The following is a 144,179-nucleotide window of genomic DNA, read 5'->3' as shown; positions in this document are numbered from 1 at the left end:
CCCTGGGCTGCAGCTCCAAACACACATTGCAGGGGGAGCCGAACAGCACATATAAATATAAACGTGAGGCATACTTACCTACCTTTGAGTTCTCCCTTCCTGTAGAAGCCCAGGGAGGCGACCTGCAGGGATCTTTGGGGGGTGGACCTCTGACATAATCAAGCCCCGCCCCCACATCGTCAAATGCAGTTATTCACATTTAAAATGCTACTCTAAAAGGAGCTTACCATGGCATTGGGCCAATCATAGCAGCTGCTGTGTTATGTATATGTGAAGTCAGCAGTGGCAGCTGTAGGAACAGGTTGAATCAGCTGAGGGAAGAAAGACAATAACAGAGGACAGTGCAGGGAATAAGCAGGGGGCAGAAATAAAGTGTGATTGTGTGATAATGGTCGATTTTTAGTCATAAAAATGTGCAATTTTTAGTCATGAAAATGTGCGAATTTGTATTTTAAAAAAAAAACGGAGTGAGGTTCCCTTGAGCATAACCAGCCCTGGGCTCATTGAGCCAAACCTGGTTCCAAAAATATGGGGAACAAAAAGCGTAGGGGTCCCCCGTATTTCTGAAACCAGCCCTGGACTCTTGGACAGGTGCCGGTTTCAAAATACAGGGGACCCCCAGGTTTTTTTGTCCCCTGTATTTTTGGAACCAGGACCGGTCCAAGGGTCCGGGGCTGGTTATGCTCAGGAGGGGGGACCCTGCGCCATTTAAAAAAAATTAAAAAACTTTTACACATTTTTTAAGACAGGACCATGCACAGATCTCAATGATCTGTGCAGGGTTCTGCCAATTCGCCTGTCAGAACCTGGTCTGCATGCGTGGCGATTTTTAGACACATTTTCCCGAATTCGCATCTCATACTGGGCCAGATTCTCTAAGATTCAAAAGTGATAAAATGGAGAGTGATAAACAGCCAGCCAATCAGCTCCTACCTGCCATGTCACAGACTGTGTTTGAAAAATGTCAGGCAGGACCTGATTGGCTGGCTGTTTATCACTCTCAATTTTATCACGTTTGAAGCTTAGAGAATCTGGCCCTAAATATGTGATTTGTATACTTTTCAATGGGAAAACATCTAGATGCAAGTTCCGGCGTTACTAAAAATCGCACCTTCAGAATGTGCGATTTTGCGGCAAAAACTGTGGTTTTGCCATTTTTCGCATCTCATTAAATATGTGAATTCGGGAAAAAGTGCGATATCTGAAGTTTTTTGCCTAAAAATCACACAAATCACATTTTTGCATCTCATTAAATGTCACCCACTATCTTATACATTAAGCAGGGTTGCCTAACCTCCCAGAATGGCGGGGAGGCTCCCGAAAATATGGTCCCCCCAGAAAGGTGGGCAGCCCTCCCGCATACTGCCTGCCGAATCAACCTGCGTTAAATTAAATCGGCTCTTCAGTGGGAGGTAGCGGCGTTAATGATGCAAATTGAACCATTTAGCCCCGTCCCCTCCTCAAAGACTTATTTTCCTTTCTGTAAAGTGTTGCTGTACTTTGCTGCTGAATACATGTAGTCGCCATGCTTTGCACACTACAGCGCTACTCGCTGGTCACAGGGAACATCTACATTATGTTGCTGTGGTCACAATTAGCAGAGAACCTTACACAACATAACCCACAAAGATGTTTGCAATGTGTCAGTAGACAGCTGGCATACAGGCCTCTATAATATCCCTTTCATATCGAAAATTCTGGGTCGCACCTGGGCTTTGGACACGGGTCTGTCCAAGTAGCAATCCGGCATTTGCAAGGTGAAGCTCTCTAAGTCAGGTCACTGATGTCATCGGGAAGGTGGGGCGCGCGTCACTTGGGAGTTGGGGGCAGCACTTGGAGCTGCCGCTGCCTCCTCCCTATAGTGTGAACAGGACTCGGGTCACTCAACCCGGGTTATCCTTTCACATTGACCAACAACCCAGGTCCGACCCGGTTAAACCCCGTCTTTTAACCTGAGTGGGATTGCTGGGTTGCTGGACCCTGGATTTTTCAAGAGGCCCTTTTACGCCGCACAGTGACCCGGGTCTGACCCAGGTTATTTATGCGGTGTGAAAGGGATATTAATAAATAAATTATTAATTGCACTCGGCAACTAGGTCTATATATAAAATATAAAGGGGTATTGTGATAACATTGGGAGAGACAAAGTTCCAGCCAATCAGCTAACTGCCATGTTACAGATTTTGTTGACAAGAGCTGGTTGGTCGTACTTTATTTCCTTCCACATATGCCCAAAAATCTAGTAGCACAGTGATAAAAGAGCCTACATTGTACAGAGCAAGACTTTGGCCAGTATCCATTTACCAGTGTACACTGATTGTGGGTAATTGGCTCACTGGGAACTAACCAATTAGTCCCAATAAGCCAGTGCATGCAGCCTTTTTTTTAGGGATATTGGTTTGCCTGCATCAGACAAGTGAAGCCAAATCCCTGAAAGCAGACCCGTTTTCCAAGCAGAATTGGGGCTGCAACTGCCGTAAACACACACAGGTTTCATTCGGTGTTTGCAGGGGCAGATCTAGACTTTTCTTCTGGGGGGGGTTACTGTGTAATCTTGACTCCTCCCCTTGGCAGTCCTGTCTCCTCCCCTTCCCAGTTCTGATTCTTCTATCACATAAACAAATATATGATTCTGGGCGAGATGTACTAAACTTCAAAAGTTATAAAATGGAGAGTGATAAACAGCCAGACAATCAGCTCCTTCCTGTCATTATTCAAACACAGCCTGTGACATATCAGGCAGGAGCTGATTGGCTGGCTATTTATCACTCTCCCTTTTATCACTTTTCAAGCTTAGTACATCTTGCCCTTAGTATGTCATTATACAATATTTTTGGTGGCGTAGAGGTGTGTTACTGCTCTCCCTGTGCTGCTGTCAAGGACACTTAACTACTGATCTACAAGCCCATATGGACAAACTCTGCAACACTACAGTGCAGCCCGTCCCAGTTACACCCGGGAGCCACGTACCACAAAATGTCGCTCTCCCCACGCTGATTGTGCCGGGCAAGGCGCATCAGAGCAGCAGCTGCAGGCAGGGCCTTCCCCGGGCTCAGAGTCAGAGGAAGGGTGCGGTGCGGTGCCGGTGGCCGTGCCTATGGAACAGACACCTGTGCGCAGGAAGGGTAATGGGAGCGATGGCTACCGGCCAGAAGCAGATCTAGGGGGGGGTTACCACCCCTTCACCCCCCCCCCCTCCCCCTCCCCTGTATCCGTCCCTGGGTGTTTGTGTAGGAGAAAATTTGTTTTAATTAGGGGATTTGATTGCATACTTCGCAACTGTCCCAATCTTCGTGGGACAGTCCCATTTTTATGGGACTGTCCCACATCCCACCCATCAGCAGTGTCCTGTGGTGGTGGGGGGGGGGGGCAGCTGGAAGTCCCCCCTGCCTGAAGGCAGACACATACCCTCCAACATTTGAACAGTACAACTTCAGAAAGGAGGCATGGCCAGAGGTAAAACAGGCGTGGCCATGCACCATTTCCTATACCTACAATGGGCAGTTGGTGACTCAAAAAAAGGTGCAGACCAATAAAAACTGTGCTGTTCCTGCCAAAAAGGTACAGTTGGAGGGTATGCAGACAATGTGCGCATGCCCACAGCATCTACTTAGTGAGGCACCTCACAGAGCTCTGACCATGCCCCACAATGGCGAAAACGGGATGTGGCCTCGCAGAAGTGCACAGGTCATAGGTCACGCCCCCTGTCTGTGAGTCCACGCCCACACATTTCAGACATGCTGCACACAAATGTCCATCTTTCCTATTTTGATATTTGGATAGCCCAAAAAAAAACATTGACTAAACATTGGGAAATATAGCTATGTGCACACTGGCATTTGCAGTTCATTTTTGTATTGTATGTTCAGTATGTCCCAGGAATTAAAGCTCTGGTTCCTGCTGTATACTTTGTAGGTGTAACACCCCACTTCAACCAGAGGTGCTGCTGTATACTGGTTTCAGAAAGGATCTTAGCATCTAACAATTTCACCTACAGTAGAAAGAAAGTGTTGTAGTACACATGATCGCGCATTCTGGGGCAGCTGTATGTATAAAGAAAATACAGATATACACAACAAATAGTATTTACGTGTGTAAAGTTCACAGTTGGTTCTACTGGAGTCAGACTCTTTATCACGAAAGTAGATTCTTCACCAATAAAACACTCGATAGTGAATTATATAATAGGAAGGGCATACCCAACTTACACCTTTGCTGGCCGTCAAACTCCTATAGCGGTTTCTTTGTGGGTATTCAAAGACTCTGTTGTCTTAATCATACCTCCCAACAGTCCCGAAAACCACGGGAATGTCCCGGTTTTCGGGGACATTCCCACGTCCCTCCCGCAGCCGGCAGTGTCCCGCGGCGAGGGGGGGGCTGTTGGGAGTCCCCCTGTCAGCTGCTGAGTAGCGGGGTATAAATGCTGTGCGCATGCGCACAGTGTCTATTCCCGCAGCCAGGGGGCTGGGGGCATGGCTAGAGGCTCGCAGAGCCTCTGGGTCATGCCCCCATGGAGTCAAAACGGGGCGTGGCCTCGCGGTGGAGCCACAAGTATAGGCCACGCCCCAAAATTAGGCCACACCCCTCAACATTTTTGACGCGCCTCACTCTGTCCCTCCTCCGTCTCCCTTAAAGTTGGGAGGTATGTACTTAATTATTCCCAGAAGGACATATAATGCATCTGAGCCTGTATGCAGCCTCACCTGTTGCTGGGCTTTTAAAACTGTGGCTCTCTTCAAATTCATGGCTAGATCCTTGTGGAGTATATACTGTCACACAGGCTCAGATTGGCCCACTGGGAAAACCGCCTTGGAGGTGCCCAAGTCCTCCCCCCATGTTCTGATAAACAAAAGTACTAAGGTTATCTGCGATGCTGCCTCTGTATTTGAGCCTTGATTTAGAGCTGGCACTTCAAAAGAGATGCTGGGTCTCTCTCATCATTATTTTCTCTCAATCCACCAGGGATAGACTGATAAGTGGGCACAGCAGGGTACCCAGGACACACCAGCAGAAGCTCCCACACTGTGGGGTAAATTTACTAGAGCTTGAAAATGAAAAGAGGTGATGTTGCCCATAGTAACACATCAGATCCTGCACATAATTTTTTCTATTGCATCCTAGAAAATGATAGACATATTCTGATTGGATGCATCAGGGTTTGTCCTTACTTGGGGTGTATGGATGTACAAAAGGAGCTTAAAAGGGGTTGACCCCTAATAGACGACAGTGATTAAGTCGACATCTAAGAATGGTTGACACACACTAGGTCCATGCCATCAAAAGGTTGACGTGACCATGAAAAGGTCGACACAAGTGTCATGATTTTTGTTGCCTATGTCCACATATATATCGACATGGACATGTATAAGTGTACAGTGTCCCCTTGTATGGCTTGGTGCGCTCACCATGTTTCGGGCACAGTGCCCTGCTACGCTTGGCACATGATTATATTCTCTCACTGTGTCCACTGGGATGGAAAAGTATTAAGAAGTCCATGTAAAAAATAAATCATGAAATCAAGACCTTTTCTTGTGTTGACCATGTGTCGACCCTTTGATTGTCGACCTGTCAATGTCAGCCTAGAGTATGTCGACCATTCTTAGGTGTCAACCTAATCACTGTTGACCATTAGTGGTCAACCTAGTGACTACTGAACTAGACATTGCTGACCTGTTGACTGGATACCCTTAAAAGGATTGCCCAATTGCAGCAAGTAATGTTTGGTTTATGCTGGGATTTGTGGTGCGCTATGTGTATGCAAACTCACTAGTACTTGCGGTGGAATACTTATTACAATGCTGCAGAGATGATATACTGTTTATAGGGTCTCTACGGTTGGCTGTAGGGATAGGGATGAGCAGGCCAGCGAGTAGCACCAGCCATAGTGAAAAGACAAAATAAATATAAGAATTTCAGCAAGTACAAAAGAAAAGGATAGAAAGTATAGGTAAGAATAAAGGAGGAAGTGGATCTGAGCTACATATAATATTATTATTATCATTATTATTATTATTATTAATATTATTATCATTTATTAATATGGTGCAACAAGGGATCACCAGAACCCAGAGTACATAAATAAGCAAAACAAGAAAACAGTGACTTACAATTCAAGACAGTATAGGACAAATACCTGGTATATAAACATATTATTATTGTTTATTTATATGGCGCCACATGGGTTTTGCAGCGCCTAACAATACATAAATGAGCAAAAAAAACTAAACAAATTTTAGTACCAGACAATTTAGGACATGGTAAGTAAAGAGAGCTTATTCAGGGGACAGGACACTAATGCAATATTTTGGGTGACAGAGATATATATATATAAATATTCTAAGAAAAGCACATGAGGAGAGAGGGGGCGCAGACCCAAGCTGCGCCCCCGATCGCGGCATTTAAATGCCAGAAACCGCGGGTCTCAGAGGAGGGGGTGGAGCTAAAATGGCAAAATCGCGTCATTTTAGCCCCGCCGCCTCCACATCGGTCCGCAAATTAACCTGTTTAACATCATGGGGCGGGGCTTGGTGACATCACGCTCAAGCCCCCCCCCCCGAGCAGCTGCTGAAACTCTCCTCTCCGGGCTTCTCCCGGAGAGGAAAATATTAAAGTCGGCAACCCTGTAATAGATAATGAAATAGTGGGAGGTGAGGTAATGCGGGAAGGTGGGAAGATGATCAGCTCAGTCCTAGAAATAAATGTAAGAACGTGCTAGGAAATCCAGGGAGAAATAGCAGAGATTAATTTGTGGTATGAGAGAGAAGAGGCAGAGAGGATGGTGGAGGAAAGGTAGAATTGGGTGTCATCAGCACAGAGGTGATATTGCAGGACAAATAGGTAATAACCTCACCTAGAGAGCTTGTATAGAGGGAGAACAGTGCCTTGGGGGAAGTAGTTGGTGGGGAGTAGAGTCATGAGAGGAGACAGAGAAAGAGCAATTAGAGGGGTAGCTGGACAAACAGGAGAAGGCAATATCCCACATGCTGATGGAGTGAAGGCAGTGTCAGAAAACATAATTTCACTGAGAGAGTTTAAAGTAATGGCGGAGAGCATGTGGTAATAAAGGTGTGATCTGAGAGAGGGAAAGGGGATTTAGTGTAGTGATTCAGAAACCTAGTACAGTTTGGTGAATACAAGCAGGGGTACCAACAATTTTGGCAGTCCCTGGTAAAAGGAAGGTGGGCATGGCCAATGGGAGGGGGCATGGCCACACCCTTGTAAAAACAGGGTAAGGGTGGGATCGGACACCTGCTAGAGGACAGGCTGCTGCAGCTGCCTCTCTCCCCAGCTCAGCATACAGCACAGAGTAGCATCAGGTGGCTTCAGTGCAAAACCACCACTGCCCCTGTCAAGATGAGCCAGTTCTACTTTGCCTATGCCTAGGGCTGGCTCTGAGGGCAACAGACTGGTGGGGTGGGTGTGTTAGGGGGTAAAGTCTGGCTTGCTGGTGTGGGTGTGTTCAGGCTGGCAATATGGGCATTTAAGGGAGCCACTTTTTTGTACAATTTTTCATGGCCACTTTAAATTGCCAATCTGCCCATGACTGCGGGCTGGTTTTTCATCCCAATCCAACCCAGTTTCGGACTATTAATGGCGATATTGAAATCACCCATAATGATGATGGAGATATCAGAGGATAAGAAGTGAGGGAACCAGGCAGAAAAATCTTCCAGAAATTGTATAGGTTTCCCTGAGGGACGATAGATAACTGCAACATGCAACAAGATAGAATGTACATCCTGATAGCATGCACTTCAAATGCTGTGAATGTGAGTGATGGAACCTGTGGTAGAACTGTGTATGTAAAGGATTGGATAGTGATATTCCAACCCCACCTCCTTTACTGTTACCAGGCCTGGAGGTGTGTGTAGTGTAGACCACCATGTGACAGCGCTGCAGGGGAGGCTGTGTCTGATCGATTACAATTGTAAAGCGCAATAGAATCTGCTGCGCTATATAAGAAACTGTAAATAAATAATAATTGTGTGAGCCATGTTTCTGTTATAGCCAGCAGGTTGAAGTTGTTAGAGATGAAGACATCATGGCTGGATGTTAATTTGTTAACAGCGTGTGTATTCCATATGGCATATTTTAATGATTTGAAAGGAGATGGGAGATGGATGTATAGGAGGTTACCTGGATTTATATATTGCTGCTAATTACATGAGTTGGTACTTGTGTATTTTGGCGGCGCCCCCGATGTCCGTCGTACGACGAGCAGATCGCATCGCATGCCATGCACCCGATGGCATACGATGCGTTGCGACGCGATTTTGACCCCCTATACGACCAAAAATCGTATAAGCACCCTAAAGGGTGCTTTTGAGCACGCAAATGGGTGCTTACAATGTTAAATGCACCCCCACGCCACCCCCCCCCCACTATAAACGTGAACCCGAAGCGTGGCGAGCGCAGCGAGCCCGCGAGGGGCGGCGGTACGCGTCCTACGACCTTTTCATACCCCCACTATCCACGTCGGCGTGGAGTTGAGAATATAATAGTGTGGCGAGCGCAGCGAGCCACCGAGCCCGAAGCGTGGCAAGCGCAGCGAGCCCCGCGAGGGGACGCGGATACCTTCACAGGTAAACGCGTCCCTTCGCGGGCTTTACAGGTATCCGCGTCCCCTCGCGGGGCTCGCTGCGCTCGCCACGCTTCGGGCACGGTGGCTCGCTGCACTCGCCACACTATTCTATTCTCAACTCCACGCCGACGTGGATAGTGGGGGTATGAAAAGGTCGTAGGACGCGTACCGCCGCCCCTCGCGGGCTCGCTGCGCTCGCCACGCTTCGGGTTCACGTTTATAGTGGGGGGGTGGCGTGGGGGTGCATTTAACATTGTAAGCACCCAATTGGGTGCTTAACATTGTATAAGCACCCATTAGGGTGCTTATACAATGTTTAATCGCATCGCATAGTATGGCATTGTATGCCATGTACAATGGCATACAATTTAAAAATTGTATGCCATCGTGCACTATCGTACGATATCGCGTCGCATCGCATACCATCGTATACGTTATGGTATGCGATGCGATGGGCGCCGCCAAAATACACAAGTACCCATGAGTTTGAGTGTGGCAAGTGGATGAGGAACTTAGTGAAATGTCACCAGCTAATAGAAACAAGAGAGATAAATATACTTGTCTGTGAATATTTTTTTCTATACTAATAAAAATGATAAATAATCTACTTCCACTACTAATAGGAAGATATACAACAAATCTTAATAATGCAAAGGAAAACTATTCTCCATTCTGTTCTGGAGAAATGTTTAATTTATTTGTATGGCTTTATCAGATTTCACTGTGTAACAGATTACATTTCCTTTGCCAGCATTCCACTCTCTAGACCAGGCATGTCCAACGTTGGCCCTCCAGATGTTTTGAAACTACACATCCCAGCATGCTTTGCAATAGTTTTAGCATTCTCTAATAGCAAAACTGTGGCAAAGCATGCTGGGATGTGTAGTTTCACAACATCGGGAGGGCCAGCGTTGGACATGCCTGCTCTAGACTGTAAGCTCCTTGGAGCAGGGCCCTCTTCCCTCCTGTTCTCACAGCCCCTTCTCTCACACTTCCATTACAGCTCTCCTACTCGGCTATTCATCTCCATTCTCTTTTCTTGTCTCAGTTGTGCATATGTTGGGCCTGGTGTTTGTAATGTACTGTATCAAATGTGTAAATGTTTCAGCTGCTGCCCAGATCTGTATCTGTTAGCTATAAACTGTGCATCATTTTATGAGTTAAGAGTGGACATCTTTATTGTAAATGTTATCTCCTGTGCTGTATAGAACAAATTGATATTGTTACACGAGTAGTTATTGATTTTAATAAACTTATAGAGCCTACACACAGGGCGATCTCAGGCAATTTTTATCGCTAAGAAAATGACCCTACATTGCTTCGTGTGTATGGGGCATAGTGAGGCACAGTGCTATCAGGGCAGTAGGGATGGTGTAATGGTTAGCATTACTGCCTCACAGCACTGAGGTCATGGGTTCAATACCTGCCATGGCCCTAACTGTGTGGAGTTTGTATAGTCTCCCCGTACTTGTGTGGGTTTACTCCGGTTACTCCAGTTTCCTACCACAATCCAAAAATATACTGGTAGGTTATTTGGCTCCTGACAAAAATGAACCCTAGAATATCTGTATGTGTGTGTGTATACTTGTGGTATACAAACACACACATAGATTGTAAGCTCATCTGGGGCAGGGACTGATGTGAATGTTCAAATATTCTCTGTACAGTGCTGCGTAATATGTATGCGCTATATAAGAAACTGTTAATAAAGAAAGAAATGAGGGTTGGGCGATTCGCACTAGTGGGGATTTTTTTGACCTTGACAAACCAATCAATTTCCCAATCTGTTAAAAGAGAGCCACGTACAATAGAGTGGGCATAAGAAACAGATATTCTTCAGCAACCTACACCTTAGAATTGCCTAAGATTCTCTGTCCCTCAAAGGCGGAGTCTTCACGGATGCACCAGGACCACCCACCCTGCAATGCTGTGGTAACAGGTGGGTGCCATGGTTTCCCGCCACCTTCTTTATCTTCTTTCTAGGACAGTATATAGCCGCGGGACTCTCTCACTCCTCGTCCTATACGATACAGCAAGACGAGTGAGCAGCAGAAGCCCTGAGTACCATAAAAATCCTAACTGCAGAAATCTAACTTTTTTGCTATCCCTAACAGAGAACACACCATTGTCCTATCAAAGGAGGGTCCAGACGGGCATTCGAGGACCACCAACCTTGCAATGCCAGATGGTAACAAGGGGGTGCCCCGGTTGTCCGCCTAATAGGATCACCTTTCTGTACTATCCCTCAGGGATCATATATGGGCACGGGACTCTCTCACTCCTTGTCCGATACTGTATAGCAAGACAAGTGAGCAGCAGAAGTCTGGTACCATAGAAATCCCCACTGTGTATAAAGAGATATTACATTTTACCTTATATGACCGATGATTAAATCCTTGATACCACCTGATGTGTGAATAGCAGGAGTACCGATGGTTGGTTGGATACAAGGAGATATGATGGTTATTTTTCCTGATATTGGTACGATATTATTTTTGATATCTCTGTAGTTGCAGAAATAGCGTTATCTACAACTTGACCGACTGGAAACAAATATTCGCAAACTAAAGGCATACAGATGTGAAACATAACAGTTTCTTTCGGAAAAAAAAAATTGTTGTGTGGGAATACACATATATAATTAATTCAATAAAATGTTTTAAACTGCAATAAGCCACATTAGTTCAAGGGGTCTAGCGTTCACCCAACCAAGTTTTTTTTTTCTTTTTTTTTTTTTGTGTGAAATAAATAAATAATATCACCAAGCGATTAAGATTCTGCATGCTGGATAAATCTAGTCAGATTGCCAGTCAGGGCCAGTGTTCTTCGGTGAGAACACTGGCCCTGACAGATCGCTCAGCACACAGCACTGTGCAGTGATGTGTGCTGAGTGATCTAGCATCTTTAAAATGTCATTTTGGAATCTGTATTGTCTTTTTTTGGTACTTGTTTCCTAGCACGGCGCCACCGATTTTAATTGTATGAAATCGGGTCGCAAAAATCAGGTCGATCGCATCGCATGCAACCAAATCGCATGCGATGCGATCGACCCGACCGACCTGATTTTTACATTGGAACCAATGTTAAATGGTCCCTGAGACCCGATTTTACATTGGCCCCAATGTTAAATGCCCCCCAGACCCCATTTTTCATTGTGTGCCCCCCCCATTGTTAACGCCACGCCACGATCAACGTCAACCCGAAGCGTGGCGAGCGCAGCGAGCCCGCGAGGGGCGGCAGTATGCGTCCTCCAACCTTTTGATACCCCCACTATCCATGTCGGTGTGGAGTTGATTTTATATAGTGTGGCGAGCGCAGCGAGCCACCGAGTCCGAAGCGTGGCGAGCGGCCGCGCATTACTTCAGACGTATTACGCTCGGTGGCTCGCTGCGCTCGCCACACTATATGAAATCAACTCCACGCGGACGTGGATAGTGGGGGTATGAAAAGGTCAGAGGACGCGTACCACCGCCCCTTGCGCGCTCGCTGCGCTCGCCACGCTTCGGGTTGACGTTGATTGTGGCGTTGCGTTAACAATGGGGGGCATTTCACATAATTAACCATCAGGGTGGGTTTACAATTAAAAATCAGGTCTGGGGGGCATTTAACATTGGGTCCAATGTAAAATCGGGTCTCAGGGACCTTTTTTACATTGGGTCCAATGTAAAAATCGGGTCGGTCGCGTCGGTCGCATCGCATGCCATTATAACCAATTGAGTTGAGGTATGTGATGGGACCCGACGTGCTAGGAAACAAGTACCCTTTTTTCTTTCCTTCAGCAGTCCAGTACTAATAACTACCCACCCCCACATAATTAAACCTACTTAGTATATATTTTTGACAGACTTACTTTAATAAACACTTCAAACACTTAATTTCTCTCAAACAAGAACATGATTTATATATGTGTCAATAGATAGAGCTTTTATCAGTATACATTGTGCAGATCCTCTGTTAAATCTTGCTGAATCCTGCCAGATCTGGTTCTCTATCCTAGGGACACTATTTTTTCTAAGGCCATGATATATTTACACCAGGCTCTGTCAGTGGGGAGTGCTTGACTTTTGGACTCTGGTGTAGACAAAATGACTTTAGGGTTCTTAGGATCCCTGTGTTTCCCAGAGCAGCCTGCAGCTCAGTATTACAGCAAATTCTCACTTTGGACACAGGAACTTTCTCAAGTTTCAGAAAGTAAACTAATATTCCAGGAAATATATATGTACAGGGGCGGGCTGGGCCGGGGGGCAGAGTGCCATATGCCCCCCGGGCCGCTTACCCACCCACTGGCTGCGGGCCGTGCTGCGGCTGGATCAGCTTCTCCAGCCCTCCTGCACTGGCCGCGGCTTACAGAACACGGCCGCGGCTACAGGAAAATGGCCGCCGGCCCCCTGCACTGAGGACATGTTCTCAGTGCAGGAGGCCGGCGGCCATTTTCCTGTAGCCGCGGCCGTGTTCTGGAAGCCGCGGCCAGCGCAGGAGGGCTGGAGAACCTGATCCAGCCGCAGCACGGCCCGCAGCTAGCGAGTGGGTAAGCGCTCTCCCCCCCCCTCCCTCACCCCAGCATATGTGTTTCTGTCACTGTGGGGGCATATCTGGCACTGTGTGGGGGCATATCTGGCACTGTGTGGGGGCATATCTGGCACTGTGTGGGGGCATATCTGGCACTGTGGGGGGGCATATCTGGCACTGTGTGGGGGCATATGTGTATCTGGCACTGTGGGGGGCATATCTGGCACTGTGGGGGCATATATGTATTTGGCACTGTGGGGGCATATGTGTATCTGGCACTGTGGGGCATATGTGTATTTGGCACTGTGGGGGCATATGTGTATCTGGCACTGTGGGGGCATATGTGTATTTGGCACTGTGGGGGCATATGTGTATCTGGCACTGTGGGGCATATGTGTATTTGGCACTGTGGGGGCATATCTGGCACTGTGGGGGCATATGTGTATCTGGCACTGTGGGGGCATATGTGTATCTGGCACTGTGGGGACATATGTGTATCTGGCACTGTGGGGGCATATGTGTCTCTGGCACTGTGGGGGCATATGTGTCTGGCACTGTGGGGGCATATGTGTATTTGGCACTGTGGGGGCATATGTGTCTCTGGCACTGTGGGGGCATATGTGTATCTGGCACTGTGGGGGCATATGTGTCTGGCACTGTGGGGGCATATGTGTATTTGGCACTGTGGGGGCATATGTGTCTCTGGCACTGTGGGGGCATATGTGTCTCTGGCACTGTGGGGGCATATCTGGCACTGTGGGGGCATATGTGTCTTTGGCACTGTGGGGGAATATGTGTCTCTGGCACTGAGGGGGCATATGTGTCTCTGGCACTGTGGGGGCATATGTGTCTCTGGCACTGTGGGGGCATATCTGGCACTGTGGGGGCATATGTGTCTTTGGCACTGTGGGGGAATATGTGTCTCTGGCACTGTGGGGGCATATGTGTCTCTGGCACTGTGGGGGCATATGTGTCTCTGGCACTCTGGGGGCATATCTGGCACTGTGGAGGAATATGCGTATTTGGCACTGTGGCAGAATATCTGGCACTGTGGCGGCATTTGTGTCTGGCACTGTGGGGGCATATGTGTATTTGGTACTGTGGCGGAATATCTTGCACTGTGGGGGCATATCTGGCACTGTGGACATCACATTGTGCGGTGTAATGGGCATCATGGTATGGGGCGTAATGGACATTACGGTGTGGGGAGCATTGGGTAATTGCCATCACAGTATGGGGTGTAATGGGCATCAAGGTGTGCAGCATAATGTGTAATTAGCATCACAGTGTGCGGTGTATTGAGTAATTAGCATCGCAGTGTTGGGCGTAATGTGTAACTGGCATCATGGTGTTCAGCATAATGTGTAATTGGCATTACGGCATGTGGCTTTATGTGTAATGGGTATTACAAGGTTCGCTAAAATGTGCAATCTGCAGGTACACAATACAATCATGGTACAGGCAACGCCCCTTATGATAGGCCACGCCCCTAATTTTTCGGCGCGCCTACGGCGCGCAAAAGCATTCCTTCCGACGGTGACTTGGCTGATTATGGGCCAGTGCTCTGGACTTGCCCCCTAGGCTAAAAGTTGCCAGCCAGCCCCTGTATATGTATGGATGGGAATGTGTATATATATGGCTTAAGGAAACTTAATCCAATTGACTGCGCTAATTATTAACAAGGTGCATATTTATTATTATTTATTTACAGTTTATTTATATGACAGCATTCAATGCTTAATTCCCATGCAAACTGTTAATAAGAAACTTAATAAATAAGTATGTGTGTGTACTGTAAATATATATATATTTACAGTTTCTTAAATAGCGCATACATATTACGCAACACTTTACAGAGTATAGTTGAACATTCACATCAATCCCTGCCCCAGTGGAGATTACAATCTATTTCCCTACCACATGTACACGCACACACAGACATTCTAGGGTAAATTTTTTGTTGGAAGCCAAATAACCTACCAGTATATTTTTGGAATGTGGGAGGAAACCGGAGTACCCTGGAGTAAACCCATGCAAATACAGGGAGAATATACAAACTCCACACAGTTAGGGCCATGGTGGGTGTTGAACCCATGACCTCAGTGCTGTGAGGCAGTAATGCTAACCATTACACCGTCCATGATGGCTCTATGTGTAGTGAAAAAGGTGTTTAAACCCGTGTCTGACACGAGTAAGATCCGTGTTCAACACAGGATTCAGATGGAAAAGGGGTATTACTTGCAGCAGGCATTGGTTGCTCAGAGGAGCTATAGGACTAGGGATTCCAATCCTGGGGCATTTTTTCAATCCCGTGATTTGGGATTGAAAAATGCTCAATTCCGGGATTCCTGGGATCCCGGGACTCGCATCCCTAATTTTTTTTATTTTTTTTACTCCTACGCTCCCCCCCCCCCCCCAACTGACCAACTGACCGCCGTGCACATATACTTACGTAGTCAGTGCAGCAGGCAGTGCGGCTGGGGAGCGGGACAGGCGCTGCAACTGGTAGGGAGTGCGGGGGTGCTGTACTGAGCATCCTGGCCAGTCCAATTCTGAATTCCGGGGATTGAGATCCCGGCGATTTTGGGGCAAATCCCGGGATTGGCCACCGTATATGGGACTAATTCAGACCTTTTAGCAAAGCTGCTTTTTTTGCTATGGACAAAACCATGGGCCATCTAACTCTTTCAGAATGTGTTAAATTTGCCCCACCTACAGTGCAACATGGTTTTGTCCGTCTGCAAAAATTGCAGCCTTACAAATAGGTCTGAATCAGAACCCATGTGCACTGCAGGTGGGGCAGATGTAACATGTCCAGAGATAATTCGATTTGGGTGAGGTGTGATCAAACTGAAATCTATACTGCAGTGTAAAAATAAAGCAGCCAGTATTTACCCTGCACAGAAACAAAATACCTCACCCAAATCTAACTCCTTCTGCACATGTTACATCTGCCCCACCTGCAGTGCAACATGGTTTTGTCCATTTGCTAAAATAGATGCTTTGCTATCATGTCTGAATTAGTCCCTATGTTTCAACCATTGGTTGTCTTTGTGCACAAGAAGCAGATAAAGGCTGCAGTAGGTATTTCTGTACAAATCCACGCAGCTGCATTATTAGTATCAGGGCCGTTTCTAGAGGCGGACAAGCCGTGCAGCAGCCCGGGGCGCCGCACGGCTTGTCCGCCTCTGAAACAGCCAGGGCGCCCGGCAGTCTAACCCCCCCGCCCGCAGCCGCAGCCGCAGCCGCAGCCGCAGCCGCAGCCGCTGCCGCTGTCTCCCCGGCCGCCCGACTCCACGCTGGAGAGGGGAGGGGAACGCATCGTGCGTTTCTCCGTCCCCTCGCCCACGTCACTGGGCTGCCGCTGTCAGCCAATAGGAGCTCGGGCGCGGGATAGGAGAGAAGCACGATGTGCTCCCCTCCCCTCTCCAAGTAAGTTTGTTACTGGGGGCATATGTTTGTGACACTGGGGGGCATATATCTGTGGCACTGGGGGGCATATATCTGTGGCACTGGGGGCATATATCTGTGGCACTGGGGGCATATATCTGTGGCACTGGGGGCATATGTTTGTGACACTGGGGGGCATATATCTGTGGCACTGGGGGGCATATATCTGTGGCACTGGGGGCATATATCTGTGGCACTGGGGGCATATATCTGTGGCACTGGGGGCATATGTTTGTGACACTGGGGGGCATATATCTGTGGCACTGGGGGGCATATATCTGTGGCACTAGGGGCATATATCTGTGGCACTGGGGGCATATATCTGTGGCACTGGGGGCATATATCTGTGGCACTGGGGGCATATGTTTGTGACACTGGGGGGCATATATCTGTGGCACTGGGGGGCATATATCTGTGGCACTGGGGGCATATATCTGTGGCACTGGGGGCATATATCTGTGGCACTGGGGGCATATATCTGTGGCACTGTGGGGCATATGTGTGGCACTGTGGGGCATATGTGTGGCACTGTGGGGCATAATTGTGGCACTGTGGGGGCATATATTTGTGGCACTGTGGGGGCATATGTGTGGCACTGTGGGGGCATATATTTGTGGGACTGTGGGGGCATATATTTGTGTCACTGTGGGGGCATATATTTGTGTCACTGTGGGGGCATATGTGTGGCACTGTGGGGGCATATATGTGGCACTGTGGGGTATATATTTGTGGCGCTGTGGGGGCATATCTGGCACTGTGGGGGCATATTAGTAAACAGCATCGGTTGTGCGGCAGCGGCACATGGGGCATAATGTGTAATGGGCATTACGATGTGGGGAGTATTGTGTAATTGCCATCACAGTGTGTGGTCTAATGGGCATCTTGGTGTGCGGTGTAATGTGTAATTGTCATCACGGTGTGCGGCGTAATATGTAATCGTCATCACAGTGTACGGCGTAATGTATAATTGGCATCACAGATAAATAGTGTATAATGATTTAAGTAGCCTGTCATTGTGAGGCGTACTAGGTCATTGTGTGGCCTTCAGCCAGCCAACTTAAGTGCGGGAGGACAATAACAATTCCTGCAGCAACCAATGTCTGGTCTTGCAGGTTGCAAAAGTGTGATATAAGGTAATTGTTTTCCTGCTAGACCACGCCTTACATTAAGCCACACCCCTTTTAATATCAAGCCACACCCCCTATTTCGTCGCGCGCCTTCGGCGCGCAAAATTACTATAATACCATGCTATGTTTTGGGGGGGGGGGGGGGGGGGCATTTTTATTTCTTCGCCCTGGGAGCTAAATTGTCTAGAAACGGCCCTGATTAGTATATTGTTGTATATCCACTGCATCCACATCTGTACCAGGCCCATAGTTTGTACATACTAAAAGGAGCTGAGCTGTATCACAGTCCTAGATCTCTTCCTTGTGGCGTACGCAACAGGAAACATTGCACAATCATAGAGCAAGAATTTAAATCTTTAAATCGATTGCAAGTCCATGGCCATCTAGTATGTGTAGCATGAAACATACACAATTTGCCACTTGCCATCCCAACCCCCCCCCCCCCCCCGCGCTCAGCAGCTGAGCACAGCACACTGTACAGCATGAGCTGTGCTGACAGGCTCAGCATGAGTGTCTCATATGCTGCTGCCCAGGAGCGTGTCAGACCAGGGCCCCTCCAGAAAGCCAGGGTAATTAGTACCCCCCCCCACACACACACACACACTCGGCAACCATGTGTGCATATAATCTGTACTTGTCCTCTATTGTATAAACTGTAATTCACTGTTTTGCTTATTCATTTATGTACTCTGAAATTGGGCGCTGAGGATCCCTTGTGGCGCCATATAAATAAAGGATAATCATTTCACTTGTTCACTGCCCTTTCTCCAGTCTCAGTGTATGTGTATGTCCCTGTGTTCTAGTACGTCTTCTTCCTGGACCTTGTTATTACCCTTGGTATATGTGACCTTCTCCGCTCCAAAAAATACATATTAAGAAATTTTGGGGGCCAAAAATATTGTGAAAACGGTGTATTTTTTTTTTTAGAAAGCAGATCGCATTTCCCATAATTGTGATGGGAAATGTGATCTGTTCAAATTTACTAAACTCCAAATATGAAAAAAATGTGGGAAGTGAGCCTAGTAAATAGTGTTACCCAGGCTCACTTCTGTCTTCAGATGGGATAAGGCTCTGTTTTTCACTTTTTTTTAGAGCTCTTAGAAGCCTACCCCCTCCTCCTCCTCCCCCTCCTCCCCCCTCATTAGGGTGACCAACTCATCCCTTTAATCCGGGACACATATTAATTACACAGGTTCTGTGGCTGGCTTTCACCTGGTTTTAAACTGCCACACCTCAAGACTCCATTTCACCTGGTTTTAAACTGCCACAGAACCTGTGTAATTAATATGTGTCCCGGATTAAAGGGATGAGTTGGTAACCCTACCCCTCATGTATGTTTACTCAGCAGGACTCCTCCATGCTCATACTGTGCAGCATCAGAAGAGGTTAATGATCCTTTTTCTTAAATAAAAATGAATTCCTTATATAATGCACTCCCAACTGCCAACCCCTCCCCCCCACACACACACACACACATACATGCACGCAGGACCATCACAAAAAAATGGGACAATCCCACGTACAGTTGGGAGGTATACAGTGTGTAACCAGTATTAGACTGCACTTTATTTACTACAACTGTTTCCTATCATGCAACCAAGTTCTTATCCATTCAACCATTTTAAAATCCAATACTATACTTCTAGGGCATAGAAGAACAACGCAGTGGCTGGAATAGACATGGAGTGACTTAAACATAATAGCTGGGTGTGGCCTAGTTGAGCATGTGACATGGAGAGCCTATGGCTGTGGGACTTGGCTTGTTAGCTTAAGGATAATACCTCAGGAGAAGGGAGGAGTCTCCCTCTCTTCCTGAAAAATTCAGTGTGCGTAGACATATTTCATTGCTCTCTTTTAGGCCTTACCTCTTGGTTTAATATGCCCCGTTCTGCTCCTAGGCGTCCCAGGCGTGTGGTCAGGCCACCTGCCCCCTTTGCTGAGGCTGTCAGTGCCGATGGGGATGAAGTGCCTTTGCCCCCCGACGGCGCTCTCCAGGCCATGGCTGGGGGCTCTGGAGGGAGGCGCGCGGCCGCTGCTGCACCCGCGGCTGTGGCTCCGGCGCCTGCTATCTCCGGGCCCCGGGCAGGTCGTGGTAGGGCTGTACTGCATGGCGGGCGTTCGTCCACTGGACGCGCCCGTCACGCTGTAGGGGCTGGTGCTGTGGTTTCCCCTCAGGCGGCGGCTGACGCTGCTTGCGGGCCGGGGCTGGCTGGCGCCAGTGTGAGGCGTCAGGGCAGAGGCCGCGCTGCTGCGGCTGTGTCCCGGCGGCCGCCTGATGACGCGACGGTCTCGCCGCGCGGCCGTCAGTCGGTGCGCGGCCGGGGTGCGTCACGCGGGGGGCACCGGTCATCTGACGGCGCCTGCCGCGAGCCCCCACGGGGGGAGCCGCAAGTAAATGAGCTGGCTCTGGATGCCACGGCCGGCAGATGAGGCCATGCGCAGCGGCCATTAGGCGCCGCCATTAACAGGCCTAAGATGGCGGCCGGGTCCAGCCGCACTGGGGGGCGGCGAGGCCCCGGTTCTTTAGATGCAGCAGGGGATTCACTCGGACCCGAACCCAGAGACCCCACACTATGGATATAGGCCATCATGGGAGAGGCAAGATGGGAGGTTTGATGAAGTGATAGTGGAGCCAGGGAGGCCAGCAGGCAGTGGGAGACGCGGGGGTCAGGCCCCGTCCCGCAGTAGTCGCCGGGGGGCCACTGCAGGCCCCGGGACGGATGGCGGACGAGGGGTTGCTGCACCTGCATTTGACCCTGCTCTGTTGTCTGCGGCCCTATCCTCCATGGCTGGGGCATTAGCTCCATTGGTGCAGGAAGAGCCCGGCACGAGTACTGGTGCCCGCAGACGTTCTTCATCTGCTAGTGGGCAATATATCCCAGGTTGTTGTGAATTTGTGAGGGCCTTTAGCGGTTTGAGCTCCCCTGCGCCTGCAAGGGGCAGGAGTACATCCCAGGAGGCGAATGCTAATGTGACAGCCAGGGGGCGCAAGGCAGCTCGAGGCGGGCACGAATGGCCCGCCAGGCCTTTGTCTGTTGTTTCCTCAGATGCAGAGGACTCTAGTGCCGACCCAGTAGAGGGTGAGGATGCGGGTGATGAAGAAGATACGGACAAGGATGACGATACTTGGGCTGCGCAGCCAGAAGCCACAGGTGAGGAAACTACCGATGGGGGGGCCGATTCAGTGGTTTACTCCTCCACTATAGGCAGAAAGATTGGATATCCAAGGGAGGATATCGAAAAAAGTCTCCCGGGTGGGGCACAGCCTTCTATTGAAAGTAAATAGCTGTTAATACAAAATTTATTGATTAAAAGATAGCCCTAAAATAGGGTCTGACAAAGACAGAAGACAAGGACAAACAGATAACACTTATAGATAAGTATATGAGAAAGTAGTGAAATATTATTTCGTAATACTTATGTCTATGGATTATACCTGGATGAAATCTTCCAGATAACAATAACTGTATATCAATATACTAGTGTGAATCCTAATAGACAGTAGGCACCTCTAATCACAATGCAAGTTTGAGAGTGAATATCAAGAATTTATATTATTTCTAGAAATATTTCAATAAGTAATAAACTTGCCACAATGTTTCCTGTGGGTGACAGTGTGGTCTTAGTTTCTAATATCTGAGTATCGAGATGTTAGCAGTAAGGTTAAGATGTAGGGGTACCTGAGTTGTGGTTTGCTAATGGAGTCGCTGCTGCCTGTGCATGTGACATTTGTCAGTGAATGCGCAGTTGAGCGGACTTCAAGAGCGTCACAGGTATCAGAATATAGATGAGAGAGTTTCTGCTGTTCCCAGGGGTGACCTGTCTGGCTCTGTTATATGAACTACAGCGCAGAGTCGGATCCCGGGTCCCCTGGGAATGAGAGAACCCTGAGTAGATGTAGAGTATAAATTACTCCTTCACTCTCTCCCTGGTGTATGCTGCTATCCTCTGTGTACAGAAATAACTGTAGTGAACAGAGGTTGAGCGATGCCACCCTGGCGGTGAGGTGTGGAAAAAAGTTAAGTTTGCACATAAATAGGAAAAGGTACGGTTACCTATGATTTCCTGTAACGGGTTGCTTGAGATGATGTGCAGAAGAGAGTAGAGAGAAGGTTTTTAGGGGAAGATAGGGGTGAGACCCAAGCTTTTAGTAAAGTGTACAGCAATTAATGGACTGATATTATTCATTAGATGTAATTTCAACAGTAAATCAATCTGTTGTGATCTCTTGAGTAGAGATTGAGAATGCAGGGAATAATCACCCCACGTCTTCTCTGTGTGGTATCCAATCCTTGATGCGCACACAATTTTTATTCACATATATACTGCTGGCACAGGTACTCAGATATTGGCTATGACAAATATCGTGGACATTATGAATAGTAGCCCTTGCATTCAGTGATGAGACAGATTCTGCAAAGAATATGCAGAGTTCAATTAAAGCCACTAGTACAAGGGTAATGTGGGCTAAGACAAAGATGATAAATTGTTGCAAACAGTTAATTGATACGTTACAGAATGACGATCAGGTCTAGCAGTGAATATCTGGAACTGTAATCTGCGTAATGGGTGTCTATGCCTACAAACACAGAGTAAATGCTGAAGTTCAATTAATACCCCTGAGACTCAAAGAATGTTGATAGCTACAGTTGTAGATATAATGCAAGTGTTCAATTAATGCCACAAGTAATAGAGTAATGTAGGCTAGGCCAAAGGTAGTAATTTGTTGCAAACAATTAATTGATACCTAGCAATGTGACAATCAGGTTTAGCAGTGAATATCTGTAACTGCAATCTGCGTAATGGATGTCTATGCCTGCAAGCACAGGATAAACGCTAGAGTTCAATCTATACCACTAAGACTCATAGAATGTCAATGGCTACAATTGTGGATATAATGCAAGAGTTCAGTTGATGCCACAAGTAATTGAGCAATAAAAACTAAGAAAAAAAGTTAAATAGTTGCAAATAATCAATTAATGCATAGCAGAGTAACACTCTGATTTAACAATGGATGTCTGTAGCTGTAATGACACAGTGAGCGCTACAATTTTATTTGCCGCTAGGATTGAAACAATTATAGTAGTTTTAGCAGACCATGATTTTATATATTGGTAACATGATAGTTAGGCTATATAATAAATATTGTTGACTGCAATCATTAAATTAGAGCTAGAATGCAATGTAATGCCACAGGGGCTGATACACTCACGGACTTTGACCCGCAGTAATCGTATTGTAGATAATCTTGGACGATCCACTGGGTAAGTGCAGGTAAGATGAGAGCACTGTAGTAGGAGGAACACAAGTGCCAGCAAGCAGGATGTGTGTCTCTGTGTAACAGCGGCGTCAGGCTCCAGTGTGTTCAGCGCTGGGTGTCAGTGAAAGCCGGCAACTGTGATAAGAAGGACACGAGTGCCAGCGAGCGAGACGTATGTCTCTAAGTGACAGCGACGCCAGGCTCCAGTGTGTTCAGCGCTGGGTGTCAGTGAGAGCCGGCAAAGGGTAGCCGGATTGCTGGAGGCGCACTGTATCAACTCCAAAGCAGGTGCGGCCTCTGTGATGCTCCGTACAGCAGACCAGCAGTAAGGTCAGGAGTAAGCCGCCAGGGCTATGTCAGTCCTGCGGAGAGTAAAGCCGCTGTGTTCCGCCGTAAAAGCCGGCAGTGGGTTGTGGTAGAATGAGCTGTAAGTTTCACGCAGCATCCAGGGTCTTGTCAGAGGTTAGCTCTGTGATCGGTAGCAGTCTGTCAGCCACAGGAAGGCTATGTGACAGTTTAGAAGAGGTGATGTAGGTCCCGCTTGTGCACAGCGGGGACCATACAAACGAGACGTACGTTTCACCGTTAGGCTTTCTCAATCAGGTGTCTGGTATGTTTGGCCGCTCATTTTTTAAATGATCAGTGGCCAATCATCTGTGGGGGCAGGTAAAAGGTGGGAGGAGTTAGGGACAATGGGAAACTGTAGTGTATACGCACGCTGGGACAGGTGTCTATAGCAGCTATTTAAATGGATTTTTTAATATGGCTAGCAAACCTCTGGCATGATGGAATTGTAATGGGGATTATCCATAAAGAGGGGGGGGGGGAAACACATAATAAAGATGTGGATAAAATAAACTATGAAACCATTAAGCAATTACAATAAAAAAGGGGGGTAGTATAAATGATTAGCTCAGTGTAATGCTGGTAATTAATTGCTATACTAGTGAATAAGGTGAGATAACATTGAATAAAGTATAAGAGAAATATCGGGTGGGCAGGAGTGATATATGTGTGATGTACATATATCGATGCAATTGTGGGTGTATGCTTAAAAAGAGACATGAATCGGGTGGGATTGATGTTGAATAGAGTGGGGTGAGTAAATGGATTGGAATAGGAAGATATAGACTGAAGTGATTAGTGTACACCTTAGGTGTGATGGATAAGGTGAAAGAAATGGGGTTGCACAGGGGATTATAAATAAATCCTTGCTTGATAATAAAGAAAAAATGGGGGTTAACGTGGAAGGGATATATGGGGATGAAATTAAGTGACAAAATGCGTGTACATAAACGGTAAAAGTGGAAAAGTAATAAGGTGTATAAAACATAAAGAAGGGGAGGGAAAAGGAGGGGAAGTCCGAGAGTGATAAGTGAAGAAAATGCAGGCATCTATAAAATTTGGAGTGTATCGAGTAGATAAATGGATGAGAACGTGAGTGAACTTAAGTGAACAAAAAGTGATTGTGAGAATATTGTTACTCAGTAACCTTGGATAGGGAAGAGAGAAGATGTACAGAGTGCTCAAAGACTTCGATGGATCATGTGTAGATCTATATGAGGTATTAAAATAGTAAGAGACTCGTAAGAGATGGGGAGAAGTGGGGAGAGTGGTGGTTGGTAATGTTGGGTGAGCAGTTTCTGAGTGTTACATGAACTTGGTGTGTGGTAAATAATAGGTAAACGTTGGTCCTAGGGTAGGTAAATAAATGAGTGGGTGGGTACATGGGTAGGAAACAATAATTCTAAAGGATTAATGAAATTATCGAGTTGGGGGAATGCCAAGGAAGAAAGATAATGATAATTAAATTGGTATGGTCTGTAGATGTACTTATATGCATATTCGTGCTGAAAGCATGGGGATAAGTGGGTCTTGATAGTTGCTTATGGCAGGGGTAAGTAAAAAGAGGGAAATAGAGAGAGTGGTTGATATTGGTAAAAGGATGTCGGTTTGACTTTGGTTTTGTTTTTTATTTTTTTGTGTTTTTGTGTTTTTTTGTTTTTATTTTTATTCACCCAAAAATACTCCATAGTTAATGAATTCATTTAAGCCTCTAGGGGTCACTGAGTTTAGTTTAAAGGTCCAGTTACTCTCTTTTTTCAGCAGTTCTTTGGTGGCATCGCCTCCTCGGATGCCAAGATGTAATGGTTCCAGTCCAAAAGCCTTAAGATCTTTGGGTGATCCTCCATGGTGTTTGTGGAAGTGGCGGGCCACCGATGTCAGTTTCTTGAACTTGTTAAGATCCGTACTAGCATTCCGGATATTTCCCACATGCTCTAAAATCCTCTGTTTAAAGGGGCGTGTGGTCATGCCCACATATCTGAGGTTACACTGGCATTCCAAGCAGTAGACCAGATTTTTTGTGTCACAGTTAAAATAATGAGAGATTTTGATTTGTTTGTTAAATCTGTCCATTATCTGTGACCTCTTATCCGTGAATTCACAGGCTTTACAGTGGCCGCATGGGTGAGTACCAGTTGCTTTATAGGGTCAGGCTCTAGCCGTGAATCCTCCACATCCTCTACCTTATCTGCGGGTGGCTCTGAGGTGGGTAGCACCAAGAAGGCGCGTAAGCGAGCGGCTAGATATGCTAAGAAGGAGGCAGGCCGTCAAGCGCGCTGCAGTAAGCGTAGACGCACTGCGTCCCTATCCAGGAGAGAGCGTAAGCGCAGGAACCTTCCTGAGGTGGTTCACTGCGATTACACAGCAGTGTTAAGAGGCCTGCGTGAAAGTTGTAGGGCCAAGATCCAAAAAGGCGAATTTGTGGACCTGTTCAGCCTAACTGATGAGTCCAAAAAGGCTTATAAAGCTGCAAAAGCAAAAGGGGGCGTAGTTGCTGAGGTGTTCCGTTCCTATGATAACTGGCTAGCAGGTTTTTGTGTTTTTGCTGCTTGCTATTTAGAGGATAGGCCGGATGAACATATGAATATAATTCGTTATATTCACATGGTTCACGACATGTACAGAACCTATGGGGGTGCCGCTTGGAGGACATATGACGAGCAGTTCCGGCGTAAGCAGGATTGCTTGCATATAATGGATTTTGGATGTAAAGACGTGGAGGTGTGGATGGGCCTGACCAGGGCGCACGTTGAAGCGGCTGAGGTTCCCCGTTCAGTAGCCACAGTGGCTCCTCCGCCAGTAACACAGCAGCTGCCGGCTGGGGACCTGGTCCCTCATAAACGTTTCACACCAGGGGGTCGGTCTTTCAACCCGGGCGCAGCAAAAGGGAAATGCTACGCTTTTAATAATTCCTTTTGTGCACAAGGACAGCGCTGCCATTACAAACATGTATGCATTAACTGCTCAGGAAACCACCCTGCATCACACTTCTTTCGGGGTGGCTGCCCCTCTTGAGGGGCGGTTGCCTCCTCGGCACCCAAGCCCTCTACGTCCGGCAACGCTCGATAGAGCAGCAATTCCGGTGCAGATCAGAGCCATGATTCCTTGGCTCGATCAGTATCCGGATAGGGAGGCAGCTGCTCTCCTTAAGGAGGGTTTCACTCTAGGTTTTCGTCTCCCTATTTTTGGAGAAGTTTTGGGGGGATCATTTAGGAACCTACAGTCAGCACGTTCGCTGGCATCTGTGTTAAAGGAAAAAGTTGACAGGGAGCTGCATTTGGGGCGCATGGCCGGGCCTTTCCCGGCTCCTCCCCTGCCAAATATAGTGATTTCTCCTGTGGGGGTGGTGCCGAAAAAGAATCCCGGTAAGTTCAGGCTTATACAGCACTTATCGTATCCTGTAGGTTTCTCAGTAAATGACGCCATACCTGCTGAATGTTGCTCGGTAGTCTATCAGTCATTTGATGAAGCGCTGGCCATGGTCCGGACATATGGAGCCGGAGCACTGATGGCTAAAATTGATGTGGAGTCGGCCTTCCGGCTCTTACCGCTGCACCCTGATGTGTTTAGGTACATGGGCTTCCGCATTGGTGAGGAGTACTTCATCGACAAATGCTTGCCGATGGGGTGCACTGTATCCTGTGCATTTTTTGAGAGGTTCAGTACCTTCCTGCATTGGTGTGTGGAGAAGTCTGCCGGAGTGAGCGGGATCACTCACTAGCTGGACGACTTCCTATGCGTGGGCGCAGCCGGCTCCAACCAGTCCTCTGACTTATTGGAGACGACCCGTTCTGTCTTTCAGCATTTTGGCGTGCCTATTGCGGAAGACAAAACGGAAGGTCCGGTCACTTCCCTGTCATTTCTAGGGATACAGATCGACACCATATTGGGTCATTGCTGTCTACCTCAGGATAAGATTGCCAAGCTAAAGGAGGCGATAGACAATTGCTGCGCAGCTCGTAAGATTACTTTGCGCCAAGCTCAGTCGCTACTAGGTCAGCTCAATTTTGCATGCAGAGTCATCCTGATGGGCCGTCTGTTTTGTCGCAAACTGGAGAGGGCAACCCCCGGGGTGTCTCGAGCGCACCATTTAGTGCGCTTGTCAGCTGAAATTAGGTGCGACCTGTTAGTCTGGTCGACTTTTCTGGAAGAGTTTAATGGCATTCGCATTTGTCTGACCCCGGTGCTTGACAACTCCAGGCTGCAACTTTATACAGACGCTGCTTGCTTAACCGGATTTGGGTGTTTTCTGGATGGCAGCTGGTGCGCGCAGGCCTGGCCTACATCATGGTTTGCTAAGGGACTTACAAAAGACATGTTGCTGCTCGAGCTATTCCCGATTATGGTTGCTATGGAGGTCTGGGGCGAGCGCTTAGCGAATCACAGCTTGCTCTTCTGGTCGGATAATTTTAGTACCATCCATGCCATTAACAATCAGAAGGCGAAGTCTCTGCTGGTATTGCGAGTGTTGGCTCAGCTTTTTCTACAGTGCCTGCGCTGTAACATTTTGTTTAAGGCCAAGCATGTGCCGGGCACTCAAAATGAGGAAGCTGATGCATTATCGCGCTTTCACTGGGATCGTTTTAGGGAACTGGCCCCAGGTGCTGATGCTGTTGGGGTCTAGTGCCCACTTTATGTTTGGCAGGTCATCAGGCCGGACTGGAGGGGCTAGCAGAGCTATCCGTGGTGCCAGCTACCCTCAGAACGTATCGGCAAGCGTGGTCGGAGTGGGAAGCTTTTTCTGGAGGCTCGGCGCAGCCAGATAGGCGTGGTCAAAAGCTGTTGCTTTCCTTTGTATGGAAACTTTACAACGCAGGCAAATCAAGAGCTGTGGCGGCGCGTTACCTCGCAGGAATATCCTTCTTTGCGCAGCTGAAAGGGGTTAATGATTTCACCAAGTGCTTCCTAGTACGCAGGGCCATGAAGGGATGGTCACGCTTGGCGCCAGTCGCTCCTGACTATAGGCGCCCCATCGATTTCTCCCTATTGTTGTCTCTTTTAAGTAAGGTTAATTTGTTTGCAGAGTCCGCATTTGAGACATTGCTGTTTAGTTTAGCCTTCTCCATGGTGTTCCACGGGGCTTTCCGTGTGTTGGAGTTAGTTGCGCCTTCAAAACATAGAGTGGCTGCGCTTCTCTTTTCAGATATACGCATAGAACAGGAGTCGCTTTGGTGCAGGGTTAGAAGATCCAAAACTGACCAGACAGCTAAAGGGGCGTGGGTGCACTTGGGCTCTGTGGTACCGGATTCAGAATGCCCTGTAGCGCTGGCTGAGCGTTATGCTCTGGTACGGCCCAGTGTAGGTGACTCATGGCTTGTGCACTATGATGGGTCTCCGCTCACAAGATATCAATTAAGCTGGATGCTGCGCAAATGCCTGGTCGAACTGGGTTTGTCACCCGGGGAGTTTGGCACCCACTTCTTTAGAATTGGCGCCGCAACTACAGCTGCGAGCGCTGGATGGTCAGTTAGGGACATTAAGAAGCTAGGGCGTTGGCGCTCCGCGACTTATAAGAAGTATATCCACCCTAACCTCCTGATCTAATGTCGGTGCGTGTATGGTTTCCAGTTGATCGGTTGCACTCCTATGTTACCCCTACCCTACAGTTACCTACTCGGGGATTAGCTACGCTCTGTTGTTGGGCCAGCGTCCGGAGTTTTCACGCTTTTTTACCTGACCTGACGGACTGAAATCGGCTAGTCCTAATTCGGCTAATTCGGCACCAATTAAGAGTCCCTCAGCAGGTCCAGATGTTTTTTCTCCGGCCGAGTAATCCCCTGTTTTTTCCTATACCTATCCATTACCCTCTACCTACCTTAGTTCGTCTCTTACCTTTTGTGTCTAGGAATCCTCTTCAAACACCTCACACTCACATACAGGGCCATCTCTAATTCCATTGCTCCATATATCTCTAACCTCATCTCCATTCATACACCCTCCCGCCCTCTACGGTCAGCTGACGACTGTCGTCTCTCCTCCACCCTGATCACTGCTTCCCATGCTAGAGTACAGGACTTTGCCCGTGCTGCACCCCTTCAGTGGAACGCACTCCCTCGCTCCATTAGACTCTCCCCGACCTTGCAAAGCTTCAAACGGGCACTGAAAACTCACCTATTCATCAAAGCGTACCCTTCCACTGCATAAACCAGCTGGTTCTCCGACCCCTTGCCTGTTTACATCCTGCTATCTAACCACCACCCCGTCCGGCAAGTCTTTTTGAAGTCATCAGCGCTTCCTGCAGCCGCGCTAGAAGGAGATGGACGGTGAGAGGACTGTGCGGGGAGGGGGGGGGTCTCCGGCTGTGCGGGGAGGGGGGGGTCTCCGGCGCCAGGGACAAGGCTTCATTTGGTCGGTCCCCCCTGTCAGCTGCTAACTAAGCAGCGGGGAATAAACGCTGTGCGCATGCGCACAGCGTCTATTCCCGCAGCCAGGGGGCTGGGGGCATGGCTAGAGGCTCACAGAGCCTCTGGGTCATGCCCCCATAGCGGCAAAATGGGGGCGTGGCCTCGCGGGGGAGCAGCGATTATAGGCCACGCCCCCAAATTAGGCCACGCCCCCGAAAAATTTCGACGCGCCTCCGGCGCGCAGCAGCATCACTGTGGGTGGGGGGGCACCAAAAGACTGCCTTGCCCCGGGCGCCGGAAACCCTAGTTTCGGCCCTGATGTGTATTGAACTGTGGTGCTCTTTATTTGTACTGTACTTTTGTTATTTATTCAATGTTATGCCAAGTTTTGTCTCCCTGTATTGTTCCTTTGTACGGCGCTGCGAAACACTTGTGGCGCCTTATAAATAAAATTATTATAATAATAATAATAGGAGTGACTTCAATTGTGATTGAAGTGGTTGTACTGCACCAAATTTGTGCACCAATCCAAATTTATTTTTCTTTTGGCAGACCCTCCTAAACTGTTTAATACCTGTCCATAAATTAAGAAACACTTTCTAATTCCTCTTAAACATTTTTCCCTATAGGTGTGGGCTATGATAGTTTCAAGGTGTGGATAGTAGGCCACTCCTTTGTGCATTGGGCGGGCAGGCTTGTGGCTTCGGGTGACGGGCCTATCTCTGTGTGCTCCAACATGATACGGTGGTTAGGCGTGAGAGGTATGTTCTGGCGCGAGCTAAGGACCTTCCTTATGTTGAAAGTGAGACTGTTTGGATTGCCTGAAATACTGGTTATCCATCTGGGTGGAAACGATCTTGGGAAAATGTCCCAGTTGGAGCTGAGGGCCTTGATTCTGTGTGACCTGGCCGCTATTAAAGCTGCATGGCCCACGTGCATTATAATTTGGTCATTCGTGGTCCCTTGTTTCTGCTGGAGAGGTGCGAGGGATTGCAGAGCTATTGATGAGTCCAGGAAAAAGTTGAACTCCCCAGTTGCTCGATGGGTGCTAGGGGCAGGTGGTGCCATTGTCCCGCATGAGCGTATCAGGTATCGGTACCACCAGCTTTTTAGGCCTGACGGAATTCATCTGGTGAAGGAGGGTCTGTTTTTGTTTACTGAGGATATACTAGCGGTGATAGATTCAGTAGTCTAGTTGGTGGCGGGGCGGGGCCTCCGGGAGCGGAGCCCCCGCGTTGGCGGGAAAGAACGGCAAGTTTATAGGTTTTAGGGCGTTTATTGAGTTGTGTTTATTGCGTATTTGGTGTCTTTTGGTGCGCTTGCCCCTCATTAGCTTAGGCCTTCGCTAGATTACCCGCCCGGGGATAGCGAGCCCACCCGGCTGGGTGGGCAGCCAATGCTGTGGGTTGAGTGGATACCGCTTCCTGTTTTTAGGCCAAATTACGTATGCTGGTTTGGGGGTGGAGCTTAGTAATAGCCGTTCTTTCTTGGCCACCATTTAAAATAAAATTAAAAATAAAAACAAAAAATTTAGTTTAAAATTATTTCAAAATAAATTCAGCTAACAAATTTCTGCCAAACCTAAGTCTCCGTGTCTTTATTTCTTGAGTAGAGTTTAAGATTACATCTGTCAACTGTATCATGCAAAGAGGTCACACATCTGCTATTGCAATGTTTAAAGGATTGTGATGATTTCTATAGTGGACTGATGGTGTGGAGACATGAAATAAACAGGAAAAAGTTGCTTAACTAATTATATATGTATTTGTAGATGTTTATGTATACACATTACTTTGTGCCCCAACTGTACTTGTTATTTGATGATGAAATAGTGTCATTTATAGGATTATTGTGTCAAATTTTTTTTGCTTTCTTCCTTCATCTAGCGTATGGGAAACCAGCCTCTGGAGATACTGAATTTGCCCCTGGCCAGGTCCCGAAAGGTCAGAAAATATGATTTACAGCAGACAGAGTGTTAGCAGACACCAGTCCGGAAGACTGCTCACAGTCTGGATGGGCAGATAAGGTAAATCTGTTCTGTATGGCATTTACATTCACTTGTGCTAGCCACAATTAAGCAAATCAAATATTAGACGTTAGTGTCCCTTTAAAAACACAACTGTGCAAATTACTATCCTAAGAAGAAAAGATAGATAAATGAAAAAGGGGGCCCATTTATTAACATTATTTTTACTAAAATAATGTGAAACCGGGGTGGGGGCACCCATTTTTTTCCAGTACCGGGCCTCACAAGTTCTGTCTGCAGCATGATAATTGCTGATGGAAGGCTCCTATAATCTTCCTGTCTTAAGGTGCATACACACGGTAAGTCATGTACACACAGGGGGGGGCTGCTCTAACATCCGCGCCCCCTTACCGTCCCCTATCGCCGGCAACCGCATTCATCATTGTCGCATATGCACTAACATATGCGATAATTATGGCAAAGGACAGCTCTTGCGTTAAGAGCTGTCCTTTGCGGTGAGAGTCAGCGGGTCCCATGGGGACCCTGCGGCTTTCCCCTCCCTCCCTTACCCGGCGCTGCTGCTGCTGTGCCGGGCTCTCCTTCCTGCACCCGGAAGAGGATCAAAGTGCAGAAAGGAAGAGGTCACAGGTCCGGGCAGCACAGATCTGTGCTGCCCGGACAGAGGTGAGGGGGTTCGGGCGGTGGTGGGTTGGTGCGGGGTGGCGCGCGGGGGGGGGGGGGGCTGTTAGAAGCCCATAGGCTTCTATGATGCATCGCCAGATTTTGCTGGTGGAGGATGCTTAGAACATCCCAAATGCGGTAAAAACCCCGATAACGGGGTTTTTACCGCATTTTAGTTTAGAGAATCTCCCCCGCAGTGAGATATTGGCAAGTGGACAGTGATTTTGACTAAGCAAATTTGACTAGATGCACAAAATATTTTGGATAGATGCACAAGATTTTGGATAGATGCCTTGGAGATTTCGGATAGATGCACTGGAGATTTTGACTAAGCGATCATAGACTAATGATAATCTATGATGTAGTCGAAATTGCCTTTCCTGCACAGTCTATTTATGCTAGGAGATATTGGGTGAGATTTAATGGGATGAGAGATTCAGAAAGTGAGAGATTTGGTGACAAATCTCCAGTTTTTTTAAAGCGGCAATCATTTACACTTCCAAATCAAACTGGTTTAGCAGTGTAAATGATTGCTGCTTTAAACAAACTGGAGATTTCTTACCAAATCTCTCACTTTCTGAATCTCTCATCCTATTAAATCTCACCCGCTGACTCTAAGCAGGAGAAAAACTGGGATATTCTGGATAATCTTATAGAATCAAAATCTCCAGTACGTGTGTAATAGCACGGCGCCCGTTACGTAGTTAGCGTAGCGTCCCTGTCAGAATCAGCGTAGTGTTTGCACGGCCAGCATAGTTAGCGTATTGTCAGAAGTAGCGTAGTGTTCCCGTGGCCGCTTAGTGTAGTTAGCATAGTCAGCGTCCCTGTCAGAAGTAGCGTAGTGTTCCCGCTTCCAGCGTAGTCAGAATCCCGTTCATACCCCCACTATCCACGTCGGCATGGAGTTGATTTTATAAAGTGTGGTGAGCGCAGCGAAGCACGAGCCCAAAGCGTGGCAAGGGGATGCGGATTACTTTACATGTAAACCACGCTTTGGGCTCGGTGGCTCGCTACGCTCGCCACACTTTATAATATCATCTCCACACTGACGTGGATAGTGAGGGTATGAACAGGTAGGGGGGACACGTAACGCGTTCCCTCGTGGGGCTCACTGCGCTCGCCACACTTCCGGCTGGCGTTGATAGTGGGGGTTTGAAAAGGAGGCATTTGCCATTATGTAACATGTAGCACTGATAAATGCCTCCTTTATTGTGCATGAGACGCACTTGCGCCTGCACCCCCCCCCTTTGTGCACAAGACGCACGTGCTACCGAACCCCCTAAACCAGTCTCCCTGAAGCGGACATGGGCAGGGTTGCCGTACCCCAGAGGTGGGCAACAGGCGGCATGCGGGCCCGCGAGACGCTTAGGTCTGGCCCGCCGCACTGACATATTACTATGACAATCGGCCCGACTATAGCCGCTTGTCAGCGTCAGGACAAACATAACATAAGCTTTACATTATGATTACTTTACTGCTGCCGCCGCCGCCGTTAATGCCCGTCTGTGTGTGCCGCGCACAGCATTACTGGGAGCGTGGGAGGGGACACAATGACGTGGCACCCGCCTCCCCACCACATCACTGCGTCCCCTCCCACGCTCCCAGAAATGCTGTGCGCGGCATGCACAGACGGCACGAATGGCGGCGGGCAGCAGTAAAAAAAGTAATCATTATGCAAAGCATACCGCCACTTCAGGCACTGTCAGAAGCAGTCCCGGCACGCAGGGAGAACGAGCACAGTGAGCCGGAGGAAGAGACCAGGCACCGCGGAGAGAGAGGAGCGGACCCAGTGCTGGAGAGCGGGAGCTGGGGACGCTGCGCTGCTGCTGTGTGCTGCACAGATCCTCCAGGAGAAAGAAATATTTGCACAAGGCGAGTTTAGGCAGCGCTTGGGTCAATGAATGGAAACAAAATTTGTTTATAAAGGTACAAATATTTTACTGGTTAAAAAATGCATATATACACAATATAATAATACAGTCATGAACAAAAAACCATAATATAACTAATTAAAATCAAGAAGGTGGGGAATAATAGTAAACTGGAATTAATGGAAATAAAGTTAATGTAGGAATATCCCGCCTCAAAGGACATGTATTTGTGAGCAAACGGTGTGATCACTTGATTTGTGGAAGAAACGGGTAAGTGCACTTTACCAATTAGAAGTTCTGGATCTTTGTGGAACAAATGATGGTATGGGGCTGGTTAGGTCCTCACGATGAATGCGGCTGTTTGTCGTGCCGCTGGAGGGGTCAGGGATCGCTGGATGGAATCAGTCCTCTGTGATGAGGTGTGAGACAGATGGAATATGTCTCCAATACCAGAGGGATGTTGCGGTGGCGATATGACCAATACAATGTCCAGCAATTGCTGGACATTGTATTGGTCATATCGCCACCGCAACATCCCTCTGGTATTGGAGACATATTCCATCTGTCTCACACCTCATCACAGAGGACTGATTCCATCCAGCGATCCCTGACCCCTCCAGCGGCACGACAAACAGCCGCATTCATCGTGAGGACCTAACCAGCCCCATACCATCATTTGTTCCACAAAGATCCAGAACTTCTAATTGGTAAAGTGCACTTACCCGTTTCTTCCACAAATCAAGTAATCACACCGTTTGCTCACAAATACATGTCCTTTGAGGCGGGATATTCCTACATTAACTTTATTTCCATTAATTCCAGTTTACTATTATTCCCCACCTTCTTGATTTTAATTAGTTATATTATGGTTTTTTGTTCATGACTGTATTATTATATTGTGTATATATGCATTTTTTAACCAGTAAAATATTTGTACCTTTATAAACAAATTTTGTTTCCATTCATTGACCCAAGCGCTGCCTAAACTCGCCTTGTGCGAGTATTTCTTTCTCTTTGTACCAGTGAGGAGTGACTACCCTCACACCCAGGCAGCAGCTTACATTGTAGAAGCAGCTCACTGTCAAAGCGCCTGAATATTCCCAGTGAATATTTCTTTTTTTTTTCAGATCCTCCAGGAGCAGGAGGAAGAGACCAGGCACCCGCAGAGACAGGGGAGCAGACCCGGCACTGGGAAGTGGGAGCTGGAGAGTGGAGACCCTGCGCTGCTGCTGGGAGATTCACGGCGCAGACAGAGTGGAGGAGATCCATCCTAGGGAGAGTGCAGCGCCGATAAGAGGAGGTACAGAGGGGGAAACACAGAGCAGATTAGGAGGGACATCTTGCTGTAACAACTATTTAACACCCCTACTCTCCACTGGTCCCCCTCTCCTCTGCTCCTCGATTCTCCTTCCTGGGCTCCACCTCTGCTCCCCTTCATCCTCTCCATCTCCATCTCCTCTCTGCTCTTCCTCCTGTCCTCTGCTCCTACTCCACTCTCCTTCCTCCTCTTGTCTGCTCCTCCTCCTTCATTCTGCACCCCCTCTCCTATGCACCTCCTCCTCTCCTCAGTCACCTCCGCTCCCCCTCTCCTCTGTTTTTCCGCTCACCTTCCTCTCCTCCTCCACTCCACCTCACTTCTCCCCCACACCCACTCCTCCAGCCCCCCTTCTTCTCTCCCCCTCTCATGTGCTCCCCTTCCTCCTCTCCTCTGATACCCCTCCTCTACTCTGCTCCCCTTCCTTCTCTTCACTGCCTTCTCTCCTCTGGTTCCCCTCTCCTCTGCTCCTCCTCTTTCACTCTCCTTCCACATCTCCCCCTTCCACTCCACCTCACCTTCTCGCTCCTGCATCCTTTCCTTGTCTCCCCCTCGTCTCTGCTCTTCATCCTCTGCTCCTCCTCCACCAGTCTTCTTCCTCCTCTCCCCCTCTCCTCCGCTTTCCTTTCTCTGTTCCTCTTCTCCTCCACTCATCTTTATCCTCTCCTCCTCCCCTTCTCCTCCGCTCACCCTCCTCCACTCTACCGCACCTCCTCTCCCTGAATCCTCTCCTCTGCACCCTCTCCTCTCTGCTTACCCCTCCATCCATCCAATACCCTCTCTCACTCTAATTCTTTTTTCTCCCTGTCACCCTCTCTCATTACTGTCTTTCCCTGACACTCTCGCTTTGTATTCCCTTTTGTCTCTCTCTTCCCCAACATCCTCTTTGTCTCACTCCCTCTTCCCCCCCCCCCAACCTGAAAGGCATTGTAATGGGTGAGAGGGGGGACCTTTCATAATTTTACTATGGGGCCCACAAAGCGTTAATTATGCCCCTGTCTCATCATTTTTTATGTCATCTAATGTCTCCCCATTTGATATTTCAAGGCCATCCCCATTTTTCCAGCACATGCAAAATAACTCCTTGCTCTTTTCCTTATGGTGCCCCCTCAGTTATTTTTTTCTGGATCCACCCCTGACAATGACTGACATGCGGTGCTAGACATAGACAGTCTCCCTGTTGCCCAAAACAGAAAGCCAGGCCAGCACACCCCTATCACAGGAAGAGGAGTGGCAGATGCTGTGCACATCTGGTCTGACTTTATATGTGCTGGTCCTCCAGGTAGTGTCCATTTATTTTTGTTACACTCCCCAGCCTCTGCTTCTTGCCCCGCATATTGCTAGAATGGATGCTCCATCCATAGGGTGTTTTCCCAGCTCCCTGGACTGGACCGCTGGTCCTGAAGAGAGAGGAATGCCAGGCAGATGCTGCCCCATCCTCCCAGTGCTGCCACCACTGTTTATCCCACCAAATTAGCAGCCACATCTGTAACCAATACAGACCAATTCCTACAGAGTCCTCCGCAGTACATGGCCCATATATATATATACACACAAGATATTGTGTGCGGCCCTCGAATATTTACTGGTTTTGTTAAGCGGCCCCCCAGCCAAAATAGTTGCCCACCCCTGCCGTACCCTGCCACAATAATTACTGAGACGCTCCTGTGTCTCAGACAGATGGAGCGCCTCTCCGCCGGCTCCCGCATGATCCCTTCTCCGCCAGTGTCCGCCAGAGCAGGGGATCTGTGTGAGAGGGGCGCTGTGTGAGAGGAGCTCACTAGGCTTGCCAGGGACGCCGGGGACAGAGCTGCTGCTCCCGGGGACAGTACAGTGACTAGCTGCCTGACGGGGACACTTCGCTGACTACGCAGGGCTGCCGCAGAGTCACTACGCTAAGTATGCTAGGCAGCCGTTGGGCTGTCACTACGCTAACTATGCCAGGTAGCCATTGGGCTGTCACTACGCTAACTACGCTGGAAACATAGCGTAGCCAGGCGCCGTGCTGTTACACAAGTACCAAATCTCCTACCAAAATCTTGCTGTGTGTAAACCCCTTAATATTTTGGCTATGTATGATTTTGAGTACATGATTTCCCATGAACTACCCGTACAATCTTGACTATATTTACTTGATATTTTGACTGTACTAGAACACTAGACTGTATACAATATAGTCAAAATTGTCTTGCCTACACAGTATTTTTTCTTGTGATGCCAATCCCACTTGGACACGCATCAGCATCGCAAGCTGTATACACACTGACTATTTAGTTAAAATCGGAAGCTCAAATTGTACCTAAGTTCTAACCTCATCCATACAGCTTCCACTCAACCCAGAACTTCTATATTGCCATCCTTGTCTCCATTCTATACCACAGATGTATTTGAATACGTAAATGTCAAATTTAAATAAGTGTGAAATATCGGTTACAAATGTTTTTGCTTTTTGAGCGTTTCAGGCCCACTTGCATAGACCCTAAAATGTGACCAAAAACATTCCTTGTGTATCCAGTTTAGTCATTCACATGTGTAAAATAAGTGCCCTAACCCAAGTATTCGCAGCTCCAACTTTTATGGTGTGTGACACAATTACTATCAATTTGCCAGATTTATGAGTTGTTCTAGGCACAAAAAAAAGTTTAAGGGTCAGAGTTGAACAAGAGGTAAGAGAACGGTGGCACTGGCAATATTGTAATGAAGCATGACTACTATTATTTTTATCATAGAAAATAAAAAAAGGATTTGATCCTAATAATACCATCAGTAGTCTATCTTTTTAAGGAAAATTAGATCAACCAAATACAACAAATTAGTTATTTAACATTAACATACATATATAGGGGCTCATATAGCAGCCTGTGAGGAGCAGGCTGGGCAGGAATTCTGGATCTGGAGAGTCTGGACAATTTTTAAAGCAGCAATCATCTACAAGGGAAAACCAACATAGTTATCTGGCATCAGTAGGCCCAAGACAATGAATAGGGTCCTTTTCACGAAAACTGCTCCAAAGCCCTTTAATATATATAGGTGAAAATAAAATAATGTGAAAAGGGTGTCAAAACACACACCTTTTCACATTATTTTAGTAAAAATAATGTTAATAAAAGGCCCCCTTTGTACTTAAGAAATAGCTTTTCTTTTATCTATTGGTATGCAGATCTTATTCATCTCTATCAGACATCCTATGTATTCTATTCCCGTATTTACATCACAAATCACGTGTGACATCCTATTGCATACAGTACCAGCCAGACAACATCAAGCATATTGTTTATATACAGTAGGAGGAGAGGCATCAAGCCATAGAGAGAGGGGAAGCAGTTAAAGTCTACTGTGTCTAAGTAGACAGTCAATAGGGGACACCAGTAGGTTGACATGCAAGAGATTGACACATACAAAGGTCAACATTGACAAAAGGTTGACTATGGTCAACACATGAAAAGGTCGACATGAGTTTTTCACATTTTTTTTTATTTTTTAGCACTTTCTCATACTTTACCATCCACGTGGACTTCAACTGGGAACGGTAAAGTGTGATGAGCGAAACACGGGTACATGCTACACTAACTAAAGTCCATGTCAACAGGCATTGATATTGACACCAAAACTGTGAAAAACTAATGTCGACCCTTTCCATGTCCGCTTTTTCATGTGTCAACCTTTTGCATGTCGAACTTTTGCTTCTGATTACCTTTCATGTCGACCTTTTTCCCTGTGTCGACCAAATGCATGTCGAACTTTTGCCTGTGTTGACCTATTGCATGTCGACCTATTGACTGTCTACCTATACAATGTAGACCTTTCAATCCACACCTGTTGCTTTGTGCAACTACACTTTATCTCCAAAACCTGCTGCAATAAATCCTGTTCCATCCAAAGCCACATCCTACATAGGTTTCTATGGGGGATGCAATGCTACCCATAGTACCAATACCGTGCGGTCAGCTGGGGGTCAGCGCTGACCGCGCATCCAATGTATGTTTATTAGTTATTGCAGTCAATGGCAGGTTCAGTTATGTCATTATCTGAAATTAAAATTTTTCCATATGCAAAAATATACAGATAGGTTCCAACAAAATTAACTCTAGAATGTCTGTGTGTACGTGTACATGTGGTAGGGAATATAGATTGTAAGCTCCACTGGGGAAGGGACTGATGTGAATGTTCACATATTCTCTGTAAAGCGCAGCGGAATATGTGTGCTCTATATAAGAAACTGTAAATAAATAAATAAATAAAATATGTGGCAAAAATCTCACTCCTCTCTCATAATAGTGTATATCATGGGTCCTCAAACTGCGGCCCTCCAGATGTGAAACTACAAATCCCAGCATGCCTTGCCACAGTTTTGCTATAAGGGAGTGTTAAAACTGTGGCAAGGCATGCTGGGATTTGTAGTTTCACAACATCTGGAGGGCCGCAGTTTGAGGACCCATGGTGTATATCATCGTTTATGTAAGCATGCATGAGCAGGGCTCTCCCTGTGGCATACGGTTGTATTGTCGACAGCATTTAGGTCGACAGTCATTAGGTCGACACTGTTGGGTCGACAGGTGGGAAGGTCGCCAGTCGATATGGGTCAAGGTCGACCGGTGTCTAAGTTGACATGGGACAAGGTCGACATGGGTTTAGGTTGACTTATGCGTTAGTTCGACATGGGTTAGGTCTACAGGTCGTTAGGTTGACATGGTTTTTTTTACTGTTTTTTTAACCGACATGTGCCGACAGGCGGTATTTCATGCCCTACCATCCACTAGGGCGTGGTGGGAGAATAAAATAGTGTGCCGAGCGCAGTTGACTTCCAACTGTGTCCATGTCGACTGTATCGACATTTGGGTAAAAAAACTGTGAAAAAATCCATGTCGACCTAACGACCTGTCCACCCATCCCATGTCGACCTAACGCATATGTTGACCTAAACCCATGTCGACCTTGTCCCATGTCGACCTAGACACCTATTGACCTTGAGCCATGCCGACCTAGAACCCTGTCGACCTTCCCACCTGTCGACACAACGGCGTCGACCTAATGACTGTCGACCTAACTATAGTCGATAAAATGATCCACACCCCTCCCTGCCCTCTGTCTCCCCTTCATCATCTGATGTACTCATTCTGTTTTGTGTATGGTGTGTTTTTATCTTACATTTTTGTATACCCTCTGCAGGGACATTTTAAGAGAGGAGGACTCGGGAGGCTAATGTTCAGTCTCCTTCGTTCCGGTCTCCTCCTCTCTAGCTAACAGCATTGTAAAGTCTGAGAACTAAAGGGATCAAACTCTAATACACATGTGCAGATCTCTGAAAAAATACTGTATCTTCCCATTTTCATCAATTTCTATACTGCAACTGCATAGGATGCATGCGCAAACTAGGAATGGATAGCTATAAAATCCATAAGACCGCAGACGGTGCAATAATCAGGTTTAATTCTACTGTAAGTTGCGACAGGGGGATGGTAAGACACCAACTATTTAAAATATAATAAATTCCAGATTATTAGGACAAGCTTTTACTTTGTATAATTTTTCTCTATTGTAATTTTTCACTCCAATATCTTCAGGATTATAATAACCCATGTGAATGTTTGTTTGCAACAATCTGCACATTATCATTAGGTTTCTTTACATGACCTGAAGAAAACACTGCAGGAGTCTTGAAATGTTGTCAGCCACCACGAGTGTTATGTCAATGTAATATTATGCACTAAACACAAATGATCTTTTAAACAAGTCCAACGAGAGATGAGCGGTTTGGATTCAGTGGAATCCGAACTGCTCTAAACATAGCCGGCCCGATGTCCCACGAGCGCGGCCGAATGCAGGAATCTTGCATCGGATTCTCGCAAGACGCCGAGTCTATAAAAGCTTGGCGCCCCTAGAATTCGGCGCCATTTCACAGTCACGCTTCCAGTTGCGCACAGCTCTGCGTAGCAGTGGGGTCTGGGCGTTGTGCAGGCTAGAGGGGTGTTGTGCAGGCTAGAGGGGTGTTGTGTCATAGTGTGCAGAGGGGTGCAGTGAAGTCAGTGCAGAGGGGTGCTGTGCAGTGCAGACAGAGGGGTGTTGTACTTGTGCAGTGCAGACTGCAGACTTCAGAGGGTTTTGTGCTGTTGTGCAGACTCAGAAGGGTGTTGTGCAGTGCAGAGGGGTTTGTGCTGTGCAGAGGGGTTTGTGTCAGGGTGTGGTATAAATCCCCGACGGTCGGGATTCCGACAGTCATTAGTCAGACGTCGGAATTCCCGACTGCACAGCAGGGGGAGCGCAATGAAGCCCCTTGCGGGCTCGCTGTGCTCGCCACGCTGAGGGCACGGTGGCGAGCTGCGCTCGCCACCTATTTTATTCTCCCTCGTGGGGGTCGTGGACCCCCACGAGGGAGCAGTCGGGATTCCGACGTCGGAGTAATGACTGTCGGATTCCCGACTGTCGGGGAGCCATCCGGCACCCTTGTGGCAGTGGAGTGCAGAGTAGAGGGGTTTGTGCAGTGCAGACTGTAGAGGGGTTTGTGTGCTGGGGTTTGTGCTGGGTTATATATTAATTATTTTATTTTATTTTTATATATATATATATATATATATATATATATATATATATATATATATATATATATATACCATATATACTCGAGTATAAGCCTACTTTTTCAGAACATTTTTTTATGCTGAAAAAGCCCCCCTCGGCTTATACTCGAGTGAGGGTCCCACTTGAGTCAATACGTTTTCCCAGTTTTCTGTTTTAAAATTAGGTGCCTCGGCTTATATTCGGGTCGACTTATACTCGAGTATATACGGTATATATTTCTGCTTCTGACAGTAGTATATATTATGTATGGTGTATTGGATTGCAGTGCAGCACACCACAGTGACCACACACCACAATAAAAAAAAATTAATAATGAAAAGCTGACTGACAGCCTGCCTGTGTACCTCACTACACTGACTGACAGCCTGCCTAACACACAGCCAGTACAATTACAATATAATTAAGTATATATATATATATATATATATATATATGCCCACAAAAGTGTTACTCGGCGCCCTTATAAGATGGTAATTCCTGTCTCTCTTCTACTTTATAGTATACACACAAATGACAGTTTTAAAACCTAAAGCATTTATTAAAAAAGCTTTTAAAACAATTTTTCGAGTAAAATTCGGTACTTGTTTCCTATCTGGGCGCCCGTCGCGGGCATCGCGGGTACATTTATGTATGGCCGCGACGCGACCGACGCGATGCCCGCGATTTCCCATTGAAACCAATGTTAAACTTGGAAATCGTGTCGGTCGCGTCGCGGCCGGCCATAAATGTACCCGCGATGTCCGCGACGCGATGCTCACGATTTCCCATAGGAATCAATGTTAAAAGCCGCGATGGACCCGATTTTACTGTTAAATGCCTCAATCCACCCGATTTGGCCATAGGAATCAATGTTAAATGGGCCACAGAGCCCATTAACCCTTAAATGTCCCCCCCAATTTTTGACGCCACCCCACGATCGACGCCAACCCGAAGCGTGGCGAGCGCAGCGAGCCCGCGAGGGGCGGCGGTACGCGTCCTCCGACCTTTTCATGCCCTACTATCCACTAGGGCGTGGTGTGAGAATATAATAGTGTGGCGAGCGCAGCGAGCCACCGAGCCCGAAGCGTGGCGAGCACAGCGAGCCCCGCGAGGGGACGCGGATACCCTCACAATTATGCGCGTCCCCTCGCGGCCTTCACAGTGAAGGTATCCGCGTCCCCTCGCGGGGCTCGCTGCGCTCGCCACGCTTCGGGCTCGGTGGCTCGCTGCGCTCGCCACACTATTATATTCTCACACCACGCCCTAGTGGATAGTAGGGCATGAAAAGGTCGGAGGACGCGTACCGCCGCCCCTCGCGGGCTCGCTGCGCTCGCCACGCTTCGGGTTGGCGTGGATCGTGGGGTGGCGTCAAAAATTGGGGGGGACATTTAAGGGTTAATTGGGCCTAATTCAGGGTTAATATGGCCAAATCGGGTCAATTGAGCCATTTAACAGTGAAATCGCGGTCAATCAGCCTTTTTAACATTGTTCCCTATGGGAAAATCGCGGTGATCGCGGTCATCGCGGGCATCGCGACCATCCAATTTTACCCGCGATGCCCGCGATGACCACGATGACCGCGATTTTTACCCCCGATGACCGCGATTTTGATCGTGGGCGCCCAGATAGGAAACAAGTACCTAAAATTCTTTTCACAGATGTGTTTTTTCACAAGATCATAGATGGAAAGATGTAAACCAAACGCGTTTCGTCTCATTTGTGAGACTTCATCAGGGGCATTAGTGTTTAAACAAATCTAAAAAAGTAGAATACAATTGTAAGTGATTGTAAAAAGGAGAGACAAAACATACAATAATAATATATAAATTATTTAAGGACAACAATTATAATTTAGATCAATGAGACCAGGGAACAAACGAGTGAGTGGATGGCAAAAAACTATATGAGATATCTATCCAAAATGGTGGTTTTATTAATTTCAAGAGAGCTAGATTATTTTACCCTCTTAACCTTTAAGAGAGATGCGTAATTTTACTTTTTAATTATATTTCAGATGTGTAATTTTACTCTCTTAATCATATTTCAGATGTTATTTCAGCTATTCCTCATATGGGTGATACATATATATTTTTGTACTTCACCTTTTAAATATTTGGTGAAGGTTCATCTAATGGTATAGAACGAGTTTTTGGCTGACCATCTGATGAAATGAATGAACCCTTCTGTATTGGGTCGATTTCCTATTAAGATGACATTTTATAGTTATGGAACAAATTTCAATATGCTGTCTAGGTAGATTTCATTATATATTTACAGTAATTTACCTGTGATAGATTTAAGATCAAGATAATGCTTGCCTTGGTAGGTCCTTTTTAGCAATACATATGGAGGACCTAATAGAATAATATGACAATACAATATATCAGACTTCTTATCATATATATATCAGACTGGGTATAACAAAGCACCCAGTGGCGTAACTATAGCTCCACAGCCCCCGCGGTGGCGGGGAGGCGCAGAGAAAGTTTGGGCGCCGGGGGTCTGCGGGGCTATAGTTATCCGCTGCTGTCTGCCGGTACCTGCCTGCCGTGCCGTCACAGTCCTGTCTCTCCTAGCGCTGGCTCCTGCTTCTATAATGAAAACGGACACTTAGAAAATGGCTGCCCCCATACTGCAGACAGTTTTCTGTCTGCAGTATGGGGGCAGCCATTTTCTAAGAGTCACTTTTCATTATAGCAGCAGGCAGGAGCTAGCGCTGGGAAAGAAGGGACCGTGACCGCAGATGCGGCTGGGCAGGTATGGGCATGGGGGGGGGTGCCGAGTGGAGGGGGGTGGGAATTTTTGCGGCGGGGGGGCACAAAATAAGTAGTTACGCCACTGAGCGCACCATACACATTTGGCAATAAAGCTACATATCTACACCCAGAGCATGACCATTTAGTTAAGGGCACATCAATAGACACAGCTAAATAAAAAATAATATTGACGTTCATGTAGCAAATACCAAAAAGGACAGAATATGTAATACAAGAACAGGATAGCAAAGAACATAGATCAGTGCGTATTATTAAAGCAGGCTATATAGAAATCTTAAGTGAAAAGGGAAACATCGCAACATTTGGACATCATCTTGGTTCATGTTTACAATACTACAAGGCATTAGTCCGGCCAGCTCTCAGTTTCTTGAAGGAGGATGGCGAGTCTAGTAACCCCACAGCCAGTAAGAACAAGAGAGCTATGACGGCATTCATATGACAAATCATGAATATGGGCGGAGGAGTTCCAGGATCTCATTACAGCCACCAGTATCCAAGGAGATTGAAGGGAAGTCATGACATAATCAATATTTGCGGGTGCCTTACAATAGATATCCTTAGGTATTAGCAAGTCCAGAGACACATCCAGAGCAGAATCTGACACAGAAACAAACAGGGTCATCTTGTTGCTAGGTATAAAAATATTTTCCATAGCAGCTGCAGCACAACTCTCAGGAGTAATGGGAGAGGATGGTGTACCTTCCCGGATCCCATCTAGCTGGTTAAGGAGTCTAGCAGTTGAGGCATGTATTGCACGTAGGATATAAGATACAGGGGACTCCATAATCACATATGGGAAACTCGCAGTAGCAAATTGCTGATAGAATAGTTGGCTCAGAATATAAAAGGTGGCGGCTAGCACACCACCGATATTATATAAGAGACCAATAGCCACAGGAGCAGTTTTGTCTATGATGTGTTCTTCACAATGGATGCAGCTTAGATAGTCAAGGCACTTTATGTGCCTAAATGGATGCAGCTTAAATAGACAAGGTGTCAGGAGAAATCAGGTATTCTGACTTTATGTGCCTTTATGAGCTTCAGTCGTCAGTATTCAGGTTAGGCATCCAGTCAGGGGAGATGGTGTCTACTCACTTCCCCGAATATAGCAGGAGTCCTGAACAGCCGCGTCAAGGAACAGCAGGGGGTTGGCAATGGATCCGGAGCTTCAGTATATGGCAGAGGATGGCAATCACAGCGGGTCTCAGCTAGGTAGCACCAGGTGAGCGCGACCCCCTCAGCCCAGCACACACGCTGTCAAGATGGCGGTGGCACCCTCCACATGGACCGCGGCAGTCCACCCCAAGGAGACAGCTCAATTACAGGGAGCCACCGCTGCTTTTCACCCTAACCAGCTGAGGCACCGGCTGAGGAGGCGCTGCAAAAGGATATCGGCAATGCAGCGAGAGACCAGGATGTTTAGCAGGATATACGCAGGGAGCTCACAAAAGCTGCTGCCTACTCCATGTTCGGCCAAGCCACGCCCCCCAGGACAGCAATTTTTTATCTAATTTCAAGGGTACTGGGCTATCATGTCCCCCTGAGTACCTTGATAGTTTTATTTCACTATTCTTACCCACATGTAACCGATACAGATGGCTATTTCCTCGGCAATATACTTATTGCTTCTAAGGCTGCTATAGCCCAGCAATGGAAAAAGACAATTATCCCCTCCATTCAAGGTATAAAAGCCAAGATTCACAAACACTTTATATTTGAAATGGCTCCCAGTCCGCACAGCCCCCCTTCATCTCTCACCAAAAATAAATGGGGTAAATGGTCTTTATACAAAAACATCGACTCTACTCAGACTTCCCAAACACATAACCTTTCAATTGAAGGCTTGCGCTCCCCATCTTCTTCCTCATAGTTACGTAGAAACTGTATTCTAGTGATTGATAAACCGAAAGTCACCCCCCTGATTGTGCTCATGATTTTAATGTTACCAGATCGCTACTTGTATGGCTTATAACAGCAGCATGACTGAACTAATGTGATATATATATATATGATTATGTCCTACCGTATAACATAACCTGCAATGCTCTTCCCCTCTTTCCCTTTTTTATTTCTTCTGCTTATTCTTTAATCAATGACTATGTAATTGTACCGATCTTTGTTTGGTATTATGTTTGCACAGAGAGAGAGGGTACAAATGCACTATGCGATCATTACATTACAATATAATATATAATAAGAGGTTGTTAGTATATCATTGGCCAGTGATATTGGCCTACCCACCAATCGTCCAGGTCACCTCTTGTCGAGCAGGTCCCTAACACTATGGGATGCAGGGAACCCCGAAACATGATCCTGCTAAGGACCCCCCCAAGGCATCACAATAAAGAATAGTGATAGTAAAGTGGTAAAATTCCTCCCCCACCACCCTCTATGTTTTTAAGCAGGGAACCAGCATGGACTGCACTAAGACAGAGGCATAATTCCAAGTAAGTCCTATTTATTTGTATATAGTGTCAGAAAATTTGGGGTTGGCATCTGGGCGTGGGCCCCCCGGGCTGCACTGGTTGGACTGTCTCAGGGCATCACAACTTAAATACACAGTCACTTTTTATATCATGTTTGGCTGGTATTATGTTTGTCATGTCCAAATTTTTGGTATCTTCATAAAACCTCAATAAAAACGATTAATTACATTTTTTTTTTTAAATCCTAATCAATTTTTCTCATCTTTATTCATTCTTTGTGTGTACTCCACCCATAGTATATACTGTCAGAAGGCGGTGTGTGATTGTTCGGCCTCCAAGCAGCGTTATACAAGCTGCGCATTAAAAACAAATTAAAGTAAAATAAATACAAATCACTTTTTCTCTTCCTTATTCATTCTTTGTGTGTACTGCACTCATAGTATACTGTCAGAAGGTGGGTGGGTGTAATTGTTCGGCCTTCACGCAGCATTATACAAGCTTCGCATTAAAAACATTAAAGTTAATTAAAGTAAAAAAAATCCAAATACATTTTCTCCTGTTTTTCATTGTTTGTTTGTACTGCACCCATAGTATGCTGTCAGAAGTTCCGTGTATGATTGTTCGGCCTCCATGCAGTGTTATAGAAGCTGCACAAAAAAAAATAAAAAAAACACAATTTTGCTCTTCTTTATTGTTTGTGTGTACTGCACCCCAATACACCGTACTGATACTGTCAGAAGTTCTGTGTGTTAATAACCAGCCAGCTTGCTGCAGACCTTGGCCTAAATTGAACGAAAACAACATTGTGAGCTGTAAAGTGGTCAAAATTGTCTGGAAATTAATGTTATTGAGGTTAATATTACTCTACCGACAAAACACAAAGATTACACGATTTGGGCTTTTTTGACCATTTTGAAAAAAATCCAAAGCCAAATCCAAAGCCTTTCACCGCTGTTTGACAAAGGCAAATCCAAATCCCGGCAACGAATCCAAATCCAAATTTTCGGCCCCGGTGCTCATCTCATCTATATAGATATTCATGTGGGCCCCCATGAACTCAGGGGCCCCCGTGCACTGCACACTTTATAAATACTCCAGTGACCCTCTGTCTGGCAATGTGTAGTAGTAGTAAAGCATCCCGTCATGTTGAACTGTACTATCTCCTTTGCAATCAGTCTGCGGAGACATCTCTGACTTTGCAATTCTGCTACTTAGATGATCAGTAGTTTAATATTTCTTTATGTGTCATAGTTGACTGTAGTAATCAGATATGGTGGCAGTGTCACATTTCCTTCCGTTACTTGCAGATTGTCATGCTGAGTGTCTAATAACTGTAAATCAGTGGCTGCAACTACTGGCCTGGCAGCTGTGTGTGTGAATTCTGCCGTGACCCAAGTTCTCAGCAGTTGGCTGTTCTCATGTTCCCTTTGCTATTTTCTTTGTGGTGTGCGGCTGACGTCCTGTAGCCTAGTGAACTCTCAGGCCAGCACATGTGTGTTTATGTTGGGGGGACGACAGGCTTCACCTACCTCTGGCTCTATTTTCTTCCTATTTCGGAAGAGAAATGTTTTTGCTGGCAGAGCATTGTGGTTGAGTCAGAGGTGCGTAACTTTCTACGTGACACAGGACAGTAGTTCCATTTGAAAGCATTAATAGTAGCTGCAGCGTAGGCAATTTTATTGTTCTCAAAATTCTAACCAAACCTCTCCATACTCCAGAGCAGTAACCAAAAGAATGCCCCATAATGTTAGGAGGGCAGGGAAAATGTTTGGGGATACACCATGCAAAACAATGTAAATTCACATTAAACTCCAGGTTCTTTCCTTCAGCACCTTGCCTTTCACGGAAATAAACTTTCTCCTAATTTAAATTTTTGCGTTATTCTTTTTCATGGCCTAAATAAATCATGTGGCACCTTTATGTGGGAAGTTTTTATTACATTGCTCAGAGTGAGCGTAATTCAGATCACGAAGAATCTGAGGCACAGGATGTCTGATACTTTGCACACGTGCCAGCCCCATACCACACATACTTGCCTATTCTTGCGAAAGGTCTGGGGGCTCCTAAAATCAGGTGGCACTACCGGCCACCCAGAAATAAATGAGAAAGTCTCCAGGATCCAACTGTCACCTTTCTCACCTTGTTTACCACTGGGTGGCAGCTGGATGCTGGAGACTTGCCCACACCACTTCCCCCCCCCCCCACCCAATTTCACAAAAATGTCACCACGCCCCCCAGCTGCATGATGTGGCCATTCCCTACCGGAGGGGGAAGGGAACTACCAAGTAGGCAATTATAATACTGCACAAATACAGTGCAGGTCCTTCATCTTTGGATGCACTATGGCTGTAGATTGGTAGTGTTCTCGGATGATGGAGATTTCCTGGTCTCTGGAGCAGATCTATGGCAGCCGCCATCTTGTGTGGTATTATCGTGTTCACATTCACATTTTGAAGCATAGCACTTCTGTCTCATAATACCCAATTCTTTACCCACTGTAATTCCCTTAACTCACCACCAGTCCTCCCTTTATCATACCTCACCCCCAGAAATACCCCTCAATTCTTGTTCTCTTACCTCACCCACTGTATTTCCCCTCTCACAATCACTTCCACAACATACCCACATACTCCCCTGAATACCAACATACTTCGCCTGCACACCAACATGCCCATCCTGCACTTTAACATACAGCATAGCAGCACATGGATACAAAGGCCCCTTCCAGCCCCGATGCTTGAAACATGTGCTCCACCTCCTCCCACTCTATGTTCCTACACAGATGTGGCCCAAGCATAGCTGCTTTAGTGTGGGGGGATAAGCTTGTATATGGTCATATTCAATCACTGTATATCTAGGCTTATCATAATATCCCTTTTTAAACCAGGACTCTAATAAATGACACAGGGTATGTGGCTGGCTGACTTCAAGCCTGTATTTCAGCTGGTTTTAGTCAGCCATAGGACATGTGTAATCTATTAGCATCCAGGGTTAAAGGCATAGGGGCCTATCAGTTTGGTAAGATTATATATCATCTATTATCTGTGATGTTTGAAATCTGTTGACTCCCTATTAGATGTACATCAGGATCGGTTTGCTATATATGCTCTGCTTTATAGTGATTTGTGCAAGGTTATTTCTAAAATAATGTCTTTTGCTATACAAATTAAAGACTGTATGGGCACCTTAAACTGTAGTCAGTTTACGTCTCGAGCTCAGCAACAGCACCTAACAAGATTAAAGGGGCCCATTCATCATTTAATATTTGTTGCTCATTCCTGAAAAATACCCATTTTCGGTGGTTAGCCACCGCCGGCATGTACATAGAAGGGACCACAGCGGGAATCTCCGGTACCAGCTGCAAATGCTCCAGTCCTGCACACAGCTGCATTGTTGGGCGGTACAAGAGAATGAAAGTTCTTTTATATATTTTTACATAGTGCAAAGTGCCTCTAATATTTTTTTTTTTCAAAAAAGTTTTTTATTGACAGGAAAAGTATCAATACAAAACAAAAATATTATGAGCAAACAATACAATAAAATCCAATAGACATGATATGGTCAATAACCTATAATCACAACTGCCTCTAATATTTTTAATTACTTTACTTAAGTTTTCTAAATTTCTTACTTGGCAGTCCTGTGTTCTAACAGTAACACGGCCAGGCCACTTGTGCTTTTATCTGTCTGGCAAGAAAGACAGGGAGAAAAAGCAGCAACTATCAGCTGCTGTAATTGAACCAGAAAAACATTCTCCATCTGTGGTCAGTAAAGAGCATTCCTCACAGGAGGACTGTAAAATAGAACACTTAGGAATTTGGTTGATCCAGGAGCAGGGTTGCCTACCCTGAAATCGGGTCCCTCCCCCCCTCCCCCCCCCCCCCCCCCCCCGGAAAGAAGGGCAACCCTCCCGCAAAGCCACCCGGCTCTCGCGACCACTAAAATCTATTCTGAATGCAGCTGCTAGGCTTATCTGACTTGCTATAGGTTCATCGGCTGCAGATCCGCTCTGTCAGTCCTTCCATTGGTTACCTGTATTCAATATAAAATAATTTTACTCACACATAAAGGCCATCAATCAAACAACAGCCATGTACATCGCTCTTCGCTTGTTTAAAAATATCTCCCAACCAAACCTCTCCGCTCTTCTCAGGATCTGCGTCTCCCTTCTGCACTCATTACTCTCTCCCATGCCTGATTGCAGGTCTTTCTTCAAGCTGCATTACCACGTGGTAATGGAATAGTAATGGATGAGAGCAGATACTGTATCAATCAACCACTTGCTCTCAATCACTGGAAAATTGTCAAAGTCTGTCATTCGGACAATTGGTTAAATCACGGATTTAAACAATCTTTTATGTCTGTTTACCAGTGTGTGGGAGCAGATGGTCTATTGTGATATGTTTTCATCCATTACCAGGTTTTCATTCCAACCAGCCAGATCTGGCAGATACTCTACCTTTGAGAAAGCTGCACATACAGTGCAACATGTCAGGAAGGAAAATCATCATCTGCATACTGACTCCAGACCTCTCCCCAGGGCCGGTGTAAGGCATCTCAGCACCCTAGGCAAAACTTCAACCTACTCCCCCCCCCCAAAAAAAAATCCAATGGTCCTCCTGGCCTCCCCATCGGGAAGAAGGGCAAGTCCCCCGCTTTCCCTGGAGGCCCTCTGCATCCTCCCCTTTGCCACCCACAACAGAGTACAAGGAGGTGGTGGCAACAAAGTAGGGAAGTATGTCTCAAGGAAACGTATGGGGGTGAGGTCTTAGAAGTTCCAGAGTCACCACCTGCATTAAGTACAAAAAGGATCCTCATAGACACCCTTGATTTTTTTGTTTTGCAGACCTGGTGGCGCCCCCTCAGATCCTGGCGCCCTAGGCAGCTGCCTAAAGCTGCCTAATGGTAGAGCCGGCCCTGCCTCTCCCCCTTTTTTTCCATTGTTCTGAACCAGCCATCACCTAATTACTGGGATACTCCGATTGAGACGTCTCTTGCCAAGCATACCATCATTGCCATTCAACAAGCCTAAGGAGCCACAACCTAATTCCTCTGGTAAAACCTGGGACAAAAACACTGCTGATCCATAACACATACCATACATGAGGAACGGATCCTGCTCCATATTCCGGCTGATGGTAAAGATCTTTGTTGCTGGTCACTCTCAGAGACGGCTACATTCCCAGAAGGCATAATAGGAATGGACTTACCTAATGGTCGCTAACTAGGGCTAGATTATTAAGTGCAGGTGTGTGTGTGTGTGTGTGTGTGTGTGTGTTCTTAATGGGTCATAAATATTTTATGTATGTCTAAAGTATGTGTATTTTTTAGAAAGATTCTGAAATGTGTCAAATCAATCCAATTGCTAGACTTTTTTTTTATTCACTCAGCACTGCTATTGGTTAAAAAAAAAATCTTTAGATCTGGCAGATAACTCTATTGTCTGTGCCCAGCATACATAGTGTGAAAGTGGACAATATGAGGAGTTGTCCTTAGCAATCCATTACCTTAGGTAGATAATGATTGGTTGTATAGTCCGCTTGCTCACCACTCCACTCTTTAGAAAGTTTGATACATCTCCCCCAGGATTTGTTGTAAATGTTATCAGATGAAGCTTTTGCTATACCGCTGCGCAGTCCTCTGATTTCACCCTGCTGCATGTGGCGATTTGAAAGGTCGAACGGCTCAATAGAAGCCATTGTTGGCAACTGCTGTTTAAGTTGTAAATTGGATTTATTGGGTGCTAACCCTACCATTGTGGCCACACTACTCAGTGACCAATACTTGCACCTGCCTTCCTGCCCTGTTGGCGTGTCTCACTAACTTCCCGGCATTGCTATATCTTCCGGCCCATCCAGTACATTTATTGTAATTGTACAGGAGTAATTTACTATGGTGGGAAAAACATTATTTATTACAAAAACCACCTATTAATTTGTGTAACATGGCAATAAGTCATGCCCCTTTACACGAATTCTAGTAGAAAAACACAAACAAGAAAAGGCCTGTGGAATAAATACCCCTACTTCCTGGGCTACATTCCCCTAAACGTATACTGCACCAGTAAACACCAGTTATTATGGCATAATAATTGCAACTGCTGGAGGACAGTCTGGTATTGTATGTCTAATATGTGAGCAGGGGCCAAAACAAGAGTGTATTTTAGTCTTTACTCAACGCCGTGTCACATAGCTCACAGACTTTAATAAGAGCCAGCTGACAATGACACAGTAGTGCTCTCACAGCTGTGGGCTAGCTGCAGCAGTCAGCAGAATTCTAGTGCCAGGAAGTCATTGGCTGTTCTTTTCTGTGACTGAAGTGCAGTGGTTCTCCTCCCTTCCAAATGTATGTGTTTACATAGTGTGTTTTAAAGTCAAGGAACAGTTGTGGAGGGAATATGGCTCTGGATGCACAAATTTATACCGTAGCTCTGTACTATCTACACAGTTCACACAACAGTTAAAACGTGTTCTGTTTCTATTCTTAAACAACCCTCTGACCCAGTGCTGTAACTAGACATTCTGGTGCCCTGTGCCAGAAAGGGAGTTGGTGCCCCCATACTCAAGATAGGTAGCCATTCACATTACACCACACAGTAGTGTCCGTTAATCACATTAAACCACACAGTGCCACTTGTACACGTGAGGTAGCGCCCCGGCCATGCACTAGACCAACTTTCATCCAACTATCCAACTAGTCTGTTGGTTGGACTAAAATTTGCTACTGTATGGGGCAAATGACAATCAGCAATTTGCTCACAAACCCAGGAACTGGACAAAACATTCAGTCAAATTGTTTAACAGATCCAACTACAGTACCTTGTCTAAACAACAGTTTTGTCCTCCAGGCAGAGCCCCGCTACACATTACGCCAGGCAGAGCCCTTATACATATTAAGAAAGGCATAGCCCCTGTTAGATGTTATGCCAGGACAAACCCCAACTATGATTATTCCAGATTATTTTTAAAATACCTGTCAAATGACCGGCCGTTCTCTGATTGGCTGAGAGAGCTCTCAGCCAATCAGAGAACGGCCGGTCATTTGACAGGTATTTTAAAAATCTAATAGCCGCCACTGCGCGTCCCGTCCCCGCCGCTGCTATTTGTTATCACATGCCCGGCCAGGTCAGCCAGCAGCACTCGCCGCACCCGGCACCCGGCACCACGTCCCCTCCTGACTCCCGCAGCGCTGCTGATATATATGAACATCACCGCCCCGGCCAGGTCAGCACTCCCCGGCGCTCAGGGACCCGCTGCCCGCCCCACTGCTCCCCCTGATGAGAGCACGCCCCCTGCCCCTCACCGCCCACCGTGCCCCGACATGTGATAAAGCGATTTATCACATGTCAAATTTGGCTCATCAAGTGCCAAATTGTGTGTGAGCCTCCCGGGGAGCTCCCGGGCGGCTCACAGGAGAATTGGGTCCGACTTGTCTTAAGGACAAGTCGGCCTAATGTATGGGGCCTTAAGGTGGACAAAAGCTATTCACAAGACAATAGGGAAACACAGGATGCAACATAGACAATAACATAGCATATATGGGCCTGTTCAGCAAGACCTCTTAGCAATATTAGAAGTTCAGATATATTGTACAAAATAATGGTGTAGAATTTAACTATTATAATTTTTTTAAGTTGTTGATTTAAAAGAGTTATTTTTATTGTACCCTGATGTGTATGAACCAAACAAGCATCTGAGAAAACAGTGATAGACTTTGAAGTGGAAGATGTGTAGCTGTCCCACATAAAACAGTGTGAAGTACAATGTTATCAGCGAGTTATGTCATAAACCACTCAGGCGCAGAGCAGAGATAGCATCTGTCCTGATATCACACTCCTACACACTCTGTGGTTCAGGTCACCTGGTGACCCAAATCTTTTTGCTGGTCTATCTGCAGTCTCAGAACTTGATGATAGTAATCAGTGTGAAGTCTACCACTGTGATGCATTGAAGCTCTCTATAAAACAATTGCAGTTTCCCTTTGATGCAAGTATGGTGTGATGCCTGAGCAGCATGGCTTCCCAGATGGACTGAAGCACCAGACCCAGCATATTGGGAGTTGCAGCATTGCAGTAATTCCCATAACCCACACCTAGGCTCTATTCCTGCTATCAGGTCCCGTGTGCATTGGGTCAGACCCTACAGATTGAACCTGCTGCATGTTCAATCTGTCGGATCGGACACATCAGAGGCACAATTTCCTCCCACAATCTAAAAATATACTGGTAGGTTAATTGGCTCCCAACAAAATTAACCCTATAATGTCTGTGTATGAGTGTACATGTGGTAGGGAATATAGATTGTAAGCTCCACTGGGGCAGGGACTGATGTGAGTGTTCAGCTATACTCTGTAAAGCCCTGAGGAATATGTATGCAATATATAAGAAACTGTTAATAAATAAATATTATAAGTGTACCATACCTCCAAACTCCTCATTGAACACAATGCAGCTGTTTCACCTGTCGGACTCTCTGTTACAAAGATAGAACTATATCTTGGAGCAGTACTAGGAGAGACTTGGCCACCTCACCAGCATGCAGCACCCCACTCTCGGTAACTGCTTATTCTTACAAGCTGCACAGAGGAGGACTCCTGGCATTGCTTCGATCGGATGCCTCTCACAATGGTCATACGTAACAAGTTGTTACAATCAGCAATTACACTTGTGCCCAGTCTGTGTATTATAACTTATTATTATTATTGTTTATTTATATGGCGCCACAAGGGTTCCGCAGCGCCTGCCAATATATAGATGATCAAAAGAACAAAACAAGAAAATAGTGGGTACTTATGTAATATCTGGGCTCCCGTTTTTCTTATGAGACCGCGTCCCCTCGCCACGCTTCGGGCACGGTGGCTCGCTGCGCTCGCCACACTATATAAAATCAACTCCATGCGTAGTTGGATAGTAGGGGTATGAAAAAATGGGGTGCATTTAACATGGGAGCCCAGATAATACATAAGTACCATATAGTGAATTAGGGATATGTCCTTTAGTTAGAAATAAAATAGTCTATCTGCGCTTCTTAATTACTTGTTGGGTTGACCTGGAAGAATTGACACTACACAGTATTATACATATCAAAATGTAATATAAATATAAAATATTTAAAAATGCAATATACATAAATTACTGGTCAATACAATTTGTATACTTTATAGTAACATAATTATAAATTAATAAAAGGTGGACCTCTTAAAAAAACAACACATAAACCGCTTGCTCCAATATGGTGTTGTAATAAACGTGAGGAATGTTTTATTATTATAATGATTAGTATACTGTATTATAACCTGTTAGAATGTAAGCTCTAACAAGCAGGGCCCTCTGTCCTCATGTGCTTTTCTTAGAATATATCTCTGCCGCTGTTATAACTGCATCAGTGTCCGATGCTGCAACTGTCTTTTATTTACCATGTACTTGTCCCTTTATTAAGCTCGGTGAAGTGATAAAGTGTCTGTTTTTTTATCACCGGCCAATCAGCTCTTACCTGTCATTTTTTCAAACCAAACCTGTAACTTCACAGTTAGGAGCTGATTGGCCGGTGAAAAAAAACAGACACTTTATCACTTCACCGAGCTTAATAAAGGGACAAGTACATGGTAAATAAAAGACAGTTGCAGCATCGGACACTGATGCAGTTATAACAGTGGCAGAGATATATTCTAAGAAAAGCACATGAGGACAGAGGGCCCTGCTCATTAGAGCTTACATTCTAAAGGGTTATAATACAGTATACTAATCATTATAATAATAAAACATTCCTCACGTTTATTACAACACCATATTGGAGAAAGCGGTTTATGTGTTGTTTTTTTAAGAGATCCACCTTTTATTAATTTATAGTTATGTTACTATAAAGTATACAAATTGTATTGACCAGTAATTTATGTATATTGCATTTTTAAATATTTTTTATTTATATTACATTTTGATATGTATAATACTGTGTAGTGTCAATTCTTCCAGGTCAACCCAACAAGTAATTAAGAAGCGCAGATAGACTATTTTATTTCTATCTAAACGACATATCCCTATAGATTGTAAGCTTGCAGCAGGGCCCTCCTACCTACAAGTCTGTCTGTTGTTACCCAGTTTGTCTTATCACTGTCTACTATTGTAAAGCACAACAGAATCTGCTGCGCTATATAAGAAACTGTAAATAAATAAATCTACTAACTTTTTTGATAGGACAGCAACAGTTTCCAAAGTTGGTTGTAATTACAGTAAATCTATCCAACTTATAAATATATATAAAAAATTATATATATCATTTTCACCAGCTATTTCAGTGTTTTATAGATGAACGTGGTAGTTTCATGCTGAGATGTCTTTCTTGCTGTACTTCGGGAAAGCTCCTGATGTATTGCACACCATCCCCCAGTAATCCCTGGCTCTTTCAGCAAGAAGGATGGGCTGGCCTGTTTGCTTATTAGAACTAGTTTTGGCCGCTTCTGACATATAAAGGAGGCTGCCAGAGTTGAAGTCTGTATGGTAACAGTTAGAATAAACTTACCCATGGCAAAGCTGTCATCAATCATCTGGAAACTTGCTGAATGTGCAGTTATGTGATCCCCAGTCCACAAAGAGTGCTGGGGAGTTTTCATATTTGAAAGTGATAAAAGATGTCTATTATGTGCTTCCACAGTGTGGTGCTCAGTAACTTGAACTAGTGTTTTTCTTTCTTGAAATCTGCTACTTACATTAAAATTGGGTCTTATGTGCTGTTCTTTGTAGCATAGGTAGGGAAAGCCTTATCACTGGGGTTCCGCAACCTGTGCAAAGTACTGGTAGATGTATGAAGCATTGATAAGGGAGGAGAATTGATAAGGTGCCTGATACTTTATCACCGGCCAATCGGGGGGGGCTTGGTATTTGGGCGATTCACTCATATCTCTGAGCGCCTCCACCACCACTGCCCACTCCTCCTCCTCGAGCAGCATTTTTTATTACATTGCATTTCAAATGTGTTTATTTTATCCCAGTACGGGCTGCATTAAGTATCCAGGGTAGCCAGTCTGATCTGTGTCTGATTGTATTGAGGCCCCTACCGATCCTCCAGAGGTAGGGGTAGGGGGGTGCTATGAGCGGAAGCTTTGATGTCCCGCGGGTGGTAGGGGGTATTATATCAACCACTCAGCATGTAGGGCCTGGATCAGTAATTTCCACTAATTACCCCTTTACTGCACAGATGGTGGGAGATGGGGTGGGGAGAAGGGGGCATTGGGCTGAATGAAGGGGCCCTGATACATAACTTCCAGGGTGGTAGAGGATGTTTAATATGCAGAGGAGGGGTGTATAGTGGAGTGAACTTATTATTCAGAATTTTCTGGCGAGAGGACAGCTTACTTGACTGCAGATATCTCCAGTTCCCGCAAATAGATTTCTTAGCTTTTAATGGAATTAAAAACTAGAGAATCCCACCTACTAAATGGTAATGGGGACTAGGGGATCAGAGTTCAGGAGGCAGAGCAATCTGCCAACAGGTATATAAAACTACATACCAGGTGTGTGGAGCTGGAGCAGTAACCAGCTGCTGGAAGGCTGATATCTCTGGTTCTGGGCATACTAAAGACAAGCTACTAGTGTCCATCAAAGGGGGAGAGTCCCAGCTTTTGGAATATACCCCTTTAGAAAAACTCTTAAGTCAGACAAAACCTGAAATATCTGACTGGGAAGAGCAATTGTGTAAGGGTGGGGAAAGGGGAAGGATGGAAAACCCGCGCACAAGTTACACCTTGTAAATAAGAGGTAGTGTAATATTTAATGTATGTTTACAGTCATAGATCCACTATACAAATAATTATAGGCTAAATCACTCATGTGGAGGTGCACCCCTGAGAGCATAAAGTGTACAAATTCAAGAGAAAAAGAAAAAAGTAGTCAAAGACCTTTTTCAAAGACCTTTGAAAAAGTTGTAAGAGAACAACGAAACGCGTCAGGTGCTGTTTGCTACTGGTCACTGGACATCTTACCCACAATCCACTTGAACCAGATCCCCACCGGACATTTTTTTGGACCCCATAAAAAACATATATTGGTACTTGTGTAGTTTGGCGGCGCCCATCGCATCGCATACCATAAGGCATGCGATGGTATGCGATGCGACGCGATATCGCGCGATATTGTAAAATGCCATACAATTTTAAAATTGTATGACATTGTATATGGCATACAATGCCATACAATGCGATGCGATTAAACATTGTATAAGCACCCTAATGGGGGCGAGGGCGGCAGTACGCGTCCTCCGACCTTTTCATACCCCCACTATCCACGTCGGCGTGGAGCTGAGAATAGAAAGTGTGGCGAGCGCAGCGAGCCACCGAGCCCGAAGCGTGGCGAGCCCCGCGAGGGGACGCGGATACCTGTGAAGGCCGCGAGGGACTCCGATACCTGTGAAGGTATCCGCGTCCCCTCGCCACGCTTCGGGCTCGGTGGCTCGCTGCGCTCGCCACACTTTCTATTCTCAACTCCACACCGACGTGGATAGTGGGGGTATGAAAAGGTCGGAGGACGCGTACCGCCGCCGCTCGCCACGCTTCGGGTTCACGTTTATAGTGGGGGGGTGGCGGGAGGGTGCATTTAACATTGTAAGCACCCATTAGGGTGCTTAAAAGCACCCTTTAGGGTGCTTATACAATCTTTCATCGCATAGGGGGCAAAAATCGCGTCGCATCGCATCGCATGCCATCGGGTGCATGGCATGTGATGCGATTAAAACATTGCGCGATGGAGAACGGGGGCGCCGCCAAAATACACAAATACCCATATCTTTTCCCAACACTGGACTGTACTATCAAGGGATACCACCACCTGCTCAATTTTTGGAGACCCCCACCTGTACCCACAGGTTACCTGACAAACATCCTCAAGAATTACATCTCGGGACTTCTGCAGGTATATGGACACCCACAATACCAGTCACTTGGATTACAAAATGGGAGATCTAGTCACATCAGTGTAAAGGGATCCATATTAGGAACAAGTGGTAATAATCAGTTATTTCATTGTCTGTAGCAATTTTATTTTGTGCATATTTTTATAATTTTTGTACTAGTGTTATTACATATGTTATATATTAAATTTGTGTTTATTTTAATGTAATACCCAATTGATCAACGTGTGTTATTATTAGGTATAGCGCTCCACCACCCTCCTTTCTTTTTTCTTCTTGATTTTTTAACAGGGGATTGACCCCCCCCCCCCCAGGTGTGAGCAGCTAGCTCTACATCCCGTCCCTCAAGCGCCTGTACTGTTCATCTAGGACTAGGTGAACAAACTCTTTTTCTATACCAGTGTGTGTGTCAGTGTATATAATGTGTGCATACCTCCATTTGATGGCTTAGCACCACAACCCCCATTTTTCAACATTTTGAGGGGTGTGGCCAGCGCTCCCCTACCAGCTGGGCAGCCCCAACTCCCTCCTTGCCCTGAAAAGATTCCCTGGTGCATGGCATCTCTTCAGCAATCACTGCTGCTATGCAGAGCAGAGGTGATCTCCGGCTCTCCAGCGGGAGGGACAGTCTCCAAGCGGGAAGCATTGGGTCGGACAGGATGTCTACACTTGCTATTTGGGCCAATTTCACAGTCCGATCCATTCGAATCAGTGATCAAATCAGTGAAATTGGGTCCAAATCGCATAGTGTATGGGGGGCCTTTACTCATGGAGAGAGTTAGGTAGGCAAGTATGGTGTACACATAGGACATTAGCTGCAGCTGGTCATCCACTAATATGTGCCACGACCGTTAGATCACTCAACCACATGTGGACCTTGTCTGAGGCAGAAGACTGCATTGCAAGGGGGTCCTGTATTCTGGTTAGCAGATGAGGTCCATGGGCAGTATTCAATGAGAAAAATTCGCCCTGTTTTATGGCGAATTTGTGCTTTTTTCGCCTTGGACGGAGAATTTTGCTCTCCAAAAGCGAGCAAGCCTATTCAATGTGAAATATTCGCCGTCTTTTTAAGTGATTTTCGCCGTCTCTCACCGTGTAGCAATTCTCCATCTTTTCATGGAGAGCTGGAAAGCTAACTTTTAAACTAAAAGGTTTTTTTTTGTTTTTTTTTGGTGTAAAAAAAATCAGATTTTTTTTTCTGTGAAGGGGCATGTTATTTTTATTCATGTGCTTATAGCACATTAATATATATTTAATTTAAAAAAAATATTTATTTTAATTTTTTTTTTTACACCGAGCAGCCAGCAGGGGGCCGGAGCGCTCGAGCCGCTCATTAGATATTCATATATTCACTGCATCCGATCATTACATATGCACGATCGGGTGCAGTGAATACTGGGTCCCCCGCTGGCTATAGGGGGGGGGGGGGGGGCAGCTTGTGCTGCCTTGGTCCCGGGGAGCCCCCTCCCCTCCACATATGTTCTGGGGCATCCAGGGAGACTTTAATCTCCCTGGATGCCACCGTCCCACGGCTCCCTGTCAGCTCCCTGCCGCAGACGCTCGTCCGCTGCAGGGGTTAAGACTCGCCGCCACTCGCGGCGAGTCTTAACCACGTTGAATAGAGCGAGCAGGAGAGGCAGCGAGCCCTCCGGAACACGGCGAGTGCATGGCGAGAGAAAAAATCTCTCGCCATGCACCGCAAATTTTTTTCATTGAATACTGCCCCATAAACATTTGTCTTCACAGATCTTGTTTCCAGAATACACAGAAACCTACTGAATACTTCATTCATTGGTTTATCAGCTTGTGTTCAATTACACAGATCCTGAACACCTGTAGTGTTGGTGGTCCCCAGAGACTGGAAATGGGAAGCACCTGGTCTTAACATTAACACTGTGAGTACAGTGCTGCTTTTCGGCTTATTTTGTAATGTATGAATTACAGCTCATCTGTTTCATATACTGTAGTGGAGGAAAAGGAGACATATCAGAAGTGGTAGTAAATAGCTGGAATAGTGTTGTTACCAGGGCCATTCAGGTTACTTCAGGCAGCTGCCTAGGGGCTTCGCAATCTGGGGAGCATTCCTGAGGCTATCCAAAAATGAAGGATAAATCAGAGCAAGGCGTCCTTGTTCAATTTAACGCAAATGGTTACCAGCCCATGACAGGCCTACAAAATGATTCATTTTAGTCCCACACCAATCTGCTAGGAACCCATTGACTGTCATTGACTGTGGAATGAAGTTTGTGAGAACAAGGGTTTTTCATGTTTCCTCCAGTTCACACAACAGGTCTGGCCCTTTTCAAGCCTTCAAACTGCATTGGTCTCTCCTTGGGCCTTATTTTGGTTCATTCTTTCTGACAAAATCCTTCTTAGATGGGCAAAACCATGTGCACTGCAGGTGGGGCAGGTGTTACTTGTGCAGAGAGAATTAGATTTGGGTGGGGTTTTACTTCAAAGTGAGATCTATATTGCAGTGTAAAAATAAAGCAGTCAGTATTTTCCCTGCACAGAAACAAAATTACTCACCCAAATCTAATTCTCTCTGCACATGTTACATCTGCCCCCCCTGCAGTGCACATGGTTTTGTCCATCTAAGAAGGATTTTGTCAGAAAGAATGAACCAAAATAAGGCCCCTTAACTCATATGGGTAAATGTACTATGATGGGAGTTCTATTGAAGATGGGATGTTGCCAATAGCAACCAATCAGATTCTATTTATTATCTTCTAAAAGTTGCTAAATAAATAAGACGCATAGGGCCAGATGTAAGAAGCTTGAAAAGTGATCAAATGGAAAGTAATCAACTACCAGCCAATCCGCTCCTAACTGCCATGTTACAGACTGTGTTTGAAAAATGACAGGTAGGAGCTGATTGGCTGGATGTTTATTACTCTCCACGTTATCACTTTTTGCAGCTTAGTACATATCTCATATTATCTGACTGGTTGCTATGGGCAACCTCCCATCATAAATAGAACTCTCATGTTAAAAACAACTTGGCCCATCTAGTTTGCCCTAAACACATGTATACACACACATAGTACAAGGGTTTACTTGAAAGTTTCAGGTATAGCTTTGAGTAGAGCAGTGCAGCATTGGGTGGTTTGCATACATTTGCGCCGTATAGTGAAACACTACCCCGTTTCTCTAAGGGTTTACTTTAGTTGGGAGCCACTTAACCTACCAGTATATTTTTGTATTGTGGGAGGAATCCATAGCACCCAGAGAAAACCCACTCAAATACAGGGAAAATATACAAACTCCACACAGTTACAGCCATGGTGGGAATTGACCACATGACCTCAGTGAGCATCACTCCACTCATAACCACTTGCATGCAGTCTTGAGGAAAATTGCATGGCAGACATCATGGGGTTCTGAACAAAATGATCTTTCCTAGGCTAAGGCACTAGCAAATAATAAAAATGTAATCTGTAGACTATACTAGAACATTAGAACATACACAGTGCATAACTCCCAGCATTGGACTGCCCCGAGGAGGGACACTTTGACATTTTGGGGCGTGGACATGCGGCAAAGGGGCATGGCCTATTCTCACGTGGACATGCCCACTTTTTCGCCGCTGTGGGGGAATGGCTAGCGGCTCTGTGAGCTGCTGGCTATGTCCCCAGCCCTTCCGGATGCAGAGTAGATGTGGGTTGACAGGGGGTGACAGGGGGGATGTCCAACTGCTCCGCTCATCCCCGCCGCGGGAACGTCTACAAAAAAAGCAGGATGCTCCTGCGAAAAGCGGGACAGTTGGGAGGTATGCACAATATAGTAAAAATTGGCTTGCCTGCATAGTCTGTTTATTGCAATACCGACCTTGTGGGCCGCACATTGGCATCGCAAGCTGTATATACACTGTGCGATATGCACTAACTTTTCTTTCGATTTTGAATATACAGTCAAAATCGGAAGTGCACCTTGTTTATGCACCTTAAAATGTTTAATCCAACAAAACATAAATGCATAGTATCATAGTAGTGTGTGTAGCCCCCATGTACTGTCCTGTCCAAACAAGTGTAGCTGAAATGTCTGCTGGATCTAAACTGAGCAGCAATTTATCATGTAATGCATTCATGTGTGAAAGAAGATTTGTAAATAAGATAATAAATAACAAATGCAAAGCTGACTAGTGATGATCACAATAACAAAAGACAAAAAAAATCTGCTAGACTCGGCACCAAAACACTACATAAATACAAATGGAATAAATAAATAACTACATAGCACTCTGCTAGAAAACTCCTTTGAGCAGATGTTTTGGGTATAACAGCAGCGTCCAGTACTCTTAATCCCCCCAGCACCAAACAAGCCTGTTTTGCCAGCCACAGAGTTGAAAAAAACTAGGTCTGCAATAACAGCTTCCTGTATGCCCTCTGCCAGGCTCTTTGTCTGCATTGTTCCTACCAGCAGTGAATGACCAGACTGACAACAGCACAGACGCATACGCTTCATGTCTTGTTTAATGGAACAGCTGAAATCTGTAGTCCTATTTCAGCACTAATTACATTTATACAGTCAGCATTAGGTGGTGACACTGGACAATGTCATAAAGAAAACAAAATTCTGCAGTAAACCTGATGCGAATTGCAAAGTCAGAATTGCCTCTCATGGAAAAGAAAATTATGTAAATTTTAGACATTTAAAAAGACATGATACTGGTAATGTACAGCCTCTAGTCACAGGAGAGAGGGACATGGGGCATTGCCACAGAACGGGGTTGTGGCTTCAAGATCAGAGACATTCCCGTGCCCTTATTCTTAAGGTCCATTAATGGTTGCAGGAGCAATTATGGCTAAAAATTGCTGGTCGTTGGTGCACCAGCGACCAGCGATTTCAAGTCAAACGGCGGGATGTATCAACATACATCTCCGCCCTTCGCACGGCAGCCGCCGCGATGCTACCGCATATGTACTAACATATGCGGCCAGCATCGGGCTGCGGTAACGGAGACCCCCGCGATACCTGTGATGTTGGCTGCGGGGGTCTCCGTCACCTACCGGCGGCTGCCAGCGTCCCCCTGTGTCTCCTCCTCCCCCCTGAATTCGGATGTCCTGCCGGCTGTGACACCAGGGGGAGGAGATGATCACAGGAGGACGGGAGGGGGTGGGCGCGCGGACGGCTTATGGCGGGCGGCGAAAGAAGCCCATAGGCTTCTATAGGGTATCGCCACCCAGAGGGTGGCGATACCCTGCAAAGCGAAAACGCTGCGGACGTTTATTGATACATAGGAAAATGCCGTAAAACGGGGGTTTTACGGCATTTTCCCTTTAGTAAATCTCGCCAAAAATGAGAATAGAAATTCAAAAAACAAAATAAAAAAAAATTTCAGCTAAAATCGCTGTTTGCTGATGAAAACGGTAAACTGAGCAATATGGTCGCTGAGCAATATTAAGCCAGAATTGCTCAGCAACCAAATTGCACCGTATGTACACCTAGGGAGAGAGCAGAGCTGATGCACATGCCCAATGGTAGCAGCTTCGTCTACCAAGTTTGCTGTGTGTGGGTGTGCAAGGATCTGAGACCTCAAACAGTGCACTGGAACAGAGAGTAGTTACCAGGAAGAAGAGACAGGAGCCTTACCATGAGGTGGGAGAATATGTGCTTAGAATGTGCAGTATTGGTTCCATTATGTTTGTATATCTATTTGTTAAGGTATGTATAACCTTTTCCTGACCACTTATTTATATTATATAAATTTTAAGAGCCGGCTTAGTATGCATACTTGAGATGGAGCACTGGAGAGCTGGCCAACTAAGCATGCATGAGAAGGATCAGCAGATAGCCAGCTTACGTATGCATTTTAAGAGCCGGCCCACTATGTATGCATGAGATGGAGCACCGGAGAGCCGGCCCACTATGCATGTATCAGATGAAGCACCGGAGAGCTGTCCCACGATGCATGTATCAGAAGGAGCACCGGAGAGCCGGCCTACTATGCATGTATCAGATGGAGCACCGGAGAGCTGTCCCACTATGCATGTATCAGAAGGAGCACCGGAGAGCTGGCCCACTATGCATGTATCAGAAGGAGCACCGGAGAGCCGGCCCACTATGCATGTATCAGATGGAGCACCGGAGAGCTGGACCACTATGCATGTATCAGATGGAGCACCGGAGAGCCGGCCCACTATGCATGTATCAGATGGAGCACCGGAGAGCCGGCCCACTATGCATGTATCAGATGGAACACCGGAGAGCTGGCCCACTATGCATGTATCAGATGGAGCACCGGAGAGCCGGGCCACTATGCATGTATCAGATGGAGCACCGGAGAGCTGGCCCACTATGCATGTATCAGATGGAGCACCGGAGAGCCGGCCCACTATGTATGTATCAGATGGAGCACCGGAGAGCCGGCCCACTATGCATGTATCAGATGGAGCACCGGAGAGCTGGCCCACTTGTTGCAGAGGGCTACATGGCATGCCAGCAAGTTCTCCTAATGCTGCTATCCAGCATCGCTGAGTAAATGAGCATCACCTAGATATGCAGTACAATTTTTATGGATAAACTACATTGATAGAACATTTTCTTTCACTACTATTTCATGACTAAACACCTATATGTACTTACACAAAAAAGTTCTTAAGGGAAAAAAAGGAAGAGATATCCTATCCCCCCCCCCCCCCCCGACATGTTAACAGTATCGTATGTAGTAATTGTGTATCATGTATTGTGATGAGATCCAGTCAAAAGATTGTTGGTGACGTGTTCAGGATTCTTGCATAGAAGTACTGGTAGGTAGGTTAGTGTTAAGCACTAGGCCGGGGAGGATTAGGTTTGACTGCAGAAGGTTGGATAGGGTAAAGGCCCGTACACACTGGGCAACTTTGAGCTGAAAGCCGTTCAAAACAGCATGTTTGAGTGGCTTTCAGCTGTAAGCCGCCCAGTGTGTATGCCCCGGCGATGAGCGCTGCTGTGCCCTCCCGCATCATCGCCGGGAAAGCGCTCATCTGCTGGTAATACCAGCAGATGAGCGGCTTTGAGCACGGCTTTGCATAGCACTGCGCTATGCAACACCGTCCTCCCCCCCTCCGTCGGCGCCATACACACTGAGCGGCTTTCCCGGCAGCGGTGATTGTCATCATTGCTGTCCATACACGCTGGGCATAGTCGCCCAGTGTGTATGGACCTTAAGACTGCTGGGGAAGATGGGTTCTAGACAGGCTGAGGGAAGTGTTGGTTAGGGTTAAAATCTCATGTCAGGCATTGGTCAATGGAGCAAGTGGGGCAGCGTGGTAGCTATCCTACAGTTCTGTACTAATGGGTTTCATTTCAACCAGGGACCCTGTTATGGAGTTTATATTTCTCAACCTGTTTGCTTAGGTTCCCCCACTAAACAAAAATATGTGTGGTACTAAACTGGAATAGTAAGAGATGTGAGTGTTTACATATTGGGGCAGATGTAGTAAGTGTTAAAAGTCAAAAGAAAATTAGAGTGATAAACTACCAACCAATCAGTTGTCACTTTTCAAACAGTCTGCAACATGACAGTTAGGGGCTGATTGACTGGTACTTTATCACTCTCCACTGTATCATATATCACTATGTAAGAATGTATGTGTATAACATATAGGGTGGTATTCAATTGTTATGTTTTACATGATCTACCATCTAGAATGACAGATCATCATGGGGTGATAGTATTAAATATTAAAATTAATTAAATTAATATATTCGATTGAATATTTTTTTGTCCGTATTGTGCTTATTATGGTCAGGTTTAGCTACGCATTTGCGCATTTCAGATAGCAAGCTGAAATACTGGTGAAAAACTAATAATACCGCCCATAATGTCTGAATGTGTATAAGAACAGAAAGGAGATGGAATGAATAATGATGTGTATCACTCATTACATGTTCCACATTCAACATCAGTTACATTGTATAATGCAATGAATGTGGAACAATAGGTGGCTTCACAGCAGTGGTGTGAGCATTAGCAAAATGGCTGCACTATGGTGAATTGTTTGAGGGCGGCAGTTGTTCGAGTGTACTCATTGTGAAGCAGCAGACGATAAGCAGGGTCTGAGCACAAGGCCTTGGTCATAAACAGCTCCTGGATACTCAAGTGGGCAGACTTGTCATTCCCATAGGATTGGTAACCGTGCATTAAATTACAGATCATCTAAATCAGGGACCAATTCAGATGGCTTTTAACAAACAGTATGCAACACATTACATCGCACAACACAGGAATTGGACATGGGTCATGTGGTCTAACGATTGACATTTTCAATTACACCATGCAGCTGGCAGGGCGAGGCTATGCCGACAGTAGCAGGAAAGCATAGACCCTTCTGCATCCGCTGCCATCAAACCTTAGGAACTGGAATCACATTTGGGCTATTACAGTATTCACAGATCTAGTTCCATGCTTAGAAATATTCAAGCTGTATTAAGGGAAGGTGGCCAGCAAAGTAATTATCCCATGGTCATAGTAATGCATACTTGCCTACCTGACCCTCTCCATGACTTCCCTGGTAATGTATGATTGCCATCACATCAATTACCTAGCTCCCTACAGGTGATGGCAATCATACATTACCAGGGAAGTCCAGGGGCAGAGCTTTTTCTCCCTCATGGAGAGGGTCAGGTAGGCAAGTATGTAGTAATTTGTATAATTAGTGTATGACCTGTGTTATATAAAGTATAACTATAGTAATTAATTCCAATTCATTCAGTTGTGGTCTGCTGAAGTAAATGGTGCAGATAAAGCTGCAAACGGGTGTCATTGTTAAGGTGGCCATACATCTACAGATCGATTGTCAGATTGGGCCGGTTGGAACAAAAACCTGGTAATATCGGAATGACAGGTTTTGCCAGTTTTCCAGCATTTCAAAGCAAATGGTCAACTGTCATTTGCTCTCATCCATTACCAGGATTTTGTTACAACCAACCCAATCTGACAACCGATCGGTAGATATATGGTCAGCTTAAAGTGTGGAAACCAGATTGACAACTTTATGCTAATGCATAATCTCCAATTAATGCTCCTCTGGTCAAATTTCATCTGACTCAGGCTAGGAAGATCAAACTGAAGGTGCGTACACAGCACACGTACTTGCTTGCAGCATTTACACTTGTGTGAATTTATGCATCTGAAGGTGCCTACGCACGTACAGATTTTCTGTCTGATCTATCTGGTAGGAACAAAAAACTGGAAATGTATAGGAGCAACTGACAATCAAACATTTCCACCCAAATGCAGGAAAACAGAAAAAAATGTATGCTTTGATAAATTTGTTATATCAGAATGATTTAAACAATGTGTCTGACTGATCACTGTCTGTTCTCAAGCGTTTGGGGACAATTTTTTGATTGTCATATGCTCCTATACATTTCCAGGTTTTTGTTCCAACCAGATAGATCAGACAGAAAAATCTGTACGTGTGTATGCACCTTCAGATGCATAAATTCACACCAGAGTATATGCTGCAAGGAAGTACTGACCATTTGCACCCCTCTTTGTGAGATGTTACTCTCTATGCCAGGGCTGGCCAAACCAGTCCTCGAGATCAACCAACGTTCCACGTTTTCCATATCACCTAGCTGGTGCACAGCTGTAGTCATTACTAACTGTCACATGACCCAAATCACCTAGCTGGTGCACAGCTGTAGTCATTACTAACTGTCACTTTTCAAACATGCTGCATTCATTTCTACTATAGATCCACAGGTTGCCTGAAGTACATGAACTGTTGGCAGATCTTAAGGACAGGTTTGGCCATCTTCGTTCTATGCAGTGCTTCATTAATCCTACACAGAAAAGGGCCCAATCACCACACAATCTACATCCAATCGGTCGGAATTGGATCTAGATTGATGGGATCCGACCCTTGTCGTCCTGGTGTGTACCCAGTATACGACTTCATGATCTGCAGCATTATGCAGCAGGATGAGGGCACATGATGGCAAAAATTGCCCCCCACCCCCCCTGCATTTATCACTTGGATCTCTTTAATTCCCTCTCTAGGAGGTAATGAAGAAAAGGTAGGCAAGTAAGAACGCAGGGGTAGATTTATTAAGCTTGGTGAAGTGATCAGCTCCTACCTGTCATTTTTCAAACCAAGCCAGTAACTTCACAGGTAGGAGCTGATTGGCCAGTGATTAAAAAAACAGACAGTTTATCACATCACCGAGCTTAATAAATCTGTCCCATAGTCATTTAAGAACAGTTCATACTTTCAATGGTTGTAACTCTGTAGGTCCGCTGAATGATTAGTATATAACCACTATTACATTGTTACTTTCAGATTTTACAGTACAAATAACAATGTGTTTAACAAGACCTCTACATGCATGTTTGGGTTGGAATGTGCAGCAGTTCTTTTCTATTCGTAATCTGCTGATCGACTGCCAACCTTTGGCAAGTTATCTAGGCAATCTTAAGTGCCACATCGTCATGTACAGAATAAGCTTGTTCTATTTCTGGTTATTTCCCATCAGGTGACTGAAGTCATTTCATGAGCTGAACAGCAATCAGTGGGCACATTGGTGGTGTGACTGTCTTCTAACCCTTCTTGTTTAACCACAAGTGTGGGTCACCTCCTACACATGCAGTTGTTCCAGCTTGGTCTCAATTGTTTTCCACTAGTTACATATTTAGACCAAGTAGTTCACAGCACTTACACAAACCTAAAACCCCTGCGTAACATTGCAGTCCCCTGGAGTCTTTCTCCATTCCCCTACACCACGGGTGTCAAACACAAGGCCCGCGGGCCAAATCCGGCCCGCCAGACCTCGCCATGTGGCCCGCGCGAGGAGATAGCACGCAGGGCAGTGTGTCCCAGCTCCTGCCTGGGCCACCTCCTCTCACCCACCCCACCGCGGCCGCCTTACCTGTTCCTCCACTGTCGGCAGCCATGTTCCTGTAGGCACATATGTATGCGGCTACAGAAACATGGCCGCCGGCCTCCACAGCTACGTGGAGGAGGGCCCGGCCGCCTGTTCCCTCTGATGCCCGGCAGTGACAGACACTGGGTGGGGACGTCATGACGATGACGCCGCTCGCCCATGCGTCTGTAGAGAAGTAGGAGCAGGCAGGGAAGCTGGACCGGGAGTCGGGGACAGTATGGCCGCAGCAAGCAGTGAAGAAAAGCTGGAAGCCGCAGCAGCTGCAGGACAGACGGAGAAACAGTAAGTGAGGATGAGGATCACACACAATAAAAAAAAAATATATATCTGCTGTTTCCTGAGGTGTCCCCGTGTATAATAATAATAATGCCATGACACCACATGCTGCTCCTCCTGTATAATCATTTATGTGTCATGGCATTACTTTTATTATATTATACAGGGGGAGCAGTCTGTGGTGTCATGGCATTATTATTATACAGGGGGAGCAGCCTGTGGTGTCATGGCATTCATTTTATATTATACAGGGGAGCAGCCTGTGGTGTCATGGCATTATAATTATACAGGGGGACCTACAGATACAACCGGCCCTTTGAGGGTGACCAAACTGCTGATGCGGCCCCCGATGAATTTGAGATTGACACCCCTGCCCTACACTCAGTATGGCCACCGTGCTAGGAACTTACCCAAATTGAGAGGGTATTAACACAATTGCGCTGCTGGGTATTAAGAAACACTCTGCGTAACGGCTTGTTGACCAAAAAATCACACTGGACACGCTCTGTAAAGTTGATAATTTTTATAGAAATATAAAAAGAAAAACATATATAATTACACAGTAGTTATAAGAAGCACCTAAAAAAATTCTAAAAACACATAGGCTTATTTGTCAAAGAACAGGTGTGTCTCCAAGGGTTCAATGGGTTTTTCCAATAGTGCAATTGCTCAATTCAGGATAATGATATGTCCAGAATATATGTTTAATTGTTGTTTGTGAGTCCCAGTTATCCTGCCCGCAAGATATGTGATAAGTGCCAATTAGCATGTATACAGAACATGCACTAGGTGAAAAGGCAGTTCATCACTAGAAACAATGAAATATTGAGGTTTCTCACCTATAGATGGTTGTGGTAGTGGGGAGCGTTACTTTGTTGTAGCTCTACCCTGATGCAGGATCTCCAGGTGTGTACTCCAGGGACGGGGCTTCACCGTTCCAATATGCAGTGAGTGGATGGCGCTTATAGCGTTGCTGCTGGCATCCCCAATATGGTATTCCGGGGGAGCGAGCTAATCGGTAGTACAGGGTCAGTCCTCACCCGCCGGGGCAACATGGAACAAGCCTACGCCGCTAGAGATGGTAGGTAGATGGCGGGATGTAGAAGCGGCGGCTGTGAGGTGGGCAGAAGCCGGTGTCACAGCTGACAGTGAGCGGCGGCTGTGAGGCAGGAGCCGGTGCCGCGGCTGACAGTAGGCGGCGGCTGTGAGGCAGAAGCCGGCGTCGCGGCTGACAGTGAGCCGTGCCGTGGGCTTGAGAAGCAATTACTGAGACCTTGGAGACACGTCTGGAAGCTTGGTGTGACGTCAACATGTTTCGTACCCACAGTGGTTGGGAACTTTTTCAAGACAACTTACCCAATTTGAGGCTCATGCGGAGATGGACAGAATATGCATCACAACTGACAAAGCAAAATGAGCCATGGTAGAAGGAGCATATTCCTCAGCTTGCAGAGGTGGCTGGTTACTTAAGATATGCCCCGTAAGGGTAGTACATGTGCCTGGTCTAGACTAGGAGGTGTGGCTTCATAGTGGTGATAACTGCTAGAAATACACACAATACTAGGCATGGTGGGACATTAACAGTCAGTTACCATGTTAAAGGAAGATAATTTTTTCATTTAAAAAATTGTTTATTCCTCACCTTCCCTCTAAATGGTAAAATAGATATATATGCATTATTGCTGCAATTAGCACTGTCATACAGAGAGGAAATTGCTGCACCAACATTAATACTTTGTTAGCATAAACCAGAGAGATACAAATCCATTCACACAGCAACTGCAGTTTAATACTTGGCTACATGTTCTGACTGGGAGAAGGTGTTCCTTGCAGTAGGGCAGTGGTCAGAGAACTCTGTCCTCATTACCCCCACACAGTGCATGTTTTGCTGGTAACCCAGCAGGTGCACAGGTGTACTAATTACTCACTGACACATACAAAGTCCGCAGGTGGAGTTAATTATTTCACCTGTGCTTCTGTGAGGAGACCTGCAAAACATGCACTGCATGGGGTAATGAGGACCGAGTTCCCTGACCACTGCAGTAGGTAATACGCCAACAGATTGCTCATTCAGTTCAGAAGCTGGGGTTTGTATGTCCATATCTACAGATGGAGCAGCTCTCATTAGATTTGATTCTATCGTTATCCGCCAGGTGACGCATGTGAGTCGCTCGCACGTCCCAGTCAGATGCAGCGCCTCTTCGCCAGCTGCACACACTGGGTCGGAGTCTGTCCCAGATAGAACCGTGCTCAAAAACCTAGTCCTCAACACTACCTCCTTTATCTCCTAAATTTTGCATTTGAGTCTCATATGCCTCCTCTGAATTACGCCTTCTTCTGCAATCCAGTCCCCTGCAGCAGGTAGGATCTGAATAACGACCGACCGACCCGCGGGACCGCGCATTGGATCGGTATCGGTCCACACCAGGACAGAAAAGGGCCCAATCAGCACACAATCTACATCCAATTGGTCGGAATTTAATCTAGATTAATGGGATCGGGCCCTAGTCGTCCTGGTGTGTACCAGGCATTACTGCAGTGAAATACTGTATATGGTTATCTTTGTCCCTCTCCTAAAATATTTAAAAGGTAAGTATATTTCACAGTTGTACAAGTGCTGACATAGTTCATCTATTGTAGACATAATGAGGGGGAATTTACTAAGATGGGAGGTCTATTTCTCATGGGATGTTTTTATGGGCAACCAATCAGAATCTACTTTATTTAGCACCTTCTAGAAGATAATAGATAGAATCTGATTGGTTGCCCATAGCAATATCACATGTGATACAGAACTCCCATCTTAGTAAATGTCCCCCAATGAGTATTATTCTTTCCAGGAGTTTTAAAAGGAAAAGAAAACCCATTAGTAAACTTGAAAATATGAGAAGCAGTTTCAGCCAGCACCACATATAGGGGGTTATATTCTGGTTGACTCGCAAAGCTGTAAATTTAGCAGCTTTGCGAGTCATTTAAACGCTGTGCCCGCCCCCCCATACACACTGCAAATCTCCCCGCATAAACATCCATCTGCAACTTGTGTGCGGGGGCAGTTAACCATCAAAAGATTTTGCCAGCGCTCGCAGATGTAAGTTAGTCTCTGCTGGCCTTAGATCTGCAGAGACCTGTATGTGAAGCACTTCACAGCACTCCCTTCCTCACACTACAGTCTGTGCTGCCTCCAGTGTCCATTAACATTTCTAGTCACTGGCTATTGAAACATGTTTTTTTTTTTGCTTTTTTTAAGGGGTGCATAATAGTCCCTCGTGTGATTGGCTATGTGGGAAGGTAGATATATATTTAGTATTAGGATGAAGTTTAGGGAGACCCAAACAAAACACATAGAACCAGAATGCCTCAGCTTGGGAGTGCCGACAAGACCTTAACAGGCATGGATCAGCTTGGTGTAGGCCGCAGTTCTCCCCCAAAAAGTAGCACCTACTAGCATCTCAGCAGACCCCAGGAAGCACACATTACTTCAGCACAAACAGGTTGGACCCAGTACAGAGGAAAAGGTAAGCACTGCATGCGGGGGCTTTAAAAAGACAATTTATTAATCTTTGTAAACATTGCTACTGTGAAGCCTATGGGAGACTCTTCCCTTATAACTAAAGTGGAACACAATTTAGAGACTTCAGCAACTTATCATATTCTATCATATTGAAGCATATCCTTTAATATCAAAATTAAGCATTTTTACACAGGTCACATCTAATATGTTTTATATGCATCACTGTAAGTAAATATTATATTTAAAAAATCAATGTGTCATATAGAACATTAACGCAAATACCATTTCAAGCGTGTTAGATCATTCGAGAATTAGAGCATTTGTCTCAAAATTTCTACAAAAATGTTTGTAGAAATTGATAAATTTCTACAAAAAAAAATGTTTATTTCTTTTACATGCTGTGCACGTTTTTCGTGGGATGTTTTAGTAGCATAAAGTATTCCTTACCACCAATATTGGCTACCCACATAATTTTATCCTGGTACTAAAACACACCTATGTACCAACACCCAGACTGGCATTCTTGGTACAATCCGAAACCTTCAGAAATGAGTATTGCTTAAAGGCTTTAAAAGGAAATAGAATGAATGGGATGCAAAACCGACCATACAATATATCTTAAAGGTGCCCAAACATCGGAGGATGCAAATCGCCCGTCTCACCATTCTGCCGACCAGCAACAACTGGCAATCAAGCAAGATAAAATAATGCCATATTCCCTTATCCACCGGGACCGGAGGACCGGGATTTTTAAACAGGTTTAATATCCCCGATCCCCCAACACAACTGTCAGGGGATTGGGAGATTGCCCCAATACACCGTAGACGTATGGGCAACAGTAGATTCATTTTAGTTCAACCTCCCATTCTGTCATACAATTCACTACTGTGGAAAAAGCACACGTTCAAAGTGTCTCTAAATTTATTAAATATGCTCAGTCAGATGCAGTCAGTTATATTAAATATGAAAGACTCAGCGCTTGGCCAACACAGAGATTCACACAACAGTTTAAATAGAGGAGCAGACACTGGTTAAAGAGATTTAATCCAACATCTGCATAATTATTTCTGTTTAAAAGTACAACATATATACAGCTATAAATTAATTCTAAATAGATTTTCTTCTTTCATTTCTTTGTTCTAAAAGTCTTCTGATTCCAGTACATTTAAGTGTAATAATCAGGCCAAAGTCTTAGGGGATCCAGTGCAGGAGAAGGCCAGTTTCATCCCCAACAGCTGCAGAACTTCTTATCCTACATGAGAGGTAAAAGTCTATGGGGATACAGGGGAGATTGTGGGAAGAAGCCGGGCAGAGGATCAATCCTGTTGCAACATTGACCAGTGGCATTTGATGTCAGAAGTATTGTGCATTGACATTTCGGATTTTGTAATCACATTGGTTTTTGAAGAGTCCATAACACACTGGAAAACAATGTGCTCCAGGCCCCCTAGCAGGAAATTAGTCCGTGTGTCCTCTTGGTACAAGGTGTATTGCCAATGATTTCCAGCTACTTTGAGAATCTGCAAACAATGGACAAACAATTAGAAGCATGCATTAACAAGTGGTTTTAGTTTTACAGTTTTGGAAAACAGATATTAGGGACAATAGTTTAGGAAGAAAACGGTGTCACTAGGGTTTTTATCACCCAGCGCGCTGTAAGTCACCCTGGCATCTATCAATCCCCTAAAAAAAAAAAAAAGGTAAAAAATTGGAGCATTTTGGAGACATGACATTTATGCATGTATCCTGCCCCTGTTCTCGTCACACTTAAGCTGGGTACGCATATATACAATCCCTATTTCTTGCAAGCGTTCGGCCGACCGTACTCCCGTCGGACCGTCCACACAGCCGACACGCGCGTATACACCTGTACAATTTTACTTGCATACACACTGTCTCGATTTGGACATGTGACCAAAATTATCATAATGGGCTGGGTTAGGGCATAATTATAGCAGTCACCCTCCTATTAAAAAAAAAAACGGCGTGGGGTCCCCCCCACAGCCGTAACCAGCAACAGGCTGAAAGAGCCGGGGCTGGTATTAAAAAAAAAAAAAAATCAGGAAACCCGACAAATAGGGCTTCGCTGATTTTTTAAAACCAGCCCCAGGCTCCAGGTCCGGGGATGGTTCCCAAAATACGGGGGACAAAATGAGTAGGGGTCCCCCGTATTTTAAGAACCAGCCCCTGGCCAAACCAGCCAGCAGGGTAATGCCACAGCCGGGGGACACTTATTATACAAGGTCCCTCGGCCAAAGCATTCAGCCCTCTGACCGGTCAGCCTGGCCAGGGGTCCTGGGGGAGTGGGGACCCCCCAATAAAGGGGTCCCCCCCCTCCAGGACTTACCTGACCAGGCTGAAGCCTGGTGCTGTCCTCGATGCCCCTGGGCGGTGGGCATCGAGCTGATACTGTGTAAAAAAATAGATGAAAACCTATTGTCTTTTCCTGTGGAACTATGAGTCCCAGCAAGCCTCCCCCGCATGCTGGGACTTGGAGAACCACAAGTCCCAGCATGCGGGGCATTAAAGGGCCCGCTGGCACTTGTAGTTCCACAGAAAAAAAAAAAAATAGTTAAATAAATACACACTGACACATTAGAAAAATAAAAGTTTATTACATACATTACACAAACACACTGATACTTACCTATCTTGATCCCGTAGGTAGGTCCCTGGGTCCGGTGGCTTGGTTCCGGGGCTGGTCCAGGTCCGGGGCTCCAGGGTTGAAGAGTCCGGGGTCCAGGATCCGTAGTAATCCAAAGGGGTACCTGTGGAAGGAAATCCTACTCACCTGCTCCTGTGGCGACCACCCCGGCATCTGCTGTTGAAGTCCCGCTGCTCCCGGCTGCAGTGGTACCCGCTCCGCCTCCGCTGTACACTAGAGACGCAGAGATCCTTCTTCCTCTGCGTCTCTGCTCAAAAGGATTTCTGGCCAATCAGGAGCCGAGAAAGTCAGCCCCATTGGTTGGTTTGGCCTGGTGCTGGTAATGGTAAAAGAAAGGGAACCCCAGTTGTTTTCTACCTACTGGGCCTGATTCTGGTTCACTCACAAATTCTCTCTAGTGGACTGCAGGTGGGGCAGATGCAACATGTGCAGAGTTAGATTTGGATGTTATTTTGTTTCTGTGCAGGGTAAATACTGGCTGCTATATTTTTACAATGTAATATAGATATCAGTTTGAAGTACAAACCGCACCCAAATGTAACTCTCGGCACATGTTACATCTGCCCCCTCGAAGCGCACATGGATTGAACCAGAATCGGGGCCATTGTCCTGTACCACACCGCACTCTCTTAACTTTTTTGTAACAACCCCCGTTCTCTTTTCTCTGTATTGACAGTTGGTAAACCTCTGGTTTCGTTTGGTTAGCAAACACAGATGGAAAATAAAAATAAAAAAAGCACCCGCGCATAAACACAAAACCAGCCTTTATTTAACTTACCCCTTAATATCCAATAATTACCTTGTGCCCCATAGCTATTAGTAAAGAGACATAACAAAATAAAAATGGAGTCTTAGTAAGTAATGGTTGTTTGTACAACTGATGTAACATTTCAGTTTTTAAGGGTAAAAAAACAACAAACAAAAACAAATTCTAAACAAACTGTTCTGTGTGATATCTAAGAACAGAATATACAGTATAAATATACCTGTATTTACTTCAGTGGGTTACGTAAGGACTAGCCATGCATTGAGGCTTGAACTTCTGACAGTCTGTTACAGCTGGGAGTGCCCATTCTTTGTGCTCTCTGGTATAGGTCCTGGTCTCCAAAGTAACGAGCTCGGTATAGTAATCCTTCCTCTAGAAGGAAAGGGAGAGATGCAGTCACGAGCGGGAGTCAGAAGTGCAAGACAAACATTAGCAGGAATCTCTAGTCACAAGTATGTACTTCCATGTCTCCTCGGCTTGAGTTACCACACATCCATCTGCTCCTGCTCAGCACGTCGCTGGAATCATCTTCACAGCAAGTATGTACTGAATGCGCGGCTTGGCAGTTTAGGTGGCTGATGTCCTTGTGCTGGCCGTAGGAGCGTATGACGAGCATTGCCTAGTAAATATTAGGCCCACTCTTCCATTCAGTTTGGCTGGTTAGCAACATTCTACACTACGGTGTGTAAGTACATGGCTGAGCCTATACATAACCTGAGGCACAAACTTTTACTGAACGTTCCCTTAACATTTGCATTAATCTCCCTCCATTATTTTATCCCACGGTGATTCAATATTACTAGTCTGACAGAAAAGTTCCAATGATAAGTCTAAAGGTATCACTCTCCATTTTATCACTTTTCAAGCTTAGTACATCTGGCCCTCTGTGACAAACAGGCTAGCAGCCATTTTGTGGAATGTTCAAACTGACACACTGCCAACTCATTGGAATGAGAATGGCTGGTTGCGGTGAGGGTAGGAAATGTGTACACAAGGACAACACGGTGTACTTACTCTGCTGCTTCTCCTTCCAGCAGTTATTCCTAAGGTTGGCTATAAAGTCTTCTTCTACACTTCTTTCCACATTTCTCAGATTAACACCAGTATACTCCTCAGCAAAGTTTTCTGCTACGAAGTATGGGACCTTGAGGTGCTCAGTCACTCTTTTGTGTATATGACCCACAGACCTGTGCACAGAAGAAGCCACAATAATTAGCAATAGTCCCTAAAAGCCTACACATACACACTATTTTCTATAAGCAATCAGCACTAGAACAGTTGCCCTATATCCAGTGGTTGAAGTGACCCAGTATGCAGTGGTATGACATACCGGCACTTTGTTTCCACTGACCCAGAAGTGGGTTTTATTTATTGAATAAATAAATAAATAAATAAATAAATAAAAAAAGCACGCAGCAGGAGGTGTTGGAAGTGGACAGCCTGCCACACTTACAGGACGCTGCTCCTATCCCATACTGCCAGAGTTGCTTTCCTGCCACTGGAAGCCCATAAGGGATGCAGCCAGCTTTCCTCTATGCCGCAGCCGGAGCCCTACCGGGCAGCATGCAGTTCCTGTATCTGCCACCGCTGGAGCCACGCAGGGTGCCGATCATGGTCTGGCAGACTAATATTAAATTGCAGTCCCCAATATGTCCCTCTCCCACCCTGCATTCTCTCCCATCCCCAGAGTGCGTGGCGACCAGGGCAGAGGTCAGTGCCTGCTGATCTGCAGCAGATAACAGAAGCAGGCAAATGGCATCTATTTACACCAGATGCCTCACTCTGCATTAGCTGTACGGTACTGCACAGCTGCAGCAGCTAAACAATACCACAACTATGAATCAGGTTCCCATACAAGCGCTTCCCTTGATAAGTTGCTCACTGCATTTGACTCCATAAAATTATTTAAATATTATAAAAGAATAAATTGATTTTTATGATGCTCTATATATTGCTTATGCTAAACAAGTTGGAAGGAGGTTTGGCAACATGTGGGACTCCAGATTATGTGGAAATACACATGCCAGTATGCTGGTTACAGGTTTAGCTTGACCCTACCGATTTTCCCGCATGCATCTGCCAGCGCCCTGCGTGGGAAGCTGACGTCAGCTGCCCACCCCCCGCACCATGGTTAATTTTCATGGAAATGTCCAGCAGTTTCATTGGTACCCCCATTAAACCATAGGCGTTCCCATGGGCACGACAATGGCCTAACGCCCTACACCCCCCCACCCGCACCGCTGTGTGTAAGCAGCTAGCGAATAATCAATTCGCCATGCCTACTTCACACAGACGCTGCACATGCGCAAAAATACTTATGCACAGTGTCTAAAAATGGCCCCCCTGTGTGAACGCGCAGGGGAGCGATTAAACTAGAATCACCCCCATGTTCATCGTAAAGGAACAGTTCTCCTATGATGCCAATTCAATCCTATACATTACACACACCGCTGCACACCTGTACATGGCAAATCCACAATACTGACGGCCACAATTTGCTGTACCAACAGAACCACCTCCCTGTGTGCTTTACTGAACATTTGTAAAAGGTTAAGGGGGGTATTCAATGTCAGGGTCACGGCAGTCGAGCTTGCTCGACCGCCGTGACCCAGTCCCGTTCTCGGTCAGCTCGACCGAGAACACGCAGGCGGGATTCAATGTCCCGCCTGCCGGGGAGCGAAAAGGGGGCGTGGCCGTGAGTTGCCGCCGGGAAGAGGCGAGCTGCAGCCGGCAGCTCGTCACTTCCCGGCTGTTCTCGGCAGAACGAGCCCGACAGCTAGTGATGTCGGGCTCGTTCTGCCGAGATACCCTGCTCAATGCTGTCGGGGAAGACAGCATTGAATAGGGCCCGGCGGGCATCTCCCCGATGGGAGGTGCTCGCCGGAGATTGAATATCCCCCTAAATATTATAGCCACAGCTCTATTACAGAATGTAAGAGCGTTCGTAACACAGAGGCTTTCCCAGAGCTTGGATTGAATCTTTTCTACCCATAACAATTACCTGCTACATTCCCGGGGACTATGGATTACATTTGCCTTTTAGATCTCCTTTTACAAATGGTTAACTCACAGGGGTAATTTGGTCATAAACGCGGATGCAGCAAAAAAAAAAGAGGAAAATCTCTTTAATATTGCGCTGGGACTTGTGCTGGCTGTTAAGCGCACTCTTGGGTCACATGACTACGCTGCTCTTTTTTTTTTTAAAGCTCTTATTTATATACTAGTAAGCCAGCTCGAAGCAAATGCTACCTTGTGATTGCCTCTGTGTTTGTGCATATGTGAGAGAGAAAGATGTAGTTTCACTAGCTGCCAACAGATGGCAGTGTTTCGGAGGCACACAATCAGACACACACATATTATATTACATATCTATCTATCTATCCATCCATCCATACACGTTCCGGAGGGGCATGGCGCACAGAGTGGTTTGGTATGTGTGGCATTATGTTTTTGTTATATATACACGTACTGCACTTGTTTAAGATTGTTTAATGTCCTGATGACGAGCTAAATGCTCGAAATGCCGTAGACGAATAAAGTTTCACATATATACACCCAGAAATCCCAAAAGAGGGAAAAACAGCACTCGCCAGTCTTCTTTAAGCCCATCTTATTGTAACCCTTAGTAATTCAAGGGGTAAATTTACTAAGATGGGAGGTCTATTGGAGATGGGATGTAGCAACCAATCAGAGACGGATTATTTGTTAATACTTTCTAGAAGAGCTATGGGTGACCAATCAGAGTCTATCTTCAATAGATTGTAAGCTTGTGAGCAGGGCCCTGCTACCTTTTGACTGTCTGTAAATACCCTGTTTGTTGTATCACTGTCTGCTTTGTAAAGCGCAACGGAATATGCTGCGCTTTATAAGAAACTTAATAAATAAATAGATAGAACTCCCATCTTTGCAAATGTCTAATAAAAAGATTACCAATAAAAGGCATTTGTTTTGGCTAGTGTATATTTCTCGCCATAAACAGATTTACTATCTGTGTTACCGCTGAATGAAAATAACATGAGTTTACATCAGATAACCTCTCAGACATCCACCCATTTCATTATAGCACATCTGGGCCAGCGCTGCATAAGGTGCATGTACTTACAGTCTGTGGCTGAGGCTGTAAGGCGGATTAGAAACCATCATTTGACTTAGGGCAGACACGATGATCAGGATCAGAATGGGCATCAACTGAACGAACATTCCAAGACTTCCCTGTACCGGTGGGAGAAACAAACACCTAAGAGAGGTGACCACTAACTGACTCTGTGCCGTTATATAGGGACTGTAAATGCACGTAGTTCCACAATGTACACAGTAAGCTACAGAACATTAGTAAGCTAGCCACAAAGTTCCAGTAGCAGCACCATATGAGGTTTAGTAATGACAGTCTCATTTTTATTTGAACCTCACAATGGCCAATGGGTTTATTACTGTAATAGCTAGTACAATAACCGAACCAGAACATAAACGGCAACTACAGAGCCTTGTCAATGATTGATAGAAATGGCTCCTAAGTGCTTTAAAATATTTATACAAAATAAATAATTCTACATTTTTTCAATTGTAACATCACAGGTAAAATGTTTATACAGTACTTTGTATTGCAACCGAACTAGACAGACAATGTTCCCTTTTCTGTTGTGCCAGTAGGAGAGCTCCCTCTAGGGGTATAGCCGCTGCAGTGGGTTCCCTCTCACAGATCTGTGTGCCAATCTAAGGACAGGCCCTTCAGCTGTTGTGAAACTACAAGTCACAGCAGGACATGCAGCTATACAGGAATGCTAAAAACAGTGGCAGGGCATGCTGGGTAGTGTCATTTCACAACAGCTGGAAAGCCAGAGGTTGATCAGGCCTGCTCTGGGACATAAAATAATAAAGTGGCCTGCCTTGAAACGGTCGACATACCCAAGTTTGACATTGACAAAAGGTTGACACAAGCTTATGGTCAACGTGAATTTTTCATATATATATATTTTTTTTTTTTAAAGGTGGTTTTTCATATTTTAACTTTCCAGGTGGGCATAGAGTGGGAATATAATAGTGTGACGAAGCATGGTGAGTGCAGCGAGCCATGCAAGGGGACGTAGTAACCTTACACGGTGTCTATGTCTACATATGTGGATACAGGCACCAAAAAAACCTGAAAACCCATGTCGACCATAAGCTTGTTTTGACCTTTTGTCAATGTCAACTATTTCAAGGTGTGTTACCTAGTCACTGCACTGCGTACTATAAGAGATCGGTGTGAAAGTGAAGAGCTCACTCTTGGATGGGGCATTGGACACTGCAGTTTGTTCTCGCTCACAGATCTGTGTATCACTCTAGGGACATTGGGCCTGATTCTGCTTCACTCACAAAGCAAATTCTCCCTATAATGGACAAAACCATGTTGAAATGCAGGTGGGGCAGATGTAACATGTGCAGAGAGAGAGTTAGATTTGGGTGGGGTTTGTACGTCAAACCAATATCTATATTGCAGTATAAAAATAAAGCAGCAATTATTTACCCTGCAAAGAAACAAAATAACACCCTAATCTAACTATCTGCACATCTGCCCCACCTGCAATGCACATGGTTTTGTCCATTAGAGAGTGAATTTGCTTTAGTGAGTGAACTAAAATCAGGCCCATTGGACACTGCAGTGTGTTGAGTGAAGAGCTCACTCTTGGCCGGGGGATTGGACACTGCAGTGTGTTCTCTCACAGATCTGTGTATCAGTGTACAAGCTCCCTCTAGGGGACACTGGACAATGCAATATGTGCTTCTTCTCATATATCCATCTGCCAAAATAGGAGCTCCCTCTATGGGCTGCACATTTTATTCACTACAAAATATTTTTACACAAGGAGGGCTACACAGTAGTACTGAAGATAAATATATTACTCACGTCTCCTTGATGTTCCCGTCGGTTTTGTCTCTGAGAGTAAGTATAGTGCATTCGACCATTGCTGTATACATGAACGTTATCTGGGAATGAGAAGTTGTGAATCAGTAATTGGGATCACAACTACTAATATATGTGCACTTAAGTACCGGATTCATTGATGTACACGAATACATTTGCAGCAGCTATCTTGTACACAGCTAATGTGTGAAAATATGCAAATACTGTAGTTGCCTAGAAATGTATCCAGACACCCACCCGCAGCTTTGCAGATCCAAGCAATGCCATGCAAACATGTTGCTGCTGTGGTCACAGCTCCTTATATAATCAGCCATCCGAGTAACATTACGCCCGCACAGAATGGTCACAGGAGCCGAGACGCAATGGTTTCTGCATAATATACTGTAGCTGTAGGCGGACACGCCCTGAAAAAGGTACCAACACTCTTGTTACCTTTCCCAAATGGTGCATGACTCACAGTACTTTGAGAAGAAATCCTCTCTACGAGCAACAATGCTACGGTACCTGCCGTGTGTGCAGTGCACCCATTGGATGTCATGGTTCAACTCAGTAAATACTGGCATTGCATACATCCCTGAATCAGGCCCAAAGTACTGAAATGCTTTTGTGCAATCATTATAAATGAGACTTGAACAAGCGAGCAGCAAAAGGTGGGGAGCAGTGAAGAACAAGCGAGCAGCTAAGGTGCTTACTAGAAGGAAATCCTCCCCCAAAGAACATGTTGAAGAGATCTTCAGGGGAGATGTCGGCCTCGAACCCTCTGTGGAAGTCTGAGTGTCCATGTCGTGATGCATTGACTTTCTGATCTCCAAACTGATCGTACTGCTTCCTCTTCTCAGCGTTGCTTAACACTGCATATGCGTTACCGATAGCTGGATGGGGGTAAAGTGATACAAATGGGAGATACATAAATAAAAGATCAATACATTAATTCAATTAATACTAGAGATGTGCAATCTCTGATTTACTCTGATTTCAAGGCAGGATCTTATTGGCTAACCCAAATCACATGACAGTTGTTGACCGTTGATAGCCAATAAGATCCTGCTTTGAAATCAGAGTAAATCAGAGCCTGTACATCTCTAATTAAAACATACCTACCTGAACAAAAAAAAAACAAAAAAAAACACCTGTTACATTTAGAAAAAGTTTGTGTAACAGAACCGAGATCTTCAAATGTATTTCAAAGTTAATATTTTGTACATGGACTAATCCAAATGGACTATTATGCTGGTCTCCTGTACTTGCCCTCACCATCTATGGATAGTATAAAAAAAAAAAAAAAAAAAAAAAAACACCTTACCAGTAGACGGTGTATATGAAACAAATGTATCCTGTGTTTAGACTTGTGTCCAATACCCATGATATCTCATTAGAGTATATAAATATTCCAATATACCAAATAACCATATATTTGTGGTCCCCAGCATCTCAAATATGGGGGCCTCAAACCTGTATTCTCATATGTATTAACAAAGCCTGGAAAATCACCTTCGGCTTCAGTTGATAATTCTTTATATGGATAGCATAGGCCAACAAATACAAATAAGGTATGATCAGCATTTACAGATCTTTTAAAAGACACTAAAACACCTATTCAGGTAATGCAAAGATTGCGACTTCTCTGCAGTATATAGTCTTATCAGCATCTAGGAAGACATATTGGTATTGTACTACAGAGCAATAAACAGCAGATCGTCCCAAGTGGAGGGTGTTGGACACACTCTACCTTGGACTTACAACCACCTAATATATCTACTCAGCAAACAGTCCTGTGCCATTAAAGCTGCAATTCTGGTTACATGTTAAAGATTAACCGAGATACTCATTCCCACTGGTGAAGACGCATGTGGACAAAGGTTTTTCACCACTACAAAGTAGGTGTGCATGGGAGGACCAATAGGAAGATGCAAGCTCCATGACTCTTGCTTCCTATTGGTTCACACCTGCATGCAGCTCTAAATATCCCAGGAAACTCAGATTCAGAATTCAGGGCCAGATGTACTAAGCCTTGAAAAGTGAGACAGTGGAGAGTGATAAAATACTAGCCAACCAGCCCATAACTGTCATTTTTCAAACACACCCTGTGCCATGGCAGTTGGTGGCCAATTGGTTGGTAGTTTATTTCTCTTTACCACTTTTCATGTATTAGAACATCTGGCCTTCTGTTCGGAGGACTCCACTACAGCCACTATTATGGTCTAAAACCACTGTTTATTGGGCCCAAAATGAATTAGTCCGTCCAATCCAAAACCTCACCAGATAACAAATGTATTATATGGGTGTGGTATAGCACGTGGATGGTAAAGTAAGAAAGTTTTTTTTTTTTTTAAAAACACCCCACGTCGACCTTTTCATGAGTCTACCTCTGCCACGATGACCTTATCAATATCAATCATGTGAACCTATCAACTGTTGACCTATCATCCGGATCCCATATTGTATCGGGCTCTCAATCAAATGATCATCTGTATGAAGTTGGTTTGTCTGCGCCCATTCAGTCATAGGTAAAAGATTGATCAGGGTTTCGGCAATTTTGCCTGGATTACTTGGAATAAGCCAGTGCACAGACACTCAGCCAGGGTGCAATGATACCAGGCTACATTCAAGGATAAGAAGCGGACACCTATACAATCCATGGAAGAGGTAGATTCAAAGCAGAATCATGACCAAATAAAAGGTTCTCATAGATAGGACTGTTCAGTGCTCCTTATGAAGGTTCAATGATAGCAATTTTCAGTGTCCATTAAGAGGCAAAATCCCCAAGCAATGGAGTGGGGCTAAAAAGTATTTTGACAGCCATCAATTGTGCAAGTTGACCCACTTAAAAAGATGAGAGGTCTGTAATTTCCATCATAGGTGCACTGCCACGGTGAGAGAAAGATTTGAAAAAAAAAAAAAAAAAAAACAACAACAGGAAATCACATTGTATGATTTTTAAACAATTTATTTGTATATTCTAGCGGAAAATAAATATTTGGACACCTAACAACCAGAATGATTTCTGGCTCTCAGACCTGTTGCTACTTCTTTAAGATGCTCTTCAATCCTACACTCGTTACCTGTATTAATGGCACCTGTTTGAACTGGTTATCTGTATAAGAGACACCTGTCCACAACCTCAAACAGTCAGACTGCAACCTCTCTACCATTGCCAAGACCAGAGAGCTGTCTAATGCTGGCCACACATCAGACCAACTTTCCTCCAACCATCCAACTACTTGGTTGGATGGAATAAAAATCTGGTACTGGATGAGAGCAAATGTAATTTGTAATTAAGTCATTTGTTTCCCAAATCTGAAAATGGACCACAACTGTCACTCAGACAATGGACTGTAGTTGGACCTATTGGATTTAAACAATTTCACTGAATTTTTTTGTCCATTCTCCTGAGTTTGTGAGTAAATTGCTTATTGCCATTTGCCCCCATATAGTACCAGATTTTCAGTCCATCCAACCAACTAGTTGGATGGTTGGAGGAACGTTGGTCTGATGTGTGGCCAGCATAAGGAGACCAGGGACAAACTTGTAGAGCTGCACAAGGCTGGGATGAGCTACTCGACAATATGCAAGCAACTTGGTGAGAAGAGTTTGCGCAATAAAAAAATGGAAGAAATACAAGATCACCGACAATCACCCTCAACCTGGCGCTCCATGCAAGATCTCACCTCGTGGGGTATCAATGATCTTGAGAACGGTGAGGAATCAGCCTAAAACTACACGGGGGACCTGGTTAAGGACCTCAAGAGAGCTGGGACCACAGTCACAAAGGTTACCATTAGTAACACACGTCGTCATGGACTCAAATCCTGCAGCGCCCGAAAAGGTCCCCCTTCTTAAGCCAGCACATGTCCAGGCCCATCTAAAGTTTGCCAGTGACCATCTGGATGATCCGGAGGTGGATTAGGGAAATGTCATGTGGACAGATGAGTGCAAAATAGAATTTTTTGGTAAAAACTCCACTCGCTGTGTTTGGAGGGAGAAGAATCATGAGTGGCATCCCAAAAACACCATACTTACTGTGGAGCATGGAGGTGGAATCATCATGCTTTTGGGCTGCTTTTCTGCAAAGGGGACAGGACGACTGATCCATATCAAAGATAGGATGAATGGCCATGTATTGTGATATTTTGGCCAAAAACCTCCTTCTCTCAGGAAGAGCATTGAATATGGAACGTGGCTGGTTCTTCCAGCAGGACAATGACCCCAAACACACTGCCCGAGAAACTAGGGAGTGGCTCCGTAAGAAACATTTCAAAGTCCTGGAGTGGCCTAGCCAGTCTCCAGACCTCAACCCAATTGAAAATCTGTGGAGGGAGTTGAAAATCTGTGTTGCCGGCCAATCTGCGACTATGGTATGTGGTCATTGCAATGAGATTAGGACGCACCAAGAGACTGTGCGGATTCATTTTGTGTGCAACACTTGCATGTCTGTGTGCAACTGAGTCTTTTAATCTGCATCAAAAGTGCTACAATGCAGCAACCGGGGCTGTTTTTTATGTCCATTTCTGTTGTGCTCCGTATACAGACACAGGGGCAGATTTATTAAGCTTGGTGAAGTGATAAACTGTCTGGTTTTTATCACCAGCCAATCAGCTCCTACCTGTCATTTTTCAAACCAAGCCTGTACCTTCACAGGATTGGCCGGTGATAAGAACCAGACAGTTAATCACTTCACCAAGCTTAATATACCCCTCAGTCACACAGATATAGTAGCGTGGCATATGAAATTAAATCAGTCTCCTCATGTATCCTAGTCACATCAATTTGTGATTAAGATGCATTTTTGGCAGAAAAATAAAAAACGATAAATGCTAAATGAACTGCAGGTAACCTAGTGCTTCACTCCCTCCAGGCATCTCACGGTCTTGAGGTTAGATGTATGAGGACAAATCTGGAGCCACAACACTGTCCAATCAGGGAATTTGATTAATTTTCATATATTTTCTTTCCACTAATCCACTAACACAAACACACCACCAACCACTTCACTAATTGCCATATTTTATAACTCATAAATGCATCGCATGTTTAGTGAAATGCCAAAATTGTAACAATGCCAAATATTAAGTAGCCTCAGTTTACAATAAAACATGTTAAGAAACCATTTCATATTTGAGGTCTCCGCTCCCCATCAGAATCCATTATATAATATCAGTGTGTTCAAATCTGCAGTCCCAGCAGCTGAGTGTTCAGTAATCTGCTTTAGCCTGGACTTTATCCTATGATCATCGCTTCTCTGCCTTTTGGCTAAGATCAAGTGTAGTATCTGTTCTTATCAGTTGGGTCTGGACCGCCCCCCTGGCAGAGAATAGAGAAAGGTTGGACTAAACCACCTTGCTACTGAGCTGAGGAACGGGAATGCCTCATGTTCTGGGCGGGTGCAAAGTCTCACTGAGTATCTTCATCCTGCCGTAGGGGGGGGGGGGGGGGGGGACACACTCTCCTACTGGTAGGGAGGGGAGAAGCATCGGGCCTAGTAGATGGGGCTCTTGTTCGGGGGTCTATAGCCTCCGAGGGAGAGTCACTCGAAAAGCCTGGTCTAGTATCCAATCCCAGGAAGACGGGAAAAGCTGGGACCGAGTAGATTGCTCTCTGGTCCATTTTTTAACATGTCGCCCTCGGCCAGGGAGACAGCGAAAAGCCCAGCCCAGTACTCAATCCCTGGGAGAGGTGAAACGTCGGGAATGAGTAGGTGTTTTCTTCTCCTTCGGTTGGTCTATTCGGCCGCTGCGGGGGAGACTCATCGAAAAGCCCGGTGAAGTATCCATTCCCATGCCGGGGGGCCGGAAAGGGCCTGCTGGTGAGGCGGAGAAACACTTGGTCGGACGCTGACTGGCTGGCTGCTTGGAGTCTGAGGCTGCCCTGTGCCCCCGGGGAAACTCGGGGGTGCCGAACATGCACGGGTGATCCCAAAATCACCATGCACTAGTATGGCACTAGCACTGCGCACTTTCCCTCTAGGTATGCGCTTCACGTCCTTACCTCGTCCTTTTGGATGGGGTAGGACAATTTTTCACACCCCCACCCTGGCCTTCTGGCTAGGGTCCTTTATTATTTATTTCTCTTCCCCTTCTCACGTTTGTCACTTTTCACGTTCCTTGTATTTTTTTGTAGTTTGTCACGTTTTTTTTGGGTAAGTGTTGTCGACCCTTTTGGGCCTTCCATTTCCCCAATGTGCCGAAGCTCTCGCCTTTTGGGGAGAGCTTCGGTCCCCCCGAGGACGACCCCGAGCCGCAAGGCGGAGGGAAGTCCACTGCGGGTCTCTCCAAACCATGGGGTGCGGAGGACCCACCGTCCTAACCCTTTCGGGGGTTGAGGAATGAGGGTCTCTCTAAGCTTCGGCGAAGAGGACCCACCGTTCCCTATTTTCCCCTCTTCGGCCTTATGGTTGAGAGGGGTTAGGGGAAAAACGGGGCCCTGTCTCTTCGGAGACGGACCCATTCGATCGCACGGCCTCCTTTGCACGTGTTTAGGCACAGCACTGGTGGTGGGAAGCACACCTCGGGCTCCTGAGTTTTTTCAAACTCAGTGCTTCACTCCCTCCAGGCATCTCACGGTCTTGAGGTTAGATGTATGAGGACAAATCTGGAGCCACAACACTGTCCAATCAGGGAATTTGATTAATTTTCATATATTTTCTTTCCACTAATCCACTAACACAAACACACCACCAACCACTTCACTAATTGCCATATTTTATAACTCATAAATGCATCGCATGTTTAGTGAAATGCCAAAATTGTAACAATGCCAAATATTAAGTAGCCTCAGTTTACAATAAAACATGTTAAGAAACCATTTCATATTTGAGGTCTCCGCCCCCATCAGAATCCATTATATAATATCAGTGTGTTCAAATCTGCAGTCCCAGCAGCTGAGTGTTCAGTAATCTGCTTTAGCCTGGACTTTATCCTATGATCATACTTGCCAGAAGCTGAGCGCTCATCCTGTGCAGCAAGAATGACTGATCATGGGATAATGCTACAGTAACCAGATGTACCGGAAGCATCACAGAGGTCTGCAGATATTGTGTGCGTTTGAGCGAGGTCAAAAGCAAAAAAATTTTTTTTTTTTTAGAATAATCATACTATTCAGGGCAAGGTGTCAGATGTTCAGTACACGGTTTAGCAAGTACATCTCTACTTTTAGAGCCAGGTAAAATATTAGCAGTGCATACAGTGCAGTTTAGCAGAAAGACAATGCAGATGGCTGCTCCATTTCCAGTGCACTGTGTGTAGTCAGCACGTCTCAACCACACACGACCGAGTCTCAAATTCAACTTAATAATTTGCCTATTTTTCAAGTACTATTTTCAGCTTCCTGTCTTTAAAACCCTTCATTAATGTTAACTGCTTTCGTCTCTTATGACCAAACCGATTTCACGTCAAATATATGGGGGAATTTACTTCAGGGTGAAGTGCTGCCACAATGTATAGCTGTATGACAGTAACCAAACAAACATCGCTAATATAGGATGCATGGGAAACTTAGCGATGTTACTGGCAATGGGGCAGATGTATTAAGCCTGGAGAAGAGAAACTGGAGATAAAGTGGATAGAAAGCGAAATGAGATTCTGGGCCAGATGTATCAACCTTCAAAAAGTGATAAAATGGACAGTGATAAACAACCAGCTCCTACATGTCATTTTTTAAACAGCCTGTAACATGGCAGGTAGGAGCTGATTGGCTGGCTGTTTATCACTCTCCATTTGATCACTTTTTGAAGCTTGATACATCTGGCCCAAAGCACCAGCCAATCACCTCCCAACTGTCCTTTTTAAACACTGTTCATTGGTGCTTTATCTCCTTTCACTTTATCTCCAGTTTATCTTGTCTCCAGGCTTAACACATCTGCCCCAATGTGCCTTCATCTCATTGGTCAGCGCAGAATTGAATTCTCCCATACAATGTAACCAAGGACTTTGTATGTATTACATTACTGTTGGGTCATAGGTTGGTTTAGATATTTTTTGTGATTGATAGGGCTTTTGCAAAAGAAATATTGTGAGCCAATATTTTTATTTATGATAAAGTAGTTTTTTTTTTTTATAAAGTTACTACAAAAACTAGTTTCAACTGTCAATTAAAAATAGTTGCCTAAATTAATTCTGAATGTATTTAGTTTTGCATTAGCAGTTTTACAGTACATTAAACTCACTTCCTGGCACCAAGCTATACATACTGAGAAACCTTAGTCTGGATCGGCTGTGTGATGTAGGACAAAGCACCGTTCTGACAATCTATCATATATTAGGAAGCCTCCAGGCAGAGGTGAAAACCATACTACACTAGTGGTCAGATTCAGCTGTACATGAGCTGCCACCGGTTATGAACAGAATCTGCATTCCATGAGGATTAAGTGAAGTGGCCCTAAGGTGTACCTTAACCGATGACCTACATATTCCTGCTATGAAATCCTCTTCCTGTGTAACATAACAGTAGGGAGCCAATGCATCAAGCATTTTCTGCTTTCTCACACTAAAAAGTAATTATTAATGTTTCTCCAAATGTGCTTACAGGTCCTGCTGCCACCTCATTGCAACAACGTTACGTTTGTGTTACATTCCTCCCCTCCCCCTCCATCTCCCTTTTTAATACACGGACATCCTAAACCATACTGCATCACTGCACTAAGCAGCAATGCAGGATATCTATTAGCGCAGGTGTTGGTCAATCAGAAGTGAATGGGAGATGTATCAACACTTCCTGTATGAAATAAATGACTACTAAGCCCTTTCCTCCACCGTAATACAATGTCACATAATTGGGGGGATGTATCAAACCTTCTAGAAAGTGAAGAGAGGACAAGTGGAGAAGCTGCCCACAGCATTTTATACCCAACATTGTATATATCATTTAATAAAGGCTAGCTAGAAGCAGGCTGCTTTCTATGGGTAACGTGTACACTATGCAGAAGGTTAGATGCATTTCCTCCATTAATACCATATGTAGTCTTTGAATATGTGACACCCAAGTGTATGATTGTCCATTTTTTTTTTTTGTATAAAGTTGTTGTTGCAACACTCCTCTTATACAATGAGATCAGGTATTATTTTGGAGAGCCCAATTAGGAAGTGTAGAGTTACATACCTTTGTTTTGTCTTCAAAAAGGCAGATTTCCCAGTCACTACCAGTACGTATGTTCACAAATACATCCGTACTGCTAGATCCCTGGTGTACTCCTCACTGGTAGACTCTCCCTATTCTGGATTCATTGTCTCCTACAACTTTAATAGGGCTTGTAGTATATTCTACTCACACTGTTGCTAGAGAGGTTTAATGTTTCATCTTGAAAAGAAGATTGGACGTGGACGTACCTTTAAAGGCCTCCGTGGCACCAGGAGCGTGGTTTTTATCTGGATGAAATTTTAATGCTAATTTTCTGTAAGATTTCTTCAAATCGTCTTCTGTGGCTTCTCTGGTTACACCCAAGATTTCATAGTAGTCTTTGCATTGTTTTATCCTATTCAAGAGCAGAAACTCACAATGTAGATTTTTACACACTAGAACATTACAGAACATGTTACACAATTATGACAGCTTACAACCAGTTCAAAGCAGTAGTAATGTATAAGCATTGGTGCAGTCTCACCTCCAGTCATTTCTCTCTGATCACTGCATACGGTCAAGCAGATAATTCTTAAATACATCCTTGCAAATTACAGATGCATTACCACTTCGGAAAGTATCTACCCAATAGGGTCTCTCCTGCTACATGCAGCCATGTGCCCCAGACCCTGTGCTGAGACTGTCGGACGTTGACGACATGATAAAAAAATCTAAATATACCAAGGGCTTTGACAAAGTCCAGGAAGGAAACCTTCTTCAAAAGGAAAAGTAGTACAGGTCGAGTATCCCGTATCCGAATATCCGTTATCCGAATTATTCCGAAATACGGACATTCCAGAAAGTGGAAAAAAATTTTTTTTTTTTTTGCTAAAAACTCACTGGGGACATGTGTAACATCACTACTGGTGACATGATATGTAACTGGCACTATATATGTGCAAGACAATGATTGCTTGGCATTCAAATTCAGTGCTGAGATAGTACACACATTTTGTTTCACGTTTTGAAACCTTGTTTTTTGAACAATTAAAATATATTTGTGTGTATTTTATGTGGTAATAAAATATATTTGTGTGTATTTTATGTGTTTATACAGCATAAATGCAAGATACTTCAAAATACATCATTGAAATATTAAAATATTCCGAAATACAGAATAATCCGTTATCCAAAATTCTCCTGGTAGGTTCTGGGGAAATGTTAGCACAAAATACTTCACAGAACGGGTAATGGATAAGAGGAATAGCCTCCCACTAGAGGTGGCAGAGGCAGCAAGTTAAACATGATTGGGATAGGCATATGATTATCCTCACAAAAAAAGAAGAATAAAAAAAGGTTGAGATTACCTAAAGAATAAAAAGGTTTGTATGAAAAGGTGGCGATGCTGAATGTAGCACATTAATACACTCTAGGCGGCAGCACAATATACTCTGGGCACTAGGAGACCCCATAGCTTTGCCAGGGTGTTGTGCACATGTGCAGTTCTCCAGGAAAATGGCACAGTAGCCATTTTCCTGGCAATTTGCGCAATACTACTGTCACAGACACAGTACTCTGGAGGGGGGGGGGGTAAGTATTAAGAAATGGGTGCAGGGTGGACTCAAGGGTCCCTGCTCACCGCACACCTTGCACTCATTATAGATATGCCACTGCAACAAGTTTCTAGCTATCCTTTTCCAGAATGTACTAGATAACGGATGGCTTAATCGGATTGGTTCCGATGGACAATACCTCCATTTGCCATCTTTAGAAGGTTTGACAAATCTCCCCCTAGGTGAGAGGGATGAAGAAAACTCTCAATATGTGATAATGCACCTTTAAATTACATTGGTGGAGATGCTTTAAGTATCAGAGAAAGATAAAGTGGAGAAGTTGTCAAACACAGCCAAGCTGATTGGTTGGTCTAGGCAACTTTTCTTTAACAGTCTGTACAGCTTGATAAATCTCCTCCATTATCTTCACTTGTACATGTAAAACACACACACACACACACCCCTTACAGGGCTTTGAAAGATACACGTTTGGTGCATCTAGCCTTTGAAATAAATCAATACATGACTATTATGCATTATCAAGAACATTACACAGATTTATAAGGTTCCCCCTATAATTCTGTGCAATGCTCTTGATAATGTATCAAAGCTTTGAGAGAAGTATCAACTAATTAGCTCCTGACATTTTTTTAAACCGAGCCTGTCAAATTGGAGTTAGAAGCAGATTGGCTGCTAGTTTACCTATTTAAAATGGTTTGATACACCCTCAGACCCGGAGCACTTTTTTAATACTTTTGCATTTAACAACTATATTTATGTGTTGTTATCTTCCTGTTACAGTAACAAGGCAGTGGCTGATGATTAAATATAGACAAAGACAATAGTGGTATAGAAACATGCTTTTATGCAATTAACCACAAAATGTTCTTTTTTCAGCAATATGCAGCAGCCACCGCAGTATCCTCCGCCTACACAATGTTCTCCATGTAATGTGTAATCTGCTGTGTGCACAAGTAAATTATTGATGGTCACAATGGTTGGGTTTAGTGAATAATAAAGAAAAAAAAAAAAAACACCCCATAAAACTGTTTTATTAAAAACTGAATAGTAATCGTAAACTAAAAAAAGACACCTGCTAACAAACAAAATACGGCCGTAGTACGCAGAAATGGTGACCAGCCACATCACTCACCTCTTTACGGCTTCCACCTGGTCTGGTGTGAAGCTCTTGCTAGTTTCCCCTCCTGCCTCCCCATTTGCAGATGGCGTTTCGGCTGCATTCCTCCGGTGACAAGGTTTTGTAGGCTCTGTGCCGTTAGACTGGCTGTTTTTCGTTAAGGATTCAATGAGCTCTAAAGAAAAAAAAGAAAAAGACAGTCTAATTAGAGCAGCAGAAGGGGTGACAGATGGTGTAACACCCTGTCTACAACGAGCAGGACCCTCTTCCTTCATGTGCTTTTCCTTCTCTTACTTCACCAGCTTTTAAGGCCCCACATCCTGCACTTTTATGCCACCGAATACTTATTCCAGTGTCCTCTGCAGTGCAGCTATGTATATGTACCCTGTACTTGTCCTCTACTGCACAGGTTCTCAAAGTCGGTCCTCAGGACGCCACACAGTGCGTGTTTTGAAGGTGTTCTCATAGAATGCAGTAAAATAATTAGCTCCACCTGTGATCTTTTAAAATGTGTCAGTAATGAGTGCACCGGTCGGTGAGCTGGAAAACATGAACTGTATGGGGTCCTGAGGGCCGAATTTGAGAACCAAAGGTCTAATGTATTCAACTGTAAGTCACTTTTTTGCTTTTTCATTTATTTATTGAGAATATAAATAGCAATTAGAGCAGCCATTTATATACAGCTAAAAAGAAGCACATCCACTACCATTCTGGGGTCTCCTCATTCATCTTCTCTGCAGTCACTCTTGCCATGCCAGGATGCATGCAAGTCTTCTAGCATCAGGCATCTTTTTATAGTGTTTTGGTTTTTTTTTGCTAAAAAGGAGACTAGGAGGGAGATTCATTCCTCCGGTAGCCATTTCCGACGGGGAAGATGGCTGCGGGGCTCTAATCAATGCTGTCTTCTCAGACAGCATTGAACAGGGGTTCTAAGGAAAATGAGCCTGACTTCACAAGCAAATCGGACTCGTTCTGCAGAGAACAGCCGGGAATTGACGAGCTCCCGGCTGCAGCTCGATGATTTCCAGCCGCAGCTCACAGCCACACCCTCTTCTCTTCCCATGGCAGGCGGGCCATTGAATCCCGCCTGAAAATTCTTGGTCGACAGCACTGACCCAACATTGATTAATTTTATATAAGACACTTATATTGTTGTGCATCAGAGTCTCTTAATCTGTAGGCAAACTTCTCGTTCACGCCAAGCATTTCCTGCTGCAGCCAACCAGTTGCGGTCTTATCAAATGCAGCCTGTAGCAGAAAATTAGGAGCTGACTGGCTGGTCCACTTTCTCTCTCCCCAAGGCAGGGGATAAAACATGGATACAGTCTGTGAGCTTGTGCTGCAACAGTAGTACAGCAACAGAACATCAGTTACCCGGCTCTTCTACTACCCTGCTGCAATGGAAACTGGCTTGTGAGGAGAAGTGCAGGCATGTTAAATGTACTCAATGAAATGTATAAATACAAAATCCTACCAGCCCGAACTATTATCCATTTCAGAGATTATTCAAGTATCTGCTGTACAAAACACATACACAAAGCACTGTGGTCCGCAAAATAATGTTCTGGGGGTCACTATAAAACGCAGAGCCCCAAAACCCTGGCGATATTGCAATGCAGCCCCCCCCCCCCCCCCCCCGAATATCTACTGATATTAAAGCGCAGATTTCGGAAATGTCTGGTGGTTGGAGATAATCCCCCCCAAACCTCTAGAGTTCACTACACAACACCCTTTAGCCACTCTATGGTGGCTTTATTATGACCAAAGCATCCCCACTAACTGTGCAGCCATGCAGTAAATGGCCAGGGCTGGGAGACAGACAATGCCGTTCTGATTCGGTGTATAATAAAAACAGAATATAAAGGGGAGGAAGCATCAGTTCCCTTTATTTCAGTCATGGGCACACAATAGCAACCCCCTACCAAATCTGCCCGTGATTGGGCACCATGTATATTAAAGTTCCATACACAGTATATCTAACATTATTTCATAATAATCATATGGTGCCTCATTCACTCACAGATTGTGATTTAGAACAGGGAATAGAAAAGGAAGGAGTCTAACCAATTACTACCTCAATATGTGTTGGGTTCTCCTCTCATTAAAGAGGCACCTATGGAGCGGCAGACTGAGCCCAGCAGTTATCTGTTTTTGCACAGTAATTGGAGTTCTCAGGCCAAAAGGAGCTCATTACTGTCAGCATTGCCTTGAGAAAACAGAATCTGATTTTCTGCACACAAGCAGTTCTATCTGTGACAGCTCTGTAATTGCAAATTTGTAAAACATTTCCACATAGACAAAATGTTTTAGGATAAAAGCATTTGCCATACCGCATTGTGCCTTAAAGAAAAACAAAACCTACCAAAACAAAGCAGTTAAAAAAACTTACGTAATTTTTTTTTTATTTTTTTTTTTTTATTTAAAAAAATTAGAAACCACACAAACACCTCACAAGTTTAGAGGATGTAGTTTTAGAAATGCATTTCTAGGCTTACTAGGTCCTGTGGTACAGCATTGATGCTGGCTACTATGTTAGGTCCAAGAATATAATCATTCAGTGATGGCCAAGCAATCCCTCTGGTGGCTGGTACTCCTGCCAGCACAGCTCTTTTGGATTCTTGTAAAATCTGTATGCGGATGATACTCAATCTACCTATTCTCCCCAGACCGGTCACCATTTGTATTGGACTGTGTCACTGAATGCATTTCTGCCATTACCGCCTGATGTTAATCTTGCCACCTCAAACTGAATATTTAAAAAAAAAACTGAATAAGATTTCCACCAAGCAATAGTAGTTACCAAGGACAATCAACCCTACCTCACAAGCTCTCTGCTTAGGTGTCATTCTTGACTGAACGGTCCTTTGTTTTCCACATTTAAATCGGTCTAAAAATCATGCTACATGAAACAAAAACACTGCATAATCTGTTATCCATTCTCTCATCTCCTGCATTATTGCAATAGTCTCCTTACTGGCCTTCCCCAATACAGACTCTCACCACTACACTCCATCATGAATGCAGCTGGGAGGCTGATCTTCCTCGCCAGATGATCATCGTCTGCAAAACTGCTCAGCCCCTCCATTGGTTACACAAATTCTACAGTATTCAATATAAAACAGTTTGGGGGCTTATTCATACATTTTCAGAAATATATGTAACCAAGATCTTTGAATTATGTTACAATATAGGATTGAGACCATGTTACTGGTATCATACAAGGTGCTGGGGGAAACTGAAGAACCCGATTCAATAACGATCGGTCCATGGCGTATTCGCTGTGGAAGGATGTTTTGGCCCTGCGCATGTGTATATGCTAATATAGGTGTTTTGCTAATAAGGGGTTTTGGCTCTGCGCATGTGTATATGCCAAATGGTGTCCGCTGTACTGACACCTTTGGAGACTTGCAATCCCTGAGGCATTCGCACAGGGGGGTGGGGGGGATGGAGGCAGTCGCACAGGGGGCGGGGTGGGACAGAGGTGTAGTGTTCCTTCTAGGAACCGGGTGGTCGCCTTCACCAAAGCCATCACGGCCCCTCCGAAGGCTATGCACAGCTGGGGAAGTGCCGGGCATTGCCATCCACGGAGGCGTTGAGCTTCCCCGGTCACATCGGTGGGGTCTGGGGCAGGCTCTTTTATTGGGGTGCTGCTAGAGGGGCAGGGTGCATTTTGCCCTTAAAAAAAAAAAAAAAAAAAAAAAATCGAACACCGCCCGCTAAAACAACCTAGCGGGAACACTAGGGATGGGGATGGTCAGGGGGATGGCGCATGGAAACCCTCAATGTCGGGGGAAGGCAGCAGATGTTACAGAACATCAGCCACACACCCAGTCTTCGTCCAGGCGCACACAAATAAAAGTCCGTTTTCGTACACATCCTCTCACATGGTACCAAGGGTATTCGGCAGCGGAGAGGAGGTGGGTATTCAGCGGGTTGGCATCTCAGGTGCTTGATAAGCTGCAGCGGCTGAAAAGAAGAGTCAATGTCTATTGTCGAACTATCAGTTCCAGCAGTAGGAGTCCTCAATGGATCTCAGGGGTTAATCTCCTCTCCCCGGTAGTTCTCTCAAGGCAATCATTTTTTGTTTGTTTTGAAAACCACAGAAGTCTGTCAAATAGATAAAGGTTAGACTTTGTTTGTACCGGGCTGCTTATATTTACGATATATCCATAGGTTGACTCAATTAAGAAGCCAGGATATTACTGGTAATGAACCAAAGGTCTTCTAGATTGTCTGAAAGCATTTATATTCAGGATTACATTTGAGGATTTAATCCCGATTCATTGGAAGATATACCCCGATAAAGTCTGTGGCTTGACACACATAGGATTTCTCACAAATTTTGACTCCCTTTACTGAAATTCTATCAAAATAATGGACACTGATCATCATTAAATGACAATAAATGCGAATTTTGAACTTTTAATATCAGTTTAAATGACAAACTTGTTCTGGTTTTGAGAAATTGTACCCAATGGGCTTACTCACTATTGTGTATATGGCTTTTCTAGTTCTTTCTAAAAAGGGAACTGAGTGAGTGGAGCAGCCAGATACTTGGTTTAGGTCTAGAGTGACTATCTCTTAGAGCGGAAGAACAACAACAGATGGCAGACCACTGGGTACCTTCCTTCTATTGTAACAATGGGGGTGATCCCCCACGCATTTGCACGATTCAGACAGATTTTTTTTGTGCAAGCGCATAATCAGTTATGCACATGTGCAGCCACTGTATGCGAGCGGCCACAGTGAATAGATTATTCGCTAGGCGCTCGTACACAACAGTGTGGGTGGGGGGCGTGTGGTGGTGGACCATGAGTATTGGCCTATGGGAATGCCCAGCATTTCATGGGTATTCTTCTGAAAATGCTGGGCATTCTAATGATAATTCCCCAGTGACGAGGGCGGAGTCTGGGGGACTCACAAGGCTGCGAAATTCACAGCCTTCAAAGTCAACCAGAATAACCTCCAATGTGAGAGGGACTGCTCTGACCCACTGTGAGCTCACTTCTGGCTTAAACTGGAAATGCACACAGAACAGAGACTGTGACAGGAGCCCTCTTTGGCCTTTATTCAGATCTGAGCGCAGTACATTTGTTTGGAAAATGGGCAAAACCATGTGCACTGCAGGTGGGGCAGATGTAATATGTGCAGAGAGTTAAATTTGTGTGAGTTATATTGTTTCTGTGCTGGGTAAATACTGGATGCATTATTTTTACACTGCAATTTATACTTCAGTTTCAACACACCCCACCCAAATTTAACTCTCTCTGCACGTTACATCTGCCCCACCTGCAGTGCACATGGTTTTGCCCATTTTCCAAACAAATTTGTACTGTGATCAGATCTGAATAAGGGCCTTTGTGTGAGTTTGCAGATGTTCCAACACAAAAACTATTACAAATTGTAAAGTCTGGGACGTTTCATATGTAGTATTTGTAGATGTAGGCTACAACCAATCTGGAGAAGATTGCATCTTGAATGGAGCTCTGGACCCTGTTGCTCAGCAAATGTGAAAGTACTTTGCGTTGCTTTAAAAAGAAGTCTCCCAGCCCAGACATAAGCTAGGGACACACTATACAATTATTTTGCCAATTGCAAAGGAGAAGGATATTGGCCTGATTTTTTTGTGTAGTGTGCATGAATGATCATTCCTGCTTTTTGCAGGTAGATTAGGTAAGTCTTGCTCACAAACATTACTTATCCCATCTGTTGGCCAAGACCAAAGATCTTGGCCTCATTATCCCAACATAGATGTCATAAGAAATCGGCTGATTTTTCTCAAAATAAATTGTGTAGCACAGAGATTGGGGCCTTATGCTAGGCGAATAATAGCCCAGATGGTCGTCCTGATCAAAAACAGGGTGTACCCAGCCTTTATGGTTCAAGGATTGCGTGCGGCTCAACAACACTGTTTGGCAGTGGGCTAGGTGTACTAGGCCTTGAAAAGTGATAAAGTGTAGAGAGTGATAAACCACCAACCATCCATATACTATCATTTTTCACACCCAGGGCCAGATGGATCAAGCATCAAAAGTGATAAAATGGAGAGATAAAAACCCAGCCAATCAGCTCATATCTGTCATTTTTCAAATCCACCTGTGACATGACAGGTAAGAGCTGATTGGCTGGCTGTTTATCACTTTATGTAGTTTGATACATCTGGCCCCCAGTCTATGAAGAAAACCATTAAAAAAAAAGAAGAAAAAAACGAGCCACTACCACTGAGGGTAATGCGAATAAAAAAAACCAGGACCAGGGTAATTTTACTTGTGAAATAGATGAATCAACCTAGACTGGCTAAAGGATCAGGGGGCTGATAAACGGTAAAAAAAGGGACAGCAAAGCCCTATGTAAAGTGTCCAAATATGACCTTTTAAGTTAAACAATAAACTTTCCTCTTAATAATCTGCTTCAATCCTGCAAGGTTCCTATTGTATGCCGAAATCCTCTTATTTAACCCCTTCCTGACGGAGCCTGTTTTTGCCTTCCTGACAGAGCCCTTTTTTTCAAATCTGGCATGTATCACTTAAGTGGGGATAACTTTTTTTTGCTTTTACTTATCCCAGTGATTTTGAGATTGTTTTCTCGTGACACATTGTACTTCAAGTTAGTGGTAAATTTTGGTCGATACAGTCTGTGTTTTTTTGTGAAAAATTCCAAAATGTCGTAAAAAAATGGAAAATTTTGCGATTTGCAAAATGTTAAATTTTCTGATTGTGAGACAAATAATCTTACCACTCAAAATAGTTAATAACTAACATAGACCATATGTATACTTTATGTTGCCATCATTATTTCAACCTCATTTTCATTTTTTTTGGACACTAGGAGGCTTAAAATATGAATAGCAAATTCTCAAATTTTCAAGAAAATTTCAAACTCTGATTTTTTTAGGGACCAGTTCAGTTATGATGTGACTTTGAGGGACTTGTATGTGAGACACCCCCATAAATGATGCCATTTCAAAAAGTGCACCCCTCACAGTATTCAAAACAGCATTTTGGAAGTTTGTTAACCCTTTAGGTGTTTCACAAGAATTAAAACAAAGTGTAGGTGAAATTCCAAAATTTAATTTTTTTGGCAGATTTTCAATTTTAATACATTTTTCTAAGGAACACAGTAGATTTTACTAGAGAAATGTGACTAAAAATGGATTCCCCCAATTCTTTTGTTTTCATAAATATCTTATATGTGGCCCTAGTGTGCACGGTGACCAAACCACAGGCTTCATAATAGAAGGAGCACCTACTTGATTTTGGAGCCTCCTTTTTATGAGATTATTTTTTAGGCACCATGTAGGTTTATAGGCACCATAAGATGCTAAAAGTTAGGAACCTCCCCCACAAGTGACCCCATTTTGCAAACTACACCCTTCAGGGAATTCAACAAGGGGTATAGTGTACATTTCAAACCCCCAGGGGTTTCACCAATTTTGATACAACTGGGCTGTGCAAATGAAAAAATGTAATTTTTCATTTTCATTTTCTCTGAACTGGTAATGTATAAATATGTCACTGTATTTCATTTGTACTGTGCATGTCCTGAAGACGGGCGAGTCCCGAAACGGCGTAGACATCTGCCAGTAAAGTTTTTGCACTTTTTTCAACCAAGACCCGGAGTGACATCTTTCTTGTATTCATTGTATGTGGAGGCGAGTTATCGTTTTCCCCTGGATGGGCACCTGGGCCAAGTGTATTTGGAGTAATTGGGAGTGCCGGACTCAGCGCAGCAGCATATATATATATATACCCAAAGTAACTTAATTTTGAATTTGTCCTCACATCAGTTATCTGAAACTGAGGAGAAGGTTTTGTCGAAAGGATTATCCTTTATTCCATCCTCCAGTTTTAATGATCTTCAGTGGACTGTTGAACATCACAGATTGTCCCGTTCTTTACGTCTAAAGGAATTTTACAATAAACCCCAAGCTGAGCCTTCTGGTACTGTGAGTATGTCGACATCCGTACGGGACTCTATTCCTAAACAGTTACATAAGGTCATGCCGAAGTCTACATTTGACCCCCAGTCTCTGAATCAGACTATTTCTACGTTTTCCACTGTTACTGATTTTGAAGCTAGAACTGCTATTAAAAATCATGTGCCTATTCGTGCTAATATCAGTAAACAGGAACGTCTTGCTTTGCGATCTCTGTCTCAGGACGGGTCAATAGTGTTCCGACCCGCGGACAAAGGCGGAGCACTAGTGATCATGGACCTGGACAGATACCATTTACAAATTATGTGTCATTTAAACGATGTGTCGACTTATCGCAGATTGGATAGAGATCCATCTGCATTATTTGCCAGTGAATTGTCAGTTATTTTACAACATGCAGTGGATAATGGTATTATGACTGAAGTGTTGAAAAAAGCACTGTTGCCAGCGTTTCCTTTGGTGCCGCAATTTTATTGTATACCGAAAATACATAAATCGATTACCGATCCTCCAGGTAGGCCTATCGTGGCCGCAAGAGGATCGTTAATGCAACCTACATCGATATATCTAGATAGCCTGATGCAACCATGCATTCGAGGACATCCACGGTACCTTATGGATACAACTGATTTGCTAAAAAAATTGCATGACATACCTAGTGTGCTTAATGATGTGTATTTGTTCACTATCGATGTTAGTGCACTGTATACATCTATTCCACATACCATGGGATTAGCTACGTTGAAACGATTTTTGTCTAACAATCCACTATATCAGGGACCTGATGTGGACTTCATTGTGGAACTTATGTCTATGATCTTGTCAAAGAATTTCTTTGTATATGGCGAGCGATTCTATCTGCAACTGATGGGTGTGGCGATGGGGGCGGCGGTCGCCCCCTCATATGCTAATATTTTCATGTTCGAACTTGAACAAAGTTTATTTTTTGGCCAACCATCGGTTGCTGATAGAGTCGTTCGTTATTATCGTTATATCGATGACCTATTGGTATTATGGCAGGGTGCACCTGAAGATTTAGTTCAGCTATTGGAAGCTCATAACAACAGTGACAACCCGATTAAATTTACATTTACATTTAGTGATCATGAAATCCACTTTCTGGATGTTCATATTCAAATTAACAATGGAATTATCTCCACTAGTCTGTACGCTAAACCTACAGACAGAAATAATTTATTGGATTATAATAGCTGTCATCCGAGGTCAACAATACGTAGTCTACCATATTCACAGTTATTGAGAGTTAAGCGTATAGTATCAGATCCTGTGATAGCAACAGCTCAGATGGATGACATGATCACACGTTTTTCCCAAAGAGGATATCCCTTAATTGAATTGGAAACTATCAAGGAAAAAGTGTTATCCATGGATAGAATGGAATTGTTGCATACTTCTAAATCAGATGAAGGGTTAAATGATCGGTTACCATGGGTAACTACATACAACCAACATAGCCCTACCCTTACCAAAATAATACGTCGTCATTGGCCACTAGTACAAGCGGATTCCAATCTAGGTTTATCCCAGACTAAACTTCTTCCCAGTTTTAAGCGATCTAAGAGCATCAGAGATATGTTGGTTAAAACAGATGCTTCAGCACTTACATCTATTAGACCATCTATGAAAGTGGGTTGTATACGATGTGTATGTACTACATGCAGTTTTTTAATACCTGGCACATCTTTCAATCATCCCCAGACTGGTAGACCAATTCCTATTAGATATTTACTTAAGTGCAGTACACCCTTTACGGTATATTAAATATTATGTCCTTGTGGCCTATCTTATATAGGAAAAACTGAACGCCCCTTTAAGGAGCGGATGACGGCCCATAGATCGTCCATACGGAAGGCTCTTGTAAAGGGAACGAGTGACCAACCAGTCTCCAGACATTTTGCCATGAAACGACACAGTCTATCCAGTTTGAGATACCGCATGATAGACCACATTCCCCCCTCTATTCGGGGAGGTAATCGTGGTTTACAATTACTTAAATGTGAGGCGCGCTGGATTGCCCGTTTGGGCACAGTTGCCCCTAATGGTCTCAATGAATATTCCGGTATTAATGTGTTGATATAATTGTGCAATTGCTATTCTATCTTCTTGATATGATTATATGGTCTTTTGTATGTAATGTTCTTTGGTATAGGGATTACATGTTTTTGCTGTTTGTGTTTTTTTTATATATTTTTTCTACTTTCTCTTTTTTTCTATTTTTTCTATATATTTTGTATATGTTTCAATTATTATTGACATGATGGTGCATGTTAAGGGTTAAGGGACATCATAGTAAGTCCTGTTGCTTAGCAATGTGATATACTATGTGCGTCTTACATAGCACGCTGTTGCGTCTGGGGGGCGTTCCCTAGACGTAAGGTACACCTGGGGGGTATATAAGTATGTGTCTTTGTTAGCAATGTTGAGCCTGATGATAATACGGATGTATTGAAACGTTGCCGTCTCAATAAAATTTCTACGTTTTATATCGACCTGGAGTGCCGTGTCCTATGTGAAAGAAGTCTGCATTACCCTGTTGGCAAAGGCACCCGGCAAGTACCAATTATTCGGAGGTTGTGCCCGGCCCTGCAAACAAGTTTATATATATATATATATATATATACATATATACATACACACAAAATATATATATATATATATATATATATATATATATATATATATATATATATACATATATACATACACACAAAATATATATATATATATATATATATATATATATATATATATATATATATATATATATATATATATATATATATATAATTCAGTGTGTCTTTTTTATTTTTTTTAGTTTTACAGCAGCTCATGCTGCTGCTGCTGCTGAGCCTGGCGGGGGGGGGGGGGGGGCGGGAACGCTGCGTGCGCTCAGCGCTTCCCCTACTGAGGACCTGCCGGGCTGCCGGGTGAGTGGGTGGGGGGGCTCCTGCTCATCGGTGGTGATCGGTGCTGTATTTAACAGCACCGATCACCACCGTTTTCTGTGTTACCGAGCGGCTTAGCCGCCGGTTACACAGGAAACGCTGTGAATGGCTGTTCAGATTTGAACAGCCAATCACAGCGATCGCCGACCGGGGGGGGCATCCCTGCCCCCCCTGGGCGGCGAGGGGGGATGTCTGCTGTCAGGGACAGCAGACATCTCCTAACTGTCACCGCGTCTATAGACGCGGTGACAGTTAGAAGCAATGACGTATATATACGTCATGTGTCGGGAAGTACATCCCGGCCATGACGTATATATACGTCAAATGTCGGGAAGGGGTTAAAGAAGTGTGTTACCATTCCATTCACTCACCATCAGTGGCGGCTTCAGAGTACAAAATTCAAATAGGTGAGCCACACCCACTGCCATTCCAAACTGGCAGTGAGTGTGGTTCCCCTATGAATTATAGACTGTGCTGCAGCCCCTTCTCTGAAGTTGCCACTGATCACTGTATGGGTAGAGCCTGCAGTAAGCTCAGGGCGTGCTGAAAACCCCCCCAAAGTGTTTGAGGGGGGCTGCTTTATGTTAAACCACCCTCCGCACGATGCCACAAACCCTATCTGATGCAAAATGTATATGATCAGAAGTCTTATGTTGATCAGACACTAAATATCACTCCAAATATACATTACTACAGTATGTGGGAAAATGGTATTAGAAAGATTGTTAAATACTTTAGGATAACACACGATAGTATGCTCTTTATTTACATTTTGGTCTTCTTTGCATTGTGGGCACAGTGACCCACCAAAGAGTACTAGAGTCATTGGGCTAGAACTAAGAAATTAGTTTTAAAAGCCTGTAAGGATTGCAGATTAAGTACAGCAGAGGGTCCGGTGATAAAGAGCTGCAACATTGTAGCACTAGGCATACAGAATATTATTATTCATTTATATAGCGCACACATATTCCTCTCAGTGATCTACAGAGATTTGGCCACACACACACCAGTTCCTCCTCAGTGGGGCTCATAATCCATATTTACTGCGACATGTACTACACACAGACACATATTTACAATTAGTTTTTTTGCTACTGGTCATTATTACAAATGAACCAATTTTAGTCAGTGTTTTTATATTTAAAACCAACAGATTACATTTTGGGGTTACATATATTATTAAATATCAGTTTCACAGTTGATCCATAGATTTATAATGTACAATGTCCAGAAGGCCTTGGGAATAATAATAATAATAATAATAATAATAGCCAACTTTGGGGTCATTACAGGTAATTTTTTTTTTATCACAATCTCCTCAGTGTGCAGCGCTGCAGAATACATCAGGGCTGTATAAAAGGGAATTCTGTGCATGCGTATAAAAGCACCAGGGACAACAAACAGGGATTCCAGATCATTAAAAGGCGTTAATAAAAGTATTTCTAGAATGTTAAACATTACTCTTTGTAAAAGTTGGCTCTATATCTAAATCTGGTGCTTTCTAAAAGTGTACAAATACAAAAAATAAAAACTGTATATCTGTACAGTAGCACAGCAAGTATCATACCCCTTTCACACTGCAGCTCTTAACTGGTATATTGCTGTTTTTTTAGACTTTTAAAATGGTAAGAGATTCAGTGTAAAAGCACCAGTCTGCATTTACCAGTTACAAATAACCGGTATTTGCAAATGGGTAAAAAGCAGAGGCCTACACGGTTCAGAGCCGTTTTTATGCAGTGTGAACGTCTCTGAACCAGTATATAGGACTCAGGCAGTAGCTATGAGAGCGCAGTGCAAATGTAATGAGCGTCTCATTCAAATGCACTGCGCTCTCATAGCTACTGTTTGTCCTGCTTTTACACTGCAATCCTACTTGAGACCCGGGCCAAATGTAATAACGTGTGAGAATCAGAGAGAGAGATTTTGGGAGAGTTTTCCAGTTTTTTTTTTAAAGCGGCAATCAGTTACATGGCAAAATCAACCTGGTTTTGCTGTGTAAAGGATTGCTGCTTTAAAAAAAAAAAATGGGAAAACTCTCCCAAAATCTCTCACTTTCGGAAACTCTCCCCCTATTAAATTTGCCCCCCGGTATTTATGTGCGGTGTGAAAGGGGTTTAAAACATAATATACCGGGTCTCAAACGTTTATGCAATGTGAAAGCCGCATTAGATACAACATGGCTCAAACATAAAACATGAAAGGCAAATAATAATAATAATAATTAAAAAAAAATTTAAATGGAGGTATCAGTAAACAGACCGGTCTAGCTGAGAGAATCTGCTGTGATGTACACAAACATACACGTCCACAGGGATCCAATTACTACAGTAGCGATGTGTTGCAGTTGAGCTTACAGTGTCGCACACGGATGGAGAGGGAGAGCGCCTAGCTATCTCCTAAACCAGTGGTTCCCAAACTGTGTGCCGTGGCTCCCAGGGGTGCCTCGGGACACATGCAGGGATGCCCTGGGTTGGTAGACCAGGACCAACTCAAATTATTAATGGTTAATTATTTATAAGCAAAACCAGTGCTGGTGGCTGCCAATCATAGAATGTGTACAAACAGAAGCAATTCCTGCCCTTTTCCACATAACTGACCCTAAGAAACGCATATAAATCATACCTAATTAAAATAAATTTGGCCTAGGGGTGCCGTGAAAAAAATCCGGTACTTCTTTACTTTCACGGCGCCAGCATGGCGCCGCGCGTCAGAGTCCCCTTGCGGGGCTCGCTTCGCTCGCCCACGCTGCGGGCTCGCTACGCTAATTAAAATCAACTCCATGCCAACATGGATAGTGGAGGTATGAACTATCCATGTTGGCATGGCGTTAACATCGTTTATTTAACTTAATTAGTGGCGAGCGTAACCCGGAAGTACGCGCGGCGCCGTGAAAGTAAAGAAGTACCAAAAATTCTTATACTCTAGGGTGCCGTGATTAAAATAAGATTGGGAACCCCTGTCCTAAACATTGAGTCAGATCACATTTTCTGCTTATTTCTCTTTCAAATTTGGATTCATTTTCCTGGCTCTTAAATATGTAATACATTTGCCCCCATTAGCTAATAAAGAGATGTCCTCACGCATTATTGCTACAGTGGCAACAAAAACAGCGGTAGTGTCCCTGTCATTATCAGTGTCGTATTCCTGTAGTCAGCTTGTGGATGTGACTGTGTGTACGTTCACAGCTAACCGGAGCTTACACAGTTAGCATAGTCAGTCAGCATTGTGTCACCACGAGGAGCGTAGTCAGTAAAATCCATTTGACAGTTAACACGTGTCATAATTGTTTCAGATGGCTGACATGACAGGTGTTAATGGTGTTCCTGAAACACCCCCACTATCCACGTCTGCCCGAAGGGTGGCGAGCGTAGTGAGCCCCGCGAGGGAACGTGGTATGCGTCCTCCCGACCTGCTCATACCCCCACTATCCACCTCGGCGTGGACTTGATTTTAAGAAGTATGGCGAGCACAGTGAGCCACCGAGCCCAGAAGCGTGGCGAGTGCCCCCTTGCTGCACTTAGCAAGCTTCGGGCTCATTTTTCGCGTCCGCTTGCCACGCTTCGGACTCGGTGACACGCCACACTTTATAAAATCAACTCCACGCCGACGTGGATAGTGGGGGTATGAACAGGTCGGGAGGATGCGTACCGATGCGCTCGCCACGCTTCGGGCTGACGTGGATAGTGGGCGTTTGAAATGGAGGCATTTGCCAGTATATAACATGGAGCACTGGCAAATGCCTCCTTTATTGTGCATGAGACGCACTTGCACCCGCACCCCTAAACCTTACCATCTCCCTGAAGTGGAGTGTTGGTACCAGGCGGCAAAGGATTTCCGTAAGAAAGTAAAGCCTAGTGAGAAACTGAGCCCATAATGACACGCCAGATCTTATGAATCAGTTAGCTTTGGGCATCTTTGTTAGACTCAGCTTTATTGGCCAGGTAGTTCCTGTTAAATTGCATGAGGCAGGGGACGATGATGACATAACACGTCGCCACATAATCATGTATCTTATGACATACAACATACATAAACTACATGGAGCAGTGGATTGTTATTATTTACAGCTTGTAGGATTGGGCGTACTAGTCTTTTTTCAACTGGTGAACTGCTTGGGGAAGCTTTTTGAACGCCTATTTGTCCTGTGGCGCCTGCCAGACAGTTGTGGCCATGATGCATCCGCAATTATCCTCCCTTCTTCAGCCTGGACAAGTGCAGTTCCTGAACAGAGGGGAAGTTAGTACCGATGATTTTTCTTGCCATCCACCTCACCCTTTGTAGCCTGTGTCTTCCCTGTTGGAGCTGTACCATATTATGATGGAGGAGATTAAAACAGACTCTACTATCAGAGTAGAAGCGAAGCATTGGTTTCTCTGGGATGCTGAATTTCTTGAGTTGCCTCATGAAGAAAAGCTTCTTGTGCACCTTTCCAATGATGGTGTTAGACCCCAATTTTAGATCCCAGGAATTTAAAGGCATCCACTGACTGCACTACAGTGCTGGAGGATCTCGAGCAGGGATATTAAAGTTGGTTTCCTTCTTAAGTCCACAATGATTTCTACTGTTTGGTATGGATTCAGGTAAAGATTGCACTGCCAGCCGGTCCACTTCCAGTCAGTAGGTGGTCTCCCCTCCCTGATAAGTCCGACACGTAGGCGAATTTTAGGACTTTTCACTGACTGCTCCTCTGAAGAGCAGTCATTGGTGTACAGGGAGAAGAGGGTTGAGAGAACACATCCCTGGGTGGCCCCGGTGCTGACTGTGCGTACTTGGCGCAAATTTCCCGTATTTTAACACTTGGCTTATGTCTGTCCAACAGGAAGTCTATTATCCAGGAGCAAGTAGGTTCTGAGACCTGGGGACGATTGTGTTTACCCACCAGGCTGAAGTTTACGAATAAAACTCTCACAGGAGATACAGGTGCTGCAGAATAAAGGGCAGACCCATGTTGACTGCGTCCTTAATACACATGTTCACTTGATAGGTGAACTGTAAAGGATCCAGGAGAAACCCAGTCACTTCGTTAAGATAATTCATCACCAGTCGCTCGAATGCTTTCATGAGCACAGATGTCAGAGTGATCGGCCTGTAGTTCAGATCTTTGGCAGTAGATTCTTGAGGACTGGAACAACTGTGGAACATTTGAAACAGGAGGGGACCTTGCACAACTCAAATGAGGCGTTGAGGATCGTGGTGAATATGGGGGAAAGTAGAGCAGTGATATGCACATGCGCGTATATGTGCAGATCCCCTGTGCGAACGCTGACTTGTTCGCTAGACTGCGAATGTTGCAGAGGAATTAGTGTAATATGATAGATCGAGTACAATGATGCAAAGTGCAAGATGCCTGGATCAGACTTGGCTTTTGCCCTTTCATACAGACTGTATACTTTTCTCCAGGTTTACTTACAGTGTACTAGGTACTTAGGATTGGTATTGAACCAGAGGAACTGGTAGAAAGTGGCAGATTAATCATAATGACACATGGTGCTTAGTCACTTTCATATCAGACCTGCCTAGATGTGCACTTTTTCCACAGCTGGATTCTGGGGAAGCCTTTTCTTGTTAGTCTGCTGCCCAAATATTTCCAAGTGAAGACATTACGCCTAAACTCTAGAAACACATATACCTGTACAACAGATGCTCCATTTTGTTTTCCTAAGAAATGCGAAGGAGCAACTCATACCCCTTTCAGACATACGCGAAAATCCCGGGTTTTTTCACGCGCCCAAACCCGGGACTAGTGTATGTCTGAAAGGGTATACCTGGGATTTCACTCCCGGATACTGAGCACCTGCAATTGACCAGGGTTTTTCCCAGTATTTAACTCCCGGGTAGAATACCCGGCTTATGTCTGAATGGGTTTACCCGGGTTTTTCAGTTTTAAACATGTGATGTTGCTTTTTTTTGCTGCCGGGGCGTGCCCCATTTTAATGATGAAACACTGAAATGCTTGAAAAGCCTGGCTTATGTGTGAAAGGGGTATACCCGGGTATTTCCCGGATTTGAGGTGTAGTGTGAAAGGGGGTCAGTTACTAAAATCCTGGGAGTGACCTGGGTTGAAAATCCCGGGTAAACCTGGCCAAAATCCCGGGTAGTATGTCTAAAAGGGGTATCAGTGACAGTTTATATTTAGAAAATGAAGTATAATAATACAGTATGTTTCTAGGCGTGCTAGGCTCAAACGTAATCGGTGCTCGATGAGAGAAGGCGGCTTTTACAGGTACATGACTGATCCATAAGGACAGTACTACACTAACTTGGCAGGAAGTCAAATTTCTTGTATTCAGATAAATAACCAGTCGTTGGAATGTAGCAGAAGAGAAATTGAACCATGTAACCGTGTTTAATATACCCCTTTCACACTGCAGCTCTTAACCGGTATATTGCCATTTTTTTTAGCCTTTTAAACCGGTTAGAGCTGCAGTGAGAAAGCGCCAGTCTGCATTTACCGGTTACAAATAACCAGTATTTGTAAACGGGTAAAAAGCAGAGTCCTACACTGTTCAGAGCCTTTTTTATGCAGTGTGAACGGCTCTGAACCGGTATATAGGACTCAGTGCAGTGAATATTTAATGAATGGAACCCGCTCATTACATATGTGCATATGCAATGAGCGGCTCATTCATATGTGCATATGTAATGAGCAGAATCAGCTCCCCCCTAGTGACCCGTGCACGCCCGCTGTCTACCTCGCTGCCAGGTACCAGGGGAGAGAGGGGTGTTACTAGGTGCTGGCTGGCATGTGTGTGTGTCGCTGCTTTACTGACACCTGTGGCTGCCGCCCCCATGTCACCCCCTGAACCCGCTCTGCCTACTGCATGGCATATTACTGGTTAATTACCATGTACCTTTCACAACGGGTTCAATGTGAAAACTACAAAAACTGTAATTAACCAGTAATATACTCTTTACAACATGCAGTGTGAATGGGGTTAAATTTGCTCTGACCTGGTTAAAGAAATGTTAAAAAAAAAAAACGGGTCAGAGCAGGTTTGGCAGTGTGAAAGCAGCATAATGTACAGTATGTGTGTGAGTGATATAATGTAAAAGGTGCCTTATTACTATTGAGTCAGCTTAGCAAAGCGAGACCTTGATGGCGCAGTCAGAGACCATAAGCTTTACCAATCCAGAACAAGTCAATACCGCCAGCAGCAATCATACTTTGCGTATGTACAGTACATGGAACAATGTCACTGCCAGAATAAAACCATGCACACAGGCATTTATAAGGGAACAGAGTTATTGAATCTTGTACTACATCAGTTGGAGGTTTAAGTGAAATATAGACAGCCAGTGTCAACAAACAGTTAACATATTGCTTCACAATGAAGAAATACTTGAAATATCCCAGAAGGAACACGCTATAGATCCCAATGGAGATCCACTGTAACCAGTCTGCCTTAACGTGGAACATGAACAGCATGATGGATGGAGGAGACTAACTTGTGCGGTCCAAATTGTACAGAGCCAATCATTTGGTGATCAGCAAAAACTGGATAACCAGAGCCAACATATAAACGATGATTAGCCAACAGATTTGAATCAACAACATATACATTATTGCAAATTCCAAATATATATATTTTTTGTCCCAGTGACAAACCGTGCAAAACTTTACATGTGTGCCCAGTATAAGTCAGAACCTCCTGCAATAACGGGATCAATTCAATTACCCGTGATGTCTTCACCGGGCGAAATGTTCATGTGCAGCAGCATAAACTTATACAACAGTGCTCACAGCCAGTAAACAGGTTGGCTTGCAGGGATTCAGTATTAAATCCCGGCGGTCGGGATCCCGGCGTTCAGAATCCCGATCGCAGAAATCCCGACAAGGGGGGGGGGCATGGATCGCCCCCCCCTTGCAGGCTCGTTGCGCTCGCCATGCAGCGGGCCCGATGCCTCGCTACGCTCAGCACACTAATTTATTCTCCCTCCGGGGGTGTCGTGGACACCCCCGGAGGGAGAAAGTGTCGGGATTCTGAACGCCGGGATCCCGACCGCCGGGATTTACACTGCATCCCGCTTGCAGTACTATTCCTAGAACTGCAAGCAAACCTGTGCTTATCCAGGCTGAGTGGCAGTGGCGTTCCCGCATTCAATGCTGCAGCGTACCCTTTGCAGTATATATATATATATATATATATATATCACAGAAGAAGGTTCCCCTATTGCGCCCAAGATGGTAATGAAAGCGGCAACTCTAATAGAACCCTGTTAGCCGGGCCCAGATAGGCAAATAGAGATAGAAAAGAAATATAGAGTGCGCTAAATACAGTTCAACAATTTTAAAACAATAAGCATTTATTTATAGTCTTCACAAAGACTTTCAATTAAAAAGTACAGCTGGTCTGTTATTGATACAGATGGTGTTGTAGGCCCAACGCGTTTCGTCAATAAATTGACTTCATCAGGGGCTTAGCGAACAATAAGTCAGCAAGGCGTAAAATCACTGTAAATAATACAAATAGTAGAGTTCATTTATATGAACATAAATACAAAAAGCACATCATGGATGACGGTCATGATAAGGAGTGGAGGACAGCGGAGAGGAAAAAGGAATTTTTATGCCTTAATAAGCTCCTAACATAATAGGTAGCAGGCGTGAGGATTTTAATCCCGTTAGGTAACATCGAATACTTAACATAGAAAAAGCAATTAACATAGTCCCAAGGGGTACAGAATCACCAATAGTGTGTAGTCACCTAATATTGATAATATTAATACCTTAAGCCGAATTGGCGGATCACATACAGTGTCCAGCAAATGACGGAATGATACCCAATGCACAGCCTGAGTAGGTGGAGGGTGTTACTATAGGGAAGAATGTAAATATTACAAAATGCTATATGCGCACCTTCATACTATAGGAAGTAATGTAAATATTACAAAATGCTATATGCGCACCTTCACCAGCACTTCTAGCTGGATGTTCTCCAGTGAAAGTATAATGACTTGCATGTATAACACAGGAAAGCTGAAAATACGTCTGCGGGGTCAATGACCCAAAAAAGTCATTCACACAGGTGTGTTTCAGAGATGTACCTTAATAGGAAAAGGGTAAATCTATGGGAAAAAAATATATGGATAATCAAATGATGATCTTTAACTAATCCCTTCACCTTTAGCCGATATGCGTAACGCGGTGGAGGTACGCCCACCCAGCTGTAGCCTAACCACTAATGATTAGGTATGACGTCGGCGCAGCCAATATGGCGCCCGTTTGTGATCCGCCAATTCGGCTTAAGGTATTAATATTATCAATATTAGGTGACTACACACTATTGGTGATTCTGTACCCCTTGGGACTATGTTAATTGCTTTTTCTATGTTAAGTATTCGATGTTACCTAACGGGATTAAAATCCTCACGCCTGCTACCTATTATGTTAGGAGCTTATTAAGGCATAAAAATTCCTTTTTCCTCTCCGCTGTCCTCCACTCCTTATCATGACCGTCATCCATGATGTGCTTTTTGTATTTATGTTCATATAAATGAACTCTACTATTTGTATTATTTACAGTGATTTTACGCCTTGCTGACTTATTGTTCGCTAAGCCCCTGATGAAGTCAATTTATTGACGAAACGCGTTGGGCCTACAACACCATCTGTATCAATAACAGACCAGCTGTACTTTTTAATCGAAAGTCTTTGTGAAGACTATAAATAAATGCTTATTGTTTTAAAATTGTTGAACTGTATTTAGCGCACTCTATATTTCATATATATATATATATATATATATATATATATATATATATATATATATATATATATATATATATATATATACATACATATAATAAAATATACATATACACACACACACACATATATACATACATACATACATATCCTAGTTACCAGAAAAAAAAAAAAGGTAACGATAACGCATACCTTATTACCATCATGATTTCAGCATGCAATACATAGTTAACAAAAAGAGCATAGAAAGAATGGAATAACAAAAAAACCAACAAGAACAACAACAACTTGTAAAAAGTAAAATAAGTTTATATTATTTTCTGGGAAATTTAAGAAAACCCATCCTAAAATAAATAAAACTAAATAAAAGGATTTGAAGCCTCAGATGGTATGGGGCCTACACACGGGGAAAGGTCAGGGCATTTTCTACGCCATCTGACTAGGGGGGTGATTCTGGTTAGCTAGGTAAGCAGTGAAGATTGCAGCTCACCGAGCACCAGAGACGCCTCCCACCGCCCGTCCACCCCCGCTGAATCCTTTCATTTACATGTGAGGGGGATGTGTACCGAAGACACATCCCCATGCACTTCTCCGCTACAGGAGAAATACTCAATGGTCCCGGCCATCTAATTTATTCTTTGCAAATAAAGGTCATTGGGAACTGACTTATTTGCAAGTGCCAGGGCGAAGATGGGGCAGGCAGCCTGTGAGGTCAGCCGCCCATCCCCAGCACTCATCCTACCCGCACATCCATGGGAACGAGGGAATTAGAATCACCTCCTTATTCCCTTCCATCCAGATCGCTCTTGGCTTACCAATAACTTTGGCACTACACATTCTCTCTTTTCATACAACTTCCCCTACATCAGGGGTGGCCAACTGGTCAGAGGTAAAGAGCCGAAAAATATCGTTGGTCAAGCCAAAGAGCCAAAAAGGGGCGTGATCGGGGGAGTGGTCATATGACACAAGGGGAGTGGCCACATGACAAAACTTTATGCCCCCAGTGCCGGATATGCCCCCCACAGTGCCAAACATCATATGCCCCCCAGTTAGGAAGCTGGGCCCTCCAGCACAGGTGTTGCCCACAGTGCAACACCTATGCTGGAGGGCCCAGCTTCCTAACTAAAGGGCCCAACAAACAAATGAGCCACGGGCCAAGAGGGCTCGACTAATGCGCCCACAGGCCGGAAGGGCCTGAATGTGCCCACGGGCCTAGTGCCCGACACCCGGTGGTCTAGGGTGGATGGGGGGTAGGAGGCCAAAGGCCCCTACCTGGTGTTGGGAGAGGCCGCTGGGGGGAGCTTCGTCAGCTCTTTTGCTTCCCACCCCCTCTGGCCTCTCCGGGAGCCATCTTCTTTCTTCTTGCAGAAGGCGCCGGAGATCTTCTGTCTTGATCCCGGCGTCTTCTGGCCTCTTCAGCAGCGCCGGAACTCTTCTCCCCGCCGCCGTCTTCTGCGCCGTCCTCCGGCGGCTTCTCGCGTCTTCAGGAGCGCTCCGCCGGCGTGGAGACGACTTTTCGCCCTCCCGCTGGAGTCTGATGTCAGATGCCGGGGGCGGGGCGGAAACAGCGCGGCGAGCGTTGATTGGCTCGCCGCGGCCGTTTCCTATTGGCCGCTGATGCTGCGTTTTGAATTGGCACCAAATTCAAAACCCCGCTTTGCCAATGGGACGGGAGCCGCACAGCGATGTTGCGGGAGCGCGCAGCAGCGCTCATCGCCGGGCCATACACACTGGGCGGCTTTGAGCTGAAAGCCGCTCAAACCTGCTGTTTTGAGCGACTTTCAGCTCAAAGTCGCCCAGTGTGTATGGGCCTTATGTCTGCCAGCTCATCTTCAATCCAGGTCCTAGAAACTCAATACAAAATTTTAACCAGATGGTATAGGTGCCCAGTACATGTACACCAGATGCTCACAATTATCTCAGACTTGTGTTCGCGATGACATTTGTCCCGAGGGTTCCCCACTACATATATGGTGGCTCTGCCCAGAAATAACTGACTATTGGTGGACAGTTAGGAGACTGTAAATGTTAATTACTGGTCTCCACCTATCTAATACTCCAGAGTTCTGGCTGCTTAATTACCGTTATATGCTCATGGAAGATCTTACATCATTCAAAAATGCCTTATTCTGCCTTTAATGCTACTTAATGCTTCCTAAGCTACCACCCACGGCTGTTCCATAAACCTAAAAGACCCAACAGATTCTTTTTTTTTTTTTTTTTTTTTTTATATAGATTACTTACTTTACACTTACCTTATGCTTTTGTATTATGTCTTATTGTATATTAGTTTGGCAGCAAATCACAATGCTATACATTTCACACTCCATCCCACCCTCTTTGCTGCACAAATGCACGTCGCCTCTCCTGCAAACTGGTTACTTCCTCCTATTTCCTCCTCCAGGACTTGGCCGTTGAGCTCTGTATCTCTGGAATTCGCTACCTCTCCCTATCAGACTTGCCACCTCCCTACAAAACTTTAATTGGGAACTCAAGACCCACTTCTTCATTAAATCTAACCATTTCTCATCCTAACCCTCTGTTTAGGCTTGCTTCTATCCCTGCTGTGTCACCCCAGTTTGTTTGCCCCTTCCCTTTAGAATGTAAGCTCTAATGTGCAGGGCCCTCTCCATGTGCTTTTCTTAGAATAGATATCTGACACGGTTATAACTGCATCAGTGTACACTGTTGCAACGGTTTTATTTTGCATTTGTACTGTAAACAACAATCTTTCTTGTATTGTTCTTTGCTCATCTGTGTATTGTCAGGCACTGTGGAACCCTTGTGGTGACATATAAATAAACTATATTATTAATAATAATATTTTTGTACTTTTCTACTGATATTGTATTACAGGACTTTGTGTTTCTCTTGGCCTTACATTTTCCCTCTCTAATTATGTCAGACTGTATTTAGTTTAAATAAAATCTGTTTTAGGGGAAATAAATATATATCTGTACAAACTTTGCTGTTATATCTGAGTGCATACGGTAATCACATAAACCTTTCAATTAAGCAATAAACATAGGTTGAATTAAAAAACAAAACAAAAAAAATGCTGTGCAGGAAGCAGAAAGAAAAAAAAATTGCCCTGGGAGTTCCAAATTAGAATCCGTTCATAAATGAAATGTTTGTAGGTCACAAGGAGAGATGGAATGTGCACTGCAAGAGGGCCAGACATTCCAAATCTTAGTAGGCATTTATTTGGCTGACTCAGGAAAGAAGTTTGCAATCCCTTACTTGACAAATGTGCAGGTTAATTATTCAAGAGACTGTCTGCAACATTTCCCATTTATAGAAAGAAGAGATATATGTCCATCTATATATGAACCAATAGAAATGTAAAAAGCAAAATGCTCTAGAAAACCTTCCTAAACTTAACAATTTTGAAAAGATTTAATAAAAAAAAAAAATCTATTAAAGATTTACGACCTAATGCTGTGTACACACACGGTACAATCCAGCATGAGATTTTGACTATATAGTCAAAATCGCATGCAGATCGCACAGGTTTTTTACCTTGCGATCCCGATGCGCGCTGCCGTGACAGCACAAATCAAAACTCAGATAGACAGGGCAGCAATGACTATATAGTGCAGATTGTATGAATTGTATGTAAAAAGGGTGCCAAACGGGATCCCGACAGGCAATCACCCAATGCCTGGTTCCCGGCAGCCGGCGGCTATTTTCACTCGTGGGGGACAACGACCCCCATAGAGGGAGAATAGAATAGGTGGCTCGCGTAGCGAGCCCGCAAGGGGCTTTGTTGCGCTCGCCATGCTGTCTGGGTCCGGCCAGTCGGGATAATGACTGTCGGACCCCTATACCACACCCTGTAAAAAGTACAGAGATAGCAATGATTGCATAGCACTCAAATCTTCGAATAGCAAGGGAATTTCGAAGTCGAATAGCAAGGGAATCTCACCGTGTGTACACACCATTACACTTTGGAAACCACTGTAAACTGCCTGTCCTGGTTCCCTGGGTTATTGAATAAAATAATCCAAAATAAGCCATTTCTTCTGCGAGTAACCATGTGTGAATAGAAGTTAGAAGATGGGAACTGTAAGACACCATCTAGTACACCAGGAGGATACATATGGGCCCTTCTTCAGATCTGATCGCAGTACAAATTTGTTCTCAAAATGGGCAAAACCATGTGCACTACAAGTGGGGCAGATTAACATGTATAGATAGGACCAGTGTCCTAATCTTGGGTGCGACCCAGCATTTGCAGTATGAAAACGGTAAACGGTGCTCATACACTGTACAATTATTGTATACAATTTGGTCTAGATTGCATCGGTTTTACAATGCAATGCGATGAGATCTAGTACAAAAAGTATGTGCAGCACATACTTTTTGAGCTGTGCCATGAAATGTGTGACGGGAGCACGCATCTAATCGCACCAAGCAATTGTACTGTGTATGGGTACCTTCAGTCCCACGATAAGCTCATTGCGGTCAAGAAATAAGTGTATTAAGTGTTATTCTAGGCATGATGCCTAGTCGCAGGCTTAATCATTGAACTGGTCTTCATACCTTAGCTGTGCTAAAACGATGTGTGAGGCAACTAACATTTAACTGAATACCCCCAAAGCATGTAAACCAAACATATCACGTGGTCTATATTACTTAAGCTTTGGGAAAGAAGAAAGCAGCAGTATAGTGTTTTAAAGAATAGTGTCGCCAGATATGTGAAAAAACAAGACCACAATTACCTGTTGTATTACCACGGCACAAGCCCTTGTGAATAATTGATACAACCTATGAGGTTACCATAATCTCTACCAGTATCTTCATCTGTCAGCTGAATGAAATGTATCCTGGAATATAAGAATCTTAAATAGAATGTCTGTTCCACTTACATACAGTTGCAAGAAAAAGTATGTGAACCCTTTGGAATTACATGGATTTCCGCATAAATATGTCACAGCAATAGACAAACACAATCTTTTTGTATGGTATTAGTTTAAACAATTATATATACACTCATGTTTTTAATTGTACACACCATGTAAACATTCACAGTGCAGGGTAGACAAAGTATGTGAACCCCTAGGCCAGGCTTGTCCAAACTATGGTCCTCCAGCTGTTGTGAAACTACAAGTCCCATCATGCCGTGCCACAATTTTGCTATTAGTGAGTGCTAAAACTATGGCAAGCCACACTGGGATGTGTAGTTTCAGAACAGCTGGAGGGCCACAGTTTGGACATGCCTGCCCTAGGCTAATGCCTTCTCCTAGAGCTAATTTGAGTCAGCCAACCTGAAGTCCAATCAATCAATGAGATGAGATTGTGTTGGTTAAGCTGCCCTGCCCTATAAAAAACATACATCAGTTTTGAGTTTGCTATTCTCAAGAAGCATTGCCTGATGTGAACCATGCATCGCACATAAGAGCTCTCAGAAGGCCTACGATTAAACATTGTTGACTTGCATAAAGCTGGAAAGGGTTACAAAGATATCTCTAAAAGCCTTGATGTTCATCAGTCCGCGGTAAGACAAATTGTTCATAAATGGATGAATTTTAGCACTGTTGCTACTCTCCCTAGGAGTGGCCGTCCTGTAAAGATGACTGCAAGAGCACAACGCAGAATGCTCAATCTATGGCACATGCCAACATCTCTGTTGACGAATCTAGGATACCTAAAACACTAAACAAGAATGGAGTTCATGGGAGGACCCCACGGAGGAAGCCACTGATGTCCACAAAAAAATATTGCTGCACGTTTGAAGTTTGCAAAAGAGTACCTGGATGTTCCACAGCACTACTGGGAAAATAGCATGTGGACAGATGAAACCAAAGTTGAGTTGTTTCGAAGGAGCACACAGCACTATGGGGGTTATTCTGGTTGATTCGCTCGGATGCGAATTCGCACCCTTGCAAGTCAACAAGAACCCACCCTGTGAATGGTGGTACGCCCGCCCGCCCCCTCGCAGGGGCTGCAAATGGAGGTTTTACATAAACATCCATTCACATGTCAGGGGGACCATCGAAAGATGTGGTGCGTGCATGCATATATAAGTTGACTTTCAGGTCTCTTATATATTCGTGCACATTCGGGAGGAAATGGGCGGGCAGCTGACATCCAGAGAGGTCAGCTGGTGTTTGCAATGGGAACACCAAGCGTTTACATGGGAATGCCCATGAAATGCTGGCCATTCCCATGAGTGCGACTATCTGGCCATTCCCATGAGCGCGACCAATTTATGCAGAAACCCAGGTACTTCTAAAGGGTTCACATACTATTTCTTGCAACTGTATCCATAGATTGCAAGGAATTGACCTAACCAGCAGTGTCACAAGGCAAGTCCTGGAGAAGAGGTACACAACAAAGTGCATTCAATGAAAATATCCACTGTACATAGGGAACATATGGAACAGATGCCTTACTCTTGGGTCCATGAATTTCACTGCAATCACATTGCATCTCTTTATACCGAAAAGTCCCAGCACCAGGGGTATGACAGCCAACTTCAGCTCTGTAACTTACTTTTGCCCAGATGTCCACCCTTTTGAAATATGCTAGAAAAAGAGGTTGAGGTGTGTATTTCTGACACTAAATGTCCCCATTGTAACTCCAGAAGCGTCAGTAAAAGGGAGAAGGATCAGTAACCTATTTGCTTCCTACTGGTCTAATTAGAAATGACTACATTTATGGACACGGATTCAATACACCAAATACTTTACCCAAACTAAATGTTGAATTTGAGCTCATGTAACCAATCAAATGGAAGGTGGCAAACCATTAATACCGCAGACTTAATGATAATGGAACCTGCTCTTTAGGAAATAGTATTTAAGGGTTTCTGTAGATACAATACATACAGTATAAAAAGGTTTATTTGGCTCAACAGTTCATCGTTTACCAAGTGTGTCACTATTTTATGAATATTTCTGATGAATTATTAAATGGTTGTAGATGCATTGTTTCTGCCATCACTGTCAAGTTACAACTGTTACCTGGGATATGGGAGGGAATAGTAATGAAATTGCATTTTGCTCAATTAAAATAAGTGATGAAGACCCTGCAACTAGAATGGCTCTAGGGATACAAACACAAGGAGGTCATTACCAATGACCCATAGGTGGGCTCATCATTACCAATCTAGTGAGTACACACTAGACAATATGCACGAAAATATCATTAACAATATCATGATTGTGTGTATCGTTTATTGCCTAGTTTAAATGCACCTCTAGATGAGCAATGCTTCTGAAAGTTATATAAAGCCCTGTTTATTGATTCTCAAGCTAACGCTATCTAAACATCATTGGGCACAATGAGAAATTCTTTACTCATATCAAACAACTTACTGACTCTGCTGCACTTTTTCTAGATCTACACAATAGAAAAAACGGTTATGTACTACAGGTTGAGTATCCCGTATCCGAGTATCCGTTATCCGAATTATTCCGAAAACCATACATTCCAGAAAGTGAAAAAAAAATTTTTTTTTGCTAAAAACTCACTGGGGACATTTGTAACAGCACTACTGGTGACATGATATGTAACTGGCACTATATATGTACAAGAAAATGATTGCTTGGCATTCAAATTCAATATCTGAGATAGTACACAAATTTTGTTTCATGTTTTGAAACCTTGTTTTTTGAACAAATAAAATATATTTGTGTGTATTTTATTTGTTTCATGTTTTGAAACCTTGTTTTTTGAACAAATAAAATATATTTGTGTGTATTTTATGTGGTAATAAAATATATTTGTGTGTATTTTACGTGTTTATACAGCATACATGCAAGATACTTCAAAATACATAATTGAAATATTAAAATATTCCGAAATACGGAATAATCCGTTATCCAGAATTCTCCTGGTCCCGAGCATTTTGGATACGGGATACTCAACCTGTATTATGGCTCAATCCAATTTGGTATGAATTACTGTTTCAACTGCATAGAATCGCTGGCAACAACACTGCAACTCGCCCTCCTTGAAGCCGAACCACACCCTGGACTTGCAGCCCTATGGGGCAATATTAAATTGTTTTTTTGGTGTGTAAAAGGGCTAAACCCGACCAAAGTGCTCTGTTCTGTATCATCTAGTGGTGGCCGCAGGGAGAAATAACTGAATTCTCCTGGTAATTTCTCACCAGGATCCACTTCTTGACATGTATACAAAATGAATGCTAAGTTGCAAAGATTTTTCTTTGTCATTTACAATTTAGAAGGGGCAGTGCTGTTCCAAATTAATGGGACTACTAAGAAAGGGCACCACATTTATATGAACAAATTATTTTATTAACAGAGAACTGTGCTACCCATCTTAAGAAAGTATCATTGCAGCTCCCCTTTCTGAAATATTATTAATGTATTTCCGCATTTAGGTTCTTCTTAGCTGCCATGTGCACATGGGTTTAGGCAATGCAATGAGGTGTAATAGTAGGATTTCCCAAGATGCAAATGAAATTGCAGGGGTATTCTGAAGTTTTGGAGTGAAAAAGCTGTATTTTTGCTTTTCACAGGTTAAAGAGTAAACCCCTGAAACATTGACTATCACATACTGTAGGTTGTTTGTTGAATGGATCATTGACTCCTGTGTACTGTCCATTGTTTGCTGGGTATAATTAGCATTTCAGAAGGGTACCTAGATAAAGTTAGACACAGACTGCTGGAGATGGCATTAGAACTATACCTCTAAAAATATGTATTCAATTACATCATTACTGTTTGAGAAACCTTACAGTGGGATAGTCTCCTAGTCTATCTGAATGCACAACCATATTAAACTACTGAACTAAACAGAAAAAAGCTTCTCAGAGGCCAACTCATTATATGGTCACTGTTATGTTCTAAATCAATACTACGTCACTTATCAAAGAAATTGATGGGACACTTGGCAGCAATAGGTTGTATGACTACTGAACATCAAACCTCTGGTTACTAACAAATGTGCACAACAGCGATTTTACAGATACAAAACAACTAGCACTCATATCACTCTATTTGGAATCACTGCAGTAAATAGGGAACACTCAGCCCGGCACACAAACATTACTGTATGGGGAGACAGGATTCTCCATTGCTTTCCATATGTTAGCACTGAGCAATTTAAACACTATGGTGTCCATCTCTTTTTCTTTTTGGAAGAGTGGGGTATGGGTAAAAAACGGACCTGGAGAAGACCCTGGAATGCCGGGGAGAGAATAAAGCCTCCCTGTATGTTTTCGGCCATGACACTACAAGCTCCAGAATGCAGAGTTTGATGTTCTATCTCGCGTTCCGGGGTCTTATCCAGGCCCGGTTTTTACTTAGTCCCGGAAGAGCGATTGTGTTCAACACTCCATCTGACATTGACCAGGATTAAGAAAGGGACAAAACAAGGCTCAGATCCATAGATGTTCCTGCTAAATACAGTGAAGAGCAGCATTACACAAAATTCTGCTGGGCAACATAAGATACAATGGGGCAGATGTATTAAGCCTTAACAAGAGATAAATGCAAGGGTGATAAATAGATAAACGTCCAGCCAATCAGCTCCTTACTGACTTTTTTCAAACACAGCCTTTAACATGGCAGTTAGCAGGTGATTGGCTGGACGTTTATCTCTCTTTGGGCCAGATGTACTAAGCTTCAAAAGTGATAAAATGGAGAGTGATAAACAGCCAGCCAATCAGCTCCTGCCTGACATTTTTCAAACACAGCCTGTGACATGGCAGGTAGGAGCTGACTGACTGGCTGTTTATCATTTTTGAAGCTTAGTGCATCTGGCCCTTTATCACCCTTGCATTTATCTCTGGTTAAGGCTTAATACAGCTGCCCCAATATCTGTAAATTAATCTAATGCATCTCAACACAATCAGAACACTTAACCTTAATTAAAAGCACAATGTTGTACTATACAGCCGGTTATTTATTCACGTTAGTTAGCAGTGGACGCCACATGAATACCATTGCAAAATAGACACCTAAGAGATATAGGGGTCCAGGCTGAGGCTGGAGCCATCCTAACCAAGAACTGGGTGACTATTTCCTAGCACAGCGCCTGGGCCTGGTATACACAGGCCGGTCATTTGCAGCTACTGCTGCTTTTGGCTGACTGTACTCCATAGCGGCGGTGCACTGTGGAAGATGTAGTCCGCCTCCATCTTTGATCCATCTGTATATCACACCACTATAGGTACAGCTAACGGAATAAACATTCAGTTGGCCCGAATCTGTATTATGGTAACAGACGCAAACCCACCATAAACAAAAGCAGCCGTAAAACCATTACACGCCTAGCATTTACACAACTCCATGATCAAGGAAAACCACAACTCCCAGAAGCCTTTGCGCATCATATACTCTAAGCGCATGCGCAGACACCAGATGTGACGCAACAGCTGCCCAAGAGCCAGCTCCCCGCCCCCACCCCCCCGATACTCCGGTTACCGTCCGTAGCGCTTACCACGAGCCCGATCTGTGGGGAACAACTTCTGTGCCTTCTCTAGGAAGCGCAGCGCCTTGTCCGGGTTCTGGCTTTTGATGGCGTTCAGGGCAATCCCTATACAGCGCTCAGCCTCGTCCCGGTTTGATTCCATTGCGGAATCACAGCTACTAGAGACTGGAAGGCGGCGCTTCTCAGGCGCTGGGTGATGACGTCACACCCCCTAGCTACGGACAGCCAGTCACAGACAGCGTGTGCAACGCAACCTGTCAGCCTGGCTCTGTGACCTAATAACACGCTCCTGTTTTTTCCCCACATATATGACACATGCATTAAGTGCTGGCAAGCATTTTTTTCTGACTAATTAGGCGTAATTGATTGCATTTGGAAAGCAAGTGAGAAAACAGGAAGGCTGTTATTTATATAGCAAGTCATGTACTCAGTTTTCAGCCTTCACTGTAGTGCTCACTTTGTTCATATGGTATTATTTATTTATTAACAGTTTATCATATATAGCGCATACATATTCTGCAGCGCTTTAGAGAGCATGTTTGCACATTCACATCAGTCCCTGCCCCAGTGGAGCTTACAATCTATATTCCCTACCACATGTACACATACACTCATTTATTCTATGGTTAATTTTTTTGGTTAGGAGCCAAATAACCTACCATTATATTTTTGGAATGTGGGAGGAAACCGGAGTACCCGGAGGAAACCCAGGCCAGCACGGAGAAGAATATACAAACTCAGCACAGTTAGGTCCATGGTGGGTATCAAATCCATGACCTCAGTGCTGTGAGGCAGTAATGCTAACCATTACACCATCCGTACTGGTATGTTAATGTATTTGCCTCACAATATGGCAATCTTATTTTTAGGTGTAATGTGGCAGAAATTGATCAATAAATAAAAAAAGGACAAATTTATGGGGCTTATTCTGTTTTGTTCACAGCAGGGCTGCGTTCATCACCGACTGTCAGCTACTCGTCCATTTCCTTCCCAGAGTGCACGTATATGTAAGTGACTTCAGAGTCACTTTTATATGCGTGCACCTTTGCCATAATTCGATGGTCGCAGACCATTGAATGATGTGGGTGGATCCCACTAAGCGGCGAATGGATGTTACTGTGTAACATCCATTGGCAAGCCCCTGCGAGCGAGTTGCCCTTGCGAATGGGTGGCGACAGCCAACCATTCACAATGCGGGGTTTGGTGGACTCGCAAGGTTGCGAATTCATAGCCTTGCAAATCTACAAGAATAACCCCCTTTTTCTCCATAAAATAATGTACAACTTGCAGTTTCTTTCCCCATAATGTTATGAATTGTTGCTATGCCCTACTGGGCCGCTTAATGCAGTAGATTTCACAGAAATGGGTACACACTTAAAGATACTGTATATCTGCAGATATATCTCTAGACAGATGCAGCAGTGTGTACTGATGTCACAATGGGGCTGAAATCTAATCTACATATACCCATCCATGCACAAATCTCACCTTAACTCCCCTTAACACAAATCTCACCTTAACTCCCTGTTCGAAGGGGTCGATTCAGGTCCGAATTTAGCCCTATAGTGGAGGTCTGCGCATAGCCATAAGCCACAATGCACATGTACAAACCCCCGCAGCGAGCATTAGACGGGGTGCTTGCTGCCTGATTGACAGGCAGGGAGCGTTTTGGGGTGGGCACCCAATGTTTTATTGGAATGCCCACAAATGCAGGGTGGGCGGAAGACGTCACCACCGTTCAACAAAAATGTAATTCCTGCTTACTTTTTATAGTGAATAGAGGAAAATGAATTTGATGGTGAGTAATGTGAGCAGATGTGTTCATCGGCGGGGCAGCGTTAACCTGCTCGCTAGGCAGTGAGTATATGCAGCCTAGCGAGCAGGTCTGAATCGGACACCATGCTCAATGGCTACCCCATCTGTGTCTGCCCAGTGGTGTTTTTATAATGAAGGCAGCAGCACTACTGGAATCACCAGAAAAATGGACGCCGCACCATTTGTCTGGCGGTTCGTGCATGCGCATGTTGTGTGATATCTCTGAACAATGTTGTTCACAGACATATCACTGGTACACCCTGTCTTTGTTTCGGTGGCCGCAAATATAAGTCAGTCTCAACTGACATATTTGCGAAAGCAGGGGAAATCATTTGATGGTTGCTGCGGGCACATGTCTTCCTAACACATCCACCCCCCAAAGGGTATACGATGTGGTGGGGCGACGTCACAGGGACTCGGTAAGCTGCAAGCTTACCGATCAGAATGACCCCCAAAGTGCTTTATCCTATTTACTATGGTGATAGAGTCCTATTGTCAGGTATTGGGGGCGCTGTGTTCCCAACTGTGGCTGACGTGGGTCAGTGGACAATGGCTGGTAGCAGAACGATGGAGGTTTGATGTAAGGGTGCATACAGCAGATACTTAGACACGGACGCAAAGGCTTATAGGGAATTGACGAATATCCCTTATGAGGGTGCGGAGTCTAACCCGTTAGTGGTGTTCACCCGGAAGCCCCTCACAGGACTATGGACTTAGCTGCAGCTAACCCCTCAACAGGGTTTCCCTATTTATCCTGGTGGCCTGCGTACAGGTGGTTTGAACTGGACACCGATGGAAACTGGATACTGGAACTGAACTTTGATGGTAACTGGTATTGGGCTGGGAACCGATGGCAAGTGGTATCGGGATGGGTACCGATGGCAGGTGGTATCGGACTGAGTACCGATGGCAACAGGTATCTCACTGGGTACCTATGGCAACAGGTATCCGAATGGGTACCTATGGCAAAAGGTATCCGACTGGGTACCTATGGCAACAGGTATCCGACTGGGTACTTATGGCAACAGGTATCCGACTGGGTACCTATGTCAACAGGTATCCGACTGGGTACCTATGGCAACAGGTATCCGACTGGGTACCGATGGCAACAGGTATCAAGCTGTTCTGCTGGAACAGCAGAGATTAACCAGGAGCTATCGCAGAAGAATCCTAATAGAGAATTCTTCACCATTAGAGCAGTAACATTCTGGAACTCATTGCCAGTGGAGGTGGTTACAGCAACTACTGTTTTGTTTTTCAAATTATTTTTTATTTAGGATTGAGCGTCATAATAGTACAATCAATAATTTCTATTAGTAAGTTTTACAGCATAAGAGTATGACATAAATTGAATTACAATAAAGTACGTTATAATTTATCATCGTCCCTTTACTATGCAACCATGTGGCGGATATATGGATGAGCACGTCCCACGACCCGGGGATCCCACTGTCCCTGAGGCTCTATTGGCCTGTTTGGAGATCGATGGGAGCGTCTCCCAATATATTTTTTGTTTCATACCACTGTGTTGATCTAAAACATTTTTCAATTTGTGCTTTGAGATCGCTTGATAAGGAGTCGATAAAGCCCTCCCATATTCAAAAGAAGTTCTCCGTGCGTTCTTCCTTCTGGAGTGATGTCTCTATCCATTCCATGTGGAAGACGTGAAAGAGTTTAGCCCTAAATAGTTGTATGGATGGAGGTTCCGCATGGATCCATTGGTGTAGAACGCATTTGCGGGCTACTGCTGAGATAATGAGCATAATTCTTTTGCTATCAGGTAGTATCGGCGTATTGGAAGGGAATGCGCCCAACAAGGCCCACTCCGCTGTCAGGGGAAGGTTATTAAGTAGGTAAGTTACAGAGAATCCCTGCACCTGTTTCCAGAAGCGATATCTGAGAGGACAGTCCCACATGCAGTGTTTAAATGTTACACCCGCACTTTGGGCATGTGTCAGTTTTAGAGATGCCCATAGCACAGCGTCTGTGTGGGGAGATAGTCGTTGTGGTATATATTGTAGGTCATATCCCTATACATGGAAGAGGGCAATGTCCTCCAGGAATAGTGAAACGAGCGCAGCAAGTGTTTTATTGAGTATTGCGGAAAAATTTGTATCCACGTAGACATGCCCGTTCGTATGGTATGTAGGACAATGGGGGTATGTAGTATTTGATAATAAGTCGAAATAGCTATTTTTCCCGAAGTTGGTCTCAACAGTAACGTATCTAGGGGATTTGACTCATCTGTTGGGTATGAGATTTTTTAAAATTGAGCTTGCGTAGTGTTGGGCCTGGAATATGGCTAGAGCCTGCGATTGAGGAAGTGTGTATTTGTCGGCTATATCTTTAGCTTTCAGGGGTGCTGATATTGCTTCATTTACCAGGGCCTTAACATGCTTAATTCCCTTATTTTTCCATGACTGGAAGGGGTGGAATGCCTGGGCGTCTTGGAATTCAGGGTTCACCGTTAATGGTAGGAACAAGGAGTGGTGACTGTTCAGATTATGTTTATTTCTCGTGGAGTGCCACACTTTCCAGGGTGTTAGGGTTTTAAACTGTCAGGGATGATATTTCCTGTTTGTGGCAATGTATAAACGACATTAGGTGTATATGAGGCAGAAAGGATTGGTCTATGGCCGTGTCTGTATGGTTAAAGGTTTCGTGTATCCAGTCCCTGATATATCTACCAGTGGTTTTGTGCCGAGTCTCTGAATGTCTCTCTGCCATCTCATTTTGGATGTCTTCTCGCCAACTCAAACTGAATATTTCCAAAACAGAATTACTTATATTCCCGCCAACTATGAAAAGTTACCATCCCAATATCTCCATCACTGTTGACAACTCGACAATCTACCCTACCCCACAAGCTCGTTGCTTAGGGGTCATCCTCGACTCTGACTTGTCATTTCTTTCCCACATTCAATCTGTCTCCAAATCATGTTACATCAGGGTTGCCGACCCTCCCGGAATTTGCGGGAGTCTCCCGAAAATCGGGTCCTTCCTCCCGGCCCCCGGAAGGGTGGGCAACCCTCCCGGAATCAGGGGGACCCCCACTGAGCCCCCCGATTGCGGCATTTATATGCCGCAATCCGCGGGTCTCAGGGGAGGGGGCGGAGCTAAAACGGCACAATCGTGTCGTTTTAGCCCCGTCCCCTCCATGGATATCAGTTATTTAGCCTATTTCCCGTAATGGGGGCAGGGCTTAATGATGCCACGTCATTATTTTAAGCCCCCGCCCCCAAAATTTGTAATGAAAGATTCATTATTTTAAGCCCCCGCCCCCAAAATTTGTAATGAAAGATTCCTCTCCGGGGGCTTCTCCCGGAGAGGATTTTTTGAAAGTCGGCAACCCTGTGTTACATGCATCTAAAAAACATATCCAGAATACGACCGTATCTCACACAAGACACTACTAAATCTCTTGTGAAAAACAGTATATTCTCCCTGGTTCTGCGCTTCTTAAGGCTGCCACCAAAGTTATAAATAAGGAGAATTCCCAACTCCTGAATACAGAAATATACAAGCAAAGTATATAACTACCAACGGCGCCAAAAGGTGAGTGAAGTAATTTGCAAACACAAAGGTGATAAGAGAGGTGATAAATGATGCAACAATACTTCCTTTCAGTAAACAAGGGGTTCCATTAGATCCTCAAATTCAATCAGGATGCCCCCAGCGGGTAGAGTGATTCAATGTATGTGGAAACAAAAAGGCTTATAATGGTGAAGCCAGATTTTTAATTACATACACAAAAAACACATGATACAATACAAAAAAATATTAAAAACAATGGATTCCGGAAGACAGGATACAACAAGGTGCTAATTACCAGCTGCAGTATCAGAACTGGTGGTTAGTCAGTTCACAAGCTTGAATGAATCAATAATCACCAGTCCAAACGCCCGGGTAGTCGGCCTGGGAGAGGTTGATCCAAGGTAAGATAGAGTCCTTCAGTACGTCTGTCCCGGAAATCCTGATGCCACAAATTACGCCAACGCTTCTCGGCCTTTTGGCTAAGATCAAGTGTAGTATCTGTTCTTATCAGTGGGTATGGACTGGCCTCTGGCAGAGAATAGAGAAAGGCTGGACTGAGTAGCTGCTCTGATGGGCGGAGGGTGTGGGACCCCTTTTTTTTGCCTGGGAGTGGTGAAAAGTCTGGCTGAGTACCTTCACCTCTGCCAGTGGTAGGAGGTGTTGTTTCCGTAAACCCACTGGTGAGAGGGGGGGAGAAACACTGGGCCTAGTAGTTTGGCTCTCTTGACGGGGTTCGTAGCCCCCGAAGGATGAGACAGCAAAAGGCTCAGTCTAGTATCCATTCCCAGGGAGCGGAGAAAAGCTGAGACCGAGTAGATTGGTCCAGGTTGGGCAAGCCACCAGCCTGGGCACAGCGAAAAGCTCAGCCCAGTATCTTAACCCTGGGAGCGGAGAAACACTGGGACTGAGTAGATTGCTCTTCCGAAAAGCCCAGTGGAGTACCCATTCCCATGCCAGGGGCTGGAAAATGCCCTACGATGGGAACAGAGAAACCTTGGTCGGACGCTGATCGGTCGGTTGCTTGGAGTACGAGGCTGCACTGTGCCCCCGGGGAAACTCGGGGGTGCCGAACATGCACGGGTGATCCCAAAATCACCATGCACTAGTATGGCACTTGCACTGCGCACTTCCCTTCCCTTCTCTACGCTTCATGTCCTTACCCCGTCCTTTTGGATGGGGTAGGACAATTTTTCACACCCCCACCCTGGCCTTCTGGCTAGGGTCCTCTATTATTTATTTCTCTTCCCCTCTCACGTTCGTCACTTTCAGGCCTTCCATTTCCCCAATGTGCCGAAGCTCTCGCCTTTTGGGGAGAGCTTCGTGCCCCCCGAGGACGACCCCGAGCCGCAAGGCGGAGGGAAGTCTACTGAGGGTCTCTCCAAACCTTCGGGTGCGGAGGACCCATCGTCCTAACCCTTCCGGGGGTTGAGGAATGAGGGTCTCTCTAAGCTTCAGCGAAGAGGACCCACCGTTCCCTATTTTCCCCTCTTCGGCCTTATGGTTGAGAGGGGTTAGGGGAAAAACGGGGCCCTGTCTCCTTCGGGAGACGGACCCATTTCGATCGCACGGCCCCCTTTGCACGTGTTTAGGCACAGCACTGGTGGTGGGGAGCACACCTCGGGCTCCTGAGTTTTTTTTCAAACTTATGTATTATATAGCTTCCCTTCTGGACTTGTAACTTGGTGGGACTGCTATGCTTTTACTGGTGCCTCCCTATAGATTGTAAGCTTGCAGCAGGGCTCTCCTACCTCCAAGTCTGTCTGTTGTTACCCAGTTTGTTTTATAACTGTCTACTATTGTAAAGCGTAACGGAATCTGCTGCGCTATATAAGAAACTGTAAATAAATAAATAAATATCTAAAGGTGCATGCTTGAGTGTAAATACGAAAGTTGGGGAGATTTGTGCCTCCATTGGTCACAGGTTGCTGTAGTTTTAAAATACTTATCCTTGGTCTTTTATTTTGCCATATAAACTCACGGAGCCCCTTATTGATATGTTTTTCATCGATGGTTGATAGTAGTAATGGTAGCATTTGTAGGGGGATATAGGATTTTTGGGAATGTCATCAACAGCAACTACTGTTAATGAATTTAAATCAAAACTGGATACATTTTGGCCACTAGGGGAATCCTAGAGATACTGTATAGTAGTAACAAGTCAGATAGGTTGAACTCGATGGACTAACGTCTTTTTTTCAGTCTTAAGTACTATGTTATGAGTATAGGACACAGCCTGGAGCCTTGGGAGAATTCTTTGGAACAAACACAGGAAGTACAAGTAAGGCGCTGGATGGTTCTGAGAGGCCTGCTTATATCCATCTTGATGCTTGCTGGTTGGCTTCTGAATGCAGCAGCAAATAGGAGAGAACCAGGTTACGCCTGCATTTGGATCTATGTGTGTCACATGATCACACCTGGACTCACTGGGATAAACGTATAGGTGAGTGAAGGTCACCTGATTGGAGGTATCATGGTGGCACCCACATTCTAGATAGTTTGGAGAAGACGCCGGGCGCCATGCCACCATGTGGGATTCTGGGACAGGGACATCACACCAGCCAGCTCTGAAGCACAAGATGCATCAGCGGGCCTGTTAGTGACATGCACAGACCCTGCGCTTACCATGCAGGCCACAATTCCTGACACCTTTTGCTAGGTGTAACTAACTTTTGCTAGCCTATGGCTTTCTGAAGTTAAGATGTGAGAGGGATCAGGAAAGTAGAAGGGTGAGGTCCTGCTCGACAAAGGAGTGACTGATGAAGGAGGACACTCTCTCACACATGTCACCGATGATGGAAATTAGGGAGAAAAAAGCATGATGATTATCGCAACTACCTGGCATGGAAGACGCTACCTTCCAGGAATTGCTGGGCCTGAAGACTCCTTATATCCAGAGGCAATATAGAAATATTCCTCACTGTCCCCTAGAAAAACTGAGCTCTGGGGTGCTGGGAATATCCATGTCAGAAGTGCTATTCTGTTATGCAAAAATTCTAAATTTAAGAACATGTATAAATCAAATTTTTTTATAGTTCATTACAATCATGGGAGAGTGGCTAGCCATCGCAGATTATTTTAAAACCAGGTGGCATTTTGCTAGCTGCGGGGTAGCCATTGATGGAAAGCACCTCCGCAAAACCCCTCCTACCAACAGCGGATTGTCTTATTACAATTACAATGGGTACTGCAGAATCGTTATGATGGCGGTGGTAAATGCCAACTATGAATTTATATTTATAGATGTTAACAAAAATGGCCGTGCTTCAGATGGTGGCTCCCCCGAGAATATGACATTCTTTAAGAGTATCATCTCCAAGACCCTGCATTCGCCTTCTAGGGTGGAACAAAATGTAATTGGTGGTCACTGCATGCTGTGTTTTAAACAACTTTTCGTGCCACAAAGCCACCCAGCACAGGACATTTGGCACAGCTGCACCAGAAATCATGTAAAGAAGGTTCAAATCGCACTAGTGTATAGGCACCTTTAGACAGAGTGGAAAGCCAGGGAAGTGGACGGACCATCCTAGTCTTGGCACAGGTGCATCACAGCACACTGAGAGTTATTGAGACCTGATCGCAAATGTGCAAGCCTATCTATTATCAAACAACTGCGCATGTGTACGGATCATTGAGTGTATGCATGAGGCCAAACAGTGACAAAAATCAGAGATTCATTTTTTTTTTGCAACCCCCTTGCAACTTTGCTGTTAGAAAGGCAGCGTTTTTGGGTGAAAAACCGCAGGCATGTCCAGGTGTTCTAAGGGAGGGTGTGTGTGACATTTGCTTCGGCATCAATCAGCCTGTCTCTGTAGCAAAGTTGTGAAAGGGTCAGTTTACTCACACTTGAACAGACTTGGAAAATCTGATGGTTAGTTGCGAATTGATTTGCAGTTCAGCCACCCATTCGTAGACTTGCACGGGGTGGGATTTCACTCAGTTTGGGCAGCAGTTTTCTGATAGCAGCCCTGTATGCATACTGTAGCAATCAGGTCTGGATCAGACCCTCTATCTGTAAAAGACGACGCCGGGTATTCCACAGATATTACTAGCTCTGTGCAGCAGTATGTAAATTAAATGTGGAAGGGAAAAAAAAAATGGTACTTGTTTCCTAGCACGGCGCCAGCAATAAAAATTGTGTCCATCGGGACCCCCTGAAATCGCGTTGATCGCATCGCATGCAACCAAATCGCATGCGATGCGATCGATGCGATTTTTAAATTGGAATCAATGTAAAATGGTCCGAGACCCAATTTTACATTGGCCCCAATGTTAAATGGCCCCCAGACCCCAATTTTTATTGTTTCCCAACCCCAATGGGTCAAATGCCCCCCCATTGTTAACGCCACCCCACGATGAAGCGGCGGTACGCGTCCTCCAACCTTTTCATACCCCCACTATCCACGTCAGTATGGAGTTGATTTTACATAGTGTGGCGAGCGCAGGGAGCCACCGAGCCCAAAGCGTGGCGAGCGGACGCACATTACTTCACGTCTTACGCGTCCGCTCGCCACGCTTCGGGCTCAGTGGCGCGCTGCGCTCGCCACACTATATAAAATCAACTCCACGCCGACGTGGATAGTGGGGGTATGAAAAGGTCGGAGGACGCGTACCGCCGCCGCTTGACACGCTTCGGGTTGCCGTTCATCGTGGGGGGCCGTTAACAATGGGGGGGGGGGGCATTTCTCATGTTAAATACCCATAAGGGTGGGTATACAATGAAAAATCGGGTCCATTGGCCCATTTAACATTGTTCCCTATGTAAAATCGCATCAGTCGCATCGTATGCCTTAACTTAAGGCATGCGATGGATGCGATTTTTTAATTGTAGGGGAAAAGGCTAAAAATAGCCCTGAAATCGCATCGGTCGCGTCCATCGCATACCTTAACTTAAGGTATGCAATCACCTACGACGGGCGCCGTACTAGGAAACAAGTACCAAAAAAACACCTATGTCTAGTGTCCATTTGTTTCCGAAACACTGTCATCTGTTGGCAGCAAGTGAAACTGCATTTACTAGCTTTAGTAGCATTTGCTTGGAGGGGGCTTACTACCGTAGTGGTTGACATAATGATGTAATTCATACAAAATCATTATGTCACACAGGGAGCTTTTGAGTTCTGCCGATGCTGGCGTTGAAACACTGCGGCAATGGGACATCACACCTAATTGGATTGAGGTAATATTTTCTGGATTTGTATAACCAAACACGCGAGCTGGTTCAGCAATTACCCCACATATCCATGACCTGTTACTAGTGATTCTTGATTTCTGGAGCTGAACCCACTGCTCTAGCGGTCTGATGCTGGCTGCTGCTGCCTGCTGGGCGATAATAATAACTACACAATAATGAAAAAACACAACTCTGCTGTTACCTAAAAAAAAGGCTGCGTAAGACGGGTGACGTATAATCACCAGCCAATGGCGATGTTACCCCTGAAAACCCGCCAAATACTGTCATCAGCAGCAGCCCAGTGATTGTTTTCATCCGTGATCGGTCGCTGCTGCCCACGTCCCCGATCACAGGCGTACCATGCCCGGCCTGCTGGAGAGCTGCGAGCGCCACTTCGGTAGCTCTGACCTGTACGCGGTGCTGGGAGTACGCAAGACGGCCAGGGAGCCAGAGATACGCCGCGGCTACCACAAGACCTCCCTGCAGGTGCATCCCGACCGGGTACCGGAGAGCGAGAAGGCGGAGGCCACGCTCAAGTTCCAGGTACTGGCGGCGGGTGCGCTGCATGGCTCTATATAACCGTTACTGTGTATGTGCGTCACCGCCTGGCGGGGAGGGGAGAGGCTGCCAGCCAGCATGTACAGCTGCCCCTGTAGCATGCATCACACGCACATACTGGATGTGATGCATGCTAGCTCCCAATTGCGCTCAATGGGTCAAAGTATAGATAACTGATTTATTGGAAAGTGTTGTGAATGTGTATTTCCGTATCCTACTTTAAGTAATAAAATTGCACTTAAAAAAATAAATAATAATAATTGTGCCTTTGATTGGGTGAACTAACAAATGTATTCCCAATAAGTCAATAGCTGGTTAGTGGGGCATACAGAGTAAATGTCCTTGATATGAGTCCTGAAAAAGATATATGTGGATGACCAGCGGTCAGAATACTGACACTGGCATCCTGAAGGAGGAAATCCGGACAGGGGTCAGGTAAGTATACTTATTCGCCTTTCACATCACTCTGTTATTGCTGGATCGGTGACTGACAGGGGATGCAGCGTGAAAGCACTACAGTTTATAAGGGTTGGGATCATTTGGTCTATAGCATTATGGTCGAAAGTCATTAGGTCGAATCCATTAGGTCGACATGCTAAAAGGTCGACATGACTCTAGGTCGACATGGGAAAAGGTCGACATGATTCTAGGTCGACAGGTCATTAGTTCGACAGGTCATTAGTTCGACAAGGTCATTAGTTCGACATTGTCTATGTCGACATTCACAAGGTCGACATGGGGTTTTTCACTGTTTTTTTACCTGAATGTGAACACAGTCGACATGGACACAGTTTAAAGTGCACTGCATCCCCTCGCATCGCTCGCTGCGCTCGCTATGCGTCGGGCACGGTGCCTCGCTACGCTCGGCACACTATTTTATTCTCCCACCACGCCCTAGTGGATGGTAGGGCATGAAATACCGCCTGTCGGCACATGTTGGCTCAAAAAACAGTGAAAAACTCCATGTCGACCTTGTGAATGTCGACCTTGTGAATGTCGACCTTGTGAATGTCGACCTTGTGAATGTCGAACTAATGACCTTGTCGAACTAATGACCTTGTCGAACTAATGACCTTGTCGAACTAATGACCTTGTCGAACTAATGACCTTTCGAACTAGAATCATGTCGACCTTTTCCCATGTCGACCTAGAGTCATGTCGACCTTTTAGCATGTCGACCTAATGGATTCGACCTAATGACTGTCGACCATAATGCAGTAGACCAAATGACCGCATCCCGTTTATAACACTGTTGACCAACCCGGCAATTCAACCTGGTTATATGAAGGGTTAAACCCCTGGTCACCTCGGTATAATGGGAAACCTGGGTTTATTGTGAAAGAGCCGGACCTGGGATAGCGATGTGAAAGGGGTATTACCAGCCCTCCTTCCCTGCTAGTGGCTAACCTCGCGACCCCATCTTAAGTTCCCCCACTAGTGACTAACCTACACCCCCTTCCCTGGTCTTACGCTAACCAGCTACGGTTAATTACTGATTAGTATTCTGGCATCCTGATCCTTTTGAAGATCCAGAGTTGAAATAAGGTGATTTTATGTGATTACAAATATGCTTGAAGAGATATATATGCTCTACTATAGCAAGTGAAACCTAAACCTCCCTAAAATATAAAGAAAAGTCCAGTGAGACTCAATGTTTGTACTTACAAATTGTCCACATTAAGTGGTCCATTTACTAAAGGTGGCCATACACTGCTCTGACTCAAAGCAGTGTATGGGCATCTGATAATCCTTGAGCCGCCAGGGACCTTCTGCATATGATGTATCGCATGTGATTCCTGCCACTGAGCTGGGCACCCCCCCCTGCTGACCACATTCCCGTGATAAATGTTCTGTCACAGCAAATCCGCACCCAAAATAGCAAAATAGAAGCATGAGTGTGGCGATCGAACAGCACCCATTGCTAGCTTACAGTGGCTGTCAGCTCAACAGCTCTTAAGCCGCCCATACACGTCCCGATACGGGCGTGCATTCCGTGCTTAACAAGTACGCATCACATTGCCTGTGCATGTGATGCAATGTGATAAACTTGTATATGCAAGCACATACTTTTTGTACTGTGCGATGAGGTGCCGCGGGAGCACGCACCTCAAAGCACACAACGGACAGCCCGCATCGCAGCGTGTATGGGCTGCTTTACATCTGCATCCTGCCGCGCTGCTAAGGTCTCTGGCGTGTCAGCTCAGCGATGGGGGCACAGACAAAGGGGCAGGGAGCGGCACCCTGCAAGGCTAGCGGGAACACTAATCTTCCAGTCGGCCTTACTGTACATCCAAGAAAAAGATATTGTGTACAATGCCATGCTACCAAATGCAACACCGCATCCTACATTGCCCTATATGCACTTTCCAATAGAGAGGCCCGTCACATCGACTAGGAACCATCAATATAATGTGTACTCAGCCTTGGCAAATAGACCCCTATGTTTTGTTAAAATATCTGAGAAAGCTGTACAATGATCTATTGCCCTCTATGCTTTGCTCCCTCTTCAGCTGTTTCTTTCTCCCCTATAGACACTTGGGAAAGTTTATTCTATTCTCAGTGACAAGGAGCAACGAGCTCTGTATGATGAGCAGGGAATCATTGATGAGGAGTCTGATACTGTTCGTCAGGACCGTAACTGGGAAGACTATTGGAGCTTGCTGTTTAAGAAGGTAATCATGGAGAGCTTCATTCAGTAGAAGTTAAGGGGCATACACAAGGGGCGATTTCAGCCTCATTTCTAAGCGATCTGACCAGATCACTTGGAAATGGAGCACGGATCACTCCGTGTATATGCCTCCATCGCCCGCAGGGAAAGACAGTTTGTGCTGTCTATCCTGCTAGACATGGGCAAATCCCCACTCAGCACGATTTCTAAGCAAACAACATGGCTAGTGCCACGCAATGTGCTGAGCTGTCATAGTTTTGCCTGTTGCCCTGTATGTTCAAACTTTAGAATTTGCACACATAGAAGAAAAATACCTGTCTGTGGATGAAAGTTTGAGGTAGAGGGGAAAGGTTTTTTTTTTGGGGGGGGGGGATATATTTTTTTATTTGTAGATCACCTCGCAAAAAAACAAATGTTATTCAGGATACATTGAAAACAAGAATTACACAGCAGTTAGAATTTGTATGGTATCAGCATACAATATAGCATCAATGTTGTATTTATTTACAAAGTACAAAGCTTAGTCAAGATTGGCACATGGGCAATTATATATAGAAATACACAAGCATTCGAAAATGATCCAATACTCAAATAGCGGCACGGGTGCATGGACATGTGGGAGGGCCACAACCCAAAAAAGGCTTCCCCTATAATTACATAACCACTAGAACTAATTCTCATGTGATTGAGGGGTGTCACCCAATAATATTCTCGTCTCATAACCCTTCTAGCATTTTAAATATAAAGTCAAAGAGCAACAAGCCTGAAGTTGTAGTATCTAGAACAGTGGTAGCCAACCCTAGCCCTCGAGAGCTACCAACAGTTCACATTTTCCAGACAACCTAGCTGCTGCACTCATCAATCACGGACCCATTTTAAAAGATCCACAGATGGAGCTAATTAGCTCACTTGTGATTCTGTGAGGAGACCTGCAAAACATGCACTGTTGGTAGCTCTCGAGGACTAGGGTTGGCTACCCCAGATCTAGAACATACAAGCATATAAACAAAGTTATGGTGCTGGGAGGCTTCTGTCAATCTGAAGCTTGCAAAAGCTTATCTCTGGTTGTTGCATATATATCTTTTTAGATAACTGTGGAAGATATAAAAGCGTATGAAGAAAAGTACAAAGAATCAGAAGAGGAGAAGAAAGATATCATAGAAGCATATTTAGAGTATGAAGGAGACATGGATGACATTATGGTGCATATTCCACTTGCTACTTTTGAGGATGAACCAAGGATCAGAGAAATGATTCAGAAAGCCATTAAGAAAAAGGAGGTGCCAGCTTATGATGCCTTTGTAAAAGAGTCCAAGAAGAAACGCGAACGGCGCCTGAAAAGGGTGAGTGCTACAAAGGTCTCCTTGGCTGTAGACATAAGCCATGGTATTTGAAGATTACAAAGAAGGGCAACTGAAATGATCAACGCAAAATGTAACCCAATGTAAGATGTAAACATGTATTGTTTAGAACAGAGAAGGGATGGTTACATAAGAGAAACTTTTACATGTACTCACTGTTTTAATGGTACAGAAGGGAAACTTTTTCAAAGGAAGAGAAGTATTAGAAGTCAAGGATGGAGGTAGAAAGGGTAGTGGATTAGCTTTCCATTAAAGGTGGTAGAGGCTTATAGGGGTGTACATGCAGAGAGATTTTGGCTAATGGTCATTTTTGACTAAGCAATTTTGGGGGAGATTTTGGCTAGATGCACTGGAGATTTTGACTAAACCATTTTGTCTAAGCAATGATAGTCTATGATCTAGTCAAAATTACCTTGCCTGCACAGTCAATCTATGCTAAGCAATTTCTGCTAGACAATATTGACTAAGCAGGAGAAAAATAGGGAGATTTTGGCTAACCTTCTAGGAGATTTTGACTAGTTAAAAGTTCTCCGTGTGTTCTCCAGAGGTCCCGAAACATGTTGGAATAAACCATATCTGTTTTACCATATCCAACGAAGACTCCAGAGTAATACTTATTGTTTGGAAAGAATATTAGGGCTGAACCACATCTCAAAGGAGACACTTGAGCAATTGACCATTTGATCCAGAAGGAGTGCCGGGATTAAAGGACTTGTGTGTGTATCTCTATCCACTGTTCTATTATGCAGATCTTTTTGAAATTTTAAAAGCTGGATTTGATTGAATCTAGTTAAATTGTCTGTCTGTTTTCAGGCTCACGAAGAAGCTGAAGAAGCTGAAGCATTAAAGAAGGAAAAAGGGCTTGGTGATGGGGACAGTGACTTGAAAGCTTTGATTCAAGTAAGAATGGCCCTATCTCAAACAGTGGAGCTATCCAGTTCGTTTCCTTCCATATTAATAAACCTTATTTTTATATCCCTTTTGTATAGAATCGACAAAAAGATCGAGAAAAGGAACTAGATGGTTTCATGGCGCAGTTGGAAGCAAAGTACTGCATCAATAAACCCAAGAAAGGAGGAAAGTCAACAGCTAAGCGAGGGAAAAAGTGAAGAGGCTATGAAGCCAGACACCATTCTAATGTACAGTTAATGTCACTTTGTTATTTTGTTGTAGGAACAAATAGATCTTTTTTGTTATCAGGTCCTGTTTATTTGCTGTGGCCATCAATAAATAATATTTATTAAATGCGGTCACATTATTCCAAGAGAACACGTTAAGGTCAGTACATACTGGACATATTAATGCCCCTCCTGTCTGTTATTTGCATGAAGTACCCATGGATGATTAATGCAGGCACCAGATAAACAACCAACTGACTTTTCAGTCACCATTGTATATCCAGTAACAAAAACTCAAAGTTGGAAGAACTGGAACACAGGAGATGTGTAGGTTGTTCTGGTGCTTGGGTCACATATCTCAGTATTCTGCCATATGTACATATCAACACTTGAGTGGTGTATTAAGGTCCTTTTAGTCCACGATTCCAAACGACTTTTTCTGATCGCCACCATTTAAGTTGTACTGCATTGTGGGCATGCCCAGTTTGTGTCACTGTAGCTCCTTTTTAGCTAAAAAGAAGCCATTTCAGAACCTATTGTAAGAGCATTCCATACCTATTTACTGCAACCAAAGTATTGGTAACTTGCAAACTTAAACGTATCCTTCCTATTGGAGTTCTTTCATTAACAAAGGTCATTGGCATGCACTATTTCTGCCTATGCCATACATCTTGTGAACTCCCAAAACTCACCGGAAGCGGTTCCATGTCATCTTTGGGCAATTGTTAATTTTATTGTTGTATATCTTTAATTGTCTTTCAGTATATTAAAAGTTTTTTTGTTGAATGAAACTTTTTATTTTACCATATAATATTACTTTTTTTTATTTTCAACTTGAGATATAGGGGAAAAAAATCCTGGTGCTTTTGAGAATATTTCTGAGCCACATCCTGTTCTCTGCAATTATACCAGTATATCATGTGCCTGCTTTCATTTTGGGCTATACCTTTCTATATACTGCTCTTTACAGAGGTGTTTTCTCATGGGATACGTACAGAAAACCTTCAGTCAGGATGCTGGCTATCTGTGTTCTGGCGCCAGCACCAATCTATTTTCATAGTGCCAGTGTTTTTGACAGCAGTTGGGATGCTGGCATCAGT

At 44.7% G+C, this 144,179-nt stretch overlaps 2 protein-coding genes and 2 pseudogenes across 2 annotated transcripts; 3 read left to right on the top strand and 1 right to left on the bottom strand.

The window, feature by feature from the left end:
• Window positions 1-75,672: 75,672 nt before the first annotated feature.
• Window positions 75,673-127,073, bottom strand: DNAJB12 (DnaJ heat shock protein family (Hsp40) member B12). The gene is made up of 9 exons (XM_083148461.1): window positions 126,865-127,073; window positions 95,859-96,018; window positions 93,422-93,567; window positions 84,794-84,973; window positions 84,084-84,163; window positions 82,299-82,408; window positions 79,211-79,383; window positions 78,417-78,568; window positions 75,673-76,285 (listed from the first exon to the last, which is right to left on the bottom strand). Exons 1-8 carry the CDS (start codon window positions 126,995-126,997, stop codon window positions 78,447-78,449), a joined length of 1,104 nt encoding a protein of 367 aa, XP_083004587.1. The 5' UTR covers window positions 126,998-127,073; the 3' UTR covers window positions 75,673-76,285; window positions 78,417-78,446.
• Window positions 89,332-89,439, top strand: LOC146012764 (U2 spliceosomal RNA; annotated as a pseudogene).
• A 5,590-nt stretch (window positions 127,074-132,663) lies between the features above and the next one.
• LOC146012749 (U2 spliceosomal RNA) lies at window positions 132,664-132,870 on the top strand (annotated as a pseudogene).
• Window positions 132,871-137,618: 4,748 nt separating this feature from the next.
• Window positions 137,619-143,870, top strand: DNAJC9 (DnaJ heat shock protein family (Hsp40) member C9). Its single transcript, XM_083148462.1, has 5 exons — window positions 137,619-137,917; window positions 140,464-140,604; window positions 141,689-141,943; window positions 142,775-142,861; window positions 142,951-143,870. The coding sequence occupies exons 1-5, from the start codon at window positions 137,735-137,737 to the stop codon at window positions 143,068-143,070; spliced, it is 786 nt and encodes a 261-aa protein (XP_083004588.1). The 5' UTR covers window positions 137,619-137,734; the 3' UTR covers window positions 143,071-143,870.
• The last annotated feature ends 309 nt before the right edge of the window (window positions 143,871-144,179 follow it).

This window comes from Crinia signifera, chromosome 6, assembly GCF_055691185.1.
Source record: "Crinia signifera chromosome 6, ASM5569118v1, whole genome shotgun sequence".
Classification (NCBI taxonomy): domain Eukaryota; kingdom Metazoa; phylum Chordata; class Amphibia; order Anura; family Myobatrachidae; genus Crinia; species Crinia signifera.
Note: the sequence above shows the minus strand (reverse complement) of the source record. Positions and strands in the feature narration are given on the sequence as shown.

Bases quoted from the DNA above. Each gene is read 5' to 3' on its own strand.
- DNAJB12 (XM_083148461.1), bottom strand. From the start codon at position 126,997: ATGGAATCAAACCGGGACGAGGCTGAGCGCTGTATAGGGATTGCCCTG. The intron at 96,019-126,864 runs GTAAGCGCTACG...TTTTTTCTTTAG, and splicing joins CCCCACAGATCGGGCTCGTG to AGCTCATTGAATCCTTAACG. The intron at 79,384-82,298 runs GTAAGTACATGC...TTCTGTGCACAG, and splicing joins TACAGCCTCAGCCACAGACT to GTCTGTGGGTCATATACACA.
- DNAJC9 (XM_083148462.1), top strand. From the start codon at position 137,735: ATGCCCGGCCTGCTGGAGAGCTGCGAGCGCCACTTCGGTAGCTCTGAC. The intron at 141,944-142,774 runs GTGAGTGCTACA...GTCTGTTTTCAG, and splicing joins GCGAACGGCGCCTGAAAAGG to GCTCACGAAGAAGCTGAAGA. The intron at 142,862-142,950 runs GTAAGAATGGCC...CCTTTTGTATAG, and splicing joins ACTTGAAAGCTTTGATTCAA to AATCGACAAAAAGATCGAGA.